The sequence below is a fragment of the Sceloporus occidentalis genome, unplaced genomic scaffold (assembly GCF_023333645.1).
Source record: "Sceloporus occidentalis isolate IW3139 unplaced genomic scaffold, rSceOcc1.0.p SCAF_1, whole genome shotgun sequence".
Taxonomy (NCBI): domain Eukaryota; kingdom Metazoa; phylum Chordata; class Lepidosauria; order Squamata; family Phrynosomatidae; genus Sceloporus; species Sceloporus occidentalis.
The window spans coordinates 159,168,833-159,311,855 of NW_028316981.1; the positions used below are offsets into that span (position 1 = coordinate 159,168,833).

Here is a 143,023-nt window from a genome sequence, read left to right on the forward strand (position 1 = left end):
GTTTGTTTGTTTGTTTGGCACAAGCCTCCATAGACTGCAGCTCATCTCACCAGATGCAATTGTACTTATGGTAAGCGGTGGTGGCGACTGTTACTCCTTTTCCCCCAAGTGCACATGGGTAGCTGAATGATGTCCAGGAACATACACATAGCCAATCAATGACCAGGAGCAGAGTTGCCCTTCGGAGCTGTCCAGCTGCTCTTGCACATCTGGAGTAAAGGCACTACTCAAGGAGATACTGGATACCTTCTGTTGTTCTTGTTGTATGTCTTCAAGTCATAACCAATTTATAGTGAGCCTAAGGTGAACAAATTATAGTGAGCTTAAGGTGATGCTGTGGCTTAGTGGTTAAGATGCCAGTTCTGATGAGCGTAAGATCTAAAGGTTGGCAGTTCAAGGCCCGATTCCCACATGTTAGGGTGAGCTCCTGCCACAAGTACCAGATTCTGCAAGCCTAGCAGTTCAAAAGCATGCAAATGCAAGTAGATAAATAGGTGCCACTTCAGTGGGAAGGTAACAGTGTTCAGTGCAGTCATGATGGCCACATGACCACTGAAGTCATCTTCAGACAATGCTGGCTTTGTTCAAACAGAGATGAACATCACCCCCTACAGTCAGTTATTATTAGACATTCTTGTCAAAGGACTACCTTTACCTTTTGCCTTTAAGGTGAACCTATCATAGGGGTTTGGGGGTGTCGTTGTTGTTGTTTTGCAAGATTTGTTCAGAAAAAGGTTTGCCGTTGCCTTCCTCTAAACTGAGAGAGTGTGACTTTCCCAAGGTCTCCCAGTTGGCATCTCACTTGTGGCAATTTTTCACTTATGGCAATCCTAGGGCAAATCTGTTATGTGGTTTTCTTCATAAGATTTGTTGAGTTTGCCTTTGCCATACTCTGAGACTGAGAGAGTATGACTTGACTATGATCATCCATGACTGGGTGGGGATCGGAACCCGGATATCCCAGTGACCTAGTCCAACACTTGGTCTATATTTCTACAAAGATACGTTTTGGAGTCCAGCCTGCCAAATGACAGAGAGGTGACAGGAAAGAGTGCAACAATCATTCAGTTTGACACCACTTTAATTGGCATGGTTCCATCTACTGAGTCCTGGGATTTATAGTTTTATGTGGCACTAGCACCCTGGCAGAGAAGGCTAAAGACTTTGTAAAGCTACAAATCCCAGGATTCTATAGGATGGAGCTACAACACTTAAAATGGTGTCAAACAGCATTGTTTCTACAGTGTAGATGTAGGGACACAGTGGCTCTGTGATTAAGATGCTGACTCTGATAACTGCAAGATTGGCTGGTTGGTAGTTTGAGGTCCAAGTGCCATCACTAGTCCCAGCTTCTGCCAACCTAGGAGTTCAAAAGCATGTAAAAGTGCAAATGGATAAATAGGTAACACTTTGGTGGGAAGGTAACAACATTCTGTGCAGTCATTCTGGCCACATGATCACAGAATTGTCTTTGACAACGCTGGCTCTTCAGCTTAGTGACAAAAATGACCACGGCCCCCTACAGACAGACATGACAACCTTGCAAATGGGAAACTTTTACCTTTTCAGATGTACCATACACAACTCTGGCTACTTCTGTCATGTCACAAAAGTACTTACAGTGGCTTAACCAAACGTTATGTCAGCAAGAGTGGATCTGATATGATACTAACAGGAATCTGTTCCATATCTCTCAAAATGATCAATAGTTTGCTTTCCATATCATGTACAAGGATAGCATAGTGGTTTAAGTGTTTGACTATGCCTATAGAAACTGTGGTTCAAATCCCTGCTTGGCCAAAGAAACCAACTGGGTAACCTTGGGCAAGTCACACTCTCTCAGCTCAGAGGAGAGATATGGCCAACCTGTTCTGAACAAATCTTGCAAAACAACAACAACCCCCAAACCCCCTATGATAGGTTCACCTTAAGCTTACCATATATCAGTCACAACTTGAAGGCATTCAACAACAAAGCAACCAATATTTCTATGTATGGATATGAAAACTGAACAGTGAAGAAAGTTGTCAAGAAGAAAATAAACTAATTTGAAATGGGGAAAATTCTATGGATACAAAGGATTTCCAAGAAGACAAGTGAATGAGTCATAGAACAAATCAGGTCTGAACTCTTCCTAGAATCCAAAATGACTAAACTGAACTTTGAACTTTGGACATATCCTGAGACTGCATGACTCATTGGAAAAGATGATAATGCTCAGTAAATTGGAAAGTATTAGGAAAAGGGGAGGAGCACATTACAGATGGATTCACTCAGTCAAAGAAGCCACAGCCCTGAGTTTGGAGGACCTGAGCAGGTTTATTGATGATCAGGGATCATGGAAGTCTTTCATGAAGTTGACTTGATAGCAAATAGTAATAACAAAACAACCAATATCCAGTTTACTCCAGAATCAGGTCTGTATTCTTATCTGCTGCTGCTGAATGACTCCAGCAGCCACTCTTAGCTACAGCCATCTAGAATAGCAATGGGGAACTCCAGATGTCCCATCACTTCTCACCACTGGCTATGCTGGGTTGCTAGGAGTTGCAGTCCAGCACCATCTGGTGACCATACATCTCTTCCCTGCTCCAGCTTCTCCTGTTACAGGGATTTCACATAAGGGAAGCCATCAGCTTGTGATCTATATGCTTGGGTATGCAGTCTATGTTTGCTCGCTTAGCTTCTTGAATGTGCTTCAGAGCTGCTAAGTTGCCAGCTCTCTCCATTTGGCAGAAATACATCTGATGTTAAGGCAAATATCCTCCCTTCTGCCTTCACTGTTGCTTCCTAAACAGTGTTATTAACAATTAGGCTAAATTGCCTCTGAAGCTCTGCTAGGTTTGCTAGATCAAAGCAAAAAAAAAAAAAAAAAAAACTCCCCAAACCCAGCCCATCTTCCTCCTTGCAAGCACTCCAGTCTGGACATGTGAAGATTCCTAAAAGCTACATGTTTAGATGGGGAGACCCAACTCAGTGGTAGAGCACATATCTCCATGCAAAAGGTCCTCATTTCAATCTTGGCTGTCTCCAATGGAAATTTAATGTTGTAAACCGCCCAGATTGGTTCGCCACAGGGCGGTATATAAATAAAAATTTATTATTATTATTATTATTATTATTATTATTATTATTATTATTATTTAGCAGATGTTGGAGAAGACCCTTCTCTCACTTACAGTCTGAGAAGCCACTGCTGGGCAGAGTAGGCAACACTGACCTGAAGTGTTCTCTGACCTGATATTTTCTCATTTCCTTGTGATTTGAATTTTTAGATGCTCATACTTAAGAGCTACATAGTTCCTCAAGTTTAGCACAACTTAGAGACTTGTTGCTTGCACAGGTCTCTTATGCTGAGCAACTTAAGGTCTCTTATGCTGATAGCAATTTAAGGCTCTTGGTTAGAAGGTTACAGGGCAGTACAGCATCTTCCCAACCTAGGTATTTTGTTGGACTATGGAGTTTATCAGACAAGGGGAATTGGAAGTATAATCCAATGGCAATCTGAACGCAATCATGGGGTTTAACTTTATTGCGTGATAGACCGCCACACACAAATTTGGCCAATGGGAAGTCAGTCCAAACGCAATCATGTGGTTTCATGTTATTGCGTGATAGACTGCCACACGCAAATTCGGGCAATGGCATGCTATTTTGGGGCAATGGGGGGCCAGTTCGAATACAATGTGTATTCACGTAATTGCGCAAAACTAGCGACTTTAAGTGAATGTGTTCTGGCCCCACTTTCTTTTCATTCAAATTTAAGAGAAATTCCTCCTGTTTAATAAACTCATATAACTATCATCATATCAGGCCAGTTCTCCTTCCCCAACCTGGATTCTTTGAGATGTCCTGGCCTCAACCCTCCTCATTCCTGGCCATACTGCCCCATTAGCCATGTTACTTGGGGATTATGGGAGTTGTAGTCCAACACACCTGGAGGACTTTGGATAAGGGCAGGCTGATATAGAAAAACATTTTACTCCACTATTCAGCTCAGCACAATTAAGCATCTTTAAAATTCCTCCTTTTAAGGAAAAGAGGTTAATTCACTTATAAATACAATCAGTTCTCCATATTCATAGATACAAGTATCCACAGCTTGAAAATATTGCAAACATATATAAATTCCTGCTACAGAGAGGAGGAGGACAGAGGTAGCTGAGCAGCCATTTTGAGTGGTGACTGTTTAATTTTTTTTTAAACTCTAGGGAGAGTGTGCTTGTTGCAGAGGGGGTGGAGCTTCAGTGAGTCACATCTGTGAGTCACTAGCTCTATATTTCTCCTCCCAGAGCCTCTCCAAAGCAGTTCCTGCTACAGAGAGGAGGAGGAGAGAGGTAGCTGGGCAGCCATTTTGAGTGGTGACTGTTTAATTTTTTTTAAAACTCTAGGGAGAGTGTGCTTGTTGCAGAGGGGGTGGAGCTTCAGTGAGTCGCATCTGTGAGTCACTAGGGGGCGGAGCTAGAAGACTACCTCTATATTACTCCTCCCAGATCCGCGCGCCTAATGGCACACAAAATTTTATTTGTATTTTTATTTCATTTTTTTTCATCCAAGGAAATCTACAGCAGAGGCAGAGTTGATTGAGCTCACTGCCACAAATTGTTGAAACATCAGGAGCTTTAACGTTGGTGTTTTCTGGAGGATTCTTTTTTTCAGGAGGAACCACAGTCCTGTTCCAGTAATTTCCTAAGACTTTTCAGTATGGACACTGACAGAACCACGGCAGTCACCTGCAACACTTGTGGGATGTTTGTCTTCTTGCCTAAAGAAGTGGAGAACTTCACATGCCCCAAGTGCAAGTTGGTAGCAATCTTGGAGGAGAAAGTGCAGCAGGTGGAGTCCAGAGTAGCTACACTTCAGCATATTAGGGAGCAGGAGGATTTCCTGGACACATAAGAACTAACAATCCTGGACGAGTAGCATGCAGAGGAAGTTGCTGGTGCAGAGGAGGTCACTTCACATACACAGGAGGCAGACAGCTGGAGGAATGTCACACAGAGAAGTAGGCCAAGAAGGGATTGTTCGGGGAGCTTGCAGCTAGAGAATCGATTTGAAGCTCTTTCCCTTATCAAGGAGGATGAAGAAGAGCAGCATGGACAGACTTCAAGGACAGAGCAGGCAAGCCTGAGAGTCCCACCCAAGGGAACAGCTGCTGCTAAACCTTGGAGAAGGCGTGTGGTCATAGTGGGGGACTCCTTGCTGAGGGGTACAGAAGCAGTGATTTGTAGGCCTGACAAGATGTCTCGAGAGGTGTGTTGTCTCCCAGGGGCAAAGATCTGTGATGTGACAGAGAGGCTGACAAGACTGGTCAAGCCTACTGACCAATACCCCTTCCTTTTGGTCCACGTGGGAACCAATGATACTGCAAGACACAGCCTGCAGAACATCAAAAGAGATTACGAGGCGCTTGGTAGGAAGCAGAAAGGAATGGATGCACAGGCTGTCATCTCGTCTCTTCTGCCAGTTGAAGGGCACGGTCCAGGAAGGGAGAGGAAAATAGCGGATGTGAACAACTGGCTTCGCAGATGGTGCCACCAAGAATGATTTGGATTCTTCGATCATGGGCTGCAGTTCCATGAGGAGGGACTTCTTGCAACGGACGGGTTGCATCTCACGCCAGTTGGAAGAAATGTTTTTGCCAACAGTCTCAAGAACTTGATCAAGAGGGCTTTAAACTGAGTTCCGTGGGGAAGGGAGACAAGGCGAAAGGTCTGGAGAAAATAGTCAAACAGACATAGAGGAAACAAGGCAAACGGTGCAAGAACCCAACAGTGGGAGGCAAAAAAACTTGCACAAGCAGCAAGTATATGGGGCCCGTGGTCTGTGATGTCTCTACACTAATGCACAGAGCATGGGAAATAAGCAAGATGAACTTGAACTCCTAGTACAACAAAGCAAATATGATATAATAGGCATCACCGAAACGTGGTGGGATGAGTCTCATGATTGGAATGTGGAAATAGAGGGGTATAACCTTTTTAAGAGAAATAGGCCAAACAGGAAAGGAGGAGGAATAGCACTATATGTAAGAGATATTTACACCAGTGAAGAGATCCAGGACATCAGTCATGGAAGCCAGGTGGAGAGCATCTGGATAAAAATTAAAGGGGAGGGAAACAACAAGGATGTTACGGTGGGAGTCTACTACAGACCCCCAAGTCAGACTGAGGAATTGGATGATATCTTTCTAGAGCAGATGACCACACAGTCAGAAAAGAGAGATGTAGTAGTGATGGGTGACTTCAACTACCCTGATATTTGCTGGAAGTCAAACTCAGCCAAATCCACAAGGTCTAGCAAATTCCTCACTTGCCTGGAAGACAATCTCATGGTCCAAAAGGTGGAAGAGGCAACAAGGGGGTCAGCTATTTTAGATCTGATCCTAACCAACAAGGATGACTTGGTTAATGGGGTGCAAGTGGTGGGATCATTAGGTGGAAGTGACCATGTTCTCCTGGAGTTTGTCATACAATGGAAAGGAGAAGCCAGGCATAGTCAAACACGCATTCTAGACTTTAGGAGAGCGGATTTCAGTAAACTTAGAGAAGTATTGAGGGTGATCCCGTGGTCAGAAATACTAAAAGGGAAGGGAGTTCAGGACGGATGGGAGTTTCTCAAAAGGGAGATACTGAAGGCACAATTTCAAACAGTTCCAGAGAGAAAGAAAAACGGGAGGTGTCTCAAGAAACCAGGATGGATGACTAAGGAACTTTCAACCAAGCTGTGTTTGAAACGGAAAATGTATAAGAAATGGAAAAAGGGGGAAATCACAAAAAAGGAATACAAAGAAATAGCAGGCATGTGTAGGGGTAAAGTCAAAAAAGCTAAAGCGCAGAATGAACTCAGGCTTGCTAGAGAGGTTAAAAAGAATAAAAAGGGATTTTTTTGGATATGTCTGCAGCAAAAGGAAGAAGAAGGAAATGGTAGGCCACTGCGTCGAGAGGATGGCAAAATGTTAACAGGGGACAGAGAAAAGGCAGAATTACTCAACACCTTCTTTGCCTCAGTCTTCTCAGAAAAGGCAAAAGGAGCTCAACCTGAGGATAATGGAGCAGAGGACGGATTAGGGGAATTTCAGCACAGAATAAGTAAAGAGATAGTAGAGGAATACCTTGTTAATCTAAATGAATTTAAGTCTCCAGGACCAGATGAACTACATCTAAGGGTACTAAAAGAATGGCAAATGTAATATCGGAGCCATTGGCAATCATATTTGAAAACTCCTGGAAAACAGGAGAGATCCCAGCAGACTGGAGGAGGGCAAACATTGTTCCCATCTTCAAAAAGGGGGAAAAAGAGGATCCCAACAATTATCGTCCAGTTAGTCTGACATCTATACCAGGAAAGATTCTGGAGCAGATAATAAAACAAAGAGTCTGTGAACATCTAGAAGGCAATTCCATAATCACAAAAACTCAACATGGGTTTCAGAGAAACAAGTCATGCCAGACAAATCTAATCTCTTTCTTTGATAAAAATTACCAGCTTGGTAGATGAAGGGAATGCTGTGGATATAGTATATCTTGATTTCAGTAAGGCCTTTGACAAGGTTTCCCATGACATTCTTGCAAACAAGCTTGTAAAATGTGGGCTAGACAAAGTAACTGTTACATGGATTTGTAACTGGTTGACCGTTCGAACCCAAAGGGTGCTCAACAATGGCTCTTTTTCAGCCTGGAGAGAAGTGACCAGTGGGGTCCCACAGGGCTCTGTCCTGGGCCCAGTGTTATTCAACATCTTTATCAATGACCTGGATGACAGAATTGGGAGCATACTTCTCAAATTTGCAGATGATACCAAATTAGGAGGAATAGCTAATACTCCAGAGGACAGGATCAAAATTCAAGATGACCTGAATAGACTAGAAAGCTGGGCCAAAGCTAACAAAATGAAATTCAACATGGAGAAATGTAAGGTACTGCACTTAGGGCAGAAAAATAAAATGCATAGATATAGGATGGGGGACACCTGGCTGAACAAGACAACATGTGAAAGGGATCTGGGAGTCCAAGTAGACCACAAGTTGTAATGTGGCAGCTAAAAAGGCCAATGCAATTTTAGGCTGCATCAATAAAAGTATAGTGTCTAGATCAAGAGAAGTAATAGTGCCACTGTATTCTGCTCTGGTCAGGCCCCACCTGGAATATTGTGTCCAGTTCTGGGCACCACAATTTAAAAAGGATGTTGAGAAACTGGAGCGTGTCCAGAGGAGGGCGACTAAAATGGTGAAACGTCTGGAAACCATGCCCTATGACTCAGGGAGCTGGGGATGTTTAGCCTGGAGAAGAGAAGGTTAAGAGGAGATATGATAGCCCTGTTTAAATATTTGAAAGGATGTCATATTGAGGAGGGAGCAAGCTTGTTTTCTGCTGCTCCAGAGAACAGGACCCAGAACAATGGATGCAAGCTACAGGAAAAGAGATTCCACCTCAACATTAAGAAGAACTTCTTGACAGTAAGGGCTGTTCGATAGTGGAACACACTCCCTCGGAGGGTGATAGAGTTTCCTTCCTAATAATAATAATAATAATAGGTTTTATTTATATACCGCCCAATCACTGGGAATCCGAGCAGTTTACAACAGAGGGGATAATAGACAGTTCCCTGCCCTCAGGCTTACAATCTAAAAGACATGACACAAAAGGAGAAGGGAATGGTGAGGGGGGGAGGGGATCAGGTCCAGCATTCTTCTCTCCCTCTGAGGCCTGGACCAAGGCAGATGGACCGGAGGGAGGGCTCTTCTTCTTCAGGCTAGCCCTGGTGGAGGTCTTTAAACAGAGGCTGGATGGCCATCTGTCAGGGATGCTTTGATTTGGATTTCCTGCATGGCAGGGGGTTAGACTGGATGGCCCGTGCGGTCTCTTCCATCTCTATGATTTTATGATTCTATGATAAATTCCAAAAACTAAGCCTTGATTTTGTCATTTTAAAGGGACACCATTTTACTGTGCCATTGTATTTTATGGTACTTGAGTAGTCATGGATTTTGGTATTGGGTAGGGGGGGGGGGGTCCTGGAACCAAACCCCAGCAGATACCAAGGACCCACTGTGCACACCAGATTAACACTTGCAAGTAAGAAGATTTCTATTCACCTCCTCACATGCTTTTCATTTTAGACATAATGGAGAAAAGGGCTAGAATGTAGGGGTTGGCACTTGGCTGAGGAGTACAGAGTCAAGCCCTGTTGAGCCCTGAAATTCATGAGTGTCCTGGGGCCAGTCACTCTCTGCCAACCTAATATTTGTTGTTGGGTGGTTGACAGGATAAAGTGGGAAGATGTATGGGTCACCTTGTGTTTGCCTGACAAAATCTAATTAGCAAGTAAGTAAAATAAACCAGAAAAGAAGTTTTAAAAAACAATTCCCCTCAAATTTGGAAGAAATACAGATGGGCCAAATGTTGGCTGACCATCCCATAAAGGAACTTGGGACTTCGGTCAACCAACCTTCCTCTATATGATGACATTTATTTATTTATTTTTATTTATTTATTTCCAAAAACAGAAGTTCTGTTGCCCAAGATGGAGGCCAACATGTCACCCCACAATGCCGTATTGACTGGTGATGGGCTGTTGCCATGACAATTGCTGGCAGATATCTGGCAGCCCAAGAGGAGGCCAATGTCCCCATTTAAGGAGCTGCTGGGAGCTCCTTTCCTTTGGGAAGGCAGTGGAGTGTGTGAGAGAGAACGGAGAGGTTCCTAGCCCATGGGGCAAACTAGGAAGGAAACAGGCTGCAGCTTTACTCATGCTTTGTGGCGGAGGTTTTTTGATCTAGCAAGTAACATTTCAGCCTCTTGCTGTTCAGCTTGTTGGAATTGGCACAGGGCTGCTGCGGGGCCCCAGGAGGACTGTGAATCAAATATTCCTTCTCTGCTCAGACCCTATGTTATTGCCAATGACAGCAAATGCATTGCTCTAATCTTTTCCCATTTTGCTCATCTGCTACAGGATCTAACCTCCCTTAACAGCTTTGAAGGCTGTGCCAAGCTGAAGCAGTAGCAACAGCAGGGGCAGGATTTGTGGGGGAAAGCAAAATACAAGGAGTTGGGAGCAGGTGCCCTCATCCAGATGAGAGGAAGGATTCCTCAGTAACAGTGTTACAAGACCTAACTCTTCCCTCAACCTAGTGGCTCTGGGGTTTCACTAGTTCACCACCACCAGCAGCAAACCCAGTACAGGTTAGGGTTGCCAAAATGAAAACAAGAGAAGGATCCTGCACCTTTAATGGATGTGTAAAGAGGGAATTTCATCAAGTGTTGCTTGTCACACAACCAGATAACAGAAAAGCATCTGGTATCATTCCCTCTTCTACACAACCATTGAAGTTATAGGAGCCCTCTTCAGTTTTCACTCTGGGAACCCCAGTGCAAGTGAATGGGTTGTTTGTTTATTTAAATGGTGTAACACTAAGAAGCCATTTGGCAGCTGGTCATTACCATCTGGCCCACTAGATGATTCTGTCTGGGCCTCAGTAGCCTGAGACTTTGAGCACATTACACACCCATGTCAAGGCAGCCATTTCTTCCTCCTGTAGCACCAGTTTCTTCCCCAAATCTGGGATACTAATCTCTGTTTGCCCATCCATTCCATGACCTATGATTTCAGACAGAGATGAGAATCATGAGGACCTCCAGAAATAGTTGAACTGCAACCCCCATCAACTCCTTGCCAGCCTAGCCAATGGCAATGCATAATGGGAATTGTGATACAACCTCTTGAGGGCCTCATGATTCCTATCCTTACTCCAAAAGGGAGGGATTTTATCCTTGGGATGATGATATAAGCGGAAACTTTAAGGTGCTGAAGAATATGGTCTAGATACTATACTGCAGCCCACTCCTGGTTTAAAATATTGGACATTCCTGACTGATGGCATGCAAAGAAATAACAATTGGGACTGTGCAGCTCTGTCCCAATCAACCACCATGAAACCAATGTGCATTAAAAAGTGTACAATTGCCAGTATGGTAGGCAATTGCCAGGATGGTAGGCAGATGCTAAGTAAGTACATGTGGGTTCAGTACCATGTGCAAGTGGGCTTGTTTTGGCACTATCCAAGCACTAAACATAGCCCTTGATGTGCCAAATGCAGCAGCCATAGCTCCCCTTCCTTCTACTTTCCCCTCCTCTTGTCCTGCAGTTCAGCTTCTTCCCATATTTAACTGAAGTGAGTCACAGAAAAGATGTGGGAAAGGGGTAGGATGGGGAGAGGAAGCAGGAGGAGCCCTCTGTGAAAACCAAGGAGAGTTTTAGAAGTTTATCGCATGGGCCCTAAAATGGGCCCATTGTGTTCTAAAACAGGTGCGCACAGGGACGTGCATGGAATGGGATGGGGCTAAGAACTGCATTTTACTGCACAAAGGGATGCCGCCGCTGCTGCCGCCGGGCATTCCAATCATGTCCTCCCTCTGTTCCAGAGGGCGTGATTTCTGAGAACTGTTCTAAAGTATTCTCAGAAATCGCACCCTCTGGAACGGAGGAAGGACGTGATTGGAATGCCCGGCTGCAGCAGCGGCATTCCCTTGTGCAGTAAAATGCAGTTCTTAGCCCCATCCCATTTCATGTGTGCCCCTGTTGTAGGATGCAATGGAGCCGTTTTAGGACCCATGCGATAAACTTCTTAGTCTTGGGTTTCTAGAGATAACACTTAGGCATCTTCCTTGCTGCACCACGATGACAGTGCAAACAGCTTGCTTGGGCATGTTATAACTTCTACCCTAACAGAGATCAGATTAAGAGTCATCAGACCTTATCAGCTGGAGCTCTTTGTCTATCTCCTGGACCAACATTAGCCCATTTACAGGTTCTTTTTTCCTGAACTGAGCCATGCTAAGCCCCAAAATATATTCTTACAGGGGCTTTAGTTCATTATATCCCAAAGACATGTAAAATGGTTGCATTAGTCTTCCCCAAAACAAGAGGTGGCAATTGTGTAGTCCCTCTGATGTCGTTTGACTGCAGCCTGGGCCAGCATAGCCGATGGTGAGGAATGCTGTGAGTTCCAGTAAAACAACATTTGGAGGGCTGCTTGAACCCACCTTAATCCAAAGGGCCAGTGGATTAATATTTGGACTTTGTACAAGATCACTTTTTTATTTATGGGGTAAAGCCTTGGTCATTACAAAACAGACCAGGTTCACACAGTCCTGTGATCTCACTAATTAAGGGCTGGCTAGAGAAGTAACTTATCAAGTTGGCCATGCTGATGGGTAGGATCCCTCTTGAGTAGAGACTAGGACAAAATAGCAACAGCAATAGCAACTTTATTTATATACCACTTCATAACGCACTAGGCAGTCTCTAAGCAGTTTACAACCACAAGCTAATTGCTCCCAACAAGCTGGGTACCCATTTTAGCTGCCTCAGGAGAATGCAAGGCTGAGTTGATCCTGTGCCCCTAGCTGGGACTGAACTCACAAATTTGTGGTTTATGAGTGAGTGACTGCAGTATGATGACATAAGTGCTTTGACCAGAATCCTAGCTGCAACCCAGTTAGCATTACCATGAAACATGGAAGGCTGAGATTTAGTGGAGCAGCTTTGTCTGTTTTGCAGATGTTCAGTGTACATTTAGAAGTGTGAATGCTCACCATGCCATAGCCATGGCACTAAGGAGATGGCTGTGTAGATCCATATCCATGTCTGTATCTATATCTCCGGTACACCTATTTCTGTCCATATCTAGCTATAGCTCTCTATGTATGGGTGTGTTCTAGTTTTTTTTAATTAAAAAAGCAGCAGTATAAAGCCTAATATTCAGTTTATTAAAATAAGTTGTCAGAAAATAGTGATCTAGCAAAGAGCAATGTAATGGGTAGTATGTTGAATTTAGCTAGAGAGAGCTGTGTTTGTATTTGAAAAGCAAACAGAAGAGGCACTGCACCAGCTCAAGATTTTTCAGGAATTCACTTTGGCTAGTATCCTGTTAGTTGATCCCAACTAGAGTTTGCTGTTGTTTTTATATGTCTTCAAGTCTTTTCTGACTTATAGCAACCCTAAGGTGACCATATCACAGGGTTTTCTTGGCAAGATTTCTTCAGAGGGGAAGCCTTTGCCTTCCTCTCAAGCTGAGAGAGTATGACTAGTTGAGGGTCACCCAGGGGGTTTCCATAGCTAAATCAAATCAATTGTTGAATGATGAATCATTAAGTATGCAATTCCCATTTATTCAGTGTGACTACTATAGCCAGGACCAACAGCAGGATTTAGATTTTAATCTCTAAATTTAAAAAATGTGTTTTTGAGATTTTCACCTCCACCAGAAGCAGGTATTTTGTAAAGCTAGCAGGTCTTAATTGCCCATTGAAGACTATGCCATCCTCAACAACTTTGCATAGTAATAATGCAACAAAATATTATTGCTGGGGAATTCCATTTTCCTCTTTCCCAACTTCTGTGAGGAATACAGGTAAGCTCAGAGAGAAGAGAGACGTTGGAGTGGGGAGAGGTGATACAATCCTCCCTGCTATTCAGAAAGTCCCAGCACTATTACCCTTATCATTACTGTTTTGGAAACAAGAGAGGGAGAAATTAATGAGCTTGATTTTGCAGTTTTAGAAAAAGGACAGATCTACAGGTTTTTCCAATAAATTAATGAATAAATAAATAAATATGCATTGCAAGCTAATCTTTGGAGTGATGTAAAAATCACAGGTAAAAGCCAGGAAACAGATTTTCCTCCAGGAATAGATGGGTGAATGGGTTGACTGCAGGACTAGAAGAGGGTAGGGTAGGGAGATGCTAATCAGAAAATTCTTAAAGTGAACAAAAACATTCAGAAACATGACCGGCATAATGCAAAAACTGATGAAGGAGTATGGAAACAAGCATATTGGAAGTAGTAGTTGTTTCTTGGAGCCATTTTCCTTGAACTCACCTGTTCATACTTCTTTCTGTCCTTCACATTTCTGCTGAAGTGGGTGATCTCTTCTACAGCCCAGAAAACATCAGCAAACTTATGTGCTGAGTTCAAAACCCCTAGATCAATTCACTTACTACAATCAGTTGGAAGCATGCTAGTTGGGGTTGCCAACTGTTTTCTGGCAGGGTTCCCCAAGCCCATAACTGCAGCCTAACAAGCACAAATTCAGCAGATGAAGTATGTTTCCTAACACTTTATCTCAATACTTGGGGAAAGTGTCACCTATTAGGTTTGTGCTTTACAAGCACTTCTGGTTCACAAAATACTCTTATGATGGAACTGATGGGTTACATCTAGTAAATGATCAGCAAGAGTTATCCATCAGGGGTCTTGTAAAGAAATAGGGGTGCCTCTTCAGGCATACAAATTTAAGAGTAAGAAAAGAAGCCTTGTAAAGTATAACAGAGATGGGGAAACTGGTTGTCTAGATTTTGTCGGTCTGCAACACTCGTATCTTGTAATTGGCCATGCTTGTTAGGGCTGATGGGACCTGCAGTCCAGCAACTGTGAGGTATAGCTAGTATTGGGCTAGGAAGGACAGTAGCACCAGTCAATATGGGCCTATTCTGTTTCCTGTCCTACATTCAGTCTCTTTCTGCCAGACAAGATGGTGGTCACAGCCATGATGGAGGGAAGTCATTTTACTTCTTCCTCTGGAGCAGGAAGCTATTCCCCTGCCAGCATCCTCTGGAGGGTTACATGTTCCCTAGCCTTGGGGTAATCTTATTTGAGGACACTAGATTAATAGATTGTTCATACCACTGCTGTTTTTCCTGCTCAGATCACACAAGCACTATGTCATGCTTTTTGGGTGGCTCTCAATATGGTTCAGCTAGCACTAACAACCACCTTCACAACAGCTTCATCAGTTCTACACATGCCATAGGCATTTGCGGGTCAGTGCCCTAGCCTTTTAGGAGAAATCAAATATGTGTTACAATGAGAAAAATCTTATTACCCTGAGAAAATTACAGATAATGAAATCATTTGTGCACAGCCATCATGCCAACCATTATCGCCACCCAAGTTTTACTGTTTAGCAAGCACCATGACATAGATGAGAGAGCCAGCATGGTGCAGTTGTTTTGAGTGCTGGTCTAGGACTCTAGGAGACCATGATATGAGTCCCTCACTCAGCCATGGAGTGACCTTGCACAAGTCACACTCTCTCCAACTAATAGAAAGGCAAAGGCAACCCCCTCTGAATAAATTCTGCAATGAAAACCCTGTGATAGGTTCACCTTAGAAATGCCATAAGTCAGGAATGGCCTGAATGCATACAATAACAACAACAATTCAATATAATAGTACACTTTTATAGCACTGTTATTCCATTCTAGCTGCTATGGCTGTCTCCTGTGGAATTATTATTATTATTATATTTATATCCCACTTTCTCCACCAAAATGATACAAAGTGATTTACAAACTAAAAACAATACAGTTAAAACATACAAAAATGTGTATTAAAATACAATTAAACTAGTATAGTATTAAGTATAGTATAGCATAATACATAGTATAGTATATAGTCTAAGAGCTCTCTAGCTGAGAATTCTAAATGCCCTTCCTTAAACTGTAAATCCCAGGATTTCACAAGAGCCAGCCAGAGCAGTTGAAGTGGGATAATAGCACTGTTACAGTTTAGTGTGATACTGATGTTGGAGGCAGCCATAGATGATTTTCAGCAAGACTGGAAATTATCACTCATTCCCAATTGTCTAGCAATAGGAGCAACAAAATAACATACAACACACCTCTACACACCCAAAGCAGACTTACATGGGGAAGGAGAATAAGATCTGTTCAGTTCCGACACTGACGTCAAAACTGTGGGTCCAGAAAGTGTCTGTCTCTTGAATCAGGCACTTTCTAGCTTGTGGGTCTTGACTTTCGAATAAAGTCACAGTAGCTCCTACGAGCCTGAAATCTGCCGAAGCCCTTCTTTACAGATTGGTGAAAGCAAGCAATAAAGGGTATAGGAAAATTAAACTTACAAAGAAAATATAAAAAGCTATTTGAAAGGAAGAAAAGAGAATTAAAATAAAATAAAATGTTAATCAAGGAATTGGGGATGCAGTTAATAAGGTGTCATCATGGCACATTTCAATAAATTATGGATACAGTTTGTATGTGGCTTAAGAGCTATGTTAATCAGCTAGATAATGATCTCCCATTTACACAGTTCCTTTCATGAATAAGGAACCCAAAGTGCTTTACAGAGAGGAATCTCTTCACCTAGCTCTGACTGAAATGCAAGTCCCTGTGGGGTGAGATGGAGCAACTATTATGCAGAGGAAGAATAAAGCATCCACTTGAATTGGCAGGCAAAGGGGATAGCAAGGCCTGCAGATAACAAATTCCCTATGTTGGAATGGGGCCAGGATATTGCTGCCAGCACCCCAGCTTTTTTTTTTTCTCAAAAAGAATGGGCCTTGGGTTGTTTAGTGACCCTATGAAAATGGGCGTCCTGGTTTGACATTTTGTATTTGAAAGACATTGCCTCTAGTGGCTCTCCCAGCCCCACCACCACCACTGTGGGATGCTGGGGCACTGGAGTGACTGTGACATGGCATCATCAGCATGGCCCCTGAGCACGGCTTCTAGACAGAGTGAGTCAGCAATGGATGAACTGGAAAAGGAGAGCTTCCTATTGAGGGCAGCCTTTTAAAAACACAGTTCACACAACCTATGTCAAAGAGATTGTAAATTCTACTTGTTTAAGCTCCCAAAATGCTGGCTGGGGGATTCTGGAAGTGGTATTCTTCAAAAAGTAACTTTTTCAAAGCTCAGGTTCAGAAAGAGCTTTCTCCTATTCCCAGTTCTGCACATTAACATCAAACAGGAAGAAGGCCCAGTTACCTCCAGATCAGTTGTGCTGTGGTTCAGTTCAACTCCATGCTAACTTCACATCTTGGCTGCTGCCCATAATGCTATTCATCCTGCTACACCTTGGCAATATCAATAAATACAGATCAGCAAGGCACATTTGGTACGTGAAACTCAAGTTGTTAATGGGCACATTTGATTTTTTTTAAGATCAATGTTTTCTAAATACATAGACATGTACTATATATCATAACATGACATTGTGTGCACATGTTCTGTGGGGTAATATACATTAGTTTTCCAACAATAATACATGCATTTGACAACTGAAGCTTCATATTCATATCTGGGCTAGGTGGGAATCTTCATAGGGTCTGTTTCTCGTGGTGGGGGATACATACAACACAGTGTGGGTTTGAACAAACAGAGGGAAGGTGTACAAGGGTGCCTGGACGGCTGAATTCTGACCAAATTCTGTCCCTTGGATGGACACGAGAAAGGTGCATCCTTACCAGTTGCTGAAAGCTGGTAGAGATCAGTTTAAGGTATACTTTATTCAATGGTTAGTTGCAAGACATTGTTTTTCTCCATTCTAAGCTTTTCCTGTAATTCAGCTCTCTCACGACTCAGTACCCTCCAGATGTGCTGGTCTACAGCTCCCATAACACTGGTGGGGATTATGGGAGTTGCAGTCCAAGTCATCTACTAAGCACCAGGTTGTGAAACAACCAGGGGTTAGGAACGGAATGAGAGAGCAGGTATATCTGAAAGCAAGGTAGTAGGATTCTACTTTGAGGCATATTGGCCTAATAGGCATTTTAAGTGGAAATCAGAATCAGTTCATACAGTTATTTACAGTAGGACTACTGTATGCATGCAGGTACCTAGATTTAATTTGTCGTGTGTCCTGTCTATGAACCATTGGCACCTGTTGAGCATGGGCTCAAGTTGCTACTCAGGACTGCAGTGTCAGCCCTGGATCACTTCCAGTTCCTCCCTCCTTTTAATAAGGGGGGCTATGTATCTTGTCTGTTAGTTTTTGGTGGCAAGCCCAGCTGAGCTCGACTGAAAGGGTGGGGTGGTGGTCTAGGAGTGATGTTACTGTGGCTGTTGGCTGCAAGGCATTATCCCAAAGAGCTATCCAGTTTTGGTAACCCCAAATGAACAATCTCTGTCATACATGGAAGCCAATAGCAAAGGATTAGGGGAGTTATACTCAAACAACATCTTGGAAACCACAAGCTAGGAACTACTGTTATAGCACATCAGTGCCTGTTAAAATACACACACACACACACACACACACACACACACACATCTTTCAGAGGCCACTGGTCAAGCTGATTTTACAGTTAGCCTTTCACATTTGCAGCTTTGACTATTTGTGGTTTTCATTAATATGTTCTTTCTAGGAATCTGTAGGTTCTCCAGCGCAACTTTGTCAGATGTTAACCATAGAGTTGTACTTGAGAACCTAGACATTCCTAGAGAAAACACTTCTCTAGGCATTTGTAGGTCCTCCAGCATGATTCCACAATCAACTTCTGGCAGATGTTGACCACAGAGTTGCACTGGAGGACCTGGAGATTCCTAGAGAGGTGTTCTCTTAGGTAAAAAGAATAGTGTTTTTTTATTTGCAATTTTTCCACATTCACGGGGCTCCTTCACCCTTAACCCCAGTGAATGTGAAGGTACATGTATTAGTGGCACTGTGAGATGCATCCCAAGAAAGATTAAATTAGCTGTCAATGAGCAGGTTTATAGGTGTGTTTGTTCCAGTTTGACTGTTGTGGGCACCTGTTTTGGAGTGCCCATATATCATATATCATATCATATTCCACAAAGATGCCTAGTGGCTCACATAATATCACAGAGCTGTAAGGGATCACAAGGGCCACCTTGTCCAACCCTGCCATATAGGAATAACTAAAGCACTCCTGAAAAATGAACATCCATTCTCTCTTTAAAGACCTCCAAAGAAGAAAAGTTGGATATAGTCTTCATCCACTACCAAACAACACGTTTAAAGAGGTACAGTTCAAAGACACAGCCATGTTAGTCTAGAATATCCATCCGCAAATCTTGTAGAACTTTTGAGACTAACCGTGCAAAAGATATTGTAACATAAACTTTTGTAGGCCTGGTCTACTTCCTCAGATGCAGTGTAATTTAAAGTTCAGAGGAAAGCATAGAGTGGTTTTGTTGCCCCAGCAACATCAGAGCAGCCAGCTGCCACTGATATTCTGCGCCCTCTATGCCTGGCTTTAGTTGTTTTGGAGCTATTTTTAAAAAATCTAAAAATTTATTTGGATAACTAAAAGGAGCAAAAAGAAAGAAAGAAAGAAAGAAAGAAAGAAAGAAAAACATAGCACAAGTGTACTCATTCCTTGCTGCAGTCGTTTGCTTTAAGAACATAATTAAAAACTCTTGATTTTTTTTTCTTGTAAAATTCTTGTTCTCTTTGGGACATACAAACTTCTCCATCATTACAGTGGTTTTTCTTTTCTTTTTTTAAGTAGCCATAGGGCTATCCTCCTCTTTTAGCAAGGCTTTCCATCTCCATAGTTAGATAAGAATACTTATCAAATACAAGTAGGGGCCCTTTGACATCACACAATTATAGCACTGTGTTTCACCTTCATTTGCTAACGCTGCCTTAACTTTTGAGAAATCCTGGGACTTACAGTCTGGTTCGAAGCACCAGAAGAGAGTTCTCTGGCTGAGGATTCCAAAGGCCCCTCTCTAAACTGCAAATCCCATGATTCAATAGGATGTTGCCTTGGCTTGTTTTTGTTATTAACCACCCTCAAGTCAACCTCGACCCATGGCAAGCCTGTGGATGAGACATCTTCAAGACTCCCTGTCCTCCACTGTTCTGCTTATTTCCTGCAAAGTCATACCCATGATCTCCTTAACAGAGTTCCTCTGAATGTTTCTGAATGTTTTTGTTCACTCCACCATGTGGCCTTCCTCTTTCCACTTCCCTCCAAGTTTCCTAGTACTATTGTTTTTTCCAGTGACTCATGCTGTCTCATGATGTGTCCCAAGTAAAACAGCCCCAGTTTTGTCATCTTGGCTTCCAGGAGATTTCCGGCTTGATCCGTTCTAGGACCCATTTGTTTGACTGTTTAGCTGTCCACGGGATCCTCAGCACTCTTCTCCAGCCCCACATCTCGAATGAGTTGATTTTCTTTCTGTCCACTTTCTTCACTGTCCAGCTTTCACATCCATACATAGTAGTAGGCAATACAATGGGTTGTATGATTCTAACTTTTGTATTCAGATCTATGGTCCAAAAAACACTGGCGAAATAATCCAGTTTGAGACCGCTTTAACTTCTGAGTGCTAGGGAATCATGAGAATTGTAGTTTATTGTGGCACCAGACCTCTCTGACAGAAAAGGGTGACTGTCTCATAAAACTACAGTTCCCAGATTTCCCTAGCATAGAGCCAGGGCAGTTAAAGTGGTCTCAAACAGGATTATTTCTGCAGTGTGTTTTGAACCTATATCCAGTGGTGTCCCTAGGGTTGGTGTCACCCAGTGCAGTCACTCACGGGGGGCAGGGCAGGACTTATGGGGCTGGATGTCTGGTGCGCAACTTCCAATGCATACAGGAGTATGAGTGTGCGATTTGAGATGCCTCATGCATCCCCAGGGAGCAGTCCCAGGCTCCCGGGGAGGGTGGGAGAAGCCCCACACGTCCCAGGAAAGGGCTGGAGAGCAGCCCCGAGGAGGGTGAGAGCAGCCCTGTGCACCCCGAGAGAGCAGGCCCCTGTCCACGGGGAGCCCCGTGAACCAGGCCTGCGGGTGCAGGAAAACTCCACAAGGGGTGGGAGACTGACTGGGAGTCACCCCCCTTTTGGGGTGTCACCCGGTGCAATCCATACTCCTCACACAAATCCCAGTGACGCTACTGCCTATATCTTTGCATTTGGGGATCTTTTCTAATTCTTTCATAGCTACCCTTCCTATTCTTAATCTTCTTCTGATTTCCTGGTTGCAGTCCCCACTCCGTCTCCAATCAATGTTTGATCCCAAGTATAAGAATTGTTTTACTATTTCTATTTCCTCATTGTCTAGGTTGGATTTGTGTGGGTTCTCCATGATCCTTATTTTTGTTTTCTTTATGTTCAACAGCAGCCCTGCCTTTGTATTTTCTTCCTTGATCTTTCTTCATGGTTGTTCCAGATGTGTGATGTTTTCTGCTAGTATTATGGTGTTATCTGCGTTTCTTAGATTGTTGATATTCCTTCCTCCTTCTTCTGTGTTCAAAGCTGCTTTTCTTACAGTATGTTCTGCACATAAGTTGACCAGGTAGGGTGATAAGATGCAGCCTTGTCTGGCCCCTTTTCCAATTGGGAACCATTCTGTTTCTCCGTGTTCTGTTCTGACAGTAGCCTCTTGTGCTGAATACAGATTCTTCACCAGGACTATCAGATACATTGGTACTCCTATGTCTTTAAGGGTGTTCCATAGCCTTTTATGATCTATGCAGTCAAAGGCTTTGCTATAGTCTATAAAGTGCATGTTGATTTTCTTTTGGAAATCCCTAGTGTGCTCCATTAGCCCAAAACTCAAATCACAGTGTTAGAAATGTGTAGTGTGAAAGGGCCCCAGGATTGTGGGTAGTGCCACCATGACACAGAAACATTCTCACTGTGAGGCAAGGTGAGACATACACAATTTATAAAAGCAGTAAATATTTGCATTCTTTACTAAAAGGTACATGAGTAATATATAAATACAGTGGTCCCTCCACATTTGCTTGGATTAGGGGTGAAAGACCCCTGCAAATGTGGAAAATCTGCAAATAAAATACACTATTCTTTTTACCCAAGAGAACACCTCTCTAGGAACCTCCAGGTCCTCCAGTGCAACTCTATGGTCAACATTTGCCAGGAGTTGATCATAGAATCATGTTGGAGGACCTACATATGCCTAGAGAAGTGTTTTCTCTAGGAACGTCTAGGTTCTCCAGGCCAACTCTATGGTCAACTTCTGCCAGAGTTGCGCTGGAAGACCTAGAGATTTCTAGAGAGAACAAATTCATCAAAACTGCAAATAATCAAATCTGCAAAAGTCAAAGACGCAAATGTGAAGGGCCAACTGTAGAAACAGACTTTATTTGTTATTCTTTTACACTACTTGCTTAGTTGCCTCCTGTGTATAAGCGTTTATTATTGTTCCATGCCTTCAAGTCATTTCCAACTCATGGTGACCCTAAGGTGAACCTATCATTGAGTTTTCTTGGCAAGAGTTGTTCAGAGGAGGTTTGCCATTGCCTCTCCCTGAGGCTGAGAGAGTTTCACTTTCCCCATATCACCCAGTGGGTGTTGCGGTCAAGCAGGCAATGAAACTCTGGTTCCAGAGTTGCAGTCCAACACTCAAACTACTATGCCATTCTGTCCTTCTTGTGTATAAGGGTATATTGGCCTTTGTTTTTTGCAAGGTGACACAACTGTGTTAGGTGCCACTTGGGCTAGCCCTACATATTGTGTGGCCTAAAGCCAACCATTAGTTGTGCAAAAGCCAGTGAGACTAGGAGGTGAATCATTATTCTACTCTGGCAATGGGGCAGCATCCATTGCTACACATGAAGGCATCAGCCTCAGGGGTGCAAGGCAGGCCATATACACAGCTCTTCCAATAGCTTCCTGCTACCTCCTAGCATTTGCTGCCTGAGGCAACTGCCTCCTCCTGCCTAGCAGAATGCATCTAGTCCTTGCTGCCTATGCAAGGGTGGCTGCAAGAGCAACTCTTGGAATGCAAAGCACCATCCACAGGAGGAGTTCTGCTGTGGGAGTCTCGCCTGAAGGAAGCAACTTGCTTCAGAGCCTTGAAAGCCATGGATACTGTTGGGGCTGTACAGGGAAAAGCCTCAGGGGCTGGCAATTGTACCTTGTGCTAATTTGCAGGAAGCAAGCTGCCATTTGAAATTCTCCATCAGAGGCTACAGAATGGCTTGCCATAGCAATAAGAGGGCACATTGCTCCCATTGCTCCCTAAAAATAATCATCTGTGTGTACAGCCTGAGTCAGTGACAATCTTCTCCAGATCACCAACACAGCCCTGGACATTGGGATTTTCAAAATCTTGTATGGAAGATGGTTCCCTGGTGAATTTTTTTCTTCTTCTCACATCCTAGCATTGCTTCTGTTTTTCTTGAATGTTTCCCTCCTGCAAGTGTAGGTTGCTTGCCCACCTTACATAAGCTAATAGAAACTCAGTGCTTGCAACTTTTAAATAATCAGTTTATGTGGGGAGCGAGGGATGACAGGGGCCTTCTAACTAAACAGATGAGTTGCAAAATGATTATTTTTGTCTCAGATGCAGAGGGCTCCATTGATTCATTCTTAATTTTTAAGTCACATCTGTAAATTGATAACAAGCCACAATATTTCTTTGATGCCATATTTGAAAATGCCACAGAGCTTTCTGTTAAAAGGGTTGTTTGGAGATCAATAGGAAAACTCACATTGTTTTCATCGTGAAAAAAGAATCTGAAGATGCCAGCCACATCTTCTCTGAAGATGCCAGCCACAGATGCTAGTGAAATGTCAGGAATAACCTCTTCTAGAGCATGGCCACATAGCCCAAAAAACCCACAAAAAACTATGGATGCTGGCCATGAAAGCCTTCGACTTCACACACACACACACACACACACACACACACCTCTGCAAGTGTGGAACATTGTCTCAACTCTCCTCTCTCTCCAGTCGATAAACCCTTTTGAAATGGGATCAAGGATTTTATACAGCAAAGTACCCCACTCCTGACAGCTTTCATAACAAGAAAGTTGGTGTGGGGTAGTGGTTTGGGTGTTGGACTGTGACTCTGGAGACCAGGGTTCAATTCCTGGCTCAGCCATGAAACCCACTGGGCGACCTTGGGCAAGTCACACTCTCTCAGCCTCAGGGGAAGGCAAGGGCAAACACCTCTGACCCAGTCTTGCCAAGAAAACCCCAGGATAGATTCACCATCAGTCAGAAATGCCTTGAAAGCACACAACACACACATTTTTCTTCACCAGGAACTTCACAGAGGGGCCATCCCAGCATCACCCAGGAGTAGGAATGATTTGAGAATCTGAGGTGCTGAAACGGAAACCAAAACTGCCTCCTTGGGCATGGTTGCTTCATGCCAAGTTGGTCAAGAGCCCCTGCCAAGGGACACTGCAGGGCAAAGTCCAGACAGAAAGACAGAAGCTGCCTGAGCTCTCTTCCCAGAAAGGTCCTCTGGTTCATCGCAAAGGCTACAGCGCCACCTCCTGGACTGCAATGGAAAGAATGCGTGGAGAGCTCTGGCAACGAAGGCCCCCCTAAAATGCAGCCATTTCAACAAGCACAGCTGAGGACACTCACCAAAGTCCTCTTGAAACACTCTTACAAATACTCGTTTGAAACACTGCGTTGAGGGCCATAGGCCCCAGATCTTGTTTATGCTCAGACACATTTTCTTCCTTCCAGCTCTTGACATCACTTTTAATGAAGAGGCCACACACACTCAACTGTCCTCACTTTTAACATCTTGATCTTTTTTCTTCTTCTAGTTCTCACTTCCAGCATGAAAGCATCATCCTCATTAAAGAGATGGGCATACTTTCTAGATGGAACACCTCACTACCAGACACTTTGGCTTTCTTCTGCGCGTCGCTGCAATATTGGTCACAGAAATAATGTTTTGCACATCTATTCATTTGGGTTTTCTGTGCTAACTGTTCTATGTCACTGTTGTTGTTGTGTGGCTTTAAGTCATTTCCAATTTATGGCAGCTCTAAGTTGAACCTATCAGGGTTTTTTCTTGGCAAGAATTATTCAGAGGGGTTTTTGCCTTTGTCTTCTTCTGAGGCCGAGAGAGTGTGACTTGCCCAAAGTCACCTAGTGGGCTTCCATGGTTGAGCAGGAATTCAGATCTTGCTCTCTCAGTGATTTAGTCCAATAATCACACTATTAGATCACACTTGCTCTCTCTTTCTACAAAAATACATTTGGGGCCTCAAGCCTGCCAAATTTCAGAGAGGTGTTGGGAGAGGGTACAAAAATAATGCAATTTGATACCACTTTAACTGCAATGGCTCCATCCTGCAAAATCTTGGGATTTGTAGTTTTATGAGACACCAGAATTCTTTGCCAAAGGCCACTCATCACAGCCACTCACCACTGCTATATAGTGCCCTTTGACTCTGCATTTAGGGTCTGTGAATTAACTCCAAATGTTCAACTGAACTTGAAAGGAGCTACCCAAACTGTTGGCCCTGTTTGTGGAATAGGGTTTAGTATCTTGGAGACTTCCTTGTAAATCTGTGATTCAGTTCCCCAGTGACATGGGATGGCACCAGATGCCACTGGTGTTTGTCTGCCTCCTCCCTCTGAAGAGGCAACCCCACTTAGATTTTGGCCTCAATATTAATCCAGAGGAGGATTAATATTTTCCAAATACCTCAGCCAAGGAGAAGAGCTTTCTCAGTTGCAACACCCCCATCTATAGACTGCCATCCCCCTAGAGCTGTGCCATTGCTTTTGTACCCGTGTTGTTTATCCAAGAGTGTTAACAGGTTGGTTTTGCCTGTCTTCTCATTATTTGCTGCCTTCTGTACTTTAGTTGTGACATGTTTGGGGTCTTTTCACTGTACTTCACATTATTTTAGCTCTATTTGTACTCTGCCCTGGTATCTGCAAGGATGAATGAGCAAGAAAGTGCAAATCAAGTCAGGTTCATATACCGACAGAGATACTTGTATCATTGATTGAGAAGTAGCAAAAGATGCGGCTGCTTCATTCACTGTGATGGGACACAATAACGCAGCGAGGGATCTTCATTCCATTGATTCCTGTAAGATGTATTAATGAGAGACAGCTGTCTTCGCAAGACTCTATCTCGCACATGTGTGTGTGCACACAGTCAATACAACACACACACACCAATCCCAAATGAAGCACATTTCCAATCTCCACTGCATGCAACTGATACTTGGTAAAAGGTTGATAAAACAGTATAAAATCAGGTACAGTTTAGGGACTAATATTACAGTAGCAGCTGCAGTTGGGGTTCTTTCCTATGTTAGTGGGAGTGAATCTATTGGAGGTCTCAATCTAGGCTTTAAAGAAGCTCTCCAAGGTCCAAAATAGGTCTGGGACCTTGGAGAGCTCCTTTAAAGTTAGGCAATAGGTGGAAGTAACCTACCAGTAGAGTCATCTTTCCCTTTCAATTGATAGTAAGACCTGGGAAAATATATGGACTCATTTACCATTTAAAACTAGATCCACTGCTATTAAAGAGAATGCAATCAAGTTGGTCCATCAATGGTACGTCACTCCAGTCAAATTGGCTCATTTGTCTACCAATACTAATCCAAAATGCTGGAGGGGTTGTGAAGGTAGCGGAACCTTTGTAAATATGTGGCTGGATTGTCCCTTAATGCATGAGTATTGGACAGAAATTTTACAACTGATCTCCAAGATTACTAAACAAAGTATACAATTATCGCCACTCCCACTCCTGTTCTCCATTTTTATGAATGAAAATAAAGCCCTGCAGCATAAATAACTTATTAGTTTGCTTCTGGCTGTTGCCAGGCTTGAGATAGCCAAGAATTGGAAAACTGGAAAGTTGAATATTGCAGGATGGTGGACTAGACTCTGGAACTTGTGGTTAATGGATAAAATGGCAGATAATAACAACAGAGTGAGAGACTTACGCTCTGGATTGACCTTTCATAAGATTTGGCACCCATTTAATGAATGCATCCAGCAAGATTAGGCCCAGTACAGACGGGCCTATGGGGTGCCCTCGTCACGTGCTAGGGGTTGGCTGAGGGCGCTCCGTCTACACATGCCTCAGCACTAGCACATGTCAAGGGTGTCAAAATGGTGGCGCCCTGTACAGATGTACCACACGGCATCCACAAGTTACGCTGCTACTGCGGCAGAAAAAGAACCCGCTTTTTGCGGGTTCTTTTTCTGCCAGTAGGAAACCGCTTGGTTTGTCCGCTGCATTTCCCCCCAGGCAAAAAACTGCCTTTTGGGGTGGTCTGTACCGGGCCTTAGTCTCTAGAATCCCCCAATTTTAGCTAATTTTTTTATGAAAAGATGTCTTTCAGGTTCCCTGAATACACACCATTTATCTATAATTTTCAGGGCCTTATCTGGGTTATTGCCTTTGTTTATTGTTGTTTTGGTGTACTGTTTGTTGTCATGTTTTGTTTTAGAATGTATTAATAAATTTTAATTAAAAATGTAGAGTCATCAGTGAGGAGCAGTGAGTGACAGCTGCACTAGGTGACACTTCAGAGAGGGGTGACACCTGGTTGGGCCTTCCTCCATGTCCTCTGCTGCTGTGGCTCAGATGAGGGAGCCAAGGCACTGGAGAAGGAGGGGAAGTACATACCCTTTCCATCCCCACCCACTGCCTCACTTGCCTAGTCACTGCCTGACCACAGGCAGCCTTCAATGAGCATCTGGGCAAGTGGCAGGCATCCAGGGAGGGGGGCAGTCAAGCAAGGCAATGGGAGGGCAATGGGGGCAGGGCAGGGCAGGGCATTAGAAACCACCATCACTACTGCCCCCCTGGCAATCCCCTCTTATGCACCTGCATCAGGTGACACCAATGCTAGGCAAGCCACTACACCACCCCGCTGACATGGGAGCCCCTAGCCAAAGTGGCATCATGCCCCCCTGCTTCTGCCTCAGCATATATCGATATTTCACAGGGAAAGGGGGAAGGTCAGGAATGGATCATAGGGGAAGACTGAGTGGGTTTTCCCTGATGATCAAAAGCACTCGCATGTCATTGCCACAGATCTGTGAAGGGATGCAAAGTGTGCAGCTATCGCCCCAGGCTGACACCAAAGCAGCTTGGCTGATGCTTGGTTGAAACTGACAATTGGTCCTTAATGTGGCTGCAGCGATGCAGTCGTTCAATTGTATTTTTTTTTTAAATACACGGCTTGCAAAATACAAGCCAGTCACTCCCTCCGGTAATCTCTGGAATCATCAAATTAGCATAAATTCTATTAACAGTTTCCCAGACGAGACTGTTTCTGAGGCCTGGCCCCCTCGACGCAAACAAAAGAGAAGATAATTGCTTTACAATAAAAGGAATGGCAAAAGCCCCCCCTCCCACTCCACATTTCTTCCCTCCTCCTTTGAAACCAAGTCGGGCATGAAAGGGCCTTTTGGATTCCCTTCTGTTCTTGTCGCCTGAAATCAATTGCACAGCCACCGTCCCTTGGAACAGTCTTTGCAGTGTGGTTTTTGGCCAGGCTGAGGCAGGAAGGGATGGACATGGGAAATGCTAACCAGAGGAATAGGTCCCAAAAGAGCTGTGTAGATACACCCCCCTTCCCTGCCATCATCCCTCTATTGTCACAGAGAGCCAGAAGACAGTCCAGAGATTTCAGAATTCATTTCCCATCAAAGGCCATGCTGTCTAGGAATGAAAAGAGAGAAGTTGGTAACATGAACTTTCTTAGCTCATGAAAGCTATAGTGGGAGTTATAGTCTACCCAGCCACATGGGGGAGGGCTGTGCTTGGGAGTGAAAAAAGTGGGTTCTGGAAGGATATATTTGGTAGGAATTCAAAACGAGCATCCTAGAATGCATATTTTCCCCTCCCTCTAGATTACAAAGTTGATGGTTGACAATGGATGTTTGCTACATCTGTCAAGGCTGTGGAAAAATTTAGCCCATCCTGTCCCATGCTATACACAGTGGGTCATTCACGGCTATGACTGGATGGGAACTGCATGAACTTCAAGACGTTGTTGGACTGCAACTCCCAGCATTCTTCATTTTGGACTATGCTTGCTAGGGCTGATAGAAGTTGCAGTTCAGAAACCTCTGGAGGGCTATGTGACTCCCATACTTCATCTGTGAGGAAACCATTGCACTGTACAAATGAGAAAAGAAAAAAGAAACAGCAGCAAATGTGCTCTTTTTTTTTAAAAAAAATACTTCTTAACTGGTACTACTACCATATGTTACAGGCAGGAAGATTTCAAACTTATCAATCTCCTTTTTATTTACATTACCTTGCTAGAACTCCAAACTCCACCAGTTAGAGCCACGGGCAAAAGGGGCTTAACGTGAAAGAACAGTCAGCCTGTGAGCAAATCCTTAGCTTCTGGGGGCATTCACACCGACTTTTTCGTCCAGAGGACATTACGTTTTGGGTTCGCAAATCTCTCCAAGTCATTTTAACCCTTGTGTTATTCGCACATGCCGTTGTTTTGGGATAAAATGGAGCTACCTCAATTCCCTTGAACAATACAGAGCAATCCAAATTGATTCGGAAGCATATTCACACTGCTGAAAACGAGGATCGATGCGGCTCTTTAAGGAAAACTTGGAAAAAAACCTGGTATCAAATATCCCTGGTAAAGTGTGTGTGTGTGTGTGGGGGGGGTTGTAGCCCTCTCCTCTAAAGTGTACCAAGTGCATTCAGGGCGAGTGTGAACAAGGAAATAATAACCCGGATTCATCCAGGATTATTTGCTGAGTGTGAATGGTGCCTTAGAATTTGAATGCAGCACTAAACCTGAACTGAGCTCATGGCTATTTTGCACAAAATCCATTCCTTGTTACCTCAAGCTCTTTGCATTGCAAGGGTCTCTAGGTTTGGGGGTGTGGGTCATTTTGTTAAACAATTGAGTATCAAGAAACCTTTGATCAGCTACTATGAATCTACTGGCTCTGCAAATAAACTACCCAGAGATTTTCCAGTAGATCCAGACCTACTGTATGGGTACCCATAAGAGGTTGGAAAGGACTCCACTGAAACCAAGGGCACCCATTCTTTGTGCACCCCACAAACTTGTTGCAAAGAGATTTATTTAGCACTCTGTCACAAACCTAGCCACCTCTGTGTTTTCAGAGACGCAGATACACACAGAACCTTACCCTCTGCCTACCTGCCTGCTGTCTGGTTCCATTTTCCTACTACTGCTTGCCTGAACATTGCTTTTTTTTACCCACACACAAGAGCAATTTGTAAGCAGGATCATCATTTCAGAATTGTACTGGTGAAACTCTTTACTTATGCGGCGACTGAACTGCCTGGAACATTTTCTGGAATATCATTATGGTAATACCTCAAAGTGCTTTTCAGACATAATGTGAAGAATGCCTAAAATGATGGGCTTTCGTTCTTGAAATGAATGTTTCCTTTGAAAGGGAAGGTGTCGCTCAAGAACCATTGGCCTGATTTGCCATAGGGGCTCTTCCCAGCCATTCTTTGGAAATTACCCATACCATCAAGTGATCCATCTTGCCCTTCTTTATTCTTTATCCCTCTTTCCAGCCTGTGGTTCTACAACTGTTGTTCCCATTGGCACAGCTTGAGGAGAACAAGCTGGGAAATCTGCATAACAAGCTAAAAGTTATGACTGACATATTAGGATAGCAGAGAAGCAGCATGGTATAATGGTTTGAGCATTTGGACTGGAATTCTGGGAGACCAAAGTTCAAATCCTTGCTCAGCCATGGAAACTCACTGGGTGACCTTGGCCAAATCACACTTTCTTGGCCTCTCTCGGGAAATTGGGGATGATGCTGGTTGTAGTCCACAGCTGGATAATGCTAGACAGGAAAAGTCAGACTGCTCAAATGGAACTCACAAGGATGGGATTTGACATTACCCATTTGCAAATACTAGACAGTCTTTCTCCCTTTGCTTTTCTTTCCATCTGTCAACATTTTGTGCCTTTAAAACAGTTTTATTATTGCGTAGCTAGATGCTTAGATGATATATGCTATCTTTCAGAAGAAGGTAATGGCAAACCAACTCTCAATTTTTGTTGCCTATGAAAATCCTTATGAAATTCATGGGGTCACTATAAGTGGACAGGTGACTCGAACACACATGCATGTAAGTGCACACATGCACATGTGCACACATAAGCATTCATTCTTCTCAGTACACTCAGGCAGAACAGATCTTCTCTTAATTTTTTAAAAAGCCAAAATCCAATGCAGCTGCCTACTTCCCTGTCAGCAGTGCCTTCCCATTTTCCTGCGGTGGTCAGGAGCGCTTGTTATCAGCTTTGGCTGATACGCCAGCTGCGCCCCTACCTGGACCGGGGGGACCTAGAAACCATAGTACATGCTCTGGTAAACTCTCGATTGGATTTCTGCAATGCACTCTACATGGGGCAACCCTTGTACCAAACCCGGAAGCTACAGTTAGTGCAAAATAATGGCAGCGCGATTGGTCGCTGATGGTTCCAGGTCAGACCACATAACACCTATTTTGAAAGACCTTCATTGGCTGCCTATTTGCTTCCAGGCTCAATACAAGGTGTTGGTTATTACCTATAAAGCCCTAAATGGCTTGGGCCCAGGGTACTTGGAGGACCGTCTCTCCCCATATAATCTGCCCCGCTCACTCAGGTCAGCAGGGAAGAACTTGCTAGAGGTCCCAACTGTACGTTATGCAAGGACCTCGCAACAGGCCTTTTCCATCTCTGCCCCAAGACTATGGAATAATCTTCCAGATGAGCTCCACACCACCACATCTTTAGATACTTTTAAAAAGAACCTGAAAACCTTTTTCTTTTCTCCAGCCTTCCCCCCATGAGATGTTAGTTTAAGTTCCACCCCCTCGGTTTTTGACAACCTTGTGATGTCTATGGATTTTCCCCATTCAGCTGAACCTGTTGTTTTTATTGCTATTGTGATTGTTTTTAAATACTGTTTTTAATTGTTTTTATCTTGATGTAGTTTTTCATTCAAACTTGTACGCCGCTTTGATCACAAATTGGAAAAGCGGGATATAAATAAACTATTTATTATTATTATTATTATTATTATTATTATTATCTTTTCTAAGAAAAATATAGGTACATATTTAGTTGAAGCCTCTGTACTCCCTTTTTCTGGCATTGCAGTGCCCTACTAAGGACTCAGTCCAATTGTGTCAAAATCAACATGTATGTAAATTCAATAATTTAATGGGTCTACTCCAGCTGGGACTAGCAACTGGATTTAGTTCATAATGTCTGGTGATAATTGCCTCTCCACAACCAAGGTATTGATCCACCTAGTTCCCCTCAGCTCTAGTCAGTAGAACCAAAGGAGAGCAAAGGAGAGCATTTTTAGGTCAGGCCTAGCATGTGCAGGCATACTTCAGTTAACAAAGTCTCTAAAAAAGACATTGCTTTTTACAAAGTCTTTTAATGTCTGCCCAGCCTTGTCCTCTGTCTAGCTAGACTTTTTAAAGCATCAACAGCACTGGGAGAATGGTGAAGGAGTAGCTTCTATTGCCAGTTGCAAGAGCATGCCTGTGCTGAACAATGCAATAAAGCTTGAGTTGGTGAAAGAGCAAGATTCTACTGTAGCCAATCCAATTGGAGCCATGTGTGCCTGCTTACAACAGGCAAGGTAAACAGGAATTGTTGGGAGCTCCTTACAGAGCATGCGTGGGTGAACAACAAAACAGAAAGAAAAGGGGACAGCAGATAAGCTTCACCATCTCCTCCCTCCCCCAGCATGTTTGAAAAAACATGGTCTGGCCACCAAAATAGAAATTATTACAAAGGTGGAGGTTGGTGAAAGAAAGGGAGGGGAATCATCCCTGGATGCATTCTGAAAGAAGCCTTGAAGTAGTCTCTAGAAGACTGGAAAAGTTTTTGTTTACTCATGCAAGGTTTACCTGACTTGGTTGCTTCATTTCACGTGCACATGTCTTAAGTTTAAGAAAAAGTCTGCTGAACCATGATCAAGCAGCTCTTCTTTTTTGTGGTACAGGAATTTGTCCCTAATTATTTTATGTTATTTCTGCCCCTGGTACCAGAGTATCCCTGTGGCCAGATCTGCCTACTCCAAGAAAGCCAAAACTAGGCAAACCAGCCAAAACTAGGCAAAGACATTCCTGACTACCACAGCAACCTGGCTTTCTAGCAGCAGCACTGGGTCCAAGAGCACCACCAAGCTATGAACCTGATCTTTCAGAGGGAGATCAACCCTCTGAAGCTCCTAAAACTCCTGTAATACCACTTCCAGGTTGGTTTTCCTACTGACCAACAGCACTTCCATCTTGTCTGGTTTAAGCCTCAGTCTCTTCACATGCATCCAGTCCTTTACTGCTTCCAGACGATTTAGTGCTACCACAGCCTCCTTGGCATCATTTGTAAAGGTGAGAGAGAAAGTTGGGTATCATCAGCATGTTGACGACACCCAGCCCCAATGATCTGGATGACCATTCCCGGAAGCTCCATGTAGATGATAAAAAACATAGGGGATAGTACTGACCCCTGCGGAACCTCACAGGCTAATGATCCAAAGGCTGAACAACAGTCCCCCAGCAACTCAATCTGGGAACATTCAGCCAAGAAAGACTGAAACCACTGCAATGACCTCATGTCCCATATCAACCAAACGACCCAGAAGGATACCATGGTCAGTGGTATCATACGTTGCTAAAGATCCAGGAGGATCAGTAGGACTCCTGTCCAACTTCAATGTAGATCATCTAACAAGGTGACCAACGCTGTTTCTCTAACATAACCAGGTCTGAACCCAGACTGGAATGGTTCTAGGCAATTTGTTTCATCCAATAAAGCCTGGAGTTGTGTTGTCACCATTCACTCTGGGATCTTACTTAGAAAGGTGAGATTAGAACTGGTCAATAGTTACCTAGGGAGATGGGGTCCAATGAAGGATTTTTCAACAAAGGTCTTACAATTGCTTCATTTAGAGATGTTGGAACATAGTCCACTTTCAAAAAAGCATTGACAACTTCCAGTCTTAATCTGCAACCTTGGCTTAATTTACACTGCAGAATTAATTCAGTTTGACACCCCATTAGCTGCCATGGCTCAATGCTATGGAATTATGGGATTTGTAGTTTTGTGAGATATTTAGCCTTCTCTGTCATTCTGGTGCCACAACAAACTATAAATCCCAGTATTCCATAGGATGAAGCCATGAAGTGGTGTCAAACTGCATAACTTCTGCAGTGTGGCAGCAGCCCCTGAGCTCCCCCACCTGGGAAAAAGCGCTGCCCGTTTCAGTGGGAGCTCAGTGAGCTCTGAATAAACATGCATTCGAATATGCAGCTAGTCAACTCATTTCAAGTGTTCAATTCCATTTTACAGATGCCACCAGTGTTAATCCTTCAATTACCCATAGCTGTATCCCAGATTTTAATGGATTAAAACACTTCCCTTTTTTACGGTTATGTAAGAGCCTTCCTCGAGTGTTCATTTGAATGTGTGTTTTTATTTCAGTGCTTTGCTCATTGTTAAATTTCTCAAACAGGAACTACCAGCCAGAAAAGAAATGAGCACTATAGACATGGGTTTGGAATGGAATGGAAGGCAGGCCCTTTATTAACATCCTTTGCCCAAGCCGAAAGATGGGTGCAGAAAAAGGGGGAGTGACATAGGAAGTCCTGAGGCCGGGTGGAGAGAATTGTTCCATTTCTTCAGAGCCTAGGATCTTGAATAAATGATTTCATTTGTGTGCTAAAGGGCTCCTAGGGAGCTGTTTTATTGAGTGGATAAAATAACAGTATCTAGAGATGGAGAATAACATTCTCAGAGATTATCCAGCTGTTTGTGCTTTCTGTCTTTCCCATCCGCACCCCTTCTATCTAAAAGGGAAAAAAACCCCGAAGCTTTGAGCTGCTGTGCCTCAATTGTTGACTTACACGTCCTCTCTCATTCTAATTCTCCTAATAAAGATCTTTAAAACAACAACAAAGAAACAAAATATATCTATAAACCAAACCCATAAACTAATCAAGCTGTTGTCCCTGCAAACTGCAAGGGTGGGGGGGAGAGACACATTTACATTTTTATTTCTGTTTTAAATGCTAATGCAACAAGAAAAGGAGACACACACACATTACCTAAATATCTACCCCAATGGTGTCTTTATTGCTGTTGCTATGGCCCAGCATAGAGGCTGACTGACCAACCTTCTGCAAATGGCCTTATCTGTACCTCTGCCTGCCTCTGCTCCCATCTGCAACATGGAGCTAATCTATTCCGCTCTGATTTAAATGTCTGTCTAATCTCATGGTTTTAAACCTGGATTCATTCATTCATTTTGCGGGGCTGTTTGATTCACATGCCACTGTCACTGTCCTACTCAAGCAATAATTTGGGATGCTCAGGGTTAAACTTACTTTGACACTCTTCCAAAATGAAAGAACAGTAGTGTGTGGCCTTTGAGGGCAATACATTTTTTTTTTTAATTACAGCATTGGAGCTCAGTTACTCATCTACAATACAGGAAATCAGAGGAATGAATTAAGAAGCTTCAGAAACCATTTTTAAAAATATCAAGCTCTTTTAAAAAGCTTACAGAGTTAAAGGGACTATATTTTAATGAGGCATTTGCAGCAGTATTGTCAAGCCCAGCTGCTAAAACTAGGCAGGAGGAAGCAGCCTGCCTGAGGAGAACATGAAATTGTCAATTATGTAGTTCATTATTACATTTTTACCACAGAATGTGGAGCAGGGGGCACAATTTGGCGCTTCTGCTTTAGGCACCAACATTCCTTAGTCTGTCTCTTGCGTTTTGGGTTCATTTTTTGTCACCTTAGAAAGATAATCTGGAAAGAATCCACAGCAGAGCAATATACATTGAGACAAAGAGGGAATTAATTTCACAGGTTTTATACGCTTCCTTTTAGTTACTGATCTTTCAATGATTTGTACCTGGAATAACAGGACTGCACATTACTCTGGCTCTACAAGCTCTCACTGCTGCCTCCAATTCAGTCCTTTTGCAGGGCTGAGCTTGGGGAGATGGGCAATGTATCTCCCAGTTTCATTGTTTACTTAAAATTATCTAATTATCATCTTTGGTCATTATGTTTGTTTTCTTAACCTACTGTTGCATGTTCTTCCTTGACTTCCTTCTGTAATTGTTCCAAGTCTTTGCTATTTTCTTTCAGTAGTATGGTATCATCCACATATCTTACTTGGTTGATGTTCCTTCCTCCAATTTTCATGCCTCCCTTTTCTGAGTCTACTCCTGGTTTACGTATGATATTTTCGACATACAAGTTAAACACCTGCCAATTGGAAATGCAGTCAATGCTAAAAATTATAACAGAAGATTAAGACCAGTGAGAAACTGGAAGAAATTAGAAGAAGGAAATGATGAAAATGAAACATATATTCCTTAACCAACCTAAGGTGTTGCCAGGGAAGGATTTTGTCCTGCACATGTCATACCTCACATGAAATGTTACATTTCTAAACTTTTACTATTTTCCCCAGAAAAAAAGTCCATTAAGAAGGAACAGATGTAATAGTTGCACTATGACATTTGATTACTCATGCCAAGAAACCTCCATCTGGTATCACTATGTTAGAGTGCATTAGTCTAAGATCTGAAGTGAGAATCATGCTGCTCACAAGACATTACTGGATCCCAATGCCAGAAGCCTTAGACAGCATACTAAATGGTGAAGAGTGCTGGAAGTTATAGTTCAAATACATCTGGATGGCTTCAAGATTCCCACACTCTAGCCTAAGATCAGGACCAACACAGGCTCTAAGCAGGACATCTTCAGATGATATGCAAACATCATGCAACTTGCCTCTGTCTGTCTGTCTGTCTGTCTCTGTCTCTGTCTCTGTCTCTCTCTCTCTCTCTCTCTCACACACACACACACAAACACACCTCAGTCCAGGAAATGCCTTGCTACCTCATAGTTATGTAGTCCATGACTGAATGCTGTTGGTTGTTTTGCAAGGAGTGCCAAAACAAAGGTACCTGAAAGATTTATACTATTTTGTCTATTCTCTAGAGTAGTTTTGCCCAGTGCCAGAGATTAGACAATCTTCATTAGTCTTCTCCTCTGAAGTTGTGGAAGATGGATTCACAGCCCATAACATTTTGTTGGATGTTGGGTATTTTGGTACAACCTTATTAGGGTTTTCTTAACTGGTTATAGCCTAAGAATATTAATATGCTGTTTTTTAAAACAATCAAGACAATTGCCAAAAATGCTCCCATGTCATTATGGTAGTGGTTCTTGTTGCACACTCCATACGGAATACTGTTGGCCAGAATAATTGGTTCCAGCACTCCAGTGCCAGAACAAATCATTTCTATGCCTATGACAGGTCTTGTACTTTGTTCCAGGTCTGGATAAAAGTACACCACAATTTCCAAATGGTAATTTCCAATTTCTCTTTTCAGTTAAAACTTATGTCTCTCAGTAGTGACATGATGTTCTATTTCTGTGATGCCCAGAACATCTACCCCTTTGAGGAGAAGAACCAGTGTCCAGGTGATACTTTGAGGAGCTTCTCCTTTCACTCCTCACTCTTGTTACATTGCTACAAAGCCCCTCCAGAACACAGGCAGAGTTTTGCTGGAGTCCACCCAAGTTCTCTTCATGCCCACATTGTAGCCAATGAGGTACCTATGAAAAACCTACAGGCATGACATGAAGGCAACTATACCCACCAAATGGTATTGAGAGGCAGCAAGCCAGTATGTAGCAATCATGACTATTATAATGGTTGATGGTGATAACGATGATGGTGATGATATTTATAGTGCCCTTTTCACCAAAGAGTGAAACACCAGACGTATATAATCAAGGACAAAACAATAAATCATATACTAAAGGTAAAATCATCACCATCTTACCCATTTTCGTAAAGGGATGAAGACCTTTCCTTTTTAATTCACCAGATTAATCTGCTGAATGTGCATATGGCTGCTGAGATAAGTAGCAACTGGCCCTTTACGAAAACGGGTATGATCTTCCTCCAGCCCCAGATACAAAGGAGAATTGTTCCACAAATGTGGAGCCAGGTCTTGAAATGCTTGCAGCCTTGACAGAGCCTTCAACCATCAATAATCCTTTGCCTGTAGTTCTTAGGTTTTTAGATGGTATGCACACCGCTAGTCAAGATGCCAAATACTTGGTGAGGTTTGTGCACAAGACCTTAAATACCAGGACCAAAAGCTTGTAATCAGTACCTGGCTAGAACTGGGAGCCAGTGGAGGTATCCACAAGGAGCTGAGACATGTAAATATTTAGGAAGATTTAAAACAACCCAGATGGCACTGTTCTGGATTAAAACCAAGGGGAAAAGAGAGCAGGAAGGCAAACCTGCCAGTAGGCTAGTGCAATAGTACATGCGTGAAATAAGCAAGGGCTGAACAAGCAGATGGACAGCCCCAAGGGTCAAAAACCCATGGATCCTATGGATGTTCAAAAGATGGAAGTTCCATGCCTTTGTTGTTGCCCTGATAAAGGGACATAGGGACAAACGATCATTCAGCAGAACTCCAGACTTCCTGCAACATAGATAGGGGCCAATGTATCACGCTATAAGCACAGTAAAGGGCATGAAAGTGAAGCAACTGGATGCTCAGACTGAAACACCAGAATGCTATGTGAATGTTTACAATAAAACCATACAAGTTGCTGGTCATTGCTGTAGCAAATTCCATTGTTTAATGTTGGGCTGTGCTTTATCTATCACGGATCTTCCAACTATCCTGATTTGGCAGGGGCAATCCCAATTAATCTTCTGCCACCCCATTTTTTCTCCTGCTTTTGAAGTGTCCCAGTTTCTCTCTGTTCTTCCCACATTCCCCCTTTGTCCTTAGCTTACATCACTTGCTGCAAACTGATCTCAGAATGTAAAAGCAGTTTGCACTCCATTAACTCAGCAAGGGAGGGGATGAAATCTTGCCATTCCCAGAAGACTCAGGCAAAAGTAAACTGCTATAGTTTCCTCTAGCTTGTGTGTTCCTCCCCATTAATAACTTTTTGCCATTTTGAGCACATTTTGATGTTGCTTGGCTACATGTGTCCTGATTTTCATCTGTGAAATGTTGGAAGGTATGCTATCACGAATCTCCTATCATTCGGTTTCACTGAATGATCCCATGTTCTACAATTTCCTCCTTCACACACATGATTCATTCTTACATATGCAAGGCCAGATCATTTGGAAGAATACACGTGTTTGAGTATGTGTGACTGGAACAAAGAAGTCCTGTATTCTCCAGATACAACTACCCAGAAAGGTTAGAAATTTCATTGGATTAAGAAACGAATGAAAGCAGATGGGTAGAACAAAAAAAATAAAATTAAAGCAGGCAGTTGTTACAGACATTAACATTACTGAGCAGTAGGATTATGATTAGTTCATTACTGTGAGCAGTAGGGAGTAGTAAGAGCTGTCAAAACTACTTTTCTCTCAGAAAAGATCTTACATCTTTTTAAAAATCACAGATATTAGGATGGGAGAATGTAAGAATAGTGCTCTATGACTACACACTTTATTAAAAGCTAACAGTGCCCTATATAGCACAGATGTTAGGCCCCATATTTAAACAGCTTTATGAACAGGTATTAAATTAGGATGACTTCAACTCTAACTCTTTTCCTTGACTTGCCATCATTCCTTCACTCAGGTGTCCTTCCATGTTTAAATGCCCCCTCCCACTTTTCATTATCTGTTCCAACAGGGCAAGGGAGTCAAATTTTTCACTCTCTTTCATAGTTTTTCTTTTAATTTAATACAGACAAAGTTTACAAGATGTGTGTTGGTGAAAACAATAAAGGACATGAGTTATATATCCTTCTCCCATTTTAGCAAGAATAGAAATGGGCACTAAGAGGCAATTAGAAAGCATCAGAAATACTGTGCCCTCAGACATCTTGAATAGAAAGCGAGAAAAGAAGCAGAACTGGTAAAAAGGAAACATTTAACTAACATTGGATGTAACTTTTGCTGAATGGAACTTACTTGTCCCAATAGAAAGGATACTGCAGAAAAATATCAACAATGTGCACAAGTGCCTGGATCCTCTGATTTAATTCTTCTTTCAGTGGATTGTGGAGAAGCAATACTTTTGAAGCACTTTAAGGCTCTCATGGGAAAAGAATAGGCTTAGCTCTCAATAGCTCTCATTAAGCAAAGGAACTTCACAAAAGTGCTGATGCCTTTATGTTATACCTTCTCAATCAGTTAGGATGGGGAATGAAAAAGAAAGAGGAACAGGGTTCTGTTAAAGGATGGATCTGCAACCTTCAGTCTGTTAACTTTGACCATCTCAGTAAGACTTTGAATTCATCTCTCTCTTCTCTTGATCTTGGAGACTCTGCTGATTCAGCAATGTCTTTATTTAATTCCACTCTTTCTTCAACTCTCGACAGCTTTGCTCCTGTATCTGTACGCATGTCTTCCCCTATGACTAGGCCTCAGCCCTGGCTCACTCCCACTATCAGGTTCCTCCGGTCTTGGTGTCGAGCAGCCGAATGTCTTTGGAAAAAGTCTAGAGAACCAGCCAATTTCATTCATTATAAATTCATCCTTTTTTCTTTTTCACGCGCTCTGTCTATGGCAAAACAGAACTATTTTAAATCGCTGATCTGCGCTAATGAGAGGCGTCCGCAGAGTTTGTTCTCCTGCTTCAATATACTACTCAAACCTTCCTCTCCCCCTGTCTTCTCATCATTTCCCCCCACTGACTTCGCCAACTACTTCATCACTAAAGTCACTACTATTCGATCTGAAATAGTTCCTCCCGACTTGCCCCTTACCACTAACCTCCTGGTACCTTCTACTAATAAACTCTCTGGGTTTCCCTCTGTTTCTCTGGATGAACTCTCTATGCTGCTAAATTCTTCCAAACCTACTATCTGCTCTCTTGATCCTATTCCCTCCCATCTCCTAATCTCTATAACCCCTTTTCTTCTGCCCTCACTCCTCTATATCTTTAATCTCTCTCTCTATGGGTTCCTTCCCTTCTGACTTCAAACATGCTCTCGTTTCCCCAATTCTGAAGACACCCTCTCTTGACCCTTCTTCTTTATCTAGCTATCGTCCAATTTCTCTTCTTCCTTTTCTTTCTAAGGTCCTAGAACGGGTCGTTTATTCTCGGTGTATTAAGTTTCTTGAAGCCAACTCCATCCTGGACCCTTTCCAGTCTGGCTTCCGGCCACGGCACTCTACAGAGACAGCCCTCACCAAGATCTCAAACGACCTCTTGTGGGCCAAGACAAACGGCCTCTACTCTATTCTCATTCTTCTTGATTTGTCTGCGGCCTTTGACACTGTTGATCACTGTCTCCTGGTTGATTTACTCTCTGACCTTGGGTTCTCCGACTCTGCTCTCAACTGGTTTAAATCTTACTTGTCAGACAGATCTTTTGCAGTGGTCACAGGTGGTCAGACTTCATCCTCTGTTCCCCTATCTGTTGGAGTTCCCCAGGGCTCTGTCTTGGGTCCCCTTCTGTTCTCTCTATATACACTGTCCCTAGGTAAACTCATCAGTTCTTTTGGTTTCTCTTATCATCTATACGCTGACGACACTCAGCTGTATCTCTCCACCCCTGACCTTTCGACGGGGCTTGAACAGCAAGTTTCTTCTTGTCTGACTGCCATCTCTCAGTGGATGCGGCTTCGGCGCTTGAAGCTCAACATGTCTAAGACTGAGCTTCTTGTCTTTCCACCTAAACCCACCCTTCACTATTCCTTTTCTGTTTCTGTCAATGACACTTCTATTCAACCGGTTCATCAAGCCTGCAGTCTTGGCTTCATTTTTTACTCTTCTCTGTCATTTATTCCCCAGATCCAGGCCACCGCCAAGGCCTGTAGATTCTTTCTCCACAACATTGCCAAGATCCGTCCATTCCTCTCAATCTCTACTGCCAAGACTCTAGTCCATGCCCTAGTGGTTTCGCGACTAGATTATTGTAACCTCCTTCTGACAGGGCTTCCTCTTTCACACCTCCATCCTTTAATCTCTGTCCAGTATTCAGCTGCCCGTATTGTCACATCCGCTCGCCTCTTTGACCATGTTTCACCTCTTTTATCCTCCCTTCATTGGCTCCCCTTCCCCTTCCACATCCGGTACAAGCTTTTATTATTGACTTTCAAAGCCCTCCATGGATTGGCCCCTCCTTACTTATCTGACCTTCTTTCTCCTTACATTCCTACTCGCACCCTCCGCTCTTTTAGTCAAGGTCTCCTGTCACAGTGTAGGACTACCACTGCCCTCTCCCGAATTCATCCTTTCTCGCTTGCTGCCCCTTACTCCTGGAACCTTCTTCCCCCACATGCACACCTCATCACTTCTCTACCCAGTTTCAAAACTGAGTTAAAGACTATATTGTTTAGAGAAGCATTCCTAGAAGCTAGCCCCTCTCTGACCCAGGAAGCCTCCTTTTAACCATTAATTAAGAAGCCAAGCCCTCCCTCCAGTCCATCTGCCTTGGTCCAGGCCTCGGAGGTGGAGAACTGCTGGACCTGATCCCATTCCCCACCACCACTCCCTTCTCCTTTTGTGTCGTGTCTTCTTAGATTGTAAGCCTGAGGGCAGGGAACCGTCTAACTAAAAGATTGTATGTACAGCGCTGTGTAAATTTACAGCGCTTTATAAATAAAGGTTAATAATAATAATAATAATAATAATAATAATAATAATAATAATCCACCTCAAAGGATGTGTGGAAGCCAGCCATTTTATTTTTGTTGAAAACATTTGAAGTTAAAGAGCTGAAGCCAACCCAAAGACTTTGGCTGCATCTACACTACAGAAATAATCCACTTTGATACCACTTTAATTACCATGGCTCAGTGCTATGGAATTCTGGCAATAGGTTGTTGAAACACCAGAACTCTGACAGAGAAGGCTAAATATTGCACAAAAATACAGTTCCCAGAATTCAATAGCACTGAAGCAGTTAAACTGGTGACAAACTGGATTATTTCTGCAAAATGGATGCAGACTCAGTTGTTATGTGCCTTCAATTCATTTCCAATTTATGGTGACCCTAAAGCAAACACAGTTTGTTTCGGAGTGTGCGTGTGTGTGTGTAGTTGTCTTCTCGAGAGAGTATGACTTGCCCATACTTACCCAATAGGTTTCCATGGGTGTACAGGGATTCAAATCCTGGTTTCCCAGTGTCCTAGTCCAATGCTAAAACTACTAAACTTTCTTGACCTCAACAAATGGAACACTACTTTGGGAAAAGAGCAAGTGATTTGTTCAGTCTCTTGCTCTTTTCCCAAAGTAGACACTCCTCAGTCATCCACACATTTACTTCAAATTATATTAATCTGGATTTCTCAGGATGTATAGCTGAATTTGAATTTATAAAGCTGAGGCAGCTGAACAGGGTAATGCACAATTAGAGGGATAAGCTACTTGAGATGGATGTGGAAATTCATGGAGTAAGAGACTGCAAGGGATATCAGAATTCTAAAGGAAACAACTAGAAGAATTAATATTTAGTGTAAAACAAATCTCTGTTTGGCCATGGACATGCGCTGAATGACCTTGAGCAAATCACACTCTCTCAGTCTGAGAGAAAAGCAATGCCGAATCCACTCCAAACAAATCTTGCTAAGAAAACTCCATGAAAGATTTATCTTAGGGTCACCATAATTTGGAAATGATTTGAAGGCACAGAACAACAAGAGCAAATAAAACCAGCATAGGTTGTAAGCATATAAAATACTTTAAATGTCTGCGCTGGTTTGAATTTTTTAAACAATGGGGGGAGACAATGAAAATCCATTATTTCCATTCACCATGTTCACAAGGATGCAATGTTGCCTGACATATTCTGACTTCCCTTCAATGTCATTCATTTTACTGCTAAGTGCAATGTGATTAGAGTTGTCAACTGTTACATGACAGCCCTCCAAACCCCCGCCACCAGTAGCAAAAAGAAGGTTGTATAGCAATTCCATTAACCTTGTGACAATGAGAAGCATTTGAATCATTTACCACCAAGGGAACACAGGGCCAAAATCAATGATAGCAGTGGGCTACACATTTTTTAAAACTCGGTCTCTTTCTGCAACCTCATTGTTCTCTCCACTCCGCTCTTTCCTTCCCTCTGAGACCAAAAATTATACCCATGCAGAAATTAGGTTTAGAAAAGGGGGTTCAATTCACACCAATAGGAGCATTTCTGTTTGTCTACTAGAGGAAAGAAGTGGCATACTACTTATATGCAACTGTGGGCCACTGGCCTCATTCTCACTTACAGTAAATTTGGTTTCTGATCTGAATCAATGAATCGGTTTAGCAGCAGAGTGTAGACTACGAGGTTTATCACACTATACTCTTAACGAGCTATGATTCCAGTGTGACTCCTCTAGCTGCCTCCTGCTGCATTCTGGGATTGGAAGTTTTAAGGAGGGGTATTTAGAATTCTCAGGCAGAGAATTCTAAATACCCCTCCTTAAAACTTCCAATCCCAGAATGCAGCAGGAGGCAGCTAGAGGAGTCACACTGGAATCATAGCTCGTTAAGAGTATAGTGTGATAAACATCTCTGTTTGCGCCAATCAAAGCAGCTCCTTTCCCCCCAGTCGAACCTCAACAGGGCAAGGGGCCAGGGAAGGGGCAAGAGGCTGCAGTGGTGGAGGTTCCCTCCCAGTGCCTGATCCTCCATGGCACAGGCGAGACATGTGGCTGCGGAAGGCAGCAACGCAGCGGCTTGGCAAAGCGTACCACTGGCCTTCTCCGGGAGAGGGAGACTGGACCATCAGTGCCTTGCCACCGCCTGTCCCCTGGGGGTGTTCAGGGACTCCCCAGTGAGTACAGAGGGGAACCTCTGGGAAGAGGAAATGGGGGTTAGAGAAGCAGCAGCAGCAGCCATGGCCATTGCAGCAGCCCTCCAGGAAGCTTGGGGAAAAGGGCAAGCCCACCTTCACCCACATCACAGGGAGCAGATTCAAATCCACACTTGGTTCATATCTGGGCTAAATTGTATTACTGCAAAATAAATTGATTCATCAGAAAAGAAGCATAAAAAATGAGCATCAAAATGACGTGGTTTACATGGGTCTAGAGCATGCCCCCCCCCCCTTGGAATCACTTCAGCGATTCAAATTAAGTGGGAACCAGGATCGTTTGAACCAGTTTGAACAGATTTGTGATCTGGTTCAAAAGGTAGTGGGACTTACCTTTGAAGAAACATCATTAGAATTTGCAGTTTTTTTGTGGTGTTTTCAGGCTATTTCATAGAATCATAGAATCGTAGAGTTGGAAGAGACCACTAGGGCCATCCAGTCCAACTCCCTGCCATGCAGGAAATCCAAATCAAAGCATCCCTGACAGATGGCCATCCAGCCTCTGTTTAAAGACCTCCAAGGAAGGAGACTCTATCACCTTCCGAGGAAGTGCATTCCACTGCCGAACAGCCCTTACTGTCAGGAAGTTCCTCCTAATGTTCAGGTGGAATCTCTTTTCCTGTAGCTTGCATCCATTGTTCCGGGTCCTGTTCTCTGGAGCAGCAGAAAACAAGCTTGCTCCCTCCTCAATATGACATCCTTTCAAATATTTAAACAGGGCTATCATATCACCTCTTAACCTTCTTTTCTCCAGGCTAAACATCCCCAGCTCCCTAAGTCGTTCCTCATAGGGCATGGTCTCCAGACCCTTCACCATTTTTGTCGCCCTCCTTGGGACACGCTCCAGTTTCTCAATGTCCTTTTTGAATTGTGGCGCCCAGAACTGGACACAATATTCTAGGTGGGGCCTGACCAAAGCAGAATACAGTGGCACTATTACTTCTCTTGATCTAGACACTATACTTCTATTGATGCAGCCTAAAATAGCATTGGCCTTTTTAGCTGCCGCATCACACTGTTCACTCATGTTCAACTTGTGGTCTACTTGGACTCCTAGATCCCTTTCACATGTAGTTTCATTCAGCCAGGTGTCACCCATCCTATATCTGTGCATTTTATTTTTCCGCCCTAAGTGCAATACCTTACATTTCTCTGTGTTGAATTTCATTTTGTTAGCTTTGGCCCAGCTTTCTAGTCTATTCAGGTCATTTTGAATCTTGATCCTGACCTCTGGGGTATTAGCGATTCCCCCTAATTTGGTGTCATCTGCAAATTTGATAAGTATGCTCCCAATTCTGTCATCCAGGTCATTGATAAAGATGTTGAATAGCACTGGGCCCAGGACAGAGCCCTGTGGGACCCCACTGGTCACTTCTCTCCAGGATGAAAAGGAGCCATTGTTGAGCACCCTTTGGGTTCGGCCGGTCAACCAATTACAGATCTATTTAACAGTTCCTTTGTCTAGCCCACATTTTACAAGCTTGTTTGCAAGAATGTCATGGGAAACCTTGTCAAAGGCCTTACTGAAATCAAGATATACTATATCCACAGCATTCCCTTCATCTACCAAGCTGGTAATTTTGTAAAGAAAGAGATTAGATTTGTCTGGCATGACTTGTTTCTCTGAAACCCATGTTGACTTTTTGTGATTATGGCATTGCCTTCTAGATGTTCACAAACTCTCTGTTTAATGATCTGCTCCAGAATCTTTCCTAGAACTGATGTCAGACTAACTGGACGATAATTGTTGGGATCCTCTTTTTTCCCCTTTTTGAAGATGGGGACAACGTTTGCCCTCCTCCAGTCTGCTGGGATCTCTCCTGTTCTCCAGGAGTTTTCAAATATGATTGCCAATGGCTCCGATATTATTTTTGCCAGTTCTTTTAATACCCTTGGATGGAGTTCATCTGGTCCCGGAGACTTAAATTCATTTAGATTAACAAGGTGTTCCTCTACTATCTCTTTACTTATTCTGTGCTGAAATTCCCCTATTCTGTCCTCTGCTCCATTAATCTCAGGTTGAGCACCCTTTGCCTTTTCTGAGAAGACTGAGGCAAAGAAGGTGTTGAGTAATTCTGCCTTTTCTCTATCTCCTGTTAGCATTTTGCCATCTTCTCCACGCAGTGGCCCTACCGTTTCCTTCTTCTTCCTCTTGCTGCGGACATATCCAAAAAAGCCCTTTTTATTGTTCTTAACCTCTCTAGCAAGCCTGAGTTCATTCTGCGCTTTAGCTTTTCTGACTTTACCCCTACACATGCCTGCTATTTCTTTGAATTCCTTTTTCGTGATTTCCCCCTTTTTCCATTTCTTATACATGTTCCGTTTCAAACTTAGCTCGGTTGAAAGTTCCTTAGTCATCCATCCTGGTTTCTTGAGACACCTCCCGTTTTTCTTTCTCACTGGAACTGTTTGAAATTGTGCCTTCAGTATCTCCCTTTTGAGAAAGTCCCATCCGTCCTGAACTCCTTTATCTTTTAGTATTTCTGACCATGGAATCGCCCTCAATACTTCTCTAAGTTTACTGAAATCTGCTCTCCTAAAGTCTAGGATGCGTGTCTGACTCTGCCTGGCTTCTCCTCTCCATTGTATAACAAACTCCAGGAGAACATGGTCGCTTCCCCCTAAGGATTGCACCCCATTAACCAAGTCATCCTTGTTGGTTAGGATCAGATCTAAAATAGCTGACCCCCTTGTTGCCTCTTCCACCTTTTGGACCATGAAATTGTCTTCCAGGCAAGTGAGGAATTTGCTAGACCTTGAGGATTTTGCTGAGTTTGACTTCCAGCAAATATCAGGATAGTTGAAGTCGCCCATCACTACTACATCTCTCTTTTCTGACTGTGTGGTGGTCTGTTCTAGAAAGATATCATCCAATTCCTCTGTCTGACTTGGGGGTCTGTTGTAGACTCCCACCGTAACACCCTTGTTGTTTCCCTCCCCTTTGATTCTTATCCAGATGCTCTCCACCTGGATTCCATGGTTGATGTCCAGGATCTCCTCACTGGTGTAAATATCTCTGACATATAGTGCTATTCCTCCTCTTTTCCTGTTTGGCCTATTTCTCTTAATAAGGTTATACCCCTCTATTTCCACATTCCAATCATGAGACTCATCCCACCAGGTTTCAGTGATGCCTATTATATCATATTTGCTTTGTTGTACTAGGAGTTCGAGTTCATCTTGCTTATTTCCCATGCTCTGTGCATTAGTGTAGAGACATCGCAGACCATGGTTCCCTTTTACTTGCTGCCTGTGCAAGTTTTTTTGCCTCCCACTGCTGGGTCCTTGCACTGTTTGCCTTGTTTCCTCTATGTCAGTTTGACTATTTTCGCCATTCCTTTCGCCTTCCTTAATATTGTCTCCCTTCCCCTCGGAACTCAGTTTAAAGCTCTCCTGATCAAGTTCTTGAGACTGTTGGCAAAAACATTTCTTCCAACTGGCGTGAGATGCAACCCGTCTGTTGCAAGAAGTCCCTCCTCATGGAACCGCAGCCCATGATCGAAGAATCCAAATCATTCTTGGCGGCACCATCTGCGAAGCCAGTTGTTCACATCTGCTATTTTCCTCTCCCTTCCTGGACCATGCCCTTCAACTGGCAGAAGAGACGAGATGACAACCTGTACATCCATTCCTTTCAGCTTCCTACCAAGCGCCTCGTAATCCCTTTTGATGTTCTGAATGCTGTGTCTTGCAGTATCATTAGTTCCCACGTGGACCAAAAGGAAGGGGTATTGGTGAGTAGGCTTGACCAGTCTTGTCAGCCTCTCTGTCACATCACGGATCTTTGCACCTGGAAGACAACACACCTCTCGAGACATCTTGTCAGGCCTACAAATCACCACTTCTGTACCCCTCAGCAAGGAGTCCCCCACTACGACCACACGCCTCCTCCGAGGCTTAGCAGCGACTGTTCCCTCGGGTGGGACTCTCAGGCTCCCCTGCTCTGTCCCAGAAGTCTGTCCATGCTGCTCTTCTTCATCCTCCTTGATAAGGGAAAGAGCTTCGAATCGATTCTCTAGCTGCAAGCTCCTCGAACAATTCCTTCTTGGCTTACTTCTCTTTGTGACATTCCTCCAGCTGTCTGCCTCCTCTGTTTGGCAAGTGACCTCTTCCACCCTAGCATCTTCCTCTGCGTGGTACTCATCCAAGATGGTTAGTTCTATTGTGTCCAGGAAATCCTCTTGTTCCCTAATCTGCTGAAGTGTAGCTACTCTGGACTCCAGCTGCTGCACTTTCTCCTCCAAGAGTGCTACCAACTTGCACTTGGTGCATGTGAAGTTCTCCACTTCTGTAGGCAAGAAGAGAAACATCCCACAAGAGTTGCAGGTGACTGCGGCAGATCCCTCGTTGTCCATACTGCAAAGTCTTTAGTAATAAATATAACAGTCAATCTACTGGGAATACTTCTTTAAAGGTAAGTACTGGCTGCTATCTTACACTTAAAGGGAAGGTTCTGTTTCAATATCTGATTCTAACCTGATGCCACTTGAGCAGAGTTGTTGAGTTAAAGAAAACAAAAATTCGCACGCCGTTAGGCGCGCGGCTCTGGAAGTTGGTATATAAAGCTAGTCTGCTAGCTCCGCCCCCTTGTGACTCACAGATGTGACTCACAGAAGCTCCGCCCCTTCAGCAACGAGCACACGGTCTCGAGCACACGGTCTCAAAATGGCTGCCAAGCAGCTCCTCTCCTTCTCCTCTCTCTGGCCGGACTGTTCAGGAAGGCTCTGGAAGTTGGTATATAAAGTTAGTCTGCTAGCTCCGCCCCCTTGTGACTCACAGATGTGACTCACAGAAGCTCTGCCCCTTCAGCAACGAGCACACGGTCTCGAGCACACGGTCTCAAAATGGCTGCCAAGCAGCTCCTCTCCTTCTACTCTCTCTGGCCGGACTGTTCTGGAAGGCTCTGGAAGTTGGTATATAAAGCTAGTCTGCTAGCTCCGCCCCCTTGTGACTCACAGATGTGACTCACAGAAGCTCCGCCCCTTCAGCAACGAGCACACGGTCTCGAGCACACGGTCTCAAAATGGCTGCCAAGCAGCTCCTCTCCTTCTCCTCTCTCTGGCCGGACTGACCATGTTCTGGAAGAGTTTATGCCCAATGTTTTGCCAGCATCTGTGGCTGGCATCTTCAGAGAATGGTGGCATGGAGGTGTTACCCTTGATTGAGAGGAAACAATTTACATGTTAATCTGTGTATTGTTCTGTTGTTCAATGGCAAGGCCTCAGGGTGTCTATTTTGTCTATTTAATTAATGATCCATTGTCTGCTGGGAAATCCCCCTGACCCTGGATGCTTTTCATTTGCATGGGCTGGGTCTTGATTTTGGTGTTTTTCTTTCTTTTATTTTAATTTTCATTTCTATTGATTAAAAACAACAAGGCAAATAAGAGAGCTGCAGTAACATTGAACAGAAAAAAGAAAAAGAAAAAAGGGAAAAGAAAAAACATCTAAACACACACACACACACACACACACACACATATATACACACACTACTTTGTCAAACAAGTTACTACCTAACAAAACATATAACGTTTAAGGGTCTTCCAGCCAAATCATTGAAGTTTGCTATATCCATCTATATTTTTTTCTCCTCCATTATGTTTTTTTAGATCTTATCAAGAAAATTTCCTCAAATTAGGAGACTTTTGGGATTTAAATCAACCTTATCAACATTCTGACTTATAGTTAAGATCATTCCAGGCCTATTACCCAATTAGCCCCCCCCCCCCATTTTTGTTTTAGATATTTAATCAAAGGTTGCCAGTCTTTCTGAAATTTCTCTAGAAGTCTTTTTTGTAAACATTGTGTTAATTTTTCTGCTTCCATAAAATCATATACTTTCTGTAACCAGTTGTTTATATCTGGAGTCATCTTGCTTTTCCATTTGGCTGCATATACTATTCTGGCCGCTGATGTTAAGTAAAAGATTAGTCTACCATATTTTGTTTCCAATACATCTTCCGTATTAACACTCAATAAATATCTTTTTGGGTCAAAAGATATGTTTATTTTGTGATTTTTTTCCGCAATAATTATTTGCCAGTTTGCATTTCCACCACAGATGAAAAAAGGTACCGGATTCTGTTTCACATTTCCAACATTTATAATTGTTAGTTTTATATATTTTCACTAATTTATAAGGTGTATTGTACCAATGGTATTGCATTTTATAATATTTTTAAAAAATATTAAATATTGTAATATAGAGTATATTTTAGTCTTTTCATCCAAGATTTTTCCCATTGCTCCAAATTAATGTTTTCTCCCTGATCTCTGGCCCATGATATCATCTGTGGTTTAATTGTTTCTTCTTCCGTGTTGAATCTTAATAAAATATTAGAATTTTTTAATTCTATGAGTACTATTGGATTTGATTATTTTTTTCAAAATCAGGATCAGTGTCTTTAATACTTTTAGATTTCGCATCAATTATTTCGGTGTTTTTCATTACAATTTGGTTGATTATATTTTCAGTTTAAAACTGGGGTAAGCCACTCTGGTCCTCCAGACCCTACCCAGGATAGTTCCCATCAGTCCTATTCAGCATAGCCAGAGGAAAAAGATTATGGACATTTAGAAGCCCAGAGCTGGCCATCTGTCTTTAAAATACACAGCTGCAAAAATACAATCCTGGTCCATATAAGAGTCTTAGGGCCTTTACAGACCGGTCTGAAAGGCTGGCCTAGGATCAGAGTCTGGGCGGAGCGTTCTGATGATGCACGACCGACAGATAAGGTGCAGCATCATGGTGCACCTTCGGTGCTGCATCCAGATGACACGGCGTCAAAGGGGTGCCGTGCAGCTGCGCCGCCATGGATATGGCACTCCCGCTTTTTGCGGCTCCTTTTTGCGCCCTTGAAAGGCCAGATTGGGGCCACAATGTGATGTTGCTGTGGCCCCGATCCGGCACGAAAGGGGGCGTCCTGTAAAGCCCCTTAGTAATATTTCCAGGTAAGAGTCATTCTTGGGCTTAAAGTAATGCTGAAGAGGAACAACTGACAGGCAGTTAAGAACACTTCTCTTCAAGAGCTTGACTTTCTCACTTGTAACAAAATGTTTGGCCTCAGCAAAGACTAGGCCCCAAACAGAGTCCAAGACCTTATAAGTGCAGCCCATTTAGGCTTGCAGCAGGTAATCCAGCCACTGGTCCCCAAACTGTGCCCTGGAAGAGATTTTGGACTTCAGCTCCCAGAGGCCTCAGCCATATTGGCCTAGAGTCTGGGATTCTGGGAGCTGAAGTCCCAAATCCTTTAAAGAGCACAGTTTGGGGACCACTGTACGAATATGGCAGAATGGGCACAACTCCACCATGCCTAGCCCCAGTGGCAGATGAAAGGCCCTCCCTCCATCTTTATTGCCACCACTCTGGCCTTGAAAGGATAGAATAACCAAAAGTATCTGCTGGATGTATCTCCTTCCCCACCACCTTTCCCTTCTTTTGTGTCATGTCTTTTTAAATCAGTGGTCCCCAAACTGTGGCATTTAAGAGATTTTGGACTTCAGCTCCCATGTTGGCCTAGAATCTGGGATTGTGGGAGCTGAAGTCCAAAGTCCCTTAAAGAGCACAGTTTGGGGACCACTGTTTTAGATTGTAAACCTGGGGCAGAGAACTAGCAAATGAACAATCTGTAAACCCCTCTGAGAACCTCTGTGGCTGAAAAGCAGTGTATAAATACAGTACTCTAAACAAACAAAGTGTGGCCCTTCTGATGTTCTTTGATTTAAACTCCCAGCAACCCCAATCCAGTACAGAATGGAAAGGAATTCTGGGACTTGCAGTTTAAGGAGGGGGCATTTAGAATTCCCAGCCAGAGTTCTTAGGCCTCACTGAACTACAGATCCCAGAATGCAACAGGAGGCAGCCAGAGCAGTAAATGTGCAATAGCAGCACTATAAGAGGATAGTGTGGTAATCTAGTTAGAGTCCAACACTGGAGACTGGAATGATTTCCATCCCTAGCCCTTTGTGTGAGATAGCAATACCTCACAGGAGGTATTTTTAAACCCAATGGAAGCAAATAACACAGAGTGTTAGGGAATAACCAGCGTATTTCAATGTGAAAAGGAATTATATTGGGACCTTGCTCTTTTTTTCCACCACCAGCTCCACCCTAATGGCTTTCATTCGCATTAGGAATGAGAAACCGGGAATGGAGGAAGTGAAAGGTCTAAAACACACTGTTGAAATAATCCAGTTTGAGACTGCATTAGAAAAGAAGAGCAAGGGCCCAATAATTCCTTTTCATGTTGAAACATGCTGGTTATTCCCTAACACTCTGTGTACAGTCAGCCCTTCTTATACACGGATTTTTTATACACGGATTTAAGCATACACGGTTTGAAAATGTTCCAAAAAAGTATAAATTTACCTTGATGTTCCATTTTTTATTAGGGACACCATTTTGCTATGTCATTATACTTAATGGGACTTGAGCATACACGGATTTTGTTATACACGGGGGATCTTGGAACCAAACCCCAGCGTATAACAAGGATCCACTGTATTTGCTTCCATTGGGCTGCACAGTGAAGAGAGTTGCTGTCTCACACAAAGAAAACTAAGGATGGGAATTAACAAAAATGTAGAATTTCTATGCCTCAGAAAGCTAACATAAGGTCCTGCACAGACAGGCCAAAATAAAGCTGCTTTGGGTGACTTTGGAGGTATGCTGTTTAAATGCTGCAGGCATCTAGGGTTCCCATATCCCGCCTGGGGGCGGGACTTTCCCGATTTGGGGTGGGCCCGTATGGTCCCGCCCTGGTTTGGCCCCACCCCCGGGACTCCCCCCCCCAGCGAGTCCTGCAGGCTTGGCTGGGGCTTGGAGGACGGCTGACTTCCAAGCCCTAGCCATGCCCTGGGGGCTCCTCCGCGATCGCAGAGTCCTCCAGGCTTGGCTGGGGCTTGGAGGACGGCTGTCTTCCAAGCCCTAGCCATGCCCTGGGGGCTCCTCCGCGATCGCGGAGTCCTCCAGGCTTGGCTGGGGCTTGGAGGACGGCTGTCTTCCAAGCCCCAGCCATGCCCAGGGGGCTCCTCCGCGATCGCGGAGTCCTCCAGGCTTGGCTGGGGCTTGGAGGACGGCTTTCTTCCAAGCCCCAGCCATGCCCAGGGGGCTCCTCCGCGATCGCGGAGTCCTCCAGGCTTGGCTGGGGCTTGGAAGACGGCTGAAGCCAAGCCCCAAACCTCTGCCTGGCTGCCTCCGTCTCTGGGGGGGGGGGGGAAATCCCGGGGGTGGGGGCAAAACGGCGACGGAGGCAGCCAGGCAGGGGTTTGGGGCTTGGCTTCAGTGAGGCCCCATTCCCTTGCCTGGCTTCCTCCGTTGGCGACGGAGGCAGCCAGGCAGGGGAAAGAGCCTTTCCTCTTTCTCCTCCTCCTCTTCTTCTGCCTCCTTTTCTTCCTCCCCTTCTTCCTCCTCCTCTTCTTCTTCTTTCTCCTCCTCTTCCTCCCCTTCTTCTTCATCTTTTTCCTCCTCTTCTTCTTCCTCCTCTCCTCCTCCTCCTCCTCTTCCTCCCCTTCTTCCTCTTCCTTCTTCCTCCTTTTCCTCCTCTTCTTCATCTTCTTTCTCCTCTTCTTCTCCATCTCTTCTTCTCCTCCTCCTCTTCCTTCCCTTCTTCCTCCTCCTCTTCTTCTTCTCCTCTTCCTCCTCCTCTGCCTTTTCCATTCTTCCTCCTCTTCAATGCCCAAATATGCTGTTTGGAATGTGGGGGGAGGTTAGCCAGAAAGGGAAGTACATTTCTGCCATCTGTCTAGGAACAATGCCAAAATGTCCTCCATTTTGATCATGCCTAAGAAACATGCATTTATATTAACAATTTTTAAAAAATCATCAATTTTTTGCGTGTCCTCCATTTTTATAAAATGTGTCCTACATTTGAAAATTTTGTCCTACTTTTGTCCTACATTTGTCCCAGTTTGGAGGTCCAGAATTACGGCAACCCTACAGGCATCCTAAGAGGCCGAAAGCCATGCCAAAGCTATGCTCCAGTCCTAAGGACTAGAGTGCAGCTTTGGTGCAGCTTCTGGCCTATTAAGGTCCGTGTGTCGTTTAAACAGAATGCCTTCAAAGTGCCCTGAAGCAGCTTTATTTTGGCCTGTCTGTTTGGGTCCATAAGCTTTGTCAAACTGGGTTCATATAGCTTCAGTGCTAGAGAATCGTGGGTAATCTTGTAGTTTATTGTGGTACCAGAGTTCTCTGACAGAGGAGGCGCAGTGCCTCACAAAACTACAGTTCCCAGAATTCCCTAGGTTAACGCAGCCGGAAAAAAAGTGGTTTATTTCTGCGGTGTGTTTCTTTTGGGTCAGAGATAAAGTAAGTAAGGGCAACTTTGCCCTTGACAAAAAAGGCGCCCTCGGCGTCACGTTCAGGAGCACGTCAGACGCTCTTAAGGAAGAAGAGGTGGCGTCGTCACGGCTTCACCCTGCCCTCACTGCGCAGCCAATCAGAACGGCGGGAGGCGTCCGGCTGTCAGGATTCAAACTGGAAGGCGGGCCCTGTCTGAAGCCGTTAGCAGCAGTGCCTGAGTCGCGGCGGCCGTTGAGGGAGGAGTCGGCGCGCGCCGGTGAGCAGCAGGGAAGGAAGGGAGCCAGCAGCCCGCCCGCCTCGCCTCGCCTCAGATGCAGAGCCAGGTAAGCAGGGGCGCTTTCTCCTGGGCTTTTAAGGAGTACGCTATTCTGGGGCTGGAGGTACACCCCGAAGGAGAAGGACGAAGAGCAGGGAGAGCCAATGCTCCCCTGTGGCGGGGTTTTGGGGTTATTTGGCTTCAAGCCAAAGGCTTTTATTATGATATTTGTTTATATCCCGCCCTTCTCCCAAAGCTGGGGACTCAAGGGTGGCTTCCAACATTAAGAAACACCATTTAAAGCCTACAAGACGGGGGCCATGGGCACTCCTGCAATACTCCCCACCTGGTCCCTACACAGTCATGGGCGCAAGCGCTGCTTAAGCAGATTGCCTTTCATTTCTGTGACATCGCCTATTTGTTTGCTTCTATTATTATCATTATTATTATTATTATTATTATTAGCCTTTATTTATAAGGCGCTGTAAATTTACACAGCGCTGCAGATACAATCTTTCCCACTGTGCTGGCTTCGTGCCATCATAAATCAAATCAAAACAAAACAAAAATAGTATGGTAAATTAAATTGCTACAGCAGTTGCCGCCTTGAGTCCCTATATTGGGAGAAAAGCCTTGCCTTCAAATGCCTTTGTGTCCTTCCAAGAGCAGAGTCGGGATTTTTGTGGGCCGACAGATGAGGAGGATGGACTCTTGACTCGCGCCATCCTGTACCATTGGTCATGGCTGATGGGAGTTGCAACACAAGAGCATGTGGATAGGAGGGCTGGGTCTTCTTCTCCATGATAGAAAATGCCATACAATATTTTCTTTCAGTAGTGGAGGAAAATATATGTGTATGTGCATGTCTGTGTGTATGTACACACACACACACACACACATATGTTCCTGTTGTGTGTCTTCAAGTCATTCCATACTTCCAATGACCCTAAGGCAAACCTATCACAGGGTTTTCTTGACATGTTTTGTTCAGAGGGGGTGTGCCATTGCCTTCCCCTGAGGCTGAGAGAGTGTGCCTTGCCCAGAGTCATAGACTCATAGAGTTGGAAGAGATTTCAAGGGCCACCCAGCGCAACCCCCTTCTGCCATGCAGGAATACACCTTTCAAAGCACTCCTGACAGAAAGAAGGCCATCCAGTTTCTGTTTAAAAACCTCCCAAGAACAAGACTCTCCAAGGGACCAAAATTAGACACATCTGCAAGAATTGTGGTTTGATTTGCAGAAATTCTTAGGAAGCCTCTGAAGGGGGTATTCATCCAGTGAGTTGACATGGCCAAGCTGGGATTTGAACCTTGGTCTCAATACTTATAGTCCAACCATATATTGTTGTTGTTGTGTGCCTCCAAGTCGGGTTTTTTAACTTATGGCGACCCTAAGGCAAACCTATCCTATGGTTTTCTTGGCCAGTTTCTTCAGAGGGGACTTGCCATTGCCACCCTCTGGGGCTGAGAGAGTGTGGCTTCCCATAGGTCACCGAGTGGGATTTTACGCTCCAGGGGGGAATCAAACCCTGATCTCCAGAGTCGTACTCCAAAACCCAAGCCATTGCACCATTTTGGTTCTCTCCAATTGTATATGTATATATAGCTGGGTTTTATGAGGCTGGTTTTGGCAAAGGGTTTCCTAATGTGGCCATACAACCTGCCAGTTTCCACCAATCTCTATCTTAAGGCATTATGGGACAGCAGGCTGGGATTTTCAGATCAGTCATATTTTGCCATATTAAAAAAAAAGGCTTTTAGTACACATCTTCATGGATTATAATCCCCTTCCCCATGTGCTAGAGCAGGCGTGCATGGATCTCTCTTTGTATTTTGCCTTTGTGTGTGAGTTGCTAATAGGGTGAGAGAAATAGCAGAGAATAATCTTATTCGGCCAACAAGTGTGCTTGCTTCCCTGCCTTTTGCTATTTACATTCGAACATATTACAGAGGGAAGGAGGAGGAGGTGAAAATGAGGGTTAACAAAGGATGTGAGGAATAAGCTTTCAGTTTGGGTCTATTCTCCATAGAGAATGAAATCTTACAGGTAGTACCAAAGGCTTTACAAAAAGGACTGGTTTTGTGGTTGTCTAGAGAAATGGCACTTTGCAGGTGTTCTGGGAAGGCAGAAGGGCAAGTGAATGGGGGGATGGATGAAATCATTTAAAGGAGCAGGATTGATTCAAATATCTGAAGATAGTGAAACTGGAAGAGCAAAGGTCCTGTAGGAATATATTACTACTGGCAGGTGGGATGATAAAGAAGCAGAGGGGAAGGCTTTGAAGGTAAAGGCAAGATTATTTATTTTTGCTGTTTACAAGAGTAAATGAGAAGCCAGTGTGCAAATCTGATGAATCCTGTGATCAGAACAGTGAGGGGGATATATGATTTCACCTCTGAATAGAGGTGAAAGGTCTGAGATGTGACAATGGAAAAGTAAAGAGGAACATATTAGTCACAGATGTCAGTGTCAGAGTTTTTGGTGGGGAAAGGCCTATGTTTTTGCAGTATTGCCCAAGGAAAAGTGACCTGATGATAGCAGTTTGTGAATATGGGGCAGAGGAAGCAAAGATAAAGCCAAGGCTTTTTGCCTGTCTGGCAGGGTCAATACTGGTGATTTTAGCTGATAGTAAGAGTACAGTCAGCCCTCCACATTTGCAACTTTGACTTTTGTGGACTTTATTATTTGTGTAATTAATAAGTTCTCTCTGGGCATTTCTAAGTCATCCACTGTGATGGTGCTGGAAGTTGATAGTAGAGTCCCATTGGAGGACCTAGAGATTCCTAGAGAAAACACTTCTCTAGGCATTTGTATTTCCTTCAGCATTAATCTGTGGTCAATATCTGCCAGATCATAGAGTTGCACTGGAGAACCTAGAGATTCCTAGAAAGATGTTATCTCAGCTTTAAAAAAGGTAGGTTTTTTGGCAGTTTCACGGGTGTCCTGCACCCCTAACTCCAGGAAACGTGGGAGCTTGTTAAGAAAGATGAGAAGTTTGGTCCTAGATACGCTGGCAATCTGTCATCCAAGAGGAAATGTCAGAGGGATAATGAAATGTGGGACTGAGTGGCTTGGGGGAGAACTGGGTGCCGTTAATTCTGGAAGTTAACAAATGACTTCAGTTTTAGGAGCTCATTCATGGGTTGAAGGGATGGGGGGTGGTAGCAGAGGGTAGAGTTCTGAGGGAACCCAGAGGAAGGGATTTCCTTAAAAAGATTGACTAGCACTTAGACAAGTAGGAGGAGAAAGTTCATAAATATAGAACAGGAGGCGGAATCAAGCAAGAAAGTGCAATTAACTGAAAGGCTCTAGTGCAGCCAAAGATATGTACAGATTTGTGTGTTTAACAGTCAGATGCTTTCATTAGTCATTCTGGTGAAGGCACTCTCAGGAGGCTAAAGCTAGATTTTGTGGGGATGGGGGAACTAGAAGAAGGTTGTGACAAGAGATGAAATTCAGGAATTTGGAAAAAGAATGCAAGGAAAAATGGCAGTGGGGCATGGCTGGATCAATGGAGTTTATTTCTTTGTTTTTGAAGAATAGAGAAAATGGTGGCATGTTTGAAGGCAATAAGAAAGGAGGCAGTAGACAGTAATAACAGTGATTATATAGTGGAGATAAATGATAATAGCAGGACTGTGGCAACCAAAAAATGCACTTGAAGTGGATACATAAAGATGTTGGATGAAAAAGCAGTGTAGTTTTCTTAACACTTATAAGGTGGGATGTCAGGTTCACCCCCCTCTCCCAGGATGGTAATGTCTCTTCTATTTCCCCTACTGCCAAACTCTTTGCCTGAGGACAGCTGTCCTGCTTGCCTCAATTCTTCTTATGAATTGATAACACCTCCTTTTTCTGTGTCTTTAGGAGATTTATTCTTTAAGTCCTTATCACTGTCTGAGCCTCCAGCGCTGCAAGAACCTAACCATAACCCACAGCTGCACAGGTGCAGTTAGGAAATTTGAGGTTCAGTGATGAGGGGTGTCTAGAAAATTTTACAGGGCCCTAAATCAAATCAAGTGTGATCTGAATTAGCATGTTTATTTGACATATGGAGTAAACAAATCTAAGAAAGTACCTCAAGTTGATTTTATGACCAATAGCTATAAATAAATATGTGAACTGAATTATTTATGGGAAAAATTAAGGTGAACGGAGGGAGCAATCCTAAACTTCAAGAAAAGAAGAATAATTTGAGATGATGGACTTTCCACTCTGCCCATGAAGATCTTCTCTGGACAGTGTGGAAAAGTTCTACTGTCATCACTGCTTCACCATCATTGCTTTCATCAGGCCTCTGTTTGTAACACCCTCAGAAAGTGTTAAAAATACACAGGTAGGGCCCAGTTTCTTCTCAGCTTTAGATTCTGCATGTTGATCAAAAGTCAGGACAGAATGCTAGTCTGCATATCACACTAACCATAGATCTAAGGTCTGTGGATTATTTGGTTACCGCTGCCTCCAGCAAGAATGATTAATGATTTTGTAAACAAAAAGCCAGGGTTCCCTCATGGTCCTCTCAGATTTATTGTGAAGTGTGAACTGGGCCTGTGTCTCAGGATTATTGTTGCATGTGTTCAAGTCATTTCTGACTTAAGGAAACCCTATAACAGGGTTTTCTTGGCAGAATTTATTCAGAGTGGTTTTCCTTTGCTTTCCTAATGGCTTTCGTGGCTGAGCAGGAATTCAAACCCTAGTCTCCAGAGTTGTAGTCCAGTGCTCAAACCACTACCCAAGATGGCTCAGGTCTCAGGAAACCATTTTTCAGAAGTAGTAATGAGCCCTTTATAAAGAAGCTAAGAAATACCAGGCATCTTTTAATCAAGTTCTTACTGGTTTAGGAAATAGTGGCCTTAATAATAAATAATGTATTTATATTTCCCGCCTCTCCCTGTGGATTGAGGTGGGATTACATCCGATAAAATACAAAATACAAATACAAAGATACAATCAATAAAATACTGACATTATTAATAAAACTGCATGACAATCATAGCCTAAAGGTACCACATCCCTTTCATGATCTTGGAAGCCATGCAGGGTCAGCCCTGGTTTGCGGGATATCACCAGCAAATACCAGGTCCTGTAGGCTATATTTCAGAGGAAGGAACTGGCAAAACATCTGAGTTCTTTGCCTAAGAAAACCCTATTCATGGGGGGGTCACCGTCAGTTGGCAGGTGATTTGAAGGCAACAACAATCAAAATAAGTTTGATGCTGTAAGTTTAATATTTTTGTTATTTTTGCAGAAAGCCACTGATTAAATATGTGAAGCTAGCACATAAAATTTAATCTTGATAACCTGGGAGTAGAAATAATAAATGCTTATTCTTGAATTGTGGATAACCATGAAGATGCTTTTGTTATGGAGTGCTCTGCCACAGACTGTGCTGGTGTTTCCTATAGTGCTACTCAAAGTTACAGTCCCTGGACCAAATGCCAGTCTGTGATTTATCAACTGTTGCTCTACAGCGAGCTTCTAGCAAAGAAATAATGTAGCTAATGGGTATACATAATAGTACTATTACCATCCTGGCACATTAGGGATAAATATGCTTTCCCCCCAAACTAGATAGGCTGAGAAACACAGTTGTAGTAGATGAATAAACCATTTAATAGAATATGATTAAGAGTTTTCTAATTCTGTACCCGTTTTCCCCAGCCTAATCCCTCCAGATAGATGGGATTGTAACACCAGTAATACCAGCCAGAACATCCATGAACATTCTGTTTGGAGATTATGGAAGTCATTATAGGGTTGCCATAACTGTCCACTAAAACCTGGGACAAAATGTGGGACAAAATCTAGCCCAAACTGTAGGACATCTGCAGGACAAAACTCAGCCCAGAAAAATGGAGGACCTTAAATCATAACATAATATATTGGGAGGATAAGTGTGGGAGTTGCAGTGTAAAATATTGGGGACACACTAGTTTGGAGAAATCTGGTCTGTACAAGGTTTTGTTTCCCCTGCTTTTTGTGAACTAACTGAAAATTTGCAATAACTGTGTACTATTCATGCCTGACTTAATGTTCAAACTGTGGATTCTCTTGCTATACATGTATAATTAGCAGTTCAACATCTTCTCAGGCTAAACACTATGTAGTAATAACATGTGGATATACACAGTATTAAATAGTTGTGTGGAATTTTGCCCCATGTACATGATCATAATTTACTTTAAGTTCAGGGATGGTTCATGACTTCACAGAAGAGTAGAACATCTGAATCTGGGCATTCTTGTAACAGTTCAACAGTAGTTAGCCTCTGTGAGATCTTGGCCTGTTACAGACAGCCAAAATAAAGCTGCTTTGAGTCACAGTGGAGGTATGGTGTTTCAATGATGCATGCGTCCTAAGAGTCCAGAAGCCGCACCAAAGCCACACTCCAGTCCTTAGGGCTGCAGCGTGGCTTTGGTGTGACTTCTGGACTCTTAGGACGCATGCATCATTGAAACACCATACCTCCACTGTGACTCGAAGCAGCTTTATTTTGGCTGTCTGTAACAGGCCCTTGATATTTTGTTTAAATATACTCACTGCCTACAAGTCTATACAAGACTGAAAAGTTAATGCTGACCTTAGTAAGGTGGTAACTTTTGATTAAGATGCCAGTTTTCTTGCCTTGTCTGTGACCTTTCATTCTCTTAACTATTCATTCTGTATGTCCATGAAAACCTTGTAAATGCCATGCTTTGAGAAGAATGCTGTTTAAGTAACCATCTTAGATTGTCATTCGAAAATGATATTCTATTCCCAAGTCAGAATTATTCTCAAGGTTTTTAAAAATTCATTATAAGTCCTTCATTATTAACGTTAGGTTTTAAAAACTAAATAGGTACAGTATGCCATTTTGAAGAATATTGAAGTAATACATACCACTGGCATGGATTTAAACTATCTATTTGGGGTACAACACTTTACTCCCTTACCTATGAATACTGAATTCACTTGGTCTTATTTTAGACTATAGGGTTATAGAACTGTGTTGTTAAGACTGCGTTACAAAGTTTTAACTTACTTAAGGATGTGTCATTTTGATTATAGTTTTTAGAACTACTAGTGCTCTGTTTTTTACTTCCCTGGATGATAATGAGTTCATTCAGTCTTATGTGCAGAGTGTTTCTTGTACAGTACTGAGATACAGTGGGACTGTAATAGCTATTTGTATATAAATTTGCAAGAATGTATGTGAACCAGCGTGGTGTAGTTGCTTGAATATTAGACTATGACTCTGGAGACCAGGGCTTGAATCCTGTCTTGGACATGAAAACCCATTGGGGCACACTCTCAGAGGGCAGGTCAGCCTCAGAGGATGGCAGTGGCAAGCCCTCTGAAGAAACTTGCCAAAGAATCTGCATGGCTGCTTTGCCTTAAGAGTTGCCATAGGTTGGAAATGACTTGAGGAACACAACAGCAGCAGCAATGCAAGTGTTACAAAGGAAGGAACACATATACAGAGAGTGAATTTGGTAGTTCAAGATGCTTCCACTCATTCTGAAGAAACAGCTGTGGCTCCTTGTCAACTTGTTGCAAACATTCAAATTTCAGCCTATATTTCCAGCAGCTGGTAATTCTCTACAGCTCTCAGTAGAGCTGGTAGTCTGTATGCAGTACCTAATAGTCATCAAATACATCAATGCTCATTTTAAGCAAAACTGTTTAATCATCAATGCCCATTAAAAGAACATCTTTAGCTATTACCTATATAAAAGCTTAGTGCAAAGGTGATTACTCACTTGACAGATTTACATCCCTGATGTATCGGGAACTACTTGTTCTTTCTGTTCTATAATGTGGAACAGCTGTAAGCAGTTAGACAAATATGCTTGATTTCCTTAGTCCACATTTACCACTGGGAGGAAATAGTGGAAACAGGCTTTCCTTAGTCTGGTTCTTCTGGGTACTTAATTCCTTATCAACATTCCATTGACAGTGGCAGACTTGCTATAATATATAAAGCAAGTCTGGTGAAAGTGTGGTATGCAGGCCACATATTTTCTAGCAGGCATGAGGCAACATTGTCACATTTTTGGCCTTCACTTTCTGAGCTGATTAGAGAGCCCTTCTTGAACCAGGAACAAACTTATTATAATTGGGAAGCAAGCCAGAAGTTACTTCCATTATACTTCCTGGTTAAAAAAACAGTCTGTCCTGGGCCTCAAAAAGCCCAGAGCACTCCAAAATATGAAAAAAATTCACTCCCACGCCCTCTATAAAGCGTGTGAAAGTTGCATTAATTATGTTTTTAAAAGAATTTTAAAATCACAGTGTTACAGGTGGTTGTGGGGAGACCTTTGAAGTCCAATGAAGGTCTGTGTAGCTAAGGAATATTTCTGAAATAGCAATGATAGAAGAGAGAGGCTCTGCCATCATTGTCTTTCTAGAGAGTGTGTGAGTGCAATTCTGTCATATTTTGGTGGTCCCCATCCAAGTCCTAACCTTGACTGACCCTGCTTAGCTTCCAAGATCAGACAGGTTCTGGTGTCTTTAGGGTATTCAGGCATCACCATAAGTCGAAAATGGTTTTGATGACAATAACTGTGTGAAGACACACCCAACTAAAGGTGGTGGCAGGTTTGGGTGTGCAACGCCGGTACTCTGGTGAAATCAAACTCTTTTACCCAAAAAGGCTCTGATACTGAATATAAAGTTCAAAAAGGGGGGAGTTTAATTTAAAGAACAAAAGTAAAGAGTTTTCTCCTCCCCAGCTCTAGATAACTTGAAATAAAAGATACTTTACAGTTTGAGTTTTAGTAATCTTCAGGGTGTCATTTCTCTGGGTTTGATCTTGGTTTGATCTCCTCACTCAATGGAGCTGGTGCAGGGTCTTTCAGCTCCTGATTTCTTTGACTTCTTTGTTGTTGGTAACTAAATTGGCTAACTTGTTCCTGGTAACTAAATTGGCTAACTTGTTCCTGGTAACTAAATTGGCTAACTTGTTCCTGGTAACTAAATTGGCTAACTTGTTCCTGGTAACTGATTTGGCTAATGCAGGGGTAGGCAACCTTTTTGAGCCGGGGGCCGGGTTGGTGTCCCTCAGGCGACTGGGGGGCCGAAGCCGGGGGTGGAGCTTCCACCCTCCGGGGCGGGGCCGTGTGCCGGGGGCAGAGCTTCTACCCTCCAGGGCCCACGCTTCCCCATCTTTGCTGGCCCCTGACGGGGCCCCAGGCCCCGTCAGAGACCGGCAAAAAAGCTGGTGGGGGCCACCAGCGCTGGAGGGCTCCCTGGAGGGCCCCAGCAACGGCACCGGGCCTCCCAGAGGCCCCCTGCCGCCGTCGGAGCCCTCCTGGAGGGCCCCAGCGATGGCAAAGGGCCCCCCAGAGGCCCCCTGCCGCCCTCGGAGCCCTACTGGAGGGCCCCAGGGACTGCAAAGGGTCCCCCAGAGACCGCCTGCCGCCCTCGGATCCCTCCTGGAGGGCCCCAGGGACTGCAAAGGGTCCCCCAGAGGCCCCCTGCCACCCTAGGAGCCCTCCTGGAGGGCCCCAGGGACGGCAGCGGGCCCCCCAGAGGCCCCCTGGAGGGCCCCAGGGATGGCAGCGGGCCTCTTAAAGGCCCGCCGCCGCGGCCGCCCATCGCGGGTTTTCGCCGCTCTGGGCGCCGCCATTTTAGGTGGCAAAATGGCGGCGAAGTCTCGCGTGACCTCCCCCGAGGTCGTGCGAGATTTCGCCGCCATTTTGGGCAAAAAAATGGCGGCGCCCATAGCCCCAGAGGCCACTCTGGGCGCCGCCATTTTTTCACCCAAAATGGCGGCCCCCAGAGCGGCGAAAAGCTGCGACGGGTGGCTGCCACAGCGGCGGCAGCAACAGGAGGCAGGGGCCGGCCGCCAGGCCTCCGCGGGCCGCATCTGGCCCGCGGGCCGGAGGTTGCCGACCCCTGGGCTAATGTGTAAGAAATGCCCTTTCTGGCTGCCTGGGCCTGTTTGCAACCAAAAGACAGCTCTCTGCAAGCTCACAGCAAAGACTGCCCCAAACTAAAAGCCTCTAACTAAAGCAGAGCTTGCTGGGAAGGGGCAAACCAAACTTGGAAAAAAAATGCAGGGGATCCTATATCTCCTCCCACAACTAATACAATGAACATTTCCTACACTAAAACATACTATGGCCTGAACTAATATGAAAGAAAATGTAGGGGGAGATTCAAACAGTCCTGGCTGGACATCACATACGGCATACTCTTGACTAGACATTGATCTCATGGTTAACTCGAAGGCAGTTTTTTGGCCCAAAATTAAGAATTTGCTATGACCTGTGGATAAGTGAAGGGTAAAAGGGGCATTTAGCAAAGGTTAATCCTGGGCATTATTTGGTGTTCCCACCCCACCCCCAGCTAAAGCCAACAACAAGCCCACAAGAACTGGGATTTTTAAAATTAATATTATTCTCCCCTTTTCTGGCAAGGCTGTGCAAAAAGCTACAAGCATACGTGTGTGGTCTTTGAGTGCTGCCACGAGAGACTGAGCTCAGACCTAGCTTTCCATTTCCTTGAGCTGGAGGCCAAGGCTCCCTTTTTGCAAGTGGATGGTCGAGCTTGGGCTCCACAAGGGATCCCATGATCAGCTACTGCTTCAGCTACCACAAGTACCTGCTCCAAAAGGTCCTCAAACAGATCCATCTAGCGTTCAGCTTGGCACTAAAGATGGCAGTGAGTGGGGAGCCTATGCAGCTTGCTCCTCCTTTTCTCACAAAGGCCGTCCAAGTGGCCATCATCTGTGACAAGCCAAACTGAATCCTACTCTCATTGACTGTTTGTAGCTTCCCAAGGCAGCATTGACCTATGAATAAGTCAATCCAGGTTTTCAGGGTAAATTTTTAGACTAAAATTTCCCCACTTATATGTGAATATATACAGTAATGTAATAAAATTTATTCGGTCTTTGACCAGTATAAAACAAAACCACACAAAAACAGCGTATCAGTACAACAGTAACAGCTTAAAATATAAACTGATAATAGACTATACCTATACAATATCCAAACAGATCTTTCTACATGGTAATAAAATGACTATATGTCAGTTGAGGGCGCAGTTTACAAACAATGTAACAAAATTTAGCCACCTTATGAGATACTGTAGAATCATTGTTATCCAATAGGAGGCGTAAATAAAAGGAGTCAGTTTTACCTGGGAATTTACTCAGTAGTGGGCTAATCAGTTGGTGACGAATATCTCTATAGAATTGACAATAAAGGAGAATATGCTCATTGGTTTCAACAGCGCCCGAATCACATGGGCAAAAACGAAGTTCAAAAGGTGTTTTTTTGAATCTACCTTCCAACATGGCCGTGGGCAACACATTGAAACGTGCCAGAGTTAAAGCCCTTCTAAACTTCGGGAGGGTAACATGGAACAGATATGTAGCTGGGGAGGGGATCAAAGCTTGAGCACTGAACATGGCATATTGTGGGAGGGAAGCAAAGTCCATGTTTCTTTCTACTTCTAGGATTTTTTGTTTAATAATAGATTTAGCTCTATCAGTGTCAAGCTTTAGAATTTCATTTTTGTTGAGACCTAGCTCATTTAATTTCTTGAGAAGAGAAATTTCCCAAGAAGATTTAAAAGAATCCAAAAAAATTCAATTTGTCAAACCTCCAGAAGTTTTATGTAATTTTTGCCAATAGGTAAATATACTGATCCACAAACTAGATTCTATTTTAATAGTCCCAGCCTCCCTTCTAAGAACAGCATTCGGAACACAATGGGCGACCTGAAAGATTCTCCTAAGGAACTTAGTTTGTACACGTTCGATTACATTGATGTTACTATATGGTCCCAGTTGAGCTCCGTAAAGAAGTTGTGGGCGAACCTTGGCATTAAACAGTTTGATTGCGCCTGGAATGAACTGAGCACCTTTAGTGAAAAAAAATCTTAGAATAGCCGTTATGGTTCTTTGGGCATTACTGATGACAAGTTCTGAATGGGCTGTTCTCCTACCAGAATTATGAAATATATACAGTAATAACAACAATGATGGAAGAGGGAAAGGAATGCCTGTGGTGAAAAAGACAACAGCCACTCTTGTAATTAATGCATCCTAAGATGCTTGAACTAAGCTTTGAATGCTTGGGTAGTGCTATTTATTGCCTAATGGTAATAATGTATTCCAAGTGTAATTTAAAGGCATAATTTACAAGTTAAATATTTCTTTTATATAATATTTTGCTGCATGGGGGGCAGGGTTGAGTAGAATTAACACACTTCTGTCATGTAAAAATAGTGCAATTATATTTGAGTATGGTCAAGAGGAAATTCTTTCAAAAACCTGCTTTTCCTGCAGAGATGAAAGCAGGATTGTTTCCTGTTTCCCTTCAGCAAGAAGGCAATGTATGAACTGATCAGTGTTATTGCATTTCTTGTACAGTACAAACAAATGACCAGTAAAATACAGAGTATGCACTTGTGCATTACTGTCAGGAGGTTATGTGCTTCTATCAACTATAACATAATTTGCTTCCAAGGCCATTTTATGTATAGAAGAGACCTGAGGTGGTGCTGGTAAATACAGAAAACCTGTGGTTTGAAGGTGATCCTTTGTTTTGTCTGTTCCATTTTAATTAGGAAAAATCGAATCTCTTAATGGTAGATGTTGCCTTTGATTCTGAGCTTCACGCAGAAAACACGAAATTAAGGTAGATTATTATTCTTACTTTAAAAAATCCATGCAGGTGATACCACAGGTACATAGAAATATATGTACACCTTACTGCTGTGCTGCTGCTTGTGTCATAATGACTCAAACTTAAGGTAAATGAAACAAAGCTTCCTAGCTGTTTCCCACAATGCCTATTTCACATTACTAAAGATCTTGTGCAAGTGCAAAGATAAGCACTTTTGGGTGCTTTTATGTGGCCATTAGCTGGTCTTGCTTTTCTCCTTCAGAAGTCTCATTCTTCACAGGACTTGGTGTACAGTTGTAAATAATGATTACAAAATCCTCACTATGCTTGGTTAATGAATGCATTACTTTTTGTGTATTGTTTTTTGTAAGTATATATAATGTTTTTGAAGAAACTCTTTCAACGTTATCACAAAACTATCAGGGTTTTCTTTTGCCCTGAAAAATCCATCCTTTAAACTTGGACAAAAAAAAAAAAAAAAAAAAGGGGGGGGTGTTAGCTTTTACATCTTTAGCACATTGTCAAAAAAATCCTGAAAGTATAACTGGTATTTTAATGTATTTGTTGCATTTATGCCTTGCCTTTCTTACAAGAAGATGAGGGCATACACTATTCTCTTTCGCTCTCTCTCTTTATCTTTGCAACTTCCCTGCAAAGTAGGTTATCCTGAGTGGATGTCATTCATCCCAGATCACCCTGCAAACTTCATGGTTGAGATCTTGATTTCCCCCGTTCTAATCCAACACTAACTGCCTGTCCGTGTTGCTTTTAAAAATGACATTCTGGAGTTGCCTGTCAGAAATCACAACTTGTGCTTCAGCCATCCCAAAAGTGGGCCACTGCACATTTGGCCAATTCAGGGAAGGGTTTTCTCTAGTAGTACTGCTGCTAAAGCATGAGGAGTGAAAATGGAGGAGAAAAACACCCAGAAATGTCAATAGAAGCCTCATTCCATGGATCCTTTTGGAACATCTGAAATTTTCAGACATAATCAATACTAAAGCCTGCTTGCTCAGTGTGCTTCTTTGAATTATGCACTTAAAATGTTTTTTTCTGTAGCTTTCTATCTGTGGAGGTGGTATCTTGTCTGCAGTAGATGCCAGGAATGTGGTGCAATCAGCCTTTGCTTGGTAGTAATTTATTAGCCATAGTTCCATAAACATTTCCAGCAGCTGCAGGGATTGAAGAAGCAATTTCCGCACTGCTGAACTAGCAATTTCTCCCTTAATCACCACTGTGATGTCACTGGCTCTTGCTGATTGGAAAATGTGCTGACCATGCCATGGGTTTTTAAAAGCCACATCAATAGAAGCAGCCACTTCAAAAATAAACTTTTATGTTCACCTATGTCAAAAGATCCTCCAAAAACATTATTTGAAAAAGACATTGTGATGTGCACACTAGTCCTTGGTGAACTGATTTGGATCAGAGTGATTTTAAAAATTAAGAAAGAATGTCAGTGTTTTTGAACAGCACACTACTGACTGGTTGTTTAAACAATTAAAACTCAGTGGGTCTTAGCAGTGGTGTCACTAGGGTTGGCATCACTCAGTGCAGCAACTCATGGTGTCACATATGCACACTCCTGTTGACTTCCTCCCATACCACAGCATACACCTTAGTCATTTTTTTAACTTAATGTTACTCATAAATGGTAATTTCTATATATCAGTAAATGTAATGGTAATACCTGTGACATAAAAAATTAGCAAAATTGAAATTATACCTTTATATTACAATATCATATGCACAGTTTAAACATCTACATCATTTCATGTTTAAAGTGAACATTTAGTAAGATGTGATGTTTTTAAAGAAAATTTTAAAAGAATAAAAATTTAAAATTTTTAAATTTAAAGTTTTTTAAAAAATTAAAAACCTAATGTCTCTCCTTTCTCTTCCCACTGACCCTCATCCTATTCACTCCATCTCAGCATTTTGAAGAGATGAAGGCAAATGCCACAGCCTGTTTCTTCCAAAAGGCAGATGAATGGGGAGCAGTAGTGTCACCCCCACTTAGGATATCACCTGGTGCAGATGGCACCTCCCACATCTCCTAGTGACGCCCCTGGTAGGGAAAGGCTAACAGTTCATTTGTAGAAGCAGACCAAAAATATAGATAACCCATGCTCTTTTGAGAGCTTTGAAAAGTACTTTTTAAAAACGCACCTCCCAAAATTACCCAGCCTGCAATTTTTCTAGGTTCTGGTCTTTTTGGGGAGTGTTACCCAAACCTCTCAGTCTTTGGCTTTGCTTTTTCAGAAGTAGAGGATTCACTTAGAGCTCTCAGGATGAATCTAGGAGACATGTCCTATGTAAAAATAAATGTCCTTTTCTACAGTTGGACCTTCGTATCTGCAGGGGATCAGTTCTGGACCCCCTCTCCTGCAGATACGAAAAGTGTGGGACCTCAAGTCCTGTTGTCCCTAATGGTGATGCAACATGTGTGTAGCTTCATGCACACAACATCATTGGGGATAACAAAGCTTGCCATCCACAGATGCTTAAAGCTCCAGATGGCAAGCCTGCAGATTGCGAGACCCCACTGTACTTTTTGTTCTGGGCAGGAGCCATCAAGCTTGTAGCTTACAGTTGCAAGGGGCTCCTTTCAACTTGCTGTGTTCTATGTGCCTGTTCCCTCATTTTAAACGTTGTGTTTTTTGTTTTTGAGATGACATCTGAGCCCTGGGAAGCAGGCATTTGAATTGAGTCGTAGCCAGCCAAGCATTACACCTTCAGCCATGGTGCACTCTGGCAGAGAAGACCATGGTCTTCACCTGATCACTTGGTTTCCTCATGCTTCCCTACTCTTGCTTGCACAGTATTCTGCGGAAGTTAGGTAGCTACAGCCAGCCCCTGCACCATTTTCTCCTTGTTTGCACACCAGAAATAGAGTCCTTCTCTTTGCTTCAGTGACTATGGAGCTTGGACATCATGCTTCCAGAGACAGTAGTGTTTCCATCAATTCTGTGCATTCTAAAGGGGCGGTGTGTAGAGGGATGAAATGTGTTCCATTAATCGTCAACAACTGTCTTCCAGCCATACTGTCTTAAGTGGCTGAATGAAGTGGTAGTATGAGAAACAAGAATTCCTCCTGCAAAGCATTTGATACAAGCAGAAGAATAAAGATTTGTCCACCTCAGTCACTTCATCTGTCTTGTCGCTTTTTCTCATTTTCTCCCAGTTTTGCTCTAGAGTAGTGCTATTCAAAATAGCGTTCCCTGGACTGATGGTGATCCACGAGTCAGGGGCTTCTTGTCCATAGAGAGTTTTCAGGAAAGAAAGAAACTGTTGTAGCCAATGAATATAAATATGGCACCAGCCCCTGGCACTAGGCAGGGAGATGCCTGCCCCCCCCCCCATCAGATAGCACAAGAAGCACTTCTCTATAGTTTTTAGACACTGAAGTTAAAAGATACAGAAGTTAACATTCACTCCTAGAACAACCATTCTGTTTCTCTTTGTTGCCAAAACAGCTGATTTCCCCTCAAGACTTTTGCTGGCCTTATGCCCAATTAAGCAAAGAAGAGTTGATCAATTTGTGACAGAACAAAGAATGTCAGTTCCTCACAAGAAATAATGTAGCCAAGCCAAAAGCTTGAGTTAATCTGCTGGCTTCTACCTGTTCTACATTCTTTTCTTCCCCTGCTTTTCATTGTGAAGATAAGGAACACATCCTGCCAGACTTCAGATGCTGCCCAGGGCGCCTTGGTGGGAACTGTCTAGAGCAGCGATGGCGAACCTTTTTCGGTCCGCATGCCAGGGAGCAGGACTCCCCCCCCCCCGGTACTTTTCCCAGCGTCTAGCTGCCTCTGAGAGACATCTAGAAGCTGGGGAAGGTTCGGAAGTGCAATGGTCACTTGCTGTTGCTCTTCCTCCAGCCCTTCCTCTGGCCTCCAGCTGTCTGAGAGACAGTTGGGGGTCAGGCAGGGCCTATGGGGGGAGGAGTGGGCACACACCTTATTCCCCCTCCCATGGACCCTTCCTGAACCCCAGCTTTCTCTCCAGAGGCAGCTGTGGGTCAGGAAGGGCCCGTGGGTGGGGGAGGAGGGGGTATGCGCCCGTTCCTCCTCCCCTCCTGTAGAAAGATTTTGATCTGTCTTCTATAGAGGAGGATTTCACTCTTTCCTGCTTGCTATATCTGCTTAGAGAAATGGGACAACTGTCAAAGGAATGGTTTTCTGTTTTCTTTTTCTGGATGCACGCAAGGTGTGAACTACCAGTAAATCAGTTACCTGAGGCCTAAACTCAAGTTCCTAGAGATGATGAAATTTGTCCCATGAATTTAAAAAGCCCTCCCCTCCCTCCTCTCAACTGTCATCTTCTGGCCTAGAGGGAGTGAAAGGACAGGCCCAACACCATCGGGCCCGGCCTTGATTAAGAAGAAGAGCCCTCCCTCCAGTCCATCTGCCTTGGTCCAGGCCTCAGAGGGAGAGAAGAATGCTGTGAGTCACATCTGTGAGTCACAAGGGGGCGGAGCTAGCAGACTAGCTTTATATACCAACTTCCAGAGCCTTCAGAACAGTCCGGCCAGAGAGAGAAGAAGGAGAGGAGCTGCTTGGCAGCCATTTTGAGACCGTGTGCTCGTTGCTGAAGGGGAGGAGCTTCTGTGAGTCACATCTGTGAGTCACAAGGGGGCGGAGCTAGCAGACTAGCTTTATATACCAACTTCCAGAGCCTTCAGAACAGTCCGGCCAGAGAGAGAAGAAGGAGAGGAGCTGCTTGGCAGCCATTTTGAGACCGTGTGCTCGTTGCTGAAGGGGAGGAGCTTCTGTGAGTCACATCTGTGAGTCACAAGGGGGCGGAGCTAGCAGACTAGCTTTATATACCAACTTCCAGAGCCTTCAGAACAGTCCGGCCAGAGAGAGAAGAAGGAGAGGAGCTGCTTGGCAGCCATTTTGAGACCGTGTGCTTGAGACCGTGTGCTCGTTGCTGAAGGGGAGGAGCTTCTGTGAGTCACATCTGTGAGTCACAAGGGGCGGAGCTAGCAGACTAGCTTTATATACCAACTTCCAGAGCCTTCAGAACAGTCCGGCCAGAGAGAGAAGGAGAGGAGCTGCTTGGCAGCCATTTTGAGACCGTGTGCTTGAGACCGTGTGCTCGTTGCTGAAGGGGAGGAGCTTCTGTGAGTCACGTCTGTGAGTCACAAGGGGGCGGAGCTAGCAGACTAGCTTTATATACCAACTTCCAGAGCCTTCAGAACAGTCCGGCCAGAGAGAGAAGAAGGAGAGGAGCTGCTTGGCAGCCATTTTGAGACCGTGTGCTCGTTGCTGAAGGGGCGGAGCTTCTGTGAGTCACATCTGTGAGTCACAAGGGGGCGGAGCTAGCATACTAGCTTTATATACCAACTTCCAGAGCCTTCCAGAACAGTCCGGCCAGAGAGAGGAGAAGGAGAGGAGCTGCTTGGCAGCCATTTTGAGACCGTGTGCTCGAGACCGTGTGCTCGTTGCTGAAGGGGCGGAGCTTCTGTGAGTCACATCTGTGAGTCACAAGGGGGCGGAGCTAGCAGACTAGCTTTATATACCAACTTCCAGAGCCTTCCAGAACAGTCCGGCCAGAGAGAGGAGAAGGAGAGGAGCTGCTTGGCAGCCATTTTGAGACCGTGTGCTCGAGACCGTGTGCTCGTTGCTGAAGGGGCGGAGCTTCTGTGAGTCACATCTGTGAGTCACAAGGGGGCGGAGCTAGCAGACTAGCTTTATATACCAACTTCTAGAGCCTTCCAGAACAGTCCGGCCAGAGAGAGGAGAAGGAGAGGAGCTGCTTGGCAGCCATTTTGAGACCGTGTGCTCGAGACCGTGTGCTTGTTGCTGAAGGGGCGGAGCTTCTGTGAGTCACATCTGTGAGTCACAAGGGGGCGGACCTAGCAGACTAGCTTTATATACCAACTTCCAGAGCCTTCCAGAACAGTCCGGCCAGAGAGAGGAGAAGGAGAGGAGCTGCTTGGCAGCCATTTTGAGACCGTGTGCTCGAGACCGTGTGCTCGTTGCTGAAGGGGCGGAGCTTCTGTGAGTCACATCTGTGAGTCACAAGGGGGCGGAGCTAGCAGACTAGCTTTATATACCAACTTCCAGAGCCGCGCGCCTAACGGCGTGCGAATTTTTGTTTTCTTTAACTCAACAACTCTGCTCAAGTGGCATCAGGTTAGAATCAGATATTGAAACAGAACCTTCCCTTTAAGTGTAAGATAGCAGCCAGTACTTACCTTTAAAGAAGTATTCCCAGTAGATTGACTGTTATATTTATTACTAAAGACTTTGCAGTATGGACAACGAGGGATCTGCCGCAGTCACCTGCAACTCTTGTGGGATGTTTCTCTTCTTGCCTACAGAAGTGGAGAACTTCACATGCACCAAGTGCAAGTTGGTAGCACTCTTGGAGGAGAAAGTGCAGCAGCTGGAGTCCAGAGTAGCTACACTTCAGCATATTAGGGAACAAGAGGATTTCCTGGACTCAGTAGAACTAACCATCTTGGATGAGTACCACGCAGAGGAAGATGCTAGGGTGGAAGAGGTCACTTGCCAAACAGAGGAGGCAGACAGCTGGAGGAATGTCACAAAGAGAAGTAAGCCAAGAAGGAATTGTTCGGGGAGCTTGCAGCTAGAGAATCGATTCGAAGCTCTTTCCCTTATCAAGGAGGATGAAGAAGAGCAGCATGGACAGACTTCTGGGACAGAGCAGAGGAGCCTGAGAGTCCCACCCGAGGGAACAGTCGCTGCTAAGCCTCGGAGGAGGCGTGTGGTCGTAGTGGGGGACTCCTTGCTGAGGGGTACAGAAGCGGTGATTTGTAGGCCTGACAAGATGTCTCGAGGGGTGTGTTGTCTTCCAGGTGCAAAGATCCGTGATGTGACAGAGAGGCTGACAAGACTGGTCAAGCCTACTGACCAATACCCCTTCCTTTTGGTCCACGTGGGAACTAATGATACTGCAAGACACAGCATTCAGAACATCAAAAGGGATTACGAGGCGCTTGGTAGGAAGCTGAAAGGAATGGATGTACAGGTTGTCATCTCGTCTCTTCTGCCAGTTGAAGGGCATGGTCCAGGAAGGGAGAGGAAAATAGCAGATGTGAACAACTGGCTTCGCAGATGGTGCCGCCAAGAATGATTTGGATTCTTCGATCATGGGCTGCGGTTCCATGAGGAGGGACTTCTTGCAACAGACGGGTTGCATCTCACGCCAGTTGGAAGAAATGTTTTTGCCAACAGTCTCAAGAACTTGATCAGGAGAGCTTTAAACTGAGTTCCGAGGGGAAGGGAGACAATATTAAGGAAGGCGAAAGGAATGGCGAAAATAGTCAAACTGACATAGAGGAAACAAGGCAAACAGTGCAAGGACCCAGCAGTGGGAGGCAAAAAAACTTGCACAGGCAGCAAGTAAAAGGGAACCATGGTCTGCGATGTCTCTACACTAATGCACAGAGCATGGGAAATAAGCAAGATGAACTCGAACTCCTAGTACAACAAAGCAAATATGATATAATAGGCATCACTGAAACCTGGTGGGATGAGTCTCATGATTGGAATGTGGAAATAGAGGGGTATAACCTTATTAAGAGAAATAGGCCAAACAGGAAAGGAGGAGGAATAGCACTATATGTCAGAGATATTTACACCAGTGAAGAGATCCTGGACATCAACCATGGAATCCAGGTGGAGAGCATCTGGATAAGAATCAAAGGGGAGGGAAACAACAAGGGTGTTACGGTGGGAGTCTACAACAGACCCCCAAGTCAGACTGAGGAATTGGATGATATCTTTCTAGAACAGGCCACCACACAGTCAGAAAAGAGAGATGTAGTAGTGATGGGCGACTTCAACTATCCTGATATTTGCTGGAAGTCAAACTCAGCAAAATCCTCAAGGTCTAGCAAATTCCTCACTTGCCTGGAAGACAATTTCATGGTCCAAAAGGTGGAAGAGGCAACAAGGGGGTCAGCTATTTTAGATCTGATCCTAACCAACAAGGATGACTTGGTTAATGGGGTGCAATCCTTAGGGGGAAGCGACCATGTTCTCCTGGAGTTTGTTATACAATGGAGAGGAGAAGCCAGGCAGAGTCAGACACGCATCCTAGACTTTAGGAGAGCAGATTTCAGTAAACTTAGAGAAGTATTGAGAGCGATTCCATGGTCAGAAATACTAAAAGATAAAGGAGTTCAGGACGGATGGGACTTTCTCAAAAGGGAGATACTGAAGGCACAATTTCAAACAGTTCCAGTGAGAAAGAAAAACGGGAGGTGTCTCAAGAAACCAGGATGGATGACTAAGGAACTTTCAACCGAGCTAAGTTTGAAACGGAACATGTATAAGAAATGGAAAAAGGGGGAAATCACGAAAAAGGAATTCAAAGAAATAGCAGGCATGTGTAGGGGTAAAGTCAGAAAAGCTAAAGCGCAGAATGAACTCAGGCTTGCTAGAGAGGTTAAGAACAATAAAAAGGGCTTTTTTGGATATGTCCGCAGCACGAGGAAGAAGAAGGAAACGGTAGGGCCACTGCGTGGAGAAGATGGCAAAATGCTAACAGGAGATAGAGAAAAGGCAGAATTACTCAACACCTTCTTTGCCTCAGTCTTCTCAGAAAAGGCAAAGGGTGCTCAACCTGAGATTAATGGAGCAGAGGACAGAATAGGGGAATTTCAGCACAGAATAAGTAAAGAGATAGTAGAGGAACACCTTGTTAATCTAAATGAATTTAAGTCTCCGGGACCAGATGAACTCCATCCAAGGGTATTAAAAGAACTGGCAAAAATAATATCGGAGCCATTGGCAATCATATTTGAAAACTCCTGGAGAACAGGAGAGATCCCAGCAGACTGGAGGAGGGCAAACGTTGTCCCCATCTTCAAAAAGGGGAAAAAAGAGGATCCCAACAATTATCGTCCAGTTAGTCTGACATCAATACCAGGAAAGATTCTGGAGCAGATCATTAAACAGAGAGTCTGTGAACATCTAGAAGGCAATGCCATAATCACAAAAAGTCAACATGGGTTTCAGAGAAACAAGTCATGCCAGACAAATCTAATCTCTTTCTTTACAAAATTACCAGCTTGGTAGATGAAGGGAATGCTGTGGATATAGTATATCTTGATTTCAGTAAGGCCTTTGACAAGGTTTCCCATGACATTCTTGCAAACAAGCTTGTAAAATGTGGGCTAGACAAAGGAACTGTTAAATGGGTCTGTAATTGGTTGACCGGCCGAACCCAAAGGGTGCTCAACAATGGCTCCTTTTCATCCTGGAGAGAAGTGACCAGTGGGGTCCCACAGGGCTCTGTCCTGGGCCCAGTGCTATTCAACATCTTTATCAATGACCTGGATGACAGAATTGGGAGCATACTTATCAAATTTGCAGATGACACCAAATTAGGGGGAATCGCTAATACCCCAGAGGTCAGGATCAAGATTCAAAATGACCTGAATAGACTAGAAAGCTGGGCCAAAGCTAACAAAATGAAATTCAACATAGAGAAATGTAAGGTATTGCACTTAGGGCGGAAAAATAAAATGCACAGATATAGGATGGGTGACACCTGGCTGAATGAAACTACGTGTGAAAGGGATCTAGGAGTCCAAGTAGACCACAAGTTGAACATGAGTGAACAGTGTGATGCGGCAGCTAAAAAGGCCAATGCTATTTTAGGCTGCATCAATAGAAGTATAGTGTCTAGATCAAGAGAAGTAATAGTGCCACTGTATTCTGCTTTGGTCAGGCCCCACCTAGAATATTGTGTCCAGTTCTGGGCGCCACAATTCAAAAAGGACATTGAGAAACTGGAGCGTGTCCAAAGGAGGGCGACAAAAATGGTGAAGGGTCTGGAGACCATGCCCTATGAGGAACGACTTAGGGAGCTGGGGATGTTTAGCCTGGAGAAAAGAAGGTTAAGAGGTGATATGATAGCCCTGTTTAAATATTTGAAAGGATGTCATATTGAGGAGGGAGCAAGCTTGTTTTCTGCTGCTCCAGAGAACAGGACCCGGAACAATGGATGCAAGCTACAGGAAAAGAGATTCCACCTGAACATTAGGAGGAACTTCCTGACAGTAAGGGCTGTTCGGCAGTGGAATGCACTTCCTCGGAAGGTGATAGAGTCTCCTTCCTTGGAGGTCTTTAAACAGAGGCTGGATGGCCATCTGTCAGGGATGCTTTGATTTGGATTTCCTGCATGGCAGGGGGTTGGACTGGATGGCCCTAGTGGTCTCTTCCAACTCTACGATTCTATGATTCTATGATTCTATGATTCTATGACCTGATCCCCTCTCCCTCACCATTCCCTTCTCCTTTTGTGTTGTGTCTTTTAGATTGTAAGCCTGAGGGCAGGGAACCGTCTATAATCCCCTCTGTTGTAAGCCACCCGGATTCCCAGTGATTGGGTGACATATAAATAAATCCTATTAATATTATTATTATTTAGGTTGTGAAATTATGCTACAGCAGCTCCCTGCACTCCTGTTGCTTTTTGCAAACTATTTTTGAAAACTGAGCTGAATTTAAGAAACAGTTTGTTATATTAGTTGACCCACCCAAGAGTTTCTTCTTCCTTGGTTGGGATTCACCCTTTCTCCCTTGCTGCTCTATATTCCTGGAACTGCTTCCCCAAACACTTGTGGACCATTACTTCTCTAGTTAATTATAAGTCCAGATTTAAGACTTTTTTGTTTACGGAAACATTTCAGGCTGCAGTTTGATATTTTTGATATTCTTTATATTTTTGAGAATTCAGATAAGGGTATATTGTTTGTCTCTTGTTTTATAGTTTTATAGTTATTTTAATGGATAAATTGCTTATTTACTATATTTTGTATTTTATTATTTTTGGTTGTATGCCATTGGCAGGTTTTATGTTGTTTGGATTATTCTGTAATGCACTGTGCAAAACATACTGAGCTGTATAAATAAACACTAATAATAATAGTGATGATGATGATAAAATTCAGTTGTTCAGGGAGAAAAAATATCACATTTTTGTATATCCTCCTTGCCTTATACTAGATCTTTGGATCCTGACCTTAGTGCCTAGAACTTTACAGATGCAAAGATAGCATTTTCTTCATGCCATGGACAGTAAATTTCTATGTTGTTGTATTTGTAATACTAATAAATATTTGTTATTTTCCATAATAAACCTGTTGGCATGCACTCATTCAAGTAATTTTACCATTAGTTTGGACTTTAATAAATTCAGTTAAATTACACTTTAGAAAATTTCTGTTTAGCTTTCATTTTAAGCAGAGATGTATAACAGAATTAATTTTTTGTTTTTGAACAGACTTCTAAGAAATCCATTTTTTGTGTTTTTAATTTTTTGATTTATTCTGCTCCTACTCTAAATTGCCTCTTCCTTCAGATCTCTGATCTAAATGTACGTTTTCTTGAGGTCTTTGGCATAATTCTTTAAACTTCATTTCCATCTGTAACACAGTTTCAGTAATTTGAAATCTTTATTTGTCTGACTTAATTTCTTGCTAGCTTTCCATCTTGCCTGTTTCAAACTGGCAACTTCTTAGATGAAGAGAACTTTTTTTCATATATATTTTTGTTGTTTATAAAATTGGTTAAAGCATATTGTATGCCAATTGTGCTTTATAAGCGAAAAGAAGGATTGCAATATGTATGGTCTTGGCGAAGAACTGGGCGAGGATGGTAATGGGTGTGTTTTGTTTTGGCCACACAAAGTTAGTCACTTTATGTATGGAATGTATAAATTAATATAATAGCTGCATTGTTCAGATTTCAGATTATTTGCAAATGCTTTCAGAATGGTGGGAATAATTCTTGAATTTTAGACTTAATCTTGTTGGCAGGAGTTGCTGTGTTGGGCAGAATAAAGTCAGGGAGAAAAACACTAATCTCTGAATTATTTCAGTTTCTTCACACAGTGATGGAGACAGCGATGCTGAATTTACGGAACCTCTTTGACCAACTGATGCGTCAAGCAGAAATTTTGAATGAAGGCAATGAATACCGTAAGTTGTCACTTTCTGTGGACATGTGGTGGTGACTGATGTTACAGAAACAGAAAACTGGGGACTGTTTGAAGGCAATTTCTTGCTGTGTGATTCAAAGGATCTCTTGAATAGTTTGGTGGGAGTGAGCTTTTCCAGATTTTTAGATCAGCCAATTAACCTGTGTTAACTGATTCTATAAGCTTGATCCTTGGGATATGCTTTTATTTAGAATATCAGTTTGCAAGATTTGTACAAAGTGGTTTCTAGGCAACAGTACAGAGCATGTGGTTAAAGCATTATGGTTCCAGTAGTTAGCTTATCTGTTGCCTCAGGGACATGATATTTTATTGCCATGTACCTTGACAGGTCTTAAAGAGCCCAAGGGAAGTCTGTGCTGTGTTACAGAATAATGTCATCTGTAAATAATAGGGTGTGGGGTGTGGAGGATACTGGCTAGAGGCAAGTTTGTCCAATCTGTAGATGTAGTTTTGCAGGATGGAACATTTATATTCCCTTTAGGCACTGTTAAGTAGCTAAAAGGAAATTGGCTTTTTCCTTTCAAATCAATATTTGTATAATTATCTAGCTGAATACAGTTGCTGGCCAGACATCTATAATACTAATCTACATCTACTGAAGCACATTGTAGCAGTTACATTTAAATTCTGCTGTTGAACGTCTTTCTGGTGTGCTAATCTGTGACCATAAAATAATCTATTCTCAAGTTAATTATAGCTGCAGTTCTGTTCTTGGTATGACAGTTGTCAGCAAATTCATATTTTTATTTAAATTGCCTTAGTTATATGCCTGTGTTCTGATGTGTACTGTTACTGGACATTAGTCAAACTGAGATGCTAAACTAAAATCCTTGATTTGGAAAATGGGGCAAATGGGCCTGATACATAATTTTAACTTTCTTGCACGCCAATCCTGTGCTTATTTACTCAAAAAAAAAAAAAAAAGCTGGGGGAGTATGACTTGCCCAAGGATACCTAATGGGTTTTCATGGCAGAGCATGGATTCGAATGCCAGTGCCCTGGAGTCCCAGTCCAACAGTTGAAACCACTGCAGAAATGTTGGTTCGCTCTACTATCTTTAATAGGGCTTATTGCCAGGTAAGCATCCATAGGTTTGCACACACACTCTGGAGTCTGGGCAGTCTTACAAATATATTCTAAATCCAAGGTGGGCCACTGAGGCCTGGGCACACAAACTTCTCCTCCCAATCCACCATAGGAAGCAACAAGTCTGAATTTTCTAAACATTTTGTAAAATATAGGAGTTGAGATGTAGTTCATTTCTATCTTTTAAAAACATTGTTTTTCACTTGAACAAGGTTTGATTTCTAGTTCTAGACCAGTCCTGGATACTTCAGTTCTCCTTGTTTTGACCCTTTTCTGTGTTTTTCAGCAGGAGAAGCCACATGTGAGCCACACACCCTCCCAGGTTCTAAATAATTAGTTTTGTGAATACCCTGCACTGAAATTATATTGTAAGGAGACAGTATTAATGAGCAGTGATTTTAAATGGATTGTGTACAATATATGGTCTTTTTAGATTTTATCCAACTGGCCAAGAACTTTGAAGAATTCAGGAAAAGATGGCAAAAAATGGATCATGAGGTTGCCAAATACAAAGATCTTCTAATGAAAACAGAAACTGAGCGTAGTGCTCTAGATGTAAAGCTGAAACATGCCCGAAACCAAGTGGATGTGGAGATCAAGCGAAGACAGCGAGCTGAAGCTGACTGCGAGAAGCTGGTGTGTATAACATTATTTCAACATGTCCTATCAAAGTAGAGCCCCAGCCTCCTGTGAACGCTATCCCACCATTCTGACATTGGGTGCCAACCTTTGTTTCATTTTGCCCCCAGCATCCAGAATCAAAGTATTGTCACTATGAAATGAAATTTTCCCTGCCGATAAGGCAATTGTCACGTAATATTCCTGATATTAGTGATCCAGCAACAATGGTGTAATCTCTTTCTCCCAGTTCATTTTCCCTTATGACCCTAGTGCTCAGGCTGCAAAGAATGGATTTCTATGAAAGCAGGAATGTGGCTTGCCTGAAGGCATAGCACAGAAGCCACTTGCCATCTTAACAATGATCAAGTGACTCTTCAGAGCTTGCACTTCAGATTAACTTCCTTCTAATTTTTTCTATCCTGTATGGTTTAGACTATGAACTTTGAATTGAAAGCTGTGAGACTTCCCTGTAAAGGCAAATATATGGTAGGGGGAGACTGGCAAATAGTTATGTAAAGGTGGTCACCTGGACTCTGTTTCTTTGTCTCTATCATCCTTTTACTTTTCTGTACTCCTCCTTCCGTCTTTGCTCTGTGTTCAAAGTTCTTTGTGTATTTGGCTGAAAACTGCTCCTGTTAAGAAAAACTTGGCTAAGTGTACATGGCCAATTGCTCCTTCGCCCTTGGGAGAGAATGAAGGACACAGGCAAACAAGCAGTTCCCTTTGAACACTGTTGAATGCTGCCTTAAGTGTGTACAAATTTCATTTGGTGGCAGCTGGCGACTTCCATGTTACTGGGGTTGGTGAATCTGCTTCAGGTTTTATTCTGAGCTTTAAGGAAGCTATCTAGGATTGTGAACCCATCTTTGGGATAGGGTTTAGCATTTTTAATAGCTCTTTTAAAGTTTAGACTGAAACCCAGAGCAGATTCATCATGCCACCAATGTATAGAAGCCACCAGCCATTGCTGTTTCATGTGCTCCAGTCCCTGATGTGTGGGAGGTGGGAACTAGGTAATATTTCTTGCATTGATTATGGGAGGCAGGGAAGAGAGAAATATGTCCCTGCCTTGACATATAGCATCTGGATCTGCCTGCTGGTCTTAGTTGCTAGAAAATAAATATAAATTATTAAGGAGGCATACTTCCAGATTGAAAGCAATGGCTTCCAAGTCTGAAATGACGCAAGAGAGTCTTGTTTGCAGTTGCCATATTGTTGTCCATGTTTCTGTAGGATACCCAGTTTAACCTGTCAGCTGCATTTTGAGGCTAGAGGGCAGACTTTCAAAGTAGAAAAGGATGTGTATTTCAGCCAAATGTCCCAATAACCTTTATCTTTTTGATGATTTAGCAGTCACCAGACTAAGTCTTGGAAATTCACCTGTCCCCACAGAAACTTCACAGTTTTGTTCATTTGGGTCTGGACATTTTCCAAGTCTCATTCCCACCTCTGCTACAAGAGCAGTATTGATACCAACTTAGAAAAGGGATAAGGAATCAAACTGAATTCAGCCCTAGGGAGAATCATTACTGTAAGACACCTGTCCAGGGAACCTGCTGCAGAGTACTCAACTGTTGTGGCTGAGTTACCAAATTGAGTTTGGTTAGGATTCAGACCCTGAGCTTTTCATCTCCTGGCCATTCATTTTTGAGATGCAGTCTACGTTCATCCAACTGTCTGTTGTCCTGTTTCCTCTTCTAATTCCTCTGTTGCATTGATTGTACTGCAGACCTTAACGTCACACTGGATCTCCTGTCTCCTGAACTGTAGTGTTACAGAAATATGTGACATGACATCACCACATCATACATTTCTTCATCCTGTTCCACTTGATTGGCTTCCATGGGGCAGACCCATTTCCATAACAAAAGCAAAACATCACAGTAAAAAGGGGGAAACTTCATACAGTGGTTGATATGTCTAGTTTCACCGTTAGTAACAGAGAACAATTCATGCTGTTCTTGTGAATGAGTAAAGGAAGCAGAGAGGAGATCCTTCTTACATGAACTGAGGTGCAAAGTCTAGAATCGGAAGTGGTTGCATGGGCCATTAAGTCCAACTCCCTGTTCAATGCAGGATCTCCGGCTACAGCATCCCCAGTAGATAGCTATTCAGCCTCTTTTTGAAGATCTTCAGAGAAGGAGACCCCACCACCTTCCATGGCCGAACTGCTCTTATGGTCAGGAATTTCCTTCTAATGTTAAACTGGAATCAACCCGTCTGTAACTTAAAACCATTAGACCTGATCCTACCCTTTGAGTCAGCAAAGAACAGACCTGCCCCCCCCCCCCCACTCTGAGGTATCTAAAGACTGCAATTATATCAACACCCACAGTATTCACCAAGGTGAACATGCCCACCTCCTTCAACCTTTCCTCATAAGTTTTTTTCTCCATACTTGTTATCTTCCTTGTTGCTATTCTCTGAACCTCCTCCACCTTGCCTGTGCCCTTCTGAAAGTTAGGTGCTGGGAATTGAACACAGAACTCCAGATAAGGCCTGTCTAGCCTAGAATATAGTGAGAAGTATTACTTCCCTTGATCTGGATGTTCTATCAATGCAGGCTAAAATAGCATTCACCTTCACTGCAGCATCACACTTAATACATAAGGCTGGCTATTTAATTCTATCTGAGATAAAGCTACTGTGTAGCTTGCCACAGTGTTGTGTTTTGTTTTGGTGACACTTGTTATATTATCTCTGTATGTTCTGTTTATTTTAGAGGTGGCCCAGTGTGATTATGGGTTCTCCCATTATCTGGGCAACACAACTGAGGAGTATAGTCTCTCCTCCAGGTAAACAAAGGGTTAATGATGTGATGCTTTATGTTATTGTTGGCCCCCCTTACCCATGGATTCCTTATCCGTGGATTCAACTATCTATGGCTTGAAAATATTTTAAAGATATATAAATACCAAATAGCAAAGCTTCATTTTGCCATTTTATACCAGGGACGTCATTTTAGTATTCAACTGTATCTAATGGGACTTGAGTATCCACGGATTTTGATATCCATGGAGGATCCTAGAACCAAACCCCAGTGGATATCATTGGCCCACTGTACATTTAATGGGGGGATGGGGGTCAGCATCATGAAGAAACAACAAATCACAAGAGGAAATTGAAGATAATCAGTCAGGAGAAGTGTGGAACCTCAGAGATGTTTTCAAGATGAGAGGTTATAAAAACATGGTGCCATGAGCCACAAGAGACACTTGGAGACTTTGATAATGATGGAGAAGTAGGAGAGGTGCTGCCTGCCTCACTGTCCCTTGGGAAGCTTGGTTGTAGGCTGGTCAGAGAAATCCAGACTCCCAACTTTTTGTGAACATCCGAAGACCCAGAACATTTGTCTCATGAGTAGAACAGGAATGTTCAACTTGTCATGTTGTGGGGGGTGGCTTTCCTGCTCAAGAACAGGAGTAGGGGCGGAGACTATTATACAGATATCCTCATTTTGAACAATTGCATCATTTATATCAAAGTCTGGAAAATGCTCGTTCTGGGGAATTGTGGGAGGTCCTACTTTGTAGGAGATTAAGCTTATGTCCTACCTCCTGTCACCTGAAGGAGACATTGCTTGTGTTTGCTGCCCCTTTTCCTTGGAGCAGAAAAAAAAACTTAATTAGGATCTAAACTAATTTATGTGCACTAGCCATTCATTGAATGCATTAGGGAGTCAAGGAATGTTGTTTGGTGGGTCTCTTGACAGGTGGGAAATGTTCAGTTTTCTTTTGGTCAGCCTAATGTGGTAGAAACCATTGTGACTGGCAAAGAGAATTGATAACATACCAACAAATTGCTTTATGACTCAAAGAAATCTATTTGGAGTACCTTATCCTTTAATGCTAGCTAGCAATTTGATCCTGAAAAATCTCTTTGCTGCTGCTTTAAACTAACTTGATGCTATCACTTGAGAGACAGGTATGCATCTTTTTGTAGACATTAATATGCTGTTGGTGTAGTGATGCTTCTCAGAAGGCAGTGTGTATTATGAGCTGTCTGTCTCATAAATGCAAAGTGAGACTACTTTTGATGTTTCCTAACTTGTAGGAGCGACAGATCCAGCTGATCAGAGAGCTCCTCATGTGTGATTCATCAGGCAGTATTCAACTGAGTGAAGAACAGAAATCAGCGCTGGCTTTCCTAAACAGACCTCAAACTTCCCTTGGTGGAAATAAAAGGTAGGCTAAGTTATATGTTAACCTTGATCCAAGGTGTCTTTTTAGGTGGGTTACCCTGATGTAGGGTGCTTTCTGGGGACATTGTTCTGAGTCAGAAAGTTAAAGATTAACAGGAGTTCCTAGTTTTAAGATGTCATTCATGACAGCCATAACATATAGGCCACAATCCTACTGAGATAAGGCAGAAGGTACTGGTCCACCTCTGTAAGTGTCCTAACATGTGTTGAGAATGATAGTGGGTGGTTTGTATTGTACCACAGTGTCAGGCAGAAGGCATGCCACCTGTTTGTGCAGCCCTGGTGGCAGAGTGGTTAAATGCTGGTACTGCAGTCACAGTGTTGTAAATTTGATCCCAGAAGGGGCTCCACTCAGACTTCCATCCTTTCGTAGGTTGGTAAAATGAGTGCCCAGTTTGTTGGGGTCAATTGGTTTACACATTGTAAACAGCTTAGGGAGGTCTAGTTCACTGATAAGTGGTATAGAAATGTACTTGCTGTTGTGTCTTGCTATTGTGCTGCTGGAGAACTGCCTGTTAACAGAAAAGGTGGATGCTTCCATATATAAGTTCAGACAAAGTACAACTACCATTGCAGCCAGGAATTGGGCTGGTGTAACATTCCAAGAAAATTCTGACAACAATGCATGTTATTTGTTGATTAGTTTAATTTTATCTAAATTTTAGTCTGTTTCTAAGAGGGAGAGAAAGGGAGAGAGCAAGTGTGAGTGCTAAACAATTGTGGGAAATGGTTGGGCAATGTGTTCCTTAAACGTGACAAATTTGACAAATCTAAGGCCTTGGCACTCTCAAGCATGAAGAACTCTCAATACTTACAGAGTTCTGAGAAGCCACTTTCCAGGATACCAGTGCTCTTGAGAATTGTATGTTGTTATTGTAAGAAAGAGCTATAAAATATCATAGTGTTGCTTTGTTTACCTTTTTGCTTGTAGACTATTTTTAATACTATATCTATATTTGTAAAAATATGTTTCCCTTTGATGTACAAATGCTACCCTGGATATCAGTAACATTACTTCTGTATCAGTAATAAACTGAAAGGTGGGTTCCATAATAACCTTTTTAGCAACTGACCTAGTTCCAGACAGCAGTCATATTTTTTGTCTGGCAAAAGTTTCTTTGATCTGAATTCAGCTGTGGTGGATATATAGGGAGGGTTTTTGTTTTGTTCTTGGTTTGTTTTTTGTTTTTTTTTGGTACCATTAAGCATAGATTTCATTTCTGTTCATCACTAGTCAATTTATACCTTAAATAGAATATAAAGCTGTATGATGTCGAGGGATTTTGTGTTCCAGATTACAGCCGGCCCTTCTTATACATGGATTCAAGCATCCACGGTTTGAAAATGTTCAAAAAAGTATAAATTTCAAATATCAAAACTTGATTTTCCATTTTTATAAGGAACACCATTTAGCTATGTCATTATATTTAATGGGACTTGAGCAGCCACAGGTTTTGTTACCCACGGGGGATCTTGGAACCAAACCCCAGCGTATAACAAGGGGCCCACTGTATATTTTTAAAAAACCCTGTATCTTTGACCCACCCCTTCTGCGGACCTTAGCTCACGCAGAAGTCAAGCCCTGATAGAAACAATCAGCCGCACGCCCCGGGAGCGCACCCCATTGTCCCTAATGGGATTTGAGCATATGCTCAATTCCCCTTATGCAGGTGGGGGAGGGGTCCAGAAGGGATCCCTGTGTGAGGGGTGGGTCGACTGTAGTTTCACTTATGTAAGGAGAAAAGTATTCTTTCAAGAGTCGTCTAGAAGAATCCACAGATGAATGGGGATACTTCTAGTAGAGAAGAGTTACACATGATCATTTTTGTTATTCAGAATTGTTACTACAACCAAGTGAAAGCAAGTATATAACTTAAGGTCTGATCAGAAAAGAAAAAGGAGTTAGTGGTTAAATTATCTTTGTATTTGCTTCCTCTAGGTGCATTAATTGTAATCTAGAGCATGTAAAGTGCTTTATTCTGTATCCATGCTTAAAAATATATGTAGGCCAAACATTTAGATCCCTTAAAATGTGGAGTCATTGAACATAATAGCATAATTAACTATCATTACTTAGAAAGTGCAGTTATTGAATACATCATAAAATATAAACTCTTCCATGGGTTCTTAAAGTTTTTTTTAATTGGTTGGGTCTAGCCTCCTCCTTGTTGAACTGACCTGCTGAAGAATAGTTTTATTTGATGAGAGGCCTTTGGATATACAGTGGGCCCTTGCTATTAGCTTTGGGTTTTTCCAGTACCCCACCAAGGATACCAAAATCCGTGGATGCTCAAGTCCCATTATATACAATGGTGTAGGAAAATGGTATATAAAATGGCAAAAATCGAAGTTTGTTTTTTTTATTTAAATTAAAAAAAATACAGTGGGCCCTCCCCATACGTGGGGGATCCGTTCTGGACCCCTCCCCGTGTATGGGGGAAAATGTGTATGCTCAAACCTGATTTGTTTCAATGAAGGGCATTCCCGTGTTTGGCACGTGCACCACGGGCACACACGCCATTCTGTTTATGGTGGCTTAATCTTCCGCATAAGGTTAAAGCCTCGTATAGCTCGTCTGCGTATGGTGCGGGCACACTATATTTTCAATATTCCATGTGTGCTGTGGAATCATTGGATGCCGAATCTGTGGATACAGAGGGACCACTGTATTACTATTCATTGCACCCATGGACTTAAATTATTGCTTTGATTGTTCAGTTTTAAAATCCCATGTCTTCTCTATCTCTTAGTGTAGGCTAGTTCTACTTTTCCTGGTTAATTTTTAATTGGAATGTTTCTACATTGTTTTTTGTATTCATGACTGTGGATGTCACCATATCAAACTTGTACTTTTAATTAGTTTCCAAAAAGCTCAGCAGCTTGGTTATCTAGCCACTTGTGAGTTATACTTATTAATTTTGTTTAAATTGTATAAAAATGGGTATCCTCCACCTTTGAAAATGCAACTTTACAAATGCAAATACTTCTTGCTTCATCTGCATGGTGATAAGTGTTCAATATCCATGTTTATATTCTGATTTTGTTGCATTTCATTGGTCATTCTGTATACTAAGATTACTTTCTTTATCAGTCAGTATCTTTGGCATCTGGAAAATTCTATGGATGAGTCTTAGAATTTATGGAAAATAATCTCATTATTATTGAAGATTTTGAATAATTATAGTATAATATAAGTATAATGGTCCCCCCCCCCCATATATAACCATTGAGGGAGATTTATTGAAACAGATAATATATTTTCAGTAGTAGTCATCTACCACAGCTTTATTTTACTGATTTGCTACAGTCCTTCATTACTGTCTGTTAAATTTTTGATTGCTTTTTGCCAATGATACATGATTTGAAAACTGTATATGGTTGGCCTTCCTACAAGCGAAAAAGGACTATAATGTTGACTTCTTTGTTTATTATTGACTGCTACATTGAAGTTTAAACTATTGTTGGTTATTTCGCTGACCTTGTTATATGGTATATTATTTATTATGTAGCTGCCTTTTATATTGTTTATGAGCAGCTTTTGTGTTTTAAATATTTTAATATAATTAATTATTTTTGATTGATTGTTTATTTTATTTCTTACCATTAACAATACCTGTATTGCTCCTAAAAATGAAGCCTAATCTCAGTATACCAGGTTCTTCTGTAATGGGCATCAAATCTCATGTTTCTGTGACAAGGTTGCAAACATATAGTGTGTGTATAATTCTGCATATGCTGTAAAACAGTTCCTAACAGGCTTTGCCTAAATAATTGAGTTAGTAATCATAAAGCTGTGATTAAAACATGAAGTTTTGAAATTTGAAAGTTGTGTGTGTGTATGTATATACACATGATTCAAAGCATTGTTTTTATATTTAGACTATCAACGATAGATGAATCCGGTTCAATTTTATCCGACATCAGTTTTGACAAGACTGATGAATCGCTGGTAATGTAACCCTGATTTATTTTCACTTCTTGTACTCTTTTAGAATGATGTGAAAATATTATCTGTGTAAGAGATAGGTGCTGATTGTGTGAAATGTCCTTTATCTGACTGTATTTCAAATATTAACCTTTTGCTGCATAATTCCATTGCATGTCTAGTACCAAATATGCAATCTGCAAGGTCATAAGATTCATTGTTTTAATAATGGAAAATGAAGTAACTGAACAAACAGCACATATGTGTCGCTGATTTTAAGGTTATGATGTCAATTCCAGGATTGGGATTCCACAGTAGTAAAGACTGTTAGACTGAAGAAAAGAGAGAAGAGGGTATGTACTGTATGTTCTTTTCCCCTGGGTCTGATGTAAAGCTAAATTCCATGTTAACTTCTGTATGCATATTTCATTGCATTACAGTTAAATCATATACAGTAGTATCAAAAAGACAATATTTGCAGAAGTTGAGACTAGCAAATATTTTTCCATATCTTTTGAGTGTGGCATTTAAAGAATACATCAGTATCCACATGTAACAATTTCTTTTTTCCCCACTGGTAATAGATTTCTCCATCAGAAAAGTGTATTCTCTGTGTGTCTGCAGGACAAGTGCTCTTTCAAGCTAGCATTATTGAAGGGGGCACTTACATTTCTAGATGTATTCTATCTAAACTGATTGTTCTAAATCTGGAATTTTATTCAGACATACAGTATAGTGCATTTCACTTAGGCTTTGAGACTCAATAGGGCAGTTTTGATTAGCCTGTTTCATGACATATAGGATGGAAGATGTAACTTTCACCTCATGTTGGCTTACAGTTGAATACAGCTAAAATTTTCAGATCTTTTTCACAAATATTAAAGGGGGGGAGGGAGCCACACTTTTTTTCTTCCTGTCTCATTTAATCTTCAGTTTCATGCTGTTATATGTGGGATGCAGTGGCCCAACTGGTTAAAATGCTGACTCTATTGATTGCAAGATCGGCAGGTTGGCAGTTCAAGGCCTGGGTACTGCATGATGGGATGAGCTCCCATCGTTAGTCCCAGCTTCTGCCAATCTAGCAGTTTGAAAGCATGCAGATGCAAGTAGATAAATAGGTATCACTTTGGTGGGAACAGCGTTCGGTGCAATCATGCTGGCCACTGATCACAGAGTAGTCTCTGACAATGCTGGCTCTTCGGCTTAGTAATGGAGATGAGCACCACCCTGTATGGTTGGACACAACTTGACAACCTTGTCAGTGGGGAATACTGTTGTCTTTACCTTCTTGGCACCATCCATCAAGAAATGCCATATTAGAAGAAGCACTTACTGCAAATTCATTCTAGATTCTGAGAGTACCACAGTTCTTGTAAATATAAACGTGGCAGAATTTCATATCTAATCACTCCAATAGAGTTTTCTTTCACTTTTTCTAGAAATACTGTAACAAATTGACAAAAACAGAGTACAACCCTCTTTTTTTAACAGCGCTCATCCAGGCAGTTTATTGAAGGCCCTCCTGGTCCTTTAAAGAAAACTCGTTCCATTGGCTCCACAGCAGATCAGGTATGTGGTTTTGCAACAACTGAACTAGTTTCATGTGAAAGAGGAATTTGACAGTTTTATATACTTTGAGTCACAAGGATGAGTGGTGTTTGTGTTCAGTAAGATGCGCTGCTTAGAGCTGGTTGGCACATTAACACTTATCATCCAGAGAACATTGTTAATGACTGTCAAGTTTGGCAGGATACCAAATTGAGAAAATTCATCTTTCTTAGTTAAAATTTCAAATTTCAGGCGGTCTTAATTCTTATCCATTATAATTAACAAACATTCCTCTCTCATATCACCCTCTTTCTTAGTTGTTATAGCTAGACTTTCACAGAAACTACATTGAACAGGCTTGGCTCATGTTTTCTTCCCTTCCAGTATTATCTCAGCACCTATGTCTTAGATCACAACTTATCAATTCCATTTCTACTGTATATCCTGTCACACCTACTTCCAAACATTTAAGGCAGGCAAATTGCCTATGCAACTCTTGACAATTACTGTTTCTCCATTTATAAGTTGCAAGGTATAGAACCTGGTTTTACAGTAACCACATACCAGCATCCATCTTGGTGCTAACATGGAAATTCATTGAATGATGCAGAGGATCAGTACTGACAGCATTTCTTCATTTTTGTAGCATGTATGGCAGGTTTTCTTTTAATGGAGGAGTATATCATGAAAAGTTCAGAGCTTCCATAGAAAGCTGTTGAAATCCAAATACTGTTTTTTGAAGTGATTCTTCAATTTAACAATTTGATTATTATTTATTACATTCTTTTTTTCTGTAAAAACCTATGTGGATATTCCTTGGCTTTTCCTCCGGATACTCCCCCTCTCCAAAAAAATACCACTACTTGCTTCTCTTCAACATAATGAAGTATTGAGTGATTTCTGACCTTTCAGTGTATCCATATTTTTCATGCATGGTTTGTCACTGACTTACATACTATGCTCTTGCACAAATCTTGAAGTTTAACTTCAGGAGAGTTGCTTATGTAGGAACAGATCATATGTCTGAGTCATTCATACATTTGCATCCTTTCATCTCAGTTGTCTGGTTGCAAGTTCATATGTGAACACAAAGAGGGACAAGAATATAATAGTACAATTTCCTCAGTTTCATGGAGGATGACCTAATTTTGAAGCCAGGATTTTTATGCTGCACATTGTGCTGAGAAGATACTTGAAGTTGCACAAAGTTAAAATGCATTGAAGGTGCACAGAAAGGGTTATCCTCTTGTATATGTCCCTTAGTTGCATCTTGAAGCTGTTAATCTCTTGGATATCTCATTCCAGGGAAATGAATCAATAATTGCAAGAACAACCCTCACAGTACCCAATGATGGAGGCCCAATTGAAGCAATCTCCACTATTGAGACTGTACCTTGCTATGTTGGAAGCCACAGAAAGGCAGGTACGTCTGCTTTCAGATGATTACTTACGCTTTAAAACTTAAATTTGTGACATCTTTGTAGCCACAGCCTTTAATCAGTGTCAGTCTACAGCCATACAAATGCTAATACAAATGAGTTATTTCCTGTGATTAAGAATTCCAGTGGAGGCTCTTATCTCTCAAAGTTCAATGGAAAATAGCAACACACATTTGAATTATGTTGGGAATTTGCTTTGACTAAATAAAGAGCAGACTCCTTTTTGTCAGTGTTATACTACTTAGCTCAATTCATTTTCAGTCTCTTGCTCTCCTTTATTTAGCAATATAAAGAATGGGGAAAGCACATTTTGAAACACTTTGTCTGTCCTGCTTAAATCTACCCTACACATCTATTTCTACTTTAATGGAGATTAAGGAGATGCCCTGAAAGCTGACTGCTAAATATCCTTCAAGTCTGGGCTTCTTGGCTGGCAAAAGGATCTAAAACTAACCTTTTGGATTTTTTTTAAAGTGAAGCCTTCATTATTTTAGTACTAAAAATAGAAAAGGGATAAAATTTGGTGTCCTGAACCTCCTCTCTCTAGCTGCATTCATTTGCCATTGCAACTAAGAGTTGTAACTTACATGCAGAGAAATGGCGTTTGCACTAGTTTAAATTAGGGCCCCTTAGAAGAAGTTTGATACAGGACTAAAAGATAGACTATGTAAAGTAAATGTCTCTTTTCCACCCAAGCCATTCTACAGCCTTGGAACAGTGACTCGAGCCTAGGAAGCAGGAAGCTGGAAAGCAAATCAGAAACAGATGGATCCAGTACTCCTGGTAGTATTGGGATGAGACTTCATGAATTTGTATCAAAAACGGTGAGGGAGCAGGCAATGATCAGCCTGTCCAGATTCCTTTTTGTTGTTCTTGGGCATGGGTGGTAGTACAGTGAAACTAGTCCAGATTCAGAATTAACAGTTAATCACTGTTTTAAACTTGCTTAAGTTGTTAATTTATAGTAAAACTATGGCTAAGCATGTTGAGTCCATCCCATAAGATCATGAGTCCATCCCATGAGAGATATGTGCATGTTCTGTTTGATGCTTTTCCAAGCAGAGCTGTTGGAGAGGCAGGGAAAGTACTTTAACCATGGGCTAGCCTCCCCTTTAGTAACATATGCAGGCATAACTATAATTTTCAGCGACATATGCTTTCTTTGGGCTGTTGTGGAGGGAGGCATTATCAAATTCCCTCATGCAAAAGTAGCACCCCCATCAGACTCACCATTTTCCTGAGCTCTCCCTCCAATATGGCCATATAGTAGCTGAGGTAGGGTTGGGGCAGGCAGCTGAGGAACATCCATGTTCTGATAGACAGACACACAGTGATGCAGTTGTCTTCCAGGACCTTCTGTTAGTCTTGTAGAAGGCTGACGCTGACATTGATCCATTTGTCACAACATAGCTCAGTGATACTTAGCTACTTACCCAACCTGGTCTCTATGTACTTTGTTGGGGAAGGAAGCGTAGAACAGTGCATTTCTGAGAATGGGAGAGGGAAGATATAGTGTAGTTCTGCCTGGCAGAACTTTACATTATGCCTTCTTAGTGCAGAATCTCAGCCGTAATTTGATCCACATAGATGATTAAACATAATTCCCAAGCCCACTTTTCCATCTTGGTTTGCAGCTAGTCTTCAGCCATGTTTCATGTACTCAGATATGCTTAAGGAGAAACAATCCTTGTTGAGTATCACAGTTTGCAAAGGGCCTGAGTATAACTCTTCCTACAGATCCTGTACTTGACACTAGCCTGGCATGTGAAGCAAAGTAACATAGCTGCTGCAGTCGTGCCATAACCCACTACCCAGAAAGGCTCCTGTGGCAAGCTCATGAAGCTGGTTAAAACCATTCTGTTCATGAAATTACTTGTCTGACTGAAGTTGTAGGGTTCCCCTCTCCCTTTTAACTTTTCTAATGTGTATTTTAACTTTGGAGTTAGCTGTTTTGAGAGCCTTTCTAGGTGACTGGATGTTCAATATTGTCAAAAGGAAATCAATTACTGATCACATCTATCTGTACTTGGATTTTGTGTATTTCGGTACTTATTTCAAATCAAGCCAGTACCTTACACATATGCTGTTTCCCCAGGTTATTAAACCAGAGTCGTGTGTTCCATGTGGCAAGCGGATAAAGTTTGGGAAACTGTCCCTGAAGTGTCGAGACTGTCGGGTAGTGACACACCCAGAATGCCGAGACCGCTGCCCCCTACCCTGCATCCCTACTTTAATAGGAACTCCTGTTAGAATTGGAGAGGTATGTTTCTGAGATACTGTCAGTGGGATGCTCTTGTGTAATTTTCTGTTGAATTCAAAGAATGAAAGGATGAGACAGGATGAAAAATAGTTTGTAGCACAACTGGGAAGATACTTTGGTAGTGCGTTGTGTCAAAAGTGGCAGCAATCTCCAGAGGAAACTGAGGCTGCTACTGGTAAATGAAACCTTTAAGTAACTACTATGTGTATAAATATATTTAAATAAAATACTTAAAATCTATTTTCATCTTGGGTTTTCTGGTGACTTCTAGCTAGTGATGTACAGAAAGTGTATATTATATGGCTTCTTGTAAGCTTTGTGCTTTGGGTAAGAATAAATAAGAGGTTTTCCTACTGCCTGTCCTTATGTTGTGTATGTCTAGAAGGAAAGTGAAGGGTGAACAGAACAAAAAGCAGAAGGTAATGCTACCTGACAGTTTACTAGAAAAACCAGATGGCTGTAACAGCTCAATTGGATTTTGCCATTTGTTATGCATGCCTAGGGTTTTTTTCCAGAGATCTGGGGATATTTAAACAACAAGAAGTAGAAAATGGGATGTCTCTGTGTTAGAAAGGCTATAGATGTATAAATTCCAAAGACAAGCATAACAAGAATATATACCATATTTTCTGGCGTATTAGACGACTGGGTGTATAAGACGACCCCCAACTTTTCCAGTTAAAATATGGAGTTTGAGATATACTCCCTATATAAGACTACCCCTCTTCCAACGCACACCAAATAAAAATTAAAAAAACATCAGATTTGATTTCAATATGGTAATTTTAATTCAAATGCTTATGACAAGCAGGTAGTTAGCAGGAAACCTTGTATACAAAGCCTGCTTGGACTGGTCAGCTCTCCCTGCCTGCCTAGCCCTCCCTGTCTCCAAGACTATCAGAGCGGTAGCTGCTTTCATACGATCGCCGCATACAGCGAGGATGCATCCGCGGCCGTTTTTGAGCTCCCCCCACTATATGCAGCAACCACAGATTCTCCAGTCTGGCTCGGAAGTTTCAGCACCTGCCCTATAAGATGACACCTGGTGTATAAGACAACCCTCAACTTTTGAGAAGATTTTCCTGGGTTAAAAAGTAGTCTTATACGCCAGAAAATACAGTACATCTTTTTACGCTAGCCAGATAACCTATGAAGTTTCTTCAAGCAGTTCTAGTGCCTCTCATGTTGATTTACTGAGTGGTTAATGTTAAGGTCTTTCTCTTCATATCAAGATTATGGACCATAATAAAGTCCAATAGTACAGTATTAAGATTTGAGCTTTAAAATGAAGTGTTTGGGCACAAAGTTTGATTAAATGCACTCCTTTTCTTCCTGTGTTTTTCAGTGCAATTATGTGGTGTCTTTATCATTAGTTGCTCTGGATAGGCTATTATCAGATTCAGAAGTATATGTATGTTTATCTTTGGAGGACTTTGTGCAAAAGCAGATGCAGATCTGTCTTTCTTTCCTTTTCCCCCCCAGGGAGCCCTTATTGATTTTGTATCTCTGACTCCACCAATGATTCCCTCCATTGTAGTTCATTGTGTGAATGAGATTGAACAGCGAGGACTCCATGAGGTAAGGGTGAATTTGAAGGATCTAGATCTTGTGTATGGAGTTGTTTAGAACAGGGGTGATTAATGCACAGAATATGTGCAGGTCTTACTATTGTCATGCTGTAGAAATTCAGTGGAGTGGCAGCAAGTTGAAAACTGCCATCCCAACCCCTCTCCTAAACAAACACATACAGTAAACAGGATGTGCAGAAACCATGTATCTTGTTTGGAAGATGGACTACACTTCTAGAAATACTGATTACAGATTTTTAAAAATGGATTGATTTTTGCCACTGTGTCATTAGACTTCCAGGGGATTTTCCAACCAAGTTTGAACCCCCAACAGAGAATAACAAAGTGTAGAGTATCTCTGCAAGCTCAGGACCCATTAGAGTTCTGGAATTAGAAAAGGAGGCTGGATCTCTTCCCCGCTGTCAAGGAAAGAAGCCACTGGAGACATCAAGTGTCTTATTCCAAAACTGGGAGTAGTTCTAGGCCTCCAAGGTTTTTTTTATTCCAGTCACTAATATCCATCATTGCTATAGCATAAGCTTTATTGGTGGTAAATGATGCAGCAGACAGTACACAGAAGAGAAGCGTTCTAGCCCTTTCACTTACAGACTCTAGTGTCCACTCACAGCCAACTGTACAATTGGGCACCCAAAGAAATTTTACCCAGACTTATCCTTTGGCCAATGAGCAAATCCACCATTACTAGAATATACAGGGAGCCCTTGAGGTGGGGTGCTCTCCTGCCACAAGGTGAGTTCAATATAATAATAATAATAATAATAATTTATATTCCGCTTAATCCCAGGGAATCCAAGTGGATTACAGCAGTAAAATAACATACAATTAAAAGAGAAATGCATTAAAAATTCCAAAATCCCCAACCCTCCCCCCAACATAAAAACACAATTGAGTCCTAAAAAGAGATAAAAATTTTCAAGCAGAGTCTAGGTAGGGTAAAAGATAAAAGATGGAGGATGAAGGGAGTGGGGGAGGCAGGTCAGCAAGGGTGTTGTAGTCTGGAAAGGCCTGTTGGAAGAGATCCATCTTAATAGCCTTCTTGAAGGTTTCCAAGGTGTTAATCTGATGGATCTCATCCGGCAGGTTGTTTCAGAGACTAGGAGTGGCTGATGAAAAAGATCTCTGGTTCACTGCTGAAAGTTTAGTCCTCTTAGGTTGTAGCAGATTCTTCCCAGCAGAACAAAGAGTGCAGGGTGGCTTATATGGGAGAAGGCACTCCTGCAAGAAGTCAGGATCCAAGCCATGTGGGGCTTTAAAGGTTAAAACCAACACCTTGTATCTTGCTTGGAAACTAATAGGCAACCAGTGAAGAGATTTTAAAACTTGTGTGATGTGGGCAGATCTAGGTGTACCAGTAACCAACCTGGCAGCCATATTCTGTACCAATTGAAGTTTCCGAAATTGACACAAGAGTAGCCCTATGTAGAGCGCATTAAAGAAGTCGAGCTGAGAGGTTACCAGTGCATGCACCACTGTTTCAAGGTCTCCCTACTCCAGGAAAGGGCACAGCTGGCATATCAGCCAAGGCTGATAACAAGTGCTCCTGACCGTCGTGTTCTCCTGAGCTGTCAGATGAAGGGACGAGTCTAGGAGCACCCCCAGACTGTGAATAGAGTCCTTCAGGAGAAGTGTGACCCCGACCAGAACTGGCTGGCATAACTCCATTCCCAGATTGGGGGTCCCTATTACAAGTGCCTCTATCTTACCTGGATTCAACTTGAGTTTGTTTTCCCTCATCCAGTCCATCACCGCATTAAGACAGGCACTCAGAGGAGAGATGCCATCCTTAGTCACTGCATCAGTCTGAGACATAGAGAAATATATTTGGGTGTCATCAGTGTACTGATAACACCCTTCCCCATGTCTCCGGATGATATTGCCCAGCGGATTCATGTAAATGTTGAACAGCATTGGGGACAGAGTCGCTCCTTGAAGGACTCCCTACCTAAGCTCCCTTTTGGTCGAATAACTGTCCCCAAGCGACACCATCTGGAATCTGCCCGAGAGGTAGGATCAGAACCACTGCAAAGCAGAGCCTCCAATTCCCAATTTTTTCAGGCGTTCCAGAAGGATACCGTGGTCAATGGTATTGAAGGCCACCGAGAGGTCCAAGAGCACCAACTGGGTCACGCTTCCCCTGTCGGTGCCCAAACAGATATCATCAACTAAGGCGACCATGGCCTTAGAAAGAAAACCAAAATGCACAAGCATGACCTGTCTTCTCCCTAATTAGACATAAGAACTATACAAGCAAGTTAGCAACAGAGAGGGAAAAAATCACCCACGCACCCCAGTTCATTCCCAGCCTTCATATCTTTCCCCAGTCTCAAACTGCAAAGGGAATGCAAAACATATCCAATGAGATCTCTAATACAAGTTAATAAGCTGTTAATGTTTGGCCATGATGCTAACAAGAATTCTAAAACCCATCTAACTGAGTGGCAAAGGACAACTTACTACACTAACTGAAGACAGGCAGCTTGAAACTGCTAGGTGAAGTGCTCAGCTGTAAAACAGAATTCCTCAGTTGTAAGAATTAGTGAAATACCTGTGGCCAGGCATTTAGTATTCAGCAGCATAAGATTTAAGACTGCTGGAAGCCATGTGTCTCCTGAACTTAGCTGGCCATTCCTGCCTTACTTGCATACCATGCCTTCTGATTGCATATCTGGTGATTGATTTAGGGCTATATTCTATTTTTGCTCTCTTTGTTTATTATCTGCTGTGCCCTACTCATCCTTTTATTTTGAACCGCTTGACTTTGCATCTGTGTCTACTGTGGTTTAGACTGGCTTACCCTGAGTCAGTTCCCTGACTCTCCTTCTAGGGTCTTCTTGCCTGGCTGGCCTGTTTGTGGTATTGATCCTTACTAGCATTTTACCTTAGACTTCAGACTGTGCATAATAAGTTTCACCTCAATATAGGATGCTGCCATTTTTAAGGTGAAATGGTGGTTTCTGACTCTACTGACATGAGAGTGAAATCAGATGGTATGACAAGCATAGCATATTCCCACTGAAGTATTCCAGGGAGCTTGAGTGTGCTGCTCCCCAAACTGTTGCCTTCCCCTGGTTTACAAAGAAGAATATTATATTGCTATGTTGGCAAGGTGGCCTCTGTCAAATATGCCTTTGCAGTAATTATGGATACAGTCCTGAACACTTGGAAATGTGTTTTACTTGAACCCAAAAGGATTTCTGAGTAAATGTTGCTTTCAAGATATTTTTTTCAACAGACAGGTCTGTATCGAATTTCTGGCTGTGACCGCACAGTGAAAGACCTGAAGGAGAAGTTCCTTCGAGGGAAAACTATGCCCCTGCTTAGCAAAGTGGAAGATATCCATGCCATATGTGGCCTCCTCAAAGACTTCCTTCGCAATCTCAAAGAGCCTCTTCTCACCTTCCGTCTCAACAAGGCCTTCATGGAGGCAGCAGGTACACATAATGCAGGACTGTCTCAAGTAATTAGGATGTTGTGACGAGACCTTCTTTATACCTTGAGGTTACCTTTTACTTCTTCACAGAAGGTCATCGACACCGGCCCTGGTTTCACCCTTTTAACACTCTCCCCGAGTGTATAAGGGCTAGCGTCCCAAGTGTCTTCCCCAAATAAATTGAATATCTTAGTAGTGTGTTTGTATTTGTTTCTAATGTCTAGAATTCACTCAGACATCTGTTACAACAAATAAACAGTAACTTTATTAAATAACGTTCAGTTATTTAAGAAAGTAGCTTAGGTAATTTAGTTCAAACTTGGTTACATCAATATAACAGATGTAGGCTTATCACAATTTCCTCTGTACTTACTTAAGTATACTTTCTCTCCTAGGCAGAATCCTTATCCAACTGTACTGAGACCCCCCCCCCCCTCTCTCTGTCTCTCTCAAAATCTCTCTCCAGCTTCCCTACTGGCTTTTCACAATACCTATGACTCTCTCTAAGGCCCATTCAAATTCCCTGTCTCCCTCGTATGCACTCTCACTGAAGACTCTTCTCCATTCACTCCTGCTTTTATACCTTCTCCTGCCCCTGCAGCCCCTCCCTCACAGTCTGCCTGAAATGTGATTGGCTGTCAGGAAGCCAAGTCTGCCCAGGGACTGTCAAATATGCTTTGAGGGAAAACCTTGGCTTTCTTCTGGTGGGCAGCTTATAAGACACTGGCTATCAGTTTTTCACCATGTGAAGTCTTGAAATGAAATGATTGAAATAACAGTTTGAACTTCTACTGTTGTGTTAGAGACAGAAAGGGGGGGGGGGGGGGACAAGGATTCCACCTGATATTGCCGGCTGGGTCATAGAACATCTAGCACTGGCTCCTTAAGAGTGAATGACACATCTAAAGGAATAATTTACTCAAATGTCTTCACATACAGACTGGCACTCTGGTGTGATTTAACTGTAATATTTTCCCCAAATGACAAGTATTTGGTACGCTTATCTCTTTGCCCTTAAACAAATGAACTTGCCTCCCCTCTTCTTTCCCTTACATTGTCTTCTGTCTTGTTCTTATCGTACTACTTATTTGATTGAAAATCTAGTCTTACGTTTTCAGTAATATTGCAGAAACCCAAGACTGCAATGATAAGGACATAATTACATAACTGGAAGCCTCTTTTCTTTTCAATAGTTTTGTACCACCCAAAGGGATAACATCTGTTTTTCAAAGAATTTTCCCCTCCTCCTAACTAATGCATAATTCTTTTCTTTTTTATATCATTTTTTCATTATTTTAATGGGTAATAGAAAATCTTGATACATCACTAATGGGGACGGGGGGGGGGGGGGGGAGTGAGTGTGTCACTGAGAGCACACATCCCTGACCTGATGGAAACTGCTTTAAAAAAATCCTCAAGCCCACAAAAACATAGATTACTAATACAAAGAGGGCAAGGCAGTTGTTTGGTCCATCTCAGTAATTATTCATTTGTTCCATATTGTGAACTGTTCCACTGTGGTACTTAGCAGTTTGCTTTAAAAGGTCAATTTACTCCCCTGTGAGTATTATTATATGCTAAGGAAATCCTAAAGAAGTTCCTTATTTATATTAACTTTTCCCTTTCTGACATTAATACTAGAGATTCTACTGACTTGGTATCCTAGGCTCTTAAGCCATAGTAATTCCTATTTTACAGTTTAAGAGTAGATCTCTGTGTCAATATATACTTTCAGCACATGGGAGACAGCACAATTCCTGCCCTCTCTCTTAATAAAGTCTGTTGTTATATTAAAAGCAGTCACAGAAGCACAGTTTTTGTCTTTTTGTTTAAAGAAATCTTGGATGAGGACAATAGTGTGGCAGCCATGTATCAGACTGTTGGGGAGCTCCCACAGGCTAACAGGGACACTCTGGCGTTCCTCATGCTACACCTCCAGAGGTGAGTGCCATTAGTTTTTTTTTATATTATTTTCTCAAAGATCACATATAAAAGGAATGCTGGAATTCTTTTCATCAGGCTCTCATGTGTGTTGGGAGAAGAATAAATTCAACAAATGAACAGCATATCAGACTTCTCATTTTGAATAAGTTTCTGCGTGCACAAAACACTCTGCCTAAAATGTCTCTGTCTCTTGTCTAGAGTGGCTCAAAGCCCAGATACCAAAATGGACAATTCCAACCTGGCCAAAATCTTTGGGCCAACACTGGTTGGTCACGCAGTTCCAGATCCTGATCCCATGACACTTCTGCAAGACACAAAGAGGCAACCAAAGGTAAGTTTGCAGTGTAACTGGCATGCTAGAAATGTCAGTGTGTTGCATCAAATGTGTGGCACACAACATCCATTTGTGTTATTGATGTTTCTCCATGTGTACCAGTATGAAAAAGAATATAGTCATATACCAGCATGATTCTCTAGGTTGTGGAACGGCTAATCTGCTTGCCCATGGAGTATTGGAGTCAGTTCATGATGGTGGAACAAGAAAACATTGAACCAGCACACATAATTGAAAACTCAAATGCCTACTCCACACCGTGTACCCCTGATGTTAAAGGTAATCATCTTCTTTGTTGAACTGCTAACCCTGATCCACATGTGCTGGCTGACATTTGCTTCTTTTATCAAATTGCCTCACACCAGTTTTTCCATATGAAGATGCTGGTTCGAATCATAATTCAGGCTGTTGCACTTTACCACATGTCACTTTTAATATACTTCATCCCTATGTAGCAGTCCCTTTTCTACACTTTTTTCTTGGTCATCTGTTTAGTGTTAAAAGTTGAGATTGCACCATCCTACATGTTTATCCTGGGAGCAAAACAGCTACAGAATGTGAATAGATGTGCCATAAAATATGAGGCTGCTGCCAAACAAAGGCAATTCAGGATCAGATTCACTTGACACAATAATGGAAATACACTACTGCATCCTCTTGGTTCTTTCCTTGCTAACTAACAACCAGTGAAATGAAGTAGGTCCTATTTCCATTGTATTGTGCATTTACATTATGACATATTATAGGGAGGGAAAGAATGTGACATGGTTGTTATTTCCTTTATGTCCAGTTCCTATGTTCTTTCAGAGAACTGGTTATATGACTTGAATCTATAGTTTCCTTGTTGAGGGATTTAAAATTCACTGGGAGAAAATTTGCAAGGCAATAATGTTTATTAAGAGTCCAACAGTAAATCCTAATACTAGGGTGGGTGTGTACTAGGGTATATTCTTTTTTACCAAGAGGGGGCTGGCTTCACTGCCCCAGGAACTTGGTAATAGGAACTCAAGTGAGAAATGTAATTTCATGTTTTCTATATTTTATACATGACCAGTGAAGACTTACCTGCTTTATAAGACTTCTTTTAAATATACATGTCACACTGGACCTATTTGTTAACTGTGAGCTAGGAGTGCTAATGGATGTGTGATGCTTGTATTGTCTTCTTACAAAGTGAGTATGTTGGGACCACTCACCACTCCAGAGCAACAAATGGTGAAGACTCCTTCAAGTAGCTCGCTCTCACAGAAAGTCAAATCTACGTTCAGCAGAAATACACCCAAGTAAGTTAAGCAGCTGCTTCCATGGTGTAGTTAACAAAACATTTTCCTTTCCTTTTGCTAGAGTTCTGGAGGTGCCTAGTAAATTAGTTTAGGGAGTGATAAGGGCTAGCTATGGTTGTTGCTGAGGGATTTTGTAACTTTTTTCAAACTACTGTATATGATGATGGGGAGAACTTGTTTTTTGATAGTGTTGGCACGCTTGTGTGACTGGAAGCGTACACCGCTGAAGCTTTGCGTCTGGAACGCCACAGAAATCACTGAATTTTAGTGCAGGCTGAAGAACTCCTTCTCCCACACACAGAAGCTGCAGACACGACAGCACGCTGAGTTCTCTCAAGGAGGCTTTTAATCATAGTTTCACTGTTTATAAAATCTTACTCTCACCAACAGAATGCTTTGCCAATATTATACAACACCACCGGGTGTTGAAGCTCCTCCCTTATATACATGTCCAGTGCTGGAGCTTCTATCCCAACCCTTCACTGGTGTGTAACACCTATTTCCTGTCCCCCATGTGGCATGACTTTGCAACTTTGCCACCTGGTGACTTCATGTCCTGTCTGTGTGTCATCAGTTTTTTTATGACACAGCATTCTTCGAATGTTGACTCATCATGGCTTCTGCTTGAACCAGAGTAACCTCTCACCTTTGTCCCATATTGTTACATCTGGGACATTTTGTCTAGAATGATGCTGCCATCCTCCATGTCCAGATATTTTATAATATGAATACTCTGTGTGAAGTGTTTTATTTGTGACCATCTAGGTTTAGATCTATCTTGATAGACATCTTCTTATGTTTTTCTATTGGAAGTGTCTTTGTGGGTATGTCTGTCACATTGTCTTTTGAGCTAATGTATTGTAGACTCAGAACCCCATTTTGTATAATCTCACACACGTTTTAGTATCTGACACCTATATATTTGGTCTGATATTTCAGGTTTTTGGCTTTTGTCATTATTATATTGTCCGTGAGTCCTTGATGTGTTATTTTTTTTAGATCTACCAGCAACTGTTTGCTGTTTAGATCCACCAGCAACTGGGCTATTGTGGAACAACTGAATAGTTGATCCTTGCCTAGAGTATGAACCTTCCAAAAAGAAATCTATGAATTTGAATTAAATTTAATTTTGACAGAACTCTCACTTCCCTTCAGCATAAATGGCTGTACTGCTTCTTGGTGCTACTGTTTTGTCAATTTTCTCTTTAAACCTGGACTCATCACAGGGGAGCAGCGGTATTTGCTCTTGATGTAGGTCTAAACTAATGTTAAATACTACAGCTCTCTTCTTCTTCACATCTTCCTCTAGCCAATTTTACTAGAGGTAGCAGGAGGGTGAAGTATTACAGTTGCTAGGCAACTGCAGTGCACAATCCTATATATTCCATTCCCAGTGTGGCCAAACTAAGTGTAAACATAGCTATTCAAGACTGCTACACACTCAGGAGGGTGAAAGCATCAAACAAGTAGGGTTGATATGGACAAGATGCTATATGTAAAATGGCAAACTTATCTGATAGATAATACCCATCATTCAAATATATATACTTGAGACATGCTGAGGAAAAAATTAACACTTGTTGACCCTTTCAATTTATTTTCTAGATTTGCAAATAAAAGCAAGTCCGCAACCAGTCTTGGACGTCAGGGCAACTTTTTTGATTCTCCCGTGCTGAAATGAAACATGCTCCTGTTCTGAACATCCATTTACTGTCCTATTATGAAAACGACAATAAAACTTTTGAGTTGTTCTTTCACTATTCCCAGCAGCACTGTGTCCTAAGATCAAATCTGTATGTCTGCTTTTTAACTGCAACTTATTTGAGTTTTAATGTGCAATGTAATATAGTTCTGTTATCACATTTATTGTAGGGTTATAACTGATAAAATCAGCTTAGCATGTTTGTAGAGAAACTGCAAGAGGTGGGCTGTTTTTGAAAAAAAAAAAGGTTCTGTAGCTGCGAAGCTGCTGCCATCAGCTCAAAACACCCCATTATTCTTTCATTTGTATGTTGTAGTTGTAAAGAAGGGAAAACATTTTGTACCAGTAGCAATACTTGTTTCACAGAACAGCTATCTTCTGGAGGGGGTTGATTGTTGATCCATTGTACTGGGAAACTGTGTATATTGAAACTATACTTGTACTCTTCTGGTTAGCTTATTTTTAATGAAACTGATGACTTTTTTAAAAAAACATGTACATTCAGAACTTGGTCAAGTGAAAAATTGAAACCCACTGTCCCATTAATGCACACACAAATTTCTGTTTGAGGTTCTCTCTTGAGCAGTAGGGAACACCAAGTAAATGTAATTTTGAATTGAGTATCTTAACTGTATAGCTATTTTCAAATCCTTCAGAAATCTTGTCTAGATTATTTTAATTATCTCAGTGGCAGGTAAAAGCACATACTGGTACTTGTTAACTTTGTAGCCATAGCAATCTCATTTTACCCTTATATTTATACCTCCCCTAAGCCTACCTGCCAGTTTTTAACAGGGCCTTCAGTGGGTAAAAGTGGAATAGTCTGTTTGTTGACTCATTCTTCCCACAAAGGCCTCTTTGTTTTTTTATAAAATGTGTTTTCCATTTGTATGTCTGTACACACACTGATTTGTGGAATGCTGAGGCAATCAGGCTAATATTTGCAAAATTTCACCTTATCTCAACGTTTTCATAATGCTGCAGTGTTCACACTATGTGAAATTTAAGATTTTTGTATTTTACTCTTGCCTTCAAATGGCCTCTTTGCTTGTACTAGTTAATGAAGGTTACCAAAGATGCTCATGTGATATATGCAGAAAAAGTATATTCTTTATAGCAGTGGAAGATGTGAATAAATGAGAAGGGAAGGAGACTTTGGCCTGAAACACACAATCCAAAAGGTATGACTTCCAGCTGCTTTGGGGGCATGGTATGCAGATGACACAGTCCCAGGATCAGCTGGATGTTGCTCCACGGCCTCCTAAGGCAGCCCAAAGCCACTGAAAAAGCGCTCCTTGCTAGCAGCCAGCTTTCAGAGTGGGCCATGCAACTGCTGTGGTCCCTGGCCAGTCGGGGGCTGAATGTCCAGAGGTTGCTTCAAGCTGCTGGTCTGTTTCACCCCTCGATCTCAGCCAAAGGACTTGAGTAAGAAAACAGAATCTCTGTAGTGTACACTTTTATGATTCATCCAAGATTGTTGGGTTTTTTTTTTGTTTGTTTTTGTTTTTGTTTTTTTTTTGCTATTGAATACTCTGTCAACATGAGCAGTAAAACATAATTTTCTTAGTAAATCATTTAATGATGGCTATAAACTGAAAAGAATTTGTAGGTCATCTTGCTTTGCATTTTCAATAATATGCCAAACTAAGGTTAATTTAAGAGCAATTTTTTACTAATTTTTGAGGTATTTTCTACTTGCAGGAGATGGATACAGTACCTCTTAGAATGCTAATCTGGGTGAAACCTTGGATTTATAAGCCCTCAAGATTAATCAAAGGCTTACTAAGTTTTGGTCCTATTTGAGTTGCAGTTGACAGGATAGAAATCAAATAAATGGACTAGTTTTTCTCAATGGACAAAAATAAACAGCCATCTAAGGATTTGTTTTGGGAATCTTAATTTGTTCAAACAATCAGTATGAGGGAGTAAAGTATCTGAATTTGCTGATAACTCCAAGTTAATTTGAAGAATGCTAATGCAGTCTTTCAAACAAAGTCCAAGAGCAGTTGAAATTCACAGCAGTTTGTTTCTAGGGATGAAAAGCTTTGGCCTTCTCATACAAATCAGGGGTGTCATTAAAAATTGTTGAGAAGCATCAGGCAAAAACTAATGTACTGTGGGAGTGAAAAAGGTAATAGAAAATGACTGAAGCTGAAACAAGTGACACTGTATTCCAGGTAGCAGACTTTGCTGGGTGAGGGGGGCACTTTTGTGGGAAATCCAAAAAGTGCAACTAAGATGATTTGTAAATTAGTGCCTCCACCTTATCAAGGAAAATGAAATTAAATTGGAATGTTTTGCATATGAATGGGGTGATCAGTGCTTTGAGGTGAGAGTCCATCACATTGTCAATGGACTTGAGTAAGAGTAGGTTTAGGTTGTAGCTGAGTACTTCATAGAATTAACATTGACCCAAAATATGGAGCTATATGAAATTTAGGGTATTGCTTTCTAGCACCACCTTGTGTACACTAAGAGCAAATGTGCTATTCCTTAGAGGTGATTAATTTTATATATATATATATATATAGAGAGAGAGGACTAAAATATGTGAAGAACATAAAAGCATCCAGGTGAACTTCCTAAGGTTATTCTGTTATCACATGTGAATATTCCTTTGGTTGACTTTAACTGCACTATTTTAAGAGGTACTCATTCAAAAGTTCCACTTGCCTTACCTAGTAAGGTGAACAGGAACAAGTAACCATCTATACCATTTTAAGATTTAAGAGATGCTCTCCTAAGAGTATATCATGCTTGTCAGTATAGAGATCTCAGTATACTCATAGCTGGTGAAGTAACTCTAATTATGAAGATGACAGCTTTATCAACACTGGAGGATTTACAAGATTGGCTTTACATAAAAAGACAGAAGGAAATAGTCACTCTCGCATAAAGTTGGAGGCCGCCAGTGTGCTGCTGTTAGAGCTGGTGTGTTATCTGCCACTAACCCTGTTTCAGCAGGATGCATTTATGCTTCTTTCTACAAAAGGTGAACTTACTGCCTATGATCTCCTCTTTTCTCAGAGTACTGGATTTATTGGGATTAACGCTTCAGGGAGCTAGGCAAGGGGCACCCACTTACCAAGAAGACAGCAAAGCTTCCAGCTACTTTATGTAATTGAAGCTAAAAAAGACCAGCACAGCCTTCTAATCTCAGATTAGTGTTTTATACCAGACAGGTTTTTGTTCCAGGACACTGAGGGAAGTACTATGGATATTGTGACGGCAGAAAGACCATGCCGGAATCTGTTCACTGAGGACTGGTGCATGTGACAGGGCTCCCTCATGGCATTGGTTGCTTTCATGCTTAACTCCAGATGGCAAGCTATTTGTACACCCTGATGTATTTCACTTTATAGATTTTCAACACATTGGAGTTAGGCTGCTCCAAGGATATGAACAGCTGGCTGACTAAACATGTACTGCAGGAGGTGTAGTATAAGGTGGTCTCCATGCTAGGACTGCCTTGTGTTCTACTGCCTGAAACCAACAGGCCACAGTATAGGTGTCTTCTGCAAGTAGGCCTGAAAAGCTGCCTCCTTCCCCCATCTCTTCATGGCTGCTTTCTCTAGCAGTGGAATCCCACTGACGTAATTAAGCAAGTACCACACAAGCAGTGGTGAGACGATGCTGATGTATTGCCACTCACGTAGCACCGATGTGGCTGACACAAAGAGTCCTGTCCACAGGACAATCTCCCCTAGGTAGTTGGGGTGGCGACTATATGCCCACAGGCCGCTCTGAATAAACTTCCCCTGGGAAAGAATAAAAAAGTAAAAAGTTTATGAAATAATCATAACATTAATACATAGGGGTGAAATGCAAACCTAGCTTCCCTGATGGCTGGATTCTTAGCATCGTTGGTGATGTTAAGTTGGATAGGATTCCCAAAGCAACATTGTGCCTACCAAAGGGGCCTCTAGAAATAAACTTCCTCATTAGACATCCCCCACGGAGAAAAAGGCAGCCCATTTTGATATAGAAATAAAAGCATCCTATCTTAGCCTGGTAAATTTTTACAAATAGGTAATGTGTATTTCTTGAGGTGATACCAAATTATAGCTTGTATCCTCCATGGGCTTGATGGGCTAGGGCCTGATGGGAAATAATAATATTTACTATTTTTGACAAACTGCTCTGTTTGTGCAGTTTTGGTGCTTTTGCAGCAGTGTTTAGATTTTTTAAAAAGCCTACAAATCATACACATAGAGTTTGGCCCACAGGCTACCCTTTTCCATCCAAGCCTAGAAGAATATTTCCTTCAAACCACAAGGCCTTCCACGTACTCTCATTTTCTCTGCAGTAGACACACGAGAGTAGTAACCCGTTTTACAAGACACCTGTGGCCTCTGCATGTTTTATCCTTAGTACGACAATAAGACATCTGACCACTTCCAACACCTCAGTAGACCCGGATGTTATTTGATCACAGAGAGCTTGCAGGAGAGGAACAGAGTCAGGGAGGAAATCCAAACTACGGTTGATTAGAAATAACAGGAGCTTCCTTCAGGGTAGCCCCAAGGCCAAACTTAGAGGAGATAGGCTTGCATTTGTGGGGCACATTAGCCCCACAAGCCAGAAGCTCCCTTCTCTGTGGCTCTAGATTTACTACACCACTGCCTATAAAGAATCAGAAAAAGTTTTCAGCAAAAGTCCCAAAGAATCCAATGATAGTATTGTTTTAACCTTGTTATAGTAATATTTTATTAATTTTATAATCTTTGTTTGTGGTTTTAGATTGTGCACCGTTGGCAAGCTTTTGTTTTTATTTTGGATTGTTTTTCTCCTTTGTAAAGTGCTATGTAAAGCTTATGGCACTATATAAATAAACATAATAATAATTAATAATAATAATAATAATAACTTAATTCATGTGATAAGGCTGTGCACAGACTTTTCTGCCATCAAGGGTTGGATTTCTGTGAAATTTCATAATTACAACTGCAAAGCAGAGAACCTCCCAGCCATAACTCACTGCATTATCAGGATTGCTTCTGAAGTGCCACTTCTGTTGGTCAGCTACAGCCTCTACAATGAACCCTACTGCCCAGGTGCTCCATCCAAGGTAATCCCAAAATCCCAGAGGCTTTTCACGTTTCTCCAGATTTAGCAGTAGAGTAGGGAGAAGTGTTATAAACACCCAGACACCTGCAGAAAAATAACAGGAAGATGCATCCTGATAGGCACACTTAACCAGGCGTATTTTCCACTGAATTCAATGGAATGTCTTGAGTAAACCTGCACCTAAATGCATTATTAAACATGTACTTAACCAGCTACACTTGGAAATTGTGTCCTCTGCCTCAGAATATATAACTAACTCCCAGTTTGCAGGGCAAAGTCCTGCTTCCTTTATGTAGCTTCAAAAATATTCTGTCACTCTCAACTGTACAGCGCTGTTGCTTATTTTATACAGAGTTTGGTTTGTATACACACAGAGAGAAAGAGACAACTTCTGGCAAAAGCGCCTCTCAGCTCCTCTACCTTTTGTGGTGTCTCCAAACCTTACTCTCATGTTTTTGAGCTTTGCGCCTCAGCAATTTCTAGCCACTTGTGCTTTGTTTTTAAAAGAACCTGAAAATACCAGATTTCTGTGCCTCAAGGCATACTCTGATGAGTTTCATTGGAGGAGGAAAAAGAGTTGGGTTGGATCTAGAATCTAGCTTTTGTGGGTGAAAGGGTATGTGTCAGTGTCTGTGTGTGTATCATGTGCCTTCAAATTAGTTCTGACTTACAGCACCCTAAGGAGGACCTATCATGGGGTTTTCTTGGTAAGATTTGTTCACAGGTTTGCCATTGCTTTCCCAAGGGGCTGAGAGCATGTGACTTGCCCAAGGTCATCCAGTGGGTTTCATGGCCGAGCAGGAAATCAAACCCTGGTCTCCAAAATCTCAGTCCAACACTCAAACCACTATGCCACGCTGACTCTCCGGGTGAGAGGGGCTTCTATATACCTAACTTCAGGGATTCTCATGCATCTTTTCATATTATACTACACTCCATTCAGCAGGGCTTCCCAATTTGCCATGTAGAACTTTTGAATTGCTGAAGGAGTGATGAAAGCTGCTTGAGTAAGCTGACCTGCATACATTCCAATCTGGATCCAACCCAAATATTACCACAACCACCACTGCACTGTTGTAGCTAGAATGGCTAACAACGTGCAGATAAAAGGAATGCAATACAATCATAATACTAACGGTTGTTGAAGAATAGTAAAACAGAACCACCATCACCAAGGAAACCTCAAATTTGGCTGAAAGAAGTTCCATTCCAAAATGAACACTGTTAGAACTGAATGATGTTGCACTTTAAAAGATCATTGAAATACATTTTTGAAAGAAACAATATACAGGCACAGGGATCCAAATGGATCTTGGTGGTGACAGCATATCAGAGGAGTGAAACTGCTACAGAAAAGGCCCTGCCTCTCACAGCCAGTGGATAGTCTTGAACTTGTGTGAAGTACAAGATGCCTGAAGTGGATATTAATTCTCAGGCAGACCTAGATGGAAGCAAATGGCTTCAAAGGTTTTGTTTTTGTGTAGCTTCAAGTATTTTCTAACTTATGGCAACCCTAAGGCAAATCTATCACAGGGTTTTCAGGGGCTAAGAGTGTGTGACTTGTCCAATATCACCCAGTGGGTTTCCATGGCTGAGCCAGGAATCGAATCCTGATATCCAGAGTCCCAGTCCAATGCTCAAACAATGCTGGCTCTCTATGGTAACCTGATTATAATCTGTTTAGGGCAACCTAGTGCACTCCAGATGTTTTGGACTTCAACTTCCATGATCCATCACCACAGGATATGTTAGCTAGGGCTAATGGAAATGATGGGGGAGGGGCTGATTTAGCGCTTTAAAGCCTAGAATGTGGGTTGTCAACATGTGGCCTTCCAGGTGTTGGACTGCAACTCCCATGAGTCCTCATCAGTATAGCCATTTGTGAAACCAGATGAGAACTGCAATCCAATACCACTTGGAGAACTACCAGGCCTATAAACTGAGCCCAGAAACAAACAGCACATAGACCTGTGTAAGTCATACACACAATGGTGAAAAGAATGTGTTCAATGCTTCTAGTCCCCTTTCCCCAAACTGATTATCTGACATTCTCACCTTGCATTGTCCAGTAAACAAAAAAAGTGCCTGGGTGGTCTCTTACACCATGGAATCGTCTGTCGCGCCCCTCCTTCAAGATCCGTAGGAAGAGGAAAAGGCCCAGCCTGAAAACAGCAGAGACAACTGAATACATTGACAAGGATGTGTGTTGTTATGAAGGTTCAACCATCATTTAATAGTGAGTGCACCAATAGTGATGGTTGACTGAAAGTTCAACCGTCATTTAATAACCACTTTTTGTTGGCTGTGCTTTTGTGACTTTAACAACAGCAGAAAAAGCTGCTTCTGATATGATGATAAGCCATGGGAAAAGTTGTGTGCACTTAAAAATCAAAATCCTGCACTAAAGAAAAGAGTCTGTCAATCTGTATAAATTACACAATTTTTTTCTTATTGTGCACAATTTATTCAGTATTATTTTTAAAGAATATGAATAATGTATTGCCTCTGCTAGTGACAAGGAAGGATAAGGAAATCTGCAATATATTCATGTTCTGCCTGTGACTTTAGAGGTCTTGCTGAACAACTGATCCAGTTTTCAACAGGCATTGTCTGCACATGATCAAACATACCCAGGCAACAATAAGGACTAGAAATTTGTAAAAAGGGATGAGATTCTGGCTCAGGGAGACACAGTGTGAAGTTCCACCAGGAGAAAGTATGCTACATCATCTTTCACACCATCTCAAAAAACATGTTTTTGCTCCTGCAGCCCCCTCACCCAACATGCCATTTACCAGTCAGTGAAGAGAAGAGAAAGGGCAGTAGGACAAAGTCCATTTATGTTCCCATAGCTGGACACACAGTGACTGACATCTTCTGGAATCCTCTGGAGATCACAGAGGATGACATTGCTCTGAGTTCAGCTAAAGAGACATAGTTCAGAATTACCCTGCTGTCCCTGCCTTCACCTGCCATGTTGGGCAGAGGTTGCTGCAACGTAAAAGGTGTTTTGGGGACAGTTTTGGATGGTGCACAGTTGGTAGAGAATTCCAACCTCCACAGTACCAAAACAGTTAGTTGTATAGGCATAAGGTTGGATTTAACACCAAATCTGTAAATCACCAAGATGCCAGCCAATAACAAACATGAAAGCTGTGATCTGCAGGAGCTTTAGTACCACACTGTGTGTTTTTCTTCTGTGGTTATGGAATCATGGCATAAACACAATCATCCCCCTTGAGAGACCACAACTGGAGTTTGGGAGTTGCAGCCATTGCCCAGGAGAAGAAACAAATCTGTTAGAAATGAATGAAGTGGAAGGATTTATCCAAAGTACAGGGGATGGTTTGAGAGCCAACATAGTGTAGTGGTTCAAATGTTGGACTCTGGAGACCAAGGTGCAATTCCCACTCAGCCATGAAAACCAATGGGTGACGTTTGGCAAGCTGCATCCTCTCAGCCTCAAGGGCAGGCAATGACAAACCTTCTCTGAACAAATCTTGCCAAGAAAACCCATGACAGGATTGCCATAAATCAGAAATGACTTGAAGGCACAAACATAAGTATGGTTAAAAGTTTTTCTTTTAGTATAGTGTCTAGATGAAGGGAAGTAATAGTGCCACTCTATTCTACTTTGGTCAGGCCTCACTTGGAATACTGTGTCCAGTTCTGGGCAGTACAATTCAAAAAGGACATTGAGAAACGAGCGTGTCCAAAGGAGGGCGCCTAAAATGGTGCAGGGTCTGGAAACCAAGCCCTATGAGGAACGCCTTAGGGAGCTGGATATGTTTAGCCTAGAGAAAAGAAGGTTAAGAGGTGATATGATAGCCCTGTTTAAATATTTGAAGGGATGTCATTTTGAGGAGGGAGCAAGCTTGTTTTCTGCTGCTTCAAAGACTAGAACATGGAACAATGGATGCAAACTGCAGGAAAACAGATTCCACCTCAACATTAGGAAGAACTTCCTGACAGTAAGGGCTGTTCGACAGTGGAACACACTCCCTCGAAGAGTGGTGGAGTCTCCTTCCTTAGAGGTCTTTAAAGAGAGGCTTGATGGCCATCTGTCGGGGATGCTTTGATTGGGAGTTCCTGCATGGCAGGGGGTTGGACTGGATGGCCCTTGTGGTCTCTTCCAACTGTATGATTCTATGATTCTTTATATGAGTGATGTCCGCCAGGTTCCAGGATGCTCTCTGCATATTCTAAATAACTCATCTTCTCCTGGATATCAATATTCATAATGTTTGCCTATGAACTGTCAAAGTGAATTCCTGTCTCCCTCTCAAACAAAAATTCATCAGAAACTTACCTGAGACCCCAGATAGTCACTAGCCCTGTTTGCACTTGCTGCCGAGGATGCTGGGTGTTGCCCCATCTGAGGCTTAGGTGTGCCAGTAGGATGAATGTCCCACTCCCTAGAGAAGGGAGGAAAGAAGGAGGATGAGAAGGAGATCTTCTTCAGCCATTAAAAGAAGGACACAGTCATCCAGCAGTGCTTGCACTCCTCCTTGACAAGGGATAGGCCTTCTGAGAGCACTCATAAATGTAATCCTTCCATAGAAGGACCTAGGCATATGATTAACTGTGACTAAATGGTAGTGCTTCATATTCCACTACTTCTAGTTTCCATCATGTTGTCCAGACTAAGCCTTTCTTATCTGAAATTCTTGGGACGAGAGGTATTTAGTATTTTTTTTCTAGATTTTGGAATATCTGCATATACATAATGAGCTAGCTAATAAAACACACATGATTTCAAAATTATGGGGGCTGGTATTTTGAATATGTAATAAATCAAACAAGTCTAGTTTTCTCCTTTCCTATACCATCCCCTCTTTGTTCTTTCATCTAGAATCTTCCCAGGCAAATGACTTTGGATGTTTCAGTCCTCCTCTATTCTGTTATCACAGCACCTGTGCAATAACGATTACCTTGCGTTATTTGTTACACTGCATATCTCATCAGCCTGCCCCTACATTCAAGGCAGGTAAGATGCAAAAGCAGCACCTGACAATATACAAAGGCTGTGACAGCAACCCTGCCTGCTGAAGGACCGAGGTATGTTCCAGGCTCTGTGGCTTGCACCCTCTGTGCAAAACCTTGGAGGATGTTGTACCATCACACATAAGCTTCAACTGCTTGTGTGGTCTATAATGAAAGGGAAGCATCTTGGCCTCTATCTCAGTATCATCTGCAGTATCATCTGGCCTAAGCTATGATGGGCCTTCAATAGAGCAGAAAACACAGCATTTTGAAATGATAAGATTTACAGTCCACATGCCAATGTGGGGTAGCTCCGTGGGGCAGGTGGGGAGCTGTTTGAATGCCGAACAGTACGCTACCTTATATCTAATAAGTCCAGATTCATTTCATAAGCAGAGAAACCTCTTTTAGCTCAGAGACAAGTTCAGTTTCAAAGCGGTGCCCAGGGGCCACATGTCAATGTTGGACACGGTCAAAGGCTAAAAGCACAAAAAAATTCATAAGGAAAATACTCTGCAAAAGCTGGGGAACCATCAAATAGGGAGGCCGGGGGGGGGGTGCACAGAGGGTCAGGCAGGGAAACTAGAGAGGGCAAGATTTGGCTTCTGAGGTTCCCCATGCCAAATTTAATGGGTGATAAATCTGTTCCCTTCCCACCAAAGTGCTTAGAATCATAGAAGCCATTGTATTTCCCATTACTGTGTATGGATGATACAGCTGGACAGTTAAGAAAATGGACAAAAAGAGAATAAATTCATTTGAGATGTGGTGCTGGAGAAGAGTGCTGAGGATACTGCAGATAGTAAAAAGAACCAATAAATGGGTCCTAGAACAGATCAAGCCTGAAATTTCCCCAGAAACCAAGATGACTAAATGCGGCTGTCATACTCACATCATGAGAAGTCATGATTCATTAGAAAAGACAAGAATGCTAGGAAAGATAGAGGGAAGGAGAAAGAGAGGAAGACCATGCGCTAGATGGATGGACTCTGAAAGAAGTCACGGGCAGGGATGTAGCCAAGGGGGGGGTTCTTGGGGTCCAGACCCCCCCTTCCATTAGAAAAATGAATGGTGTGTGCTGCTGCGCTGCTGCACCCAAGCCCCATTATAATGGTGGCACTTGGTCTGGACCCCCCCCTTCCTACAATCCTAGCTACGTCCCTGTCACGGGTATAAATCTGCAAGAGTTTAGAAGAATAGTGGAGGATAGAGTGTCTTGGAGATGTCTCATCCAAGGGTTGCCATGAGTTGAGATTGCCCCAAGGGGGGCTAACAACAACAAATCTGTTCCCATGCTCTCAACTACTACACTGATGCTACAATGTGCATACACTTTAGCAAAAACAAAGAGGGGGGGGGGCTTTCTCCTGGACATCCATGGCTAGTCTCTCACACCTCTTGCCAAGATGCTGTCCTCTGTACACTCTAAATACATTAAGACAGCAAAGGGATTAATTGCCCTCTTGGATGCAGAGAGAACACAAATTCTGCTGGTTGGCCATTTATTTGTGTTGGTCTGACACAGCTTGCAATGCAGAAGCTCTCATGGGGCAGTGGGAGAGAAGTCAGCAGCAGTGTTTCAATATTTCCCTGATCACTTAATAGATGAGTGTAATTTTTCAGACTTAACAAGACTGCCACTTCTTTAAATAACTATTACCAAAGCAGGGCTTATTTAATCAATCCCAAACCACACACCAGTGGCATTCTCAAAATCCTCCAAGGGCTCCAGGTAAAAGCAGTGGAAGGAAAAGATCAGGAGCAAACTGGGGTGCTGCAGACTTCCAGATTGCCTTCAACCTCTGGAGAAGAGGCTTCCTTTTTCAATGGAAAGGAAGGGATATACAGACTGGATACAGAAAAAGAAATGCATGGAAATGTGATGTCAAAAGCTTTCATGGCCAGCATCCATACTTTTTTTTGTGGGTTTTCGGACTATGTGGCTGTGTTTTAGAAGAGTTTATTCCTGACATTTCACTGGCATCTGTGGCTTCTCTGACGTCAGGAATAAACTCTTCTAAAACACAGCCACATAGCCCAAAAAACCCACAAAAAAACCCCTATAAATGCATAGAAACTTGCTGTTTGAACGTGTTAAGAGTCCACCCTTGATATCCACAAATTCCTTATCCATGGATTTAACTCTTCATAGCTGGAAATTTTTAATAAACATTAATTCCAAAAAGCAAGTCTTGGTTTGCCATTTTATACAAGGGACACAATTTTATTATACCATTGTATTTAATGGGAGTTGTGATTTTAGTGTCCATGGGGAACCATACCCCAGTGGGATACTAAGGGCCCACTATATATCACTTCGCACCTTAGCATCTGAAGTACATTCATCCTTCCTAGAATCAAAGAGCAGCATAATCAGAATTTTAAGACCACAACCTCCAGAATCCTCCAGCCAGCAGTTTGGCCATGCTGGCTGCAGCATTTTGAGCGACTTGCGACCCAAAGAGTAAGGCTGCATCCACACTGCAGAAATAATGCAGTTCGACAACAGGTTAATTGTCACGGCTCAATGCTATGGTATCCTAGGACTTGCATTTTCTGGTGGCACCAGAGCCCTCTGACAGAAAAGGCTAAATATGTCACCAAACTTCCAATCCCAGAACTCCATATGGAACCATGGCAGTTTAAAGTGGTGTCAAGCTGCATTATTGTCTTCAATGCGGATACAGTCTAACTTTGTGGGAGTGTTAGAAGCAAAAAAGAAAGAAAGAAAGAAAGAAAGAAAGAAAGAAAGAAAGAAAGAGAAGGGAGGGAAGCCTGGATGTCACACTGCAATCTTTTGTGAGCCGCCTTGGGTCCAATTTGGAAGAAAGGCGGCATACAAATAAAATAACTAACTAATAACTAGCTTGGCAGGCGGGGCAAGGCTTGCAAAGAGGGGGCTGCAACCCAAAGGGCCCTCGCTGGCCCCTCCAAGAGCCCACTCTTCCCGGGGTCCCTCCCTGGGCTTCCCTCCCCTCCCCCTGGGAGCCCCCCCCCCTCACCGGCCAAGTCGTAGAACTTCTCGGTGCGCAAGGCTGCCGCCAGCGCCCACAAGGCCCACTGCAGGGCCAGGGCCACGCCGCCCAGTAGCCACACAGCACCCTCCAGCCCCATGGAACCCCCACTCTACTCTGGAATGTCCGCTGCGTCGGAGCCAATCCCGAGCAGCGGCTGCCTGAAGTAGCCAATCAAGTAGCAGTAAGGGCCATGAGTGGGCGGAGCGTCCCCGCTGGACTCCGGAGCTGGTGCCCTGGGTTCCTGGGGAGTTAGGCTGGTCCTTCCGGATTACTGCAGAGCCCTTGGCAAGAGCTAATCCGCCCTGGAGCCCCACCAGTAGGGCTCTCACATTCTGCCTCCTTGGCCTGAGCTTTGGCTCACCTCCAGCTCATGGCAATCCCATGGCTAGGCATCTCCATGCCCCCCTATCCTCCACTGCTCTACTGCTCAGGTCCTGCAGACTCAATGCTATGTCTCACCGAGACCATCCATCTAACTTGCAGGCTCCCTCTCTTTCTACTGCCTACTTGGAGTAGACGCCACAAGTTGAACATGAGTCAACAGTGTGATGCAGCAACTAAAAAGGCCAATGCAATTCTAGGCTGCATCAATAAAAATATAGTGTCTAGATCAAGGGAAATAATGGCACTCTATTCTGCTCTAGTCAGGCCCCACCTGGAATACTGTGTTCAGTTCTGGCCACCACAATTCAAAAAGGGCATTGAGAAACTAGAGCGTGTCCAGAGGAGGGCAACCAAAATGTTGAAGGGTCTGGAAACCATGCCTTATGAGGAATGACTTGGGGAGCTGGGGATGTTTAGCCTGGAGAAGAGAAGGTTAAGAGGTGATATGATAGCCCTGTTTAAATATTTGAAGGGATGTCATGTTGAGGAGGGAGCAAGCTTGTTTTCTGCTTAGAGACTAGAACACGGAGCAATGGATGCAAGCTCCAGGAAAAGAGATTCCACCTCAACATTAGGAGGAACTTCCTGACAGTAAGAGCTGTCCAACAGTGGAACAAACTCCCTCAGAATGTAGTGGAGTCTCCTTCCTTGGAGGTCTTTAAGCAGAGGCTGGATGGCCATCTGTCGGGGATGCTTTGATTGAGAGTTCCTGCATGGCAGAATGGGTTGGACTGGATGGCCCTTAAAATCTCTTCCAACTCTATGATTCTATGATAGACACAATACACTGCAGTTGAACAAACTAAACTTTTCTCATCTCTTAACCCTATACTATGAATGCTTTAACTTCTCTGGCTGTATCTACACTGCTGAATTAATGCAGTTTGACACTGATTCAACTTCCAGGGCTCAATGCTATGGAATTATGGGACATACAGATTTGTGAGATGTTTAGCCTTCTCTCTCAGAGAGCTCTGGTGCCACAACAAACTAAAAATCCCAGGATTTGATAGGATGGAGCCATGACAGATAAAGCGTTATCAAACTGCAATAATTCTCTAGTGTGGCAGCAACCTCTGCATTTTTGGGCTGTTGGAGTGGTAGATAACCTTTGTTGTTGTGTGCCTTCAAGTCATTTCTGATTTATAGCGACACTAAGGCACACCTATAAAGGGATTTTTCTGGGCAAGACTTGTTCAGAGCAGGTTTACTTTTGCCCTCCTCTGAGGCTGAGAGAGTATGCTTTGCCCAAGGTCAGCCAGTGGACTTCCATGGCTGAGGAGGATTCAAACCCTGGTCTTCCATGATTCTACCTTCCTTAGCATTATTGTCTTTTCTAATGAGTCATGCCTTCTCATGATGTGGCCAAAGTACAACACCCTTGGTTTTGTCATCCTGGCTTCCACTGAGAGTCCAGGCCACATCTGTTCTAGGACCCATCTGTTGTCTGTTTGGCTGTCCATGCTGTCCTCAGCACTCTTCTCCAGCACCACATTTCAAATGAGCTGATTTTCTTCCTGATTGCCATCTTTAAAAACATTCTGGAAAGAGGTGTTGTGTACCTCCTTTTGCAATTCAGAGACATAGCTGCATTAGTCTGGAATATTGGTATGTAAAGGGATATTGTAGCACAAGAGCATATTCTTCAACTTATTTCACACAGTCTCAACAGTCTTACAAGATCCCTTTGCATACTCCGTTTGCAACACCTTGATGTTGGATGTGCAATGGCGGCCATGGACCAGCTCTATCCTTCCCAAAGACATAGCCTGGGCCCAACTCTATCCTTTCACAAAATACATATTGCTTCAGGAATCTACCAAGGAGTGGCGCAATTGCCCTTGAACACTAGTGGAGAAAGGAGATGAAACATCTGTTTCCCTCAGACAAAGTGGAAGTTGGTTCTTCATTCCTGGATGCAAAAAGATGGTCAGATGGCTCCAAGGTGTAGCCTGGCAGCCAAAAAGTTTCTGCAAGTTGTCATCCTCCAGATCACCAGTGTAGTTGTGCTGGCAGAGATTTGCACTCTACCAGTGTAACTATTGCATCTCAGACATAATCTGCACATCTGGGGAGCATTGGATTGAAAAGAATCTGGGTGACAAAGTGTCAAGTTGGAATGGGTGTTGGGAGAAAACTGGATTCAGTTCCTCATTGTGTAAAAGTTTACTGGATGACTTTAGAACAGGCACTTGTGTTCGGCTGAAATAATAATAATAATAATAATAATAATAATAATAATAATATGTTTTATTTATATACCACTATTCCAAAGATCATAGCGGTGAACAGCAAGTAAGCTAATTTGCCCCCAACAGTCTGGGTACTCATTTTAGCGACCTCGGAAGGATGCAAGCCTGAGTCCAGCTTGGGCCCTTTTGCTGGTCTTGAACTCGCAACCTTGTGGTTTTGAGTGAATGGCTGCAGTACAGGCATATAACCACTGTGCCACCAGGGCTCTTACAGGGTCATTGCAAGGGAGGAAGGAAATAGTCCTGAATCCTGTCTGAAATCCCTTTAACTGTGGTGAGCAACCTCCTTGGGATAGGAGCCAGTAGCATCACTAGGGTTAGTGTCACCAGGTGTGTGTGTGTGGGGAACTGCCTTGCCCCCCCCCCAACCAGACTGCTGGTCACTGCTACTGAGGGGGCGGCACTGAGTCCTCAAGAGGGCGCATTTAGGGTGCAGTATGGCTGCTGGGCAAGCAGAAAGCATCCTTTCTTGCTTGCCCAGTAGATACGCCAGTCCATCCAGGTGTACCATCCCACCAGGTGACACCCCCCTCTGGGATATCAGTGTGATCCGCACCCCCCAGTGATGCCACTGATGGGGCCTACATTTGCCCTGCTGGAACCCACCAAGGGAATAACACCTTGCCAATGCCATAGCTGATTCTGCCATGCCACTGCCATTTCAGCTGCCCAGTACCTAAATAACTGAGATTCCACTGGGAAACAGGATATGTGGAAAGCATGTAGCTCAGCAGAATTGTGCTCTCAGCTGTGAAGGCTTAGAAACAGTGGGATCAAAACTGAAACAAATAAAATGAGAAGTACAACTCAGCCACCACTTTAAAAATAATAATAGTATTCCTCAGAGTCTAGAAGAAAAAAAAGGGACTTTGAAAAGAGGTGGATGAGGCAGCATTGTGGGGGTGATATCTTTTGATGTCTGGTGGTGGCTGGAAGCAATCATACAGTTGTGCAGTTTGGCTGCATAGTTTGGGCTTTCCGCAATCCTTTAAATTTCAGGAATTGTAAAGGGCAGGGAAAGAACTGGTGTGATGTAGTGGTTTAAGCAGTAGCATCAGTAGGGGTTGCGGGGGGGGGGGGTTTCCACACCACACCAGGTGACACCATAAGGGAGGGGGGGTAACACCACTGCTCCTCAGACACATACCTTTTGGCAGAAGGAAGCTGTGGCATTCACCTGCTTCCCTTTAAAATTCTTGAAAAGATGGTGGGAGTGAAGTAAAGCTCAGTTGGAGGAGAAAGGAGAAGCCCCAGAATTTTTTTAAATTAAAATTTCAAATTTCAAAATTTTAATTTAAAAAAATTGGGAAATTTTATAAAAATATAATATTTTAAATTTTCTTGAAAAACATCATATTTTAATCAAAGCCTGTCAAAGCCTAATCAAAGCTATGTAAATAGATTTAGATTGTGAGTATGATATTGTAATTTGAAGGTATAATTTTAATTTTGCTAGTTGTTTATGTCACAGATATTAGCATTACATTCAGTGGTATATGGGAATAACAATTTATGAGTAACATTAGTGCAAAAAAGCATTACTAAGGATTATGTATGTTGTGAAATGGGAGGAAGTTGATGGTGTGGGGGGGATGACACCATGATTTACTGCTCCGGGTGACACCAACCCTAGTGATTCCACTGGGTTTAAGAGTTGGACTACAACCAGAGTTTGACTTCCTGCTCAGTCATGGAAACCCTCTGGGTGACCTTGGGCAATTCAAACTCTCTCAGCCTCAAAGTAAGGCAACAGCAATCTTCCCCAGAACAAATCTTGCCTGGAAAACCCCATGATATGGTGACCCCAAGGGCCTGAACAGACAGGCCAAAATAAAGTTGCTTTGGGTCACTTTGGAGGTATGCGGTTTAAATGACACATGCATCTTAAAAGGCTAGAAGCTGCGCGAAAGCTGTGCTCCAGTCCTTAGGACTGGAGCTTGGCTTTGTCTTGGCTTCTTGCCTCTTAGGATGCCTGCAGCATTTAAACATCATGCCTCCAAAGTGACCCAAAGCAGCTTTATTTTGGCCTGTCTGTTTGGGCCCTAAGTCAGAAACAACCTGAAGGCACACAATGACAACAACAAAAGTGGGGAGGCTCATCTATTTTTTAACCTGAGGCAATGCCCTTATTACAGGTATGGCTTGGAAAAAGACCATCTCCAGCACTTTGCAGCTATCAGGGTTTCATGATAGTAGGAGGTGCTGACTTAATCTCTCCTTGATAGCTGAAATTATTCAGATCCAGTAATTATTTATAGTGATTCAGTGAGGTATCAAAGATGCCGTCTGCACACGGTAAGGGCCTCATTCCTCTATGATCACATCACTTTTGCCCAGGGACTGAGACTCAGCAAGTCCTGGGATAAAGACTTGGGCTCAAATTCAGTCCTAGAATCCATCAAGTCTGGATAATTTGCTATCGGCAGGATAGTTTTCTTTGTATAATTGCCTCAACAATTCCTCTTTAATCTCTGAAGCTCTCCCATCAGTGGAATCAGATCTGGTATAGAGCAAGTTTATGCATCATCAAATCCAAGTCATTTATAATAAATCCTCTGCTTGCTCTCCAGACTGGCATATATACATCTCTGTGGATATTTGTTGTTATGTTTTAAAATACTGCAAACACACACACATACAGACATACACACAGAGCAATGGTAAATATCATCCTTTTAATAAAAATCTTCCCCATTACAGCCTTGAACATGAAAGATTTTTGCCATCTGTTGCACACCAGATGCAAGGATTGACAGAGTTATTATTGCTGAGAAAGAAATGTTCGCTTTTTGTTCTTATCTCTTTTTTTGTATTGCCTTGCCAAGGGAAAGGGGAAAAAATTACAAGGGGATCCGTTATTGCTGAAATACATCTTATTTAATGCTCCTTGCCTCAGACCAGCAGCAATTGTGAGAAATTGCAAGGTCAGGAAGAGTAGAAAGCGAGATGAAAAGCGGGGTTTGTGGCAAGGGTGACTTGTGTTGTTGAAGCAAGAGAGCAAATTGTTTTGGTGTGATGTTTATGAACAGTATCCAGTAGCAGCACACCCACATACAAAAGGAAACAGATTTCTCCTGCTTAGAAGAATCAAGCCTCAAAGGCTCAAGCAATTTCAGCTGCTGTGGGCCATTGATGTGTTTTTTAACTACCAACACAACCAACAAGAAAGAAAATGAAATCATGCACAGGAAAGAGAAGGAGGCGATGGCAGGAAAGAAAGAAGCCTTGCCAAGCTGCCTGGCAATCAAATTGCATTTGGAGGATCTTCCCCTATGCAAATGTTATTAGCACCATTACTGGGTTTGAACAGGATGCCTGAAGAGTAAAACAATAGGAGGCAAATGAGAATTGTAAAGCAGTAGCAAAGCTGTACACATGTCTTCGTTTGTGAATGGCCAGGAAGTTGAGTCAGAGAGCTACACTTGGGTGATTACTCTTAGCAGCATTCAGAGCAGAAAGGAGGAGAAACTACTATTGTAGAGACATCTTCTAGTGGCTGCTGGGAGTAGTGGCTGGGGAGGCTGAAGTACCCCATGGCTGCACTCATTACTGCAGTGTTCAAGGGGATAAGTGGAGACTATAGCTGCATCTTCACTGCAGAAAAAATGCAATTTGACACCCCTTTAACCGCCATGCCTGAGTGCTATGGAATCCTGAGTTTTGTGAGAAATCCCAGAGGCGCAAGTGGGGTTCAGGAAAGGAAGAGGCACTAAGTACCATGTAGCAAATATACAATGGTTAATGGAGCACACCAAATAATTCCAGAAGAAAATCAGCAACTGCTTTATAGACTACAGCAAAGCCTTTGACTGTGTGAAAATGGGAGCGTGACTACATTTGAAGTCCTGTTGAAAAATTTGTACTGAGGACAAGAGGATATTCTTAGAACAGAATATGGAGAAACAGAGTGGTTTCCAGTTGGCAAAGGGATTAGGCAAGGCTGTATTCTATCACCCTATCTGTTCAACTTGTACACAAAAGAGCAGGTTTTGACTCAGAAGGAGGAGGAGGAGTGAAGACTGGAGGAAAGAACATCAACAGTATAAGATATGCTGATGACACCACATTATTAGTGGAAAACATCATATACTTGGAACAATTACTAAGGAAGGTCAAGGGAGAAAGTGCAAAGGCAGGCTTACTGCTGAACATAAAGAAAACAAAAATAATGACCAGGAAGGTATATATACATTCCTCTAGATGAGGAAATCAAAATAGTTAAAGATTTTCTCACACCTTGAATGAAATGTTGATCAGAATGGAAACTGCAGTCAAGAAATTATAACACTAGGAATGGAAAGGAGCCATGGAAGAACTAGACAAGATCCTAAAGAGTGAAGATATATAACCGAGCACTAAAGTTAGAATTGTCTAAGCCACTGAATTCCCCATTACCATGTATGGATGTAAGAACTGGACAGAGAAGAAAGTTGATAGGAAGAAAATCGATGCATTTGAGATGCAGTGCTGGAGAAGAGTTCTAAGGATCCCATGAATAGCCAAAAAGACAAGCAAGCAGTTGTTTTGAACTACAACTCCCATGTCACCCTACCATGGACTATGCTGATTGGGGCTTCTGAGAGTTGAAGTCAAAGAATCCAGAGAGCTAAAGATCCCCATCCCAGAACTACAATCTTAAATGGCTAGTATTTTTTTTTCTTTATATGGAACCCTGGGATTTATAGTGCAGGGGTTTCTGACAGGGTAGCCTTCATAAGAGGAGAAGGCAGCCTGGTAACCTCCAGGTGCTTTGAATTGCCTGGAATATTGTGTCTAGTTCTGGGCACCACAATTCAAAAAGGTTGTTAAGAAACTGGAGCATGTCCAAAGGAGGGCGAATAAAATGGTGCAGGGTCTGGAAACCATGCCTCGTGAACGACTTAGGGAGATGGGGATGTTTAGCCTGGAGAAGAGAAGGTTAAGGGGTGATATGATAGCCCTGTTTAAATATTTGAAGAGAGGTGATATTGAGGAGGGAGTTAACTTGTTTTCTGCTGCTCCAAAGAACAGGACATGGAGCAATGATGCAAACTACAGGAAAAGAGATTCCACCTCAACATCAGGAGGAACTTCCTGACAGTAAGGGCTGTTCGACAGTGGAACACACTCCCTTGGAGTGTAGTGGAATCTCCCTCCTTGCAGGTCTTTAAACAGGGGCTGGATGGCCATCTGTCGGGGATGCTTTGATTGAGATTTCCTGCATGGCAGGGGGTTGGATTGGATGGCCCTTGCGGTTTCTTCCAATTCTATGAATTCTAGTCAGTCTCAATTAGGGATGCCATATCCCGCCTGTAGGCGGGGCAATCCCGCTTTGGGCAGTGCCGTCCCAGTCCTGGTCTGGTTTGGCGCCAAGACCGGGACGGCACCACCCGTGGCCACCTCCGCCCCTGCGTGCACCGCGGGGTCCTCCAAGGCCTCGCTGAGGCCTGGGAGCGCTCTCCGAGGTCGGAGCTCCAGCCGCGGAGACGCTCCCTCCCAGGCCACAGCAAGGCCTTGGAGGCGGCTCCGCAATCGCGGGGTCCTCCAAGGCCTCCGCAAGGCCGGGGAGGAGGAGGCCGCTTGGCACCGCGGCAATCGCCGCAATGCCAAGCGGCCCCCACGCCCCTTCCCGGCCTGGGAGCAGGCTTAGGCTTCCTCCCAAGCCGGGGGGAGGAGGAGGCCGCTTGGCACTGCAGTGATCGCCACGATGCCAAGCGGCCCCCGCACCCTTTCCCGGCCTGGGAGCAGGCCTAGGCTTCCTCCCAAGTCGGGAGGAGGAGGAGGCTTCTTGGCACCGCTGCGATCGCAGCGATGCCAAGCGGCCCTGCGCCTCTTCCCGGCCTGGGAGCAGGCCTAGGCTTCCTCCCAAGCCGGGGAGGAGGAGGAGGACAAGGTTTAAAAATGTAGGACCTTTTTTTTAATTTCCTGGCCAGGAAATTTTTAAAAAAGTCCTACATTTTCAAACCTTGTCCTACATTTGTCCCGGTTTGGAGGTCCTCAGGTATGGCAACCCTAGTCTCAATCAGAGCAACCAATGCTCAGGACCTAAGAGAACTGTGGTTAAAAAAGAAAAGGAAAACCAGCTGGAGAGTACCAGTTGCTTACACTTGGCTCCGTTTCATCACCAAACCAATCTGCAGACCTTTAAAACAGTATAAAACCATTATAAGGTGAGCAGTGTAGGTATCCTCTACCTGAGATTATACATTTGGTATGCTAGAGCTCAAGGTCCTGTTCTAGGTTTTATGTATTGTGTTTATACCTTGATTTTCCCCAAAAGCTGGGACTCAAAGCAGCTTACGAGATGAAAAGAAATGCCAGTAAGAACAGTAAAAGCTAAAAGCATATAAAAGTTATGCTGAAAATAACATTTAATTGTCTATATAACTGACACCATCTAAAACATCTGTTTAAAAACAAAGAATGAAAGTAGTATATATGAAAATTTTTGCTTCATCTGCTTTTTTTATAGTCAGTTTCACAAGAAGGTTTTGAGATGGGCCGCTATTTCCTAATGCCTAGATTTTAGAAAGGACAGATGAGAGAGGAAAGGAGGCTAACTGAGTGTCTGTTGCCAAAGGCTTTCTTTGGTTCTTTTCCAAAAATCCAGTTCTCTTGGATTTCAGCAAAATTTCTTCTTGCTGCAGAATTACAGTGTGTAGGTAACAAAGCTGATAGCATGAGCTTTCCTAGACTTTTCCTCCTTTTTATGTTGCAAGAGACCAACATGGCTACTTCTTTGGAAAGGGTCTAGTCTTCTTTGTATCCTTATGCCCCTCCTGTTCTGTTCTACACCAGACTTTATGCAGAAGTTCCTCATCTGACCCAGGAAAGTGAAGTATTTAACCTTGGGACTTTGCTGGGATTCACATAGGAATCAGCAAGCTAAAGGAAAGGGAAGGGGGTTAAGGAGATGAGACAGTAAGGGAGGGAGATTGGCAAAGCAAAAGCTGATACTGGAAGGGAAGCAAGAGAACAGCTTTGGTGGGCTGGATTTTTTTAAAAATGGAATATTCAGTAATTCATGCAGCTGTTTCCTCCTCCTCCAGACTGAAAACAGGAACAAAAAAAGAAGGAAAAGTAAAATCATGGGTGGAATTTTCAGCTTCATTCTGACAAGGCTTTTATTGCAGGCATTTCACTTAAATTTAACTGGCAGTTTTACATAAACCTAATAGTCAATTCTGCTTTCCAGTGTAAATGCAATTTAATCACTTTAGCTTACTAACAATTAACAGGCAAATACTTTTCTGCTAACGCTTGTATTTCTGGTACATGGCTCCTCCTTAGAATTAAGTCAGTGTAAGTCACCAACAGTATTCTGGCTCTTAGCTCTTGTATCCTACCTTACAGATTGTTGTGAAGCTAAAGTGGGGAGGAGCTGCCATGAGTTGTTTGGAGGAAAGGGCAGATATAAATGAAATAAAGAAAGCATATTTCAATTATCGCTCCAGCAGCCATGGATGGTAAGCCATGATCTACATCATCTACATCCCCATATTACCAAATGGGAGGCTCGAGATCTGAGAATAGCAGCTCACTTAAAGGGACCTGCTACATCCCAATCAAAAGTTTCTTTTGAACCAGGGACATCTGGGCTCACAACTCACACAGTCTTGTGCACCATAAGATAGCATGGGATTTCCCTGTTAATGATTTGTTGCTGGTTATTCCTGGCAACAAAATAATGATGCTTTAATCGCAATGTCGTGTGAAAATCTTAAAGTGCGATTTTCATGTGATGACCACTGTTTAAACCCCGAATTTCTCCCCAATTTCCCCATGTGATAAAATCCCTAGTCTGCTTCTGAACTGATGCTCCCTGGGAAAGAAACAAAAGCACCTTCACAAAGAAGAGCTAATTCCACCATATCTGAGACCCACTTTAAAAAGAAGACAATACAGTATATTTAAAATGACCTTATTTGCTACCACTCTATTTCTTATGTTTGTCTGCTCAGTCGTGTAAACCCACTGCGTGACCGTAGGCAAGTCACACACTCTCAGCGTCAGAGGAAGGCAAAGGCAATCCTGCAAATAAATTTTGGTAAGAAAACCATGTGATAGGCTCACCTTAGGGTCCTCCTAAGGAAAAGGAAATTACAGAGATAACAAATATTATTGTGTGTCTTCAAATCATATCGGACTTGGTACAACTTGAAGGCACATAACAACATTTGTTATCTCTGCATCTTTCTTTTCCTCCAAGGTGCTCCAGATAGTGTATGTTTTCATCCTCTTACTCCATTTTACTCAGTTTTACCTTCACAACAATCCTGTGAGGCAGGTTGAGCTGATGGGTCACAGGTTTCAAAGCGAGTCTCATATTAGTTTGGATTTGAACCCATGTTTTCTGAGACATAGCCCAGTTCTTGTCTGTGCAATTCTCATGGCCCATTCATCTTCCAACAAATTCAGGACAACATACACTATCCCATTTTGAAAAAATAATGACAAGTTTTTAAAATTAGGTTTTGGTAAGAGAGAGAGAGTGAGCAATGTGAGCCATAGACTTCATGACTGAGTGCCATTACTCAGGCCACGATCTGTAGTTCACTTAACTGGAAGTAAAAGTAAGCTCCTTTAACAATAATGGGGCTCAGTACTGAGTAAATATGCCACAGGCCTGTTATGCCCATTCCAGTCTACAACATTACATACAGCCTCGCTTCTCCTTTGATTATGAAGAATTAGATTGAAGGTGATGCTAAATGCATCTTTCCATTTAACATGTACGTATGCTTTTTTATTTTTTTAATAAAATGAAACAGGATGATAATTATCAGGCTTACAGCAGCTGTGTGTGTGTGCGTGCATGCGTGTGTGTGCATGCGCACATGGTATTAACCTTTTCCATCCCCTGCTGTGCTCCTGACAAAATCCACTCTCCAAAGCTGCTGTTTTGCACCAGAAGCAAATCATCCACTGGTGCCAAGTTCCAGGCTAAGCAGTGGCTATATATAACCTTCTTTTACATCCCTAGAGAATCTCAGCCAAGATTGGCAATGATGAAGAAAGGAGAATAGCCTGTTGGGATAGGATGAAGCTTTTAAAGCCTGATATTGCAGGAAGGGTCTTTGTGTATGAGACACTGCCCTCCCAAGCCTCTCTCAGTACTCCTTCCATGCAAGAGAGGGCTGCAAGTATAATTTAGACCAGTGGTCCCCAAACTGTACCCTTTAAGAGATTTTGGACTTCAGCTCGCAGAAGCATCAGCCATGTTGGTCAGTAGTCTGGAATTCTTGGAGCTGAAGACCGAATTCCCTTAAGGAGCACAGTTTGGAGACCACCACTTTAGACCATACAAAGGAAAAAGTGGAAAATTAAAGCAGATGTACTTGACTCTGCCTCTGGTGACCCCTTGGCTTCAACTGTGGTAATTCTGGCCCTGTTCCAACCACCCCAATAGATATCAGCTGTCATTGGCCTGATTTAGCTCTGCCTTGAGTATACCTGGTGATAGAGCATAAGGATCTTCAACACTGTCTATTATTTTATAGACCTCTTGCAGGGACGTAGCCAGGATTTTAGGAAGGGGGGGGGGGTCCAGACTAAGTGCCACCATTATAATGGGACTTGGGCGTGGCGGCGCAGCAGCACACACCATTCTTTTTTTAATGAAAGGGGGGGTCTGGACCCCAAGAAACCCCCCCTTGGCTACGTCCCTGCCTCTTTCCCTCACAAAAACAAACAAACCCAGAACTGCTGATTTTCAGTTTTTTAAAAACATACTCCAAACTGCAGCATTCTTCTATAATGGAATTAAGTAGAGCACCACCTACTGATATCAACTTGGCTACATGTTGTTGTTGTTGTATGCCTTGAAGTAATTCCTGACTGATGGTGACCTCATCACAGGGTTTGCTTGGCACAATATATTCAGAGGGGTTTTGCCATTGCCTTCCTCTGAGACAGAAAAGGTATGAGTTGCCCAAGATCTCCCAATGGGTTTCCATGGCCCAGTGGAGATTCCAACCCTGGTCTTGAGAGTTGTAGTCTAACTCTCCATCATCATCATCATCATCATCATCATCATCATCATCATCATCATCATCTTTCTACCCTGCTTTTTAGATTTACATGTACCAAATGTAAACTCATCTACATAACTTACTTTTAAAGAATACCTTGGTTGGTGGCGGGGGGGGGGGGGGGGGGGCTGTTATTTTGACCAGATCAGAAAGCTTTTTCTCCAGGTGGATTGTTTATTGCCATCAAAAAACATTTATCAGTACTAATCTCCAGCATTGCTACCAATGCTCTTGTAGGCAATGTGGGATGCAAAGGCCAGTATTACCATAGATCTATATTTTGTTCCCATTGGTAAAAAGCAGCTATTGGGGAAGGACACTTTAGATCAAGAAAAAGACAAGGGAAAGGGTTAATCCCACACCCCATCCCAGAACCATGACTTAAATAAAATTCATCCCCTCCCTTCCCCTTGCAACCTTATATCTTGAAACATCAGGCAATCCATTCTCTGTCATGCCTGCTTTGGCTTAGAGCTATCATGGAATCCAGGACTGAACTGTAATATAATCCTTTCAGTCTGTATAACCTTTTCAGGCTTAAACTGGATTGCTTCTCCCCACAACCTCAAGGAATTTTGTCAGTGTGGCACTGTCAGAACAGGACTCTGGGGAACAGGTCAAAGGCTCCATCAAAAAGGAGGAGTAGGGGGTCTCCCAAACAATGTTGGCTTAGCAAGTTTTAGTGGAAATGGAATAATATACACAACATTTTCATCTACGAAATATGTGTCTGTCTCTCTGTGTGTAAGAATCTTGACAACAAAGCTTCCTTGGTTCTGAGACTTTTGTTCTTTCATATATTCATCTCAAGATTTTTTCCTCGTAATGCTTCCTTTTCTCTTGACAGGAAGAGATGGTTTCTAAATGTCTTCCTAATACTGGGTTGGGTTCAGATTTATTCATGTTTAGATTAGACTTATTTAATTCAAAGGAACATGGTAGTCATGAGTCACCCAAGTCATACTGATGTCAGTTTGTCTACATAAAACATAACTAAGTATGGACTCAGCCCAGAAAGCATCAGCTACACATTTGGAAAACAACAACAATGAAGAAGACTTTCCTCTGCACACCATCGTCCCCACCCTGGAATACTTAAGGAAGAATTCCCAAATCTGTGTTTGTGGGATGCTTTTATTAGGCCTACAGAAGGGTGTACTGTTTTGGAGATTTCTATATCCCTTTCTTGGGCAAAACAAAAGCAGGTGGTGATAGTGTGGAACTGATTTGATGCTGAAGTGATGATGTTCTCTCTGTAGTGACTTGAGGCATGGTGAAGCAAGGTGTTACTTTGTTTGGTTTTAGAGTTGTACTGGTCCATTCTCATCTATGGGGAGTCTCTGTATCTCATGTTTGCTTGTGTGTGTGCTGTGTGTCTTCAAGTGATTTCTGACTTATAATGACCCTAAGGTGAACCTATCATGGAGTTTTCTTGGAATGATTTGTTCAGAGGAGGTGTGCCATTGCCTTCCCCTCAGGCTGAGAGCATGTGACATGCCCAAGGTCACCCGGTGGGTTTTGTGGCTGAGCTGGAAATTGAACCCGGTCTCCATAGTCATAGTCTGACACTCAAACCTCTGTGCCACACTGGTTCTCTAAAAATAGAATGAAACCATACTGGCATTAAGAAGGACTATGTGCCTATGGTGGGCAGTGTTTTTTAGAGTAACATGGCTACTGGGGAGTAAGCAGTAGTCAATTACTATTTTTTTTAAAGAAGTTCCCTGCTGGGTGTAAATTGGCCCAGGGGAAGCCAAAAATGGCAAAAATGCCCCTATGCCTCCTTGAGGGCAGTTGGGGGCCAGAATTTGACAATTATTTTGACTGCAGGAGTTCAGGAGAGGCACAAAAATGGCACTTTGTGCACTCCTGAGATAAGGTCACCAAGTGGCATTCATGGTTCCCAAACTGAATGATGAATTAGTACAGTTTTAGTTAAAAGGAGCAACCTTATGTGGTGAAGTCATTTGTGGATAGGGTTCTACACATTGGATAGTTCCTTAAAGTCTGAACTAGAGCCCACAGCAGATTCACTACCCTACCAACATGGGACCCACAAAGGGTAAACCTTCCCTCTTTTTCTTCTGTACCCACTTTAGGAATTTTATTTTTATACTAAACTACAATAATACTATTTTAAATTCAGAGCTTGGAAGAATTTTATTATGTGTTATTTTGCAAAAGAAGTGTGTTGACGTTACACATTATTAAAAGAGTGATGTGTTAACTAACATGCTGCTTTAGAGCGGCTTCAAAAATTAAAAACAAACCTAAAAACATAACAGTGGCAAAAATCCTCTTAAAAGAAAAACCAAAAAGCAACATTTTAGGACTAACAATACAATGATAGTCACTGTAGTAAAAAAAACACCATAATTATGCTACCACTCCTTATATTAATTTACAATTGGATCATCATTATGCTTTCATTACCCTGCCAAAAGTTACACGTTCGTGGTAAAATTATTATTTGCAACGCATTATGTCCAAGTGCTGTTTAAACTTGTTGTAAGCTGTAGTGTATTGCTTAAATTTTGTAATTTATGAGCTACACTGAGGCCTTCTGTGAATGACAGATGGCACAGAAATAAACTATAACAGTGTCACATCACATCCCATACACTCCCCACCCAATTCCATCCTTAAAATGATGCCTGCTGTAATCTGTGCATAACTAATCTAAAAGATGTATTTTTCTTTTCTTTTCCTCAGAGGTGTCTTTTTTTTGAGAGAGAGTGAGAGAGAAAGAGAGAAAACAAATTCCATTTTCAAGACGGTGGGAGTTTTATTAAGCGCGTTGTTGTTGTTTGTCTTCAAGTTGTTTCTGACTTATGGTAACCCTAAGGCAGGGGATTTCTTGGTAAGAAGAGTGTGACTTGTCCATGGTCACCTCATGGCTGAGCAGGGATTTGAACCCTTGGTCTCCAGCGTCATTGTTCAGTGCTCAAACTCCTACATCATGCTGGCTCTCTAAGTATTTGCCACTTATGAGCCAGACCAAGAACTGTTAGTAATTTAGAACTCTTTTTTAATATTCTTCCTTTATTTTTTAAAATATGCTTTACTTTAAGTGACAAATTAACTAAATGTTGTAAGCTTAGGCTATGCAGCCATGAATTTACCTTTTACCTTTATTGATCATCATTTACAGAAATGATGATCCACAGGAAAGCACCATGGATGCTTTAGCCACTGCACATCATGGTGGCGCAGTGGTTAAATGCCTGTACTGAAGCCGCTCAGTCACAAACCACAAGGCTGTGAGTTCAATACCAGCCTGGCATCCTTCTGAGGTCACTGAAATGAGTACCCAGCTTGTTGGGGGCAATGAGTTTACATTTTGTAAACCAATGCTTAAGTGCAGTGATAAGTGGTATAGAAATGTTCTTGCTATTGCTATATTAAAGTCATAGCTACTCTTCACATTACTTTGATGGACTGATCCATCCACAAAAGGGAACCTTAATAGCATTAGTCTTCTGCAATGGGGTCATCATGACACTCAAACCTTTGATACTTCCACTGGAGAGCAGTAGCACTAAAGCAGTAATAGGAAAATGGCCTCTATGAGAGATGGACAAGTGGGGGACCAGATCAGGTGGATGGACTATTGAGTAGGGAGACAAGCGAGGTCATAGGTTTTCTAGATACAGAATTTGCGTTTGACCCAGGGCCAGATCAAGATATGCTTGAAGTGGAACAACAAATGCTTTCACCCATCCACCCATCTTCTATGAAGGTACATAGTACCTCAAGCTAGAGGGGTGAAAGGTAAGTGATGACTTCTGTAGGAAATATTAGTATTTGTATTAGAGTGCACAGCAGATGTTTGCCTTTCTGTTTCATCCACTCCAATGGTCTTTGCTCCCTATTGTCCTCCCTGCTTACTTCCTTTCTTTCGGCTGTAGCCTACTGGCCAGCGGCAAGAACATTGGGCATCCTGTCAGTATGGCAGTGGGGATGGAGATGGTATGGTGCCCTCCTTCCTGGCCCCTTGATGAGCAACTTCTGGGCCTTCCTGGCCCATTTGGCAAAGCAGTCAGGCAAGGCTGTCCATTCTATAATCCTACTTGTTCAACCTGTATGTAGAAAGTATCATGAGAAGTGCAGGCTTGGACACAAAAGAAGGAGGTGTGAAGACAGGAGGAAGGATTATCAACAATCTAAGATATGCATATGGCACCATACTACTAGCAGAAAACATCACAGACTTGGAAGAACTACTAAAGAAAGTCAAGGAAGAAAGTGCAAAGGCAGGCTTAATGCCGAACGTAAAGAAAACAAAAATAATGACTGTAGAGAATCTACATAAATTCAGCCTAGACAATGAGGAAATTGAAATAGTAAAAGGCTTCCTGTATCATGGATCAAACCTTGATCAGAATGGAGACTGCAACCAAGAAATCAGAAGAAGACTAGGAATGGGGAAGGTAGCTATGAAAAAGCTAGAAAAGATCCTAAGGAATAAAGATATACAAATGAGCCCTAAAGTTAGACTCATACAAGGCATTGGATTCCCCATTACCATGTATGGATGTCAGTGCTGGACAGTGAAGAAAGTAGGTAGGAAGAAATTCAATGCATTTGGGATGTGGTGCTGAAGAAGAGTACTGAGAATACTGGATGGCCAAAAAGACAAACAAATGGGTCCTGGAACAGATCAAGCTCAAATTTTCACTAGAAGCCAAGATGAACAAATTGAGAGTGTCATACTTTGCCCACATCATGAGAAGGCATGATTCATCAGAAAGGACAATAATGCTAGGAAAGGGAGATGAAAGAGAGGAAGACCTCTAGATGGATGGACTGAATCAGAGAAGTCACGGACATGAACTTGCAGGAACTGATCAAAACAGTGGAAGACAGTGGGGCTTGGAGAGGTCTCATCTACAGGATTGCCATGAGTTGGGGTTGACTCAGGGGCAGTAAACAACAGCAAAGCATGTCCTGGTGCAAAACAGGATAGAAATATGCAGGATGGTCTGGTAAAGATTCAAAAACAATGCTTACTTTTATTGTTGCAAGAAATCAATCAGAAATAAGAAAATAGACAGAAGAAAGTTACCTATACTTGGGTAAAAGAGTCACTAATGCTGACTGTCACATGTGGAGGTAAGAACCATCCTGAGGCTGAAAAGACTCATGGATGCTTCCTTGTCAAAGAGTTGCAAAACACTAACTTTTGGAGAAGAAGGGGAGGGAGGAAGTGACCTCTCCAGGCAGGAAACAGAGAAGACTTGAATTACATAGACGGGAGAATATTGAAAAGAAACAAGATATTCACTTCAAATTTCCTCTATATCCCTAATTACTTAAAGTGTGGATGCCTCTGTTTCCAATACCTACCATATCAGTGGGGTAGTGAATCCACTCTAGGGTTTAGTTTTAGTTTACATTTTAAATGAGATATTCAAGGAGCCTATTTGGGGGATAGGACTCAAAAGATTACAATCTTTTATTTTTTAAAAAATAATCTTTATTATAATTTTTCATAAAAACACAAATAAAAAAAATATACATCATCTCCTCTGTATCTCCCAACACAAATATAAACTATGGATATATCTACATATTTACATATCCTTACATCACATTATCTCTTTAACACTGTTGTCTCATTTTATTACATCCATTCACCCTTCCCATTTACTCTTCCCATTTCTGAATTACTTCTGACTATATCCTTATCCATTTTTGTTTGTTTGTTTGTTTGTTTATTTATTTATTTATTTATTGTTGTTATGATCTCATTCTCTATATTATTATTTTTGTTCTTGTTATTTTTCCATTTTTTCCATTTATCATATATTAACTTTAATATTCCAGTTCTTATTCACATTTTCCTTTATTGGGCCCCAATCCCTTTCCTCTTTTTTCCAGATTTATTATGCAGCAATACTGTTAATTTATCCATTTCACTTAATTCCCACATTTTCTGTAACCATTCATCAGTATTAGGTATTTTTTCTGTTTTCCAGTTTTTTGCTATTAGTAGTGTAGCAGCTGTTACAGAGTAAAGAATTATTCTCCAATATTTCTTCTGCATCTCTGCTCCCAGAACTGAGGCCATGTTCAACAAGTATAATTCAGGTACCCATAGGTTATTCTATTTTAAAGATCTCCTGTATTTTTCTATGTATCTTGCACCAAAATTGTTTAATTTTAGTGCAGGACCACCATACATGATAATATGTGCCTGCATCCTCCTTACACTTCCAACATAAATTCTCTCCTAGTTTATATATTTTCCCAAGTCTTACTGGCATATAGTACCATCTCTTATATATCTTTAAATAGATTTCTTTAAGGTCCTGAGCAACTGTAAATTTGCTTGTTTTTTTCCAGGCATTCTCCCAATTTTCCACTAAATTGGGATGTTCTACTTCCTGTGCCCACTTTACCATGTTTGTTGAAACTGCCTCCTGCTCAAATTCTGTTAATAATAATAACTTATAGAACCTTGATACTTTCCCTTTATCTCTGTCCCATATTATGTTATCTAGTTCATTTTGTTTTCCTTGAAATCCCTCTACAGCTAGATCCTCTTAAACTTTGATTTAATTTGCATATATCTGAACCATTGTATTATTATTATTTTTGCCCTCCAGTCCTAATTCCTCTTCAGATCTTATTTTCTTTTCTCCATTCTCATTTTCCTTTATCAGGTCTTTATATCTTATCCAATTCTGACTCTCTTCCCATCTGTTGTAAAAAAAACCTCTTGCATAGAGATTCATCCTGGAATTCCTAAATAAAATTTCCTTTTAACTACTTTCCATATTTTTAATAAGGCTTTACGGATAATGTGATTCTCAAAATCTTTATTAACCAATTATTTACGGTACCAAATATAGGCTTGCTATAGGCTCATACTAAAACCCAGATCTTGGCTGTTCCACGAATGTGGAAGCCACCAGCTGCCACAGCTTAAAGCCAACTCAATTATTTTGGCAAATGAAGTTTTTATATATATATATATATATATGTGTGTGTGTGTGTGTGTGTGTGTGTGTGTATTTGTTGCCCTTTCAGGACACTTCAAATCTTCCTCATTATAGAAAGCCCACCCTTAATCTGACCCTTAATGAACAGCCCATCCATATGTGTCCTCAGAAGACTATTAGACTAGATGAAAGCTCAGCTCCAGGATCCCTCCTGAGTCTTGATGCATTACTGTGTGAATGCATCATTCTTGTCCCACCAAAGCCCATCCCAGGAAGGAAATGTTATTTTTGGAGTTCAAAACTATGAATCATGGCCTTTTATATCAGCCAGCCAGTCAGCCCATCTTCTGCATGTGTTCAGTTGCTCAGGAGTGGAAGAGGTACGGGTGAATTGGCTGCCATCCACTTACCAGCTGCCAAAGTGCACTGCAGAAGGCTAGTGGGATAGACAGGTGGGGCAGCGCATGTGTGGGCTGACAAACTGTACAGACTGAAAGCCCCATGTGATCACTGATCTTTGCCATGCACAGGTACACCCAGTACATTTGGCCAAGGCTGCTGCCAGGGCAGTGTCTCTAGGCAAACTGCCAATCCCAGCTGAGTCATTCCAGGGTCCCTTCCTGTCTCAGCCATCTCAGGAATTATCACAGAATGGACCTCTCATGAAAAGATGAGGTTGGAGGGCATCTTCTTTTTCCAGCCCCTCCTCACAAGCTGATAATTGCACCTACGAGCATCACTTTCATAGCATGGATCTGTTCTAGGAGAGGGTGGCCAGAGCGTGCAAAAGTTATGTCTGTGGCTGCAACCCCCGGAATTGTGCAGAAAGCACGGTTTCTATCTGGGCACCACAATTCAAAAAGGACATTGAGAAACTGGAGCGTGTCCAAAGGAGGGCGACTAAAATGGTGAAAGGTCTGGAAACCATGCCCTACGAGGAACGACTTAGGGAGCTGGTGATGTTTAGCCTGGAGAAGAGAAGATTAAGAGGTGATATGATAGCCCTGTTTAAATGTTTGAAGGGATGTCATATTGAGGAGGGAGCAAGCTTGTTTTCTGCTGCTCCAGAGACTAGGATCTGAAGCAATGGATGCAAACTGCAGGAAAACAGATTCCACCTCAACATTAGGAGGAACTTCCTGACAGTAAGGGCTGTTCAACAGTGGAACAAACTCCCCCGGAGTGTAGTGGAGTCTCCTTCATTGGAGGTCTTCAAGCAGAGGCTGGATGGCCATCTGTCGGGGATGCTTTGATTTGGATTTCCTGCATGGCAGGGGGTTGGACTGGATGGCCCTTGCGGTCTCTTCCAACTCTATGTTTCTATGTTTCTATGATTCTATTCTATGATTCTATCTGAGGATTTCTGGGAGCTGCAGTCTACAAAAGGAACTTTTCACAAGCTCTGGCCAACTAGAAACCCTGGAACGGAATCTGGTTCCTCTGCTGATTTTATTTGGTCCCAGGTTGCTTTTCAAGGCATGGTGAAAAAAACTGTTACCAAAATTATGTTCCCCTTCAGGCTATAAGATGGAGATAGTCTTACTGCTGGGGGGAAAAAGGTAACTTCCAGTCTAGTTGCATTTTGTACATGAAATGGAAGAGAACATCACCTTGTTCTTTATCTGGGGCAGCAAACTATCTAAAGGCTGCCCCAAGGCTGAGGATTATTTGGCTGGTTGACTTTGAAGCCACTTCTGGAATTCTAAGCAGCCTTTCCCAAATCCAGTGTTTGGCCATCTCTGGATCAGGCATCTGAAAGAGACATCCTCTGGATGGAGACTTTTGCTGCTCCTTTACTCCTACAAATACCGTATATACTTGACTATAAGTCGACCTCATGTATAAATCGAGGGCAGGTTTTGGGGCCAAAATTATGGATTTTGATACGATACGACCCATGGATAAGTCAAGGGTAAAACTTAAGGGCAAAAGATGAAGCAAAGGAATGCCAAAGAACATGCAAAATTCCAGCAGGCATAACTGTGCTCACACTAAACGCTGGATGGATTTGAAAGTAGAGGCGGGTCAGTGCTTCCAGGACAGATTATGTTCTTCCCTTTCATCAGCGGATAGCTCCTTTTAAAATAAAAGTGCAGAACTTACATAGATCAGTCAATTCAAGTTTTTTGGGTCAATTCTTTGACTAAAATTTCTAGACTTATACATGAGTATATATAGTATACTATTTGTTTCTAGGGATGTAAAGGATTTCAGAAGTTCTCTTTGCTAGGTGAGATTATGAGAGTTTCTTAATAATATAATGAAGGGAGGGGCCTTGATTTCAGGCCTGCTTTGCAAAATAAATAAATAAATAAAATTCTTAGGGGGAAATGTGCTTTTGTGCAGAAATAATGTTTTGACACAAAACCATGTACTTTCATAACAGACATGGTTTTCTGGTGGGAAAAAACTGTTTTTCTTTCCATCCCTCATCACTTCATTGCTCAGATAGTATACTGGGGAAGGCAGAGGGACCGCTGGGTTCCCCACTGCCCATGAAAACCACTACACATACATACATACATACATACATACAAAATACTTCCCACTATCAAAATACAGTGTAAGGGTATCAATATTGCTTTTTTAAGTTATTGTTCCTGAACCTATAATCAGCAGTTTGATGTGCAAACCTCAGCAAGTGATCATTATTATTATTTCATTGTTTTTGAATGTGTAATTGGCTGTTTTCTACATACCAAATAATTGTTGATTTGCTGGTTTAGCGCACTATATCCTGTCATTTATCACTGAGTTCAAGACAGTATTCATGGCTCCCTGACTTCTTGCTCTCATCCTGATTTATCCACCCCAGAGCCCCAGGAGGTCAGGGTGATGAGCTGTCATAACCACAAAGGAGGACAAGGCACTACAAAATGTAGATATTCAAGAAAAATGTAGGACATTACAAAATAACAGCTAAAAACACTAATATAAATATACATTAATTTCATATGGTTTATTTACAGCTATATTACATATACTGTATTTTATTATGTATTCTACTGCATTTTTCAGATGAACTTATCTTTGTTGGTTAGTGTATACTTATAGAACTATGAGCAAACAAATGCTTAAAATTGTACTTTACTAGCAACAAACCCTTGACTGAATCTACGTTTAAATTATTCCTTTCATTTTTCCCTTGGGCTGAAATTAAGGAAAAAAAACCTTTCAACATTTACTTTATATCCTGAAGCAGCTCGTTGCCTAACACATTTGCTGTCCTTTTCCCTTCCAAGAAACAAATGCACCCCAAGCTCTGGGGGAAAGTCTTGTCAGCTGCTGGAAGAAGAACTTTAGAAGGACTTATCTGCTAAGAAGAAAAATTTCTCAAAAGGGAACAGCAAACATGGTATTAGTCAATGGGCTTCTTAGTCATGCTCAAAATGGAGGACATTTTGGAATTCCTCCTGGACAGGAGTTGAAATGTAGGACATCTTGATTATGGATCTCCCTTCAGTGTCCTAAGCATGACACCCCACCAGCTCTGTGTTAAAGCCACAGAATAGATCAGGATGTGGTTTTCTCTCTGTTAGTCAACCAGTTCTCCCTGTACACTGTTATGCTATCGGAGAACAAAATGAAAAGTCCTTCTTCCAAAGAAAAGGGCCTCTCCTTTTTTGCACCAAAGAAGACATGTCAAACCCATAACAATAAAGTGGAGTCAAAGGTACAGTTTGGCAGCAGTGAGTGACAACAAATTTTACGCTTACACCATCCAGCCACAATCCAGCATGGAGGTAAACAGATTTAACACCATTGATTTCAGCATCATTCCTCTTTATTAAACTGTACCCAGTGACTCGGGGTTTATCCAGTCCCTGGACGTATCCAGACTTTCCATTTTTCTTTTGTTGTAATTTTACCTGCATATTAATGGTTGTGCATCCAAACTCTTTCTTGAAACATCCTGGGTTTTCCTGTCTGAGTAGTCTAGGCAAATATTCACCAAGGGAAGCAGAACAAAGGTTTTGCAAAGGGACAAAGGGGAAAGGCTGCATTTTTGGGAATCTTTTAAACTGAGGTGATATTTTTTTTAATTTATACTCTTCCTTTCCCCTGGCAAGGGAGTTAAATCAACTTGGGGTAGGGGGAGTAAAACATAATCCAGCTGACATTGTATTTACAAAACTTTAAAACCAATTAAACAAAGAAGTATAATTTTAAAAGTAAGTAATTTAAATAGATAACATGTCTACTATCCTGTCTTACTTGATGCCCATATGCTTCCTCTGCAAAAACCTGGTTAATGCAATGTTTTTAATTCTAGCCCTTCCTCAAAACTCTCCTTTTCTACCAACATTTTGACATCTTCCCCTAGTTCCAGTGCCCTACTATAGTCATAACAATAATAATAATAATAATAGGTTTTATTTATATACCGCCCAATCACTGGGAATCCGAGCGGTTTACAATAGAGGGGATAACAGACAGTTCCCTGCCCACAGGCTTACAATCTAAAAGACACGACACATTAACTGAGCCTAACACATATCCCTTCCCTGTTTACCCTGCTCCACTTCCCTCTCCTTTCTTCACTGTTTCACTTTAACCAGGTTTAGTTTGCAAGTTTAATGGGGAAGCACCCACCCTCTTCTAAGTCTTGGTGGGGGAGAGAAGTCCTGCCCCTGATACATTTGTGGAAACAACATTTATAGCTAAGCTCATATCGGCCACGCTCTCACTGTGGCCTTGTCACAAAGTCTGGATTCGGTGAGAAAGCTAAAACTATGCAGCTGGAATAAGCATGTGGGATCCACATAATTATGGCAATGCTGCTATGTTATGCAATATTTTTAGAAGATATCATGGGTCAGGGAGGCAGACCCATGATCAGATTTTGCAAGGTTTGACTGTCCCCAGCACCACTCTCACACACACATTTTAAAGCATCTCTGGGAGCCTCAGTACTGATTGGGCCACCAACTCTGGGGAAGTCAGAACTTTCTCAGAATGTCCTTCTATTGTTTCCAAGATCTAAATCCTTCTCCTCCTCCCTTAAAGCAACCACCAAGTGGAGGAGAAAATACAGATACCTGCACATCTGTTATGTTTTTTTCCCTACCTATGGGCTAATTACAGTGCTGAAAAGGAGATAATTTTTTTAAGTGGGTCAGGAATAAAGTATTAGAGACATACAAACACCCCGTACTGCTGCTTTAATTAAAACCAAACCCTTCAGATACTTTAACTTTTTGTTTGTTTCTTCAAAGGCATGTTATAGGAAATCCATCCAAAGATTCTCCACATCACTAGTTCCCTTTGACTCTGTGATAATAGTGGAAAATGTTTAGGAAGCAGCTGAACCACGAGAAGACCAGGTGTGAAACGCAAGGGTTTTGATAAGGGGAAAGCTGGAACAGAACTCTGAGATAGGAACATGATCTTGTTCAGAAGCTTATCCCAGATTGAACCTCACCAGGAGGAGGGTGAATCACACACACACTCAATTGTTATGTCATATTACATCCATTTTTCAGCCAGGAGCATCTGTTTCGAATTGTCACAATT

General features: G+C 42.5%; 2 protein-coding genes across 4 annotated transcripts; one reads left to right on the plus strand and one right to left on the minus strand.

Moving 5' to 3' along the window:
- The first annotated feature begins 54,807 nt into the window (after positions 1-54,807).
- On the plus strand, positions 54,808-106,326 carry RACGAP1 (Rac GTPase activating protein 1). Of its 3 annotated transcripts, XM_089478968.1 has the most exons (18): positions 54,810-54,957; positions 67,450-67,520; positions 79,371-79,470; positions 81,010-81,212; positions 85,251-85,381; positions 89,278-89,347; positions 89,623-89,676; positions 90,815-90,892; positions 92,177-92,294; positions 93,007-93,134; positions 94,406-94,570; positions 96,053-96,148; positions 99,392-99,590; positions 101,425-101,530; positions 101,732-101,864; positions 102,011-102,146; positions 103,042-103,150; positions 104,756-106,326. In XM_089478968.1, the coding sequence occupies exons 3-18, from the start codon at positions 79,386-79,388 to the stop codon at positions 104,829-104,831; spliced, it is 1,887 nt and encodes a 628-aa protein (XP_089335094.1). In that variant the 5' UTR covers positions 54,810-54,957; positions 67,450-67,520; positions 79,371-79,385; the 3' UTR covers positions 104,832-106,326. The 3 variants fall into 3 exon arrangements, with proteins under 3 accessions (XP_089335103.1, XP_089335086.1, XP_089335094.1); XM_089478960.1 differs by lacking the exon at positions 67,450-67,520 and having other exon boundaries at positions 54,809-54,957; XM_089478977.1 differs by lacking the exons at positions 67,450-67,520; positions 96,053-96,148 and having other exon boundaries at positions 54,808-54,957.
- A 77-nt stretch (positions 106,327-106,403) lies between these two features.
- Positions 106,404-118,016, minus strand: LOC149322511 (uncharacterized). The gene is made up of 5 exons (XM_089478986.1): positions 117,905-118,016; positions 114,229-114,334; positions 111,975-112,081; positions 109,831-110,003; positions 106,404-108,610 (listed from the first exon to the last, which is right to left on the minus strand). Exons 1-5 carry the CDS (start codon positions 118,014-118,016, stop codon positions 108,329-108,331), a joined length of 780 nt encoding a protein of 259 aa, XP_089335112.1. The 3' UTR covers positions 106,404-108,328.
- Between the last annotated feature and the right edge of the window lie 25,007 nt (positions 118,017-143,023).

Excerpts from the sequence above, each read along its gene's own strand:
- LOC149322511 (XM_089478986.1), bottom strand. The coding sequence starts at position 118,016 with ATGGGGCTGGAGGGTGCTGTGTGGCTACTGGGCGGCGTGGCCCTGGCC. Across the intron at positions 114,335-117,904 it reads GAAGTTCTACGACTTGGCCG|GGAGTGGGACATTCATCCTA; the intron begins GTGAGGGGGGGG and ends TCCCTTCTCTAG. Across the intron at positions 110,004-111,974 it reads TGTTTACTGGACAATGCAAG|GTGTCTGGGTGTTTATAACA; the intron begins GTGAGAATGTCA and ends ATTTTTCTGCAG.
- RACGAP1 (XM_089478960.1), top strand. Across the intron at positions 89,348-89,622 it reads ACAAGACTGATGAATCGCTG|GATTGGGATTCCACAGTAGT; the intron begins GTAATGTAACCC and ends TGTCAATTCCAG. Across the intron at positions 101,865-102,010 it reads ACACAAAGAGGCAACCAAAG|GTTGTGGAACGGCTAATCTG; the intron begins GTAAGTTTGCAG and ends ATGATTCTCTAG.